The sequence below is a fragment of the Lucilia sericata genome, unplaced genomic scaffold (assembly GCF_015586225.1).
Source record: "Lucilia sericata isolate MDLA Ls3-8-SP2 unplaced genomic scaffold, ASM1558622v1 Contig000135F_arrow, whole genome shotgun sequence".
In the NCBI taxonomy this organism is placed as follows: domain Eukaryota; kingdom Metazoa; phylum Arthropoda; class Insecta; order Diptera; family Calliphoridae; genus Lucilia; species Lucilia sericata.
Window position 1 is genome coordinate 1 of NW_023994167.1, and position 106,440 is coordinate 106,440.

General features: G+C 29.4%; 6 protein-coding genes and 1 pseudogene across 10 annotated transcripts; 1 reads left to right on the top strand and 6 right to left on the bottom strand.

Moving 5' to 3' along the window:
- Nucleotides 1-4,706: 4,706 nt before the first annotated feature.
- LOC119601010 lies at nt 4,707-6,319 on the bottom strand (annotated as a pseudogene).
- A 495-nt stretch (nt 6,320-6,814) lies between these two features.
- Nucleotides 6,815-11,660, bottom strand: LOC119601023 (neutral alpha-glucosidase AB). Its single transcript, XM_037951672.1, has 7 exons — nt 11,521-11,660; nt 10,183-10,316; nt 9,975-10,116; nt 9,811-9,905; nt 9,253-9,753; nt 7,595-9,080; nt 6,815-7,533 (listed from the first exon to the last, which is right to left on the bottom strand). The coding sequence occupies exons 2-7, from the start codon at nt 10,281-10,283 to the stop codon at nt 7,105-7,107; spliced, it is 2,754 nt and encodes a 917-aa protein (XP_037807600.1). The 5' UTR covers nt 10,284-10,316; nt 11,521-11,660; the 3' UTR covers nt 6,815-7,104.
- A 259-nt stretch (nt 11,661-11,919) lies between these two features.
- LOC119601025 (tektin-3-like) lies at nt 11,920-20,691 on the bottom strand. Of its 2 annotated transcripts, none has more exons than XM_037951677.1 (7): nt 20,675-20,691; nt 13,726-13,809; nt 13,396-13,664; nt 12,965-13,340; nt 12,684-12,895; nt 12,316-12,624; nt 11,920-12,252 (listed from the first exon to the last, which is right to left on the bottom strand). In XM_037951677.1, the coding sequence occupies exons 2-7, from the start codon at nt 13,777-13,779 to the stop codon at nt 12,024-12,026; spliced, it is 1,449 nt and encodes a 482-aa protein (XP_037807605.1). In that variant the 5' UTR covers nt 13,780-13,809; nt 20,675-20,691; the 3' UTR covers nt 11,920-12,023. The 2 variants fall into 2 exon arrangements, with proteins under 2 accessions (XP_037807605.1, XP_037807604.1); XM_037951676.1 differs by lacking the exon at nt 20,675-20,691 and adding an exon at nt 14,299-14,421.
- On the top strand, nt 15,703-20,537 carry LOC119601022 (regulator of nonsense transcripts 2). The gene is made up of 5 exons (XM_037951671.1): nt 15,703-16,759; nt 17,404-18,061; nt 18,126-19,112; nt 19,171-19,474; nt 19,533-20,537. Exons 1-5 carry the CDS (start codon nt 15,877-15,879, stop codon nt 20,238-20,240), a joined length of 3,540 nt encoding a protein of 1,179 aa, XP_037807599.1. The 5' UTR covers nt 15,703-15,876; the 3' UTR covers nt 20,241-20,537.
- Nucleotides 20,676-24,194, bottom strand: LOC119601024 (integrin beta-PS-like). 2 transcript variants are annotated; one of them, XM_037951674.1, is made up of 8 exons: nt 23,775-24,194; nt 23,479-23,707; nt 22,850-22,934; nt 22,518-22,688; nt 22,199-22,462; nt 21,398-22,140; nt 20,880-21,339; nt 20,676-20,829 (listed from the first exon to the last, which is right to left on the bottom strand). In XM_037951674.1, exons 1-8 carry the CDS (start codon nt 24,142-24,144, stop codon nt 20,761-20,763), a joined length of 2,391 nt encoding a protein of 796 aa, XP_037807602.1. In that variant the 5' UTR covers nt 24,145-24,194; the 3' UTR covers nt 20,676-20,760. The 2 variants fall into 2 exon arrangements, with proteins under 2 accessions (XP_037807602.1, XP_037807601.1); XM_037951673.1 differs by having other exon boundaries at nt 20,678-21,339.
- A 506-nt stretch (nt 24,195-24,700) lies between these two features.
- On the bottom strand, nt 24,701-43,649 carry LOC119601020 (integrin beta-PS-like). Its single transcript, XM_037951668.1, has 8 exons — nt 43,185-43,649; nt 42,886-43,114; nt 26,974-27,058; nt 26,739-26,909; nt 26,399-26,662; nt 25,569-26,320; nt 25,040-25,499; nt 24,701-24,971 (listed from the first exon to the last, which is right to left on the bottom strand). The coding sequence occupies exons 1-8, from the start codon at nt 43,564-43,566 to the stop codon at nt 24,900-24,902; spliced, it is 2,415 nt and encodes an 804-aa protein (XP_037807596.1). The 5' UTR covers nt 43,567-43,649; the 3' UTR covers nt 24,701-24,899.
- Nucleotides 43,650-44,007: 358 nt separating this feature from the next.
- LOC119601011 (integrin beta-PS) lies at nt 44,008-60,382 on the bottom strand. Of its 3 annotated transcripts, none has more exons than XM_037951630.1 (9): nt 60,148-60,382; nt 54,035-54,600; nt 53,743-53,971; nt 51,497-51,581; nt 47,939-48,109; nt 47,617-47,880; nt 46,799-47,550; nt 45,325-45,799; nt 44,008-45,244 (listed from the first exon to the last, which is right to left on the bottom strand). In XM_037951630.1, the coding sequence occupies exons 2-9, from the start codon at nt 54,531-54,533 to the stop codon at nt 45,179-45,181; spliced, it is 2,541 nt and encodes an 846-aa protein (XP_037807558.1). In that variant the 5' UTR covers nt 54,534-54,600; nt 60,148-60,382; the 3' UTR covers nt 44,008-45,178. The 3 variants fall into 3 exon arrangements, with proteins under 3 accessions (XP_037807558.1, XP_037807560.1, XP_037807559.1); XM_037951632.1 differs by lacking the exon at nt 51,497-51,581 and adding an exon at nt 50,602-50,686 and having other exon boundaries at nt 60,148-60,372; XM_037951631.1 differs by lacking the exon at nt 60,148-60,382 and adding an exon at nt 59,881-59,898.
- Between the last annotated feature and the right edge of the window lie 46,058 nt (nt 60,383-106,440).

The window sequence follows — 106,440 nt, forward strand, 5'->3', positions numbered from 1 at the left end:
TAGTCTATAGTCTAGTCTATAGTAGAAATTTGGCACATGCTCTTCTTAGTATTGTTTTAAAATTAAAATTTTCCCAGCCTTATAAGTAGTTTGAAAAAATTTCTTTCATAAGACTTTTATAACATAGACACTAGAGCGTATGATTATTATTTTTTCATAAAACAACAAGCATACGCTACCAAACTTTATTTTGTAGCATAACCATGTTGTGTCAGGCAAAGTATGTAGTTTTTTCCTTCATTAAATATACATTAAAGTACAATATAAATTAACATTTAATAGTTTAATTAATTTAATTAATTTTAAATTGAAAATTCATTGCAATTATTATTTTAAAATCAATTTATTTATATGTTGTTCTTTTTTCCTATTTATTTATATAAATTAGTTTCATTTAAATCAATGTTTTACAATAATTCAAGATAATTGTTTAATTTGTTTTAAGTTGAATTTGACACATTTTAAAAAAAACACACACACAATCACACAAGCAAATTACAGTAGCAAAAAAATTAAATACGTAATCAATTATGTATGTAAAGGAAAGGGTGTAAAATCATTAATGTGTATGTAAAAATATTAATATGGCTCTTAAAAAGTAGATTTAACTTGAGTCAATCATAACAACTTTTGTAAAAGATTTTCATTTTATATTAGAAATATTTTTTAAAATAATAACAGAATGAGAGCCACTTTAATGAATTTTCAATTTGAATTAACATTACTATAATACAATACCCAAACAATAAGTGCAGACAATCAAACAATACGCATCATTATAAAACAACCACTTAACACTAAACTTTGAAGGACTTATAAACTTGTCCAATATTTTATGAGGTACAAAACGAGATGATGAACTACAAAACTGTCGACTAAACCTTTTGGTTTATTGTAGAATTTAAAAAATTATTTATCTTATGACAATGTATTATAAATAACCTCAAGGATTCTAACACATTTTCTCTAATTCGAACTCAAGCTTGAAAGGTTGTTCGAGGTTCAGAGACTCAAATTTTTAATCAGTGGTTCATGAGGAATTCTTTATCTGTAATAAATTGGCTCCCAAAATATTTTGATATTAATTTGACAATGACAAGGATAGAGTTCTTATCCGCATATTCCTACATTAGTCTGAATTTTATTTATTTACATAATAAATAAATTAAATAGTTTAAAAAATCCCCCAAAATCGGTTGAACTTAGTGGTAATTGAAAAAATATGCTATAAAAAAAACATTAACAAAATCAACTCACAAATGTTTTTAGAGTCCTTTCATCACCAATATTATTCTATTATACTCTAACACATATAAAATAATTTACATTATTATTGTTGTTGTCGGCGTTTTTGTTGTAGTAGTTTGCTGATAATTGTGGCTCACTGACTGCTGACTACTGTCATTGACTTTTTGCCTCATTTGTTTATATACAAATCTGTCTATTTACGTATATATACTTGATTATATGTATAAATTAGGCAGGCCTACAAAAATACATAGTTCAATTTGAAACAAAAATGGTTATTATTACAACTTATATTAAAAAATACTTAAAGAGGTACAACTTTTATTTTAGCAGGACATAGAAATGACACCATCCTAATATGCCTACATGTTTTAGTAGTTATATTTGTAAATTGTTTATGATATCATTGGTGTGTTGTCACTATCGCAGTTGTTATTTTAGTCGTAGTTGTTGTTGTTTATGGCCTAATGGAAATTTAATTGAAAATAACCAACAATGCCACAGTATAATTAAGCTAGAAATATGCTGAATAAAATAAATTTATAACCAAACAACAAAAATTTAATATAATAAAGTTATTGCTTTAGATAAAACATAATAATAATTAAATATTACACACAGTAATACATGCAATTGTTAAAAATGTAAATTACATACATACATACATACAAAGATACAAATACTATATTGTCTTCTTAGTGTTAAGGACTGAAAATAGTAATAAAAGTAATCAACTACAGCGACATAATTCTGCCTTAACTAATATCGTAATAGAATAGCAGATGAAATCCATTGTGGACCCTTCTATCACTATAATTTCTTTAGTTAGTTAGTTAGTTAGTTAGTTAGTTAGTTAGTTAGTTAGTTAGTTAGTTAGTTAGTTAGTTAGTTAGTTAGTTAGTTAGTTAGTTGTAGTTAGTTAGTTAGTTAGTTAGTTAGTTAGTTAGTTAGTTAGTTAGTCAGTTAGTTAGTTAGTTAGTTAGTTAGTTAGTTAGTTAGTTAGTTAGTTAGTTAGTTAGTTAGTTAGGTAGTTAGTTAGTTAGTTAGTTTTAGTTAGTTAGTTCGTTAGTTAGTTTTTCGTTCGTTTCGTTCGTTCGTTCGTTCGTTCGTTCGTTTCGTTCGTTCGTTTCGTTCGTTCGTTCGTTCGTTCGTTCGTTCGTTTCGTTCGTTCGTTCTTCGTTCGTTCGTTCGTTTCGTTCGTTCGTTCGTTCGTTCGTTCGTTCGTTTCGTTCGTTCTTGTTCGTTCGTTCGTTCGTTCGTTCGTTCGTTCGTTCGTTCGTTCGTTCGTTCGTTCGTTCGTTCGTTCGTTCGTTCGTTCGTTCGTTCTCGTTCGTTCGTTCGTTCGTTCGTTCGTTCGTTCGTTCGTTTCGTTCGTTTCGTTCGTTCGTTTTCGTTCGTTCGTTCGTTCGTTCGTTCGTTCGTTCGTTTCGTTCGTTCGTTCGTTCGTTCGTTCGTTCGTTCGTTTCGTTCGTTCGTTCGTTTGTTCGTTCGTTCGTTCGTTCGTTCGTTCGTTCGTTCGTTCGTTCGTTCGTTCGTTCGTTCGTTCGTTCGTTCGTTCGTTCGTTCGTTCGTTCGTTCTTTCGTTCGTTCGTTCGTTTCGTTCGTTCGTTCGTTCGTTCGTTCGTTCGTTCGTTCGTTCGTTCGTTTCGTTCGTTCGTTTCGTTCGTTGTTCGTTCGTTCGTTCGTTCGTTCGTTCGTTCGTTTCGTTCGTTCGTTCGTTCGTTCGTTGTTCGTTCGTTCGTTCGTTCGTTCGTTCGTTCGTTGTTCGTTCTTTCGTTCGTTCGTTCGTTCGTTCGTTCGTTCGTTCGTTCGTTCGTTCGTTCGTTCGTTCGTTCGTTCGTTCGTTCGTTCGTTCGTTCGTTCGTTCGTTCGTTTCGTTCGTTCGTTCGTTCGTTCGTTCGTTCGTTCGTTCGTTCGTTCTCGTTCGTTCGTTCGTTCGTTCGTTCGTTCGTTCGTTTTCGTTCGTTCGTTCGTTCGTTCGTTCGTTCGTTCGTTCGTTCGTTTTCGTTCGTTCGTTCGTTCGTTGTTCGTTCGTTCGTTCGTTCGTTCGTTCGTTCGTTCGTTCGTTCGTTCGTTCGTTCGTTCGTTCGTTCGTTCGTTCGTTCGTTCGTTCGTTCGTTCGTTCGTTCGTTCGTTCGTCTTTTCGTTGTTTCGTTCGTTCGTTCGTTCGTTCGTTCGTTCTTTCGTTCGTTCGTTCGTTCGTTCGTTCGTTCGTTCGTTTCGTTCGTTCGTTCGTTCGTTCGTTCGTTCGTTGTTCGTTCGTTCGTTCGTTCGTTCGTTCGTTCGTTCGTTCGTTCGTTCGTTCGTTCTTCGTTCGTTCGTTCGTTCGTTCTTCGTTCGTTCGTTCGTTCGTTCGTTCGTTCGTTCGTTCGTTCGTTCGTTCGTTCGTTCGTTCGTTCGTTCGTTCGTTTCGTTCGTTCGTTCGTTCGTTCGTTCGTTCGTCGTTCGTTCGTTTTCGTTCGTTCGTTCGTTCGTTCGTTCGTTCGTTCGTTCGTTCGTTCGTTCGTTCGTTCGTTCGTTCGTTCGTTCGTTCGTTCGTTCGTTCGTTCGTTCGTTCGTTCGTTCGTTCGTTCGTTCGTTCTTCGTTTCGTTCGTTCGTTCGTTCGTTCGTTTCGTTCGTTCGTTCGTTCGTTCGTTCGTTCGTTCGTTCGTTCGTTCGTTCGTTCGTTCGTTTCGTTCGTTCGTTCGTTCGTTCGTTCGTTCGTTCGTTCGTTCGTTCGTTCGTTTTCGTTCGTTCGTTCGTTCGTTCGTCCGTTCGTTCGTTAGCCTTCTTCCCGCCTCTTCCCTCCTTCCTTCCCTGCCCGCTCTTTTTCCTCGTTCGCTTCCTCCTTCTGCTCTCTTTTGCCCCACTTTGTTCTTCTATTTTTCTCCCCCCCTTTGCCCTCACCGGCTCCCTCTTCCCCTACCTCCTTCCTTCTACCCCCTGCCCTCCAATTGTCTCCCATTTCCTACGCTTCATTTCCTACGGTCCTGTAACCAGTGCGCAAGTCGTAGTCCTTAATAACTCATAACAACATCACAAAAAGTAGTTTACAAAAATAAAATCACCCACAATTTTCATAAATAATAAAAAAAGGAACCAAAACGTTGCCAATAAAAAAGCAACAATGTTACAACTAAGCTTCCAGTGTAGGTGGTGCTTGCTTATGAGTCTGCGGTTTTTGTAATACAAGAAACTTCCAAGAACTGACAATGTAAACAAAACATGGGAGAACAAATGGAAAGTAAAACACTTGTTGATTTGTTTCGAGTGTCTTTATTTCCATTTTTATTTAATTTTTGCAACAAATTGTAAATTTTTCTTATATTGTTTTACTGCTGTTATTTCGAGGTAGTCAAAAAGAAAATAATAAAAACATATTTAAAACACAAGTCGAAAAGGATAATTACGAAAAGCTTGAGTGCAAACTAAAAGGAATATTTGGTGAAATGTTTATCATTCTATTCAATAGTTAATACTAATAAATAAGTTTAATTTCAAAATCTTTGTGTTCAACTGGTTTACGTGTAGCAAACCCCTTTTTAAAAGTTGATACTTCCAAATCCACCATGATTGTAGCTGATTTTGGGCTGACGCTCAAGGCCAGCAATAACAATACTTTCAATCCATGATTTCGAATCATAATTGGGGGCTTGTACGAAAGAGTTGGTCAATTTAGAGCCATAACATAAATGAATTTGCCTTAACGATAATCAAATGATTTCTTATCGTCTAAGTAAAGAGTGTCCTTAGCTTTATCATTACGGTCTAAGCAAACGATAAGAGTGTAAGGATCATTTTTCATAAGGGTAGCAGCACGGGGTATACGTTCTTTTATGACTACAATTGACCCGCCACGTTGATAAACAGGAATCTAGAGAGAAAAGTTATATTTATTATTATTATTTATTTTAAAGGATAAAGGCTTCTTTAGGGTTTTCCTTACTTTATATGCATCAACTTGAATAGTCACCTTGCCAACCTGATCCTGTAAATTATCCACATCATACCACAAATCACCAGTTTTCTTATCATCAATGGCTGGAAAATAGACATAAACTTTGCTATGACCTTGTTCCATAACAGGTCTAACCAATATGCGATCTTGCAACAACAATTGATTATCAATGGCAAACGCATCCTTATCTTTTGGATAATGAGCCAACATATGTCTAATAACAGGACTGCCACCAATTTCGTGTTCATAGAACATGGTATACCACAAAGGCAGGTACGAATGGCATCACATATAACTAAACGAGTCTTTTCGGTTCACGTCTATTGGTATCAATGTGAGCATGAAAACAAAAGAAGGGCAATAAAGAGCCAGTCTGATACCATCTTTCAAACAATTCAGCATCTGGATTTCCAAAGAAACCACCAACATCGGCACCACAATTTGAAAAACCAGCAACGGCTTCAGACAAACACAATTTAATGGAATGTTGCAAATGACCCCCAATTACCCTTGTTGTCACCAGGCCAAATGGCGACATAACGTTGAGAGCCAGCAAAATGAGCTCGGATCAGTATTAAAGGTCTGTGGTTGGGATCACGTTAATTAAACCTTCATAAGTACCCATGATATGCATGTGACCATATAAATTATGTACATCACGATGTTTCAAATCTCCATAGTGTATCAAATCCTTTGGCATAATCACCTCAGGACCATTGAATACCGAAGGTTCATTCATATCATTCCAAATCATTACATCAGAAGTAATGGTTTTAAAGTTTAACAACATGTATTGTTCAGCATAATAATCACACACATCCTTACGAAAGAAATCTGGATAATTTACAGAACCAGGCCAACACAACGCTCATAATCCTTGCCATCACTCCATTTGGTATAGTAACACTTTTCAGTAAAAATATTATGGAAGAAATAACCACTATCTCGTTTAATATGAGGATCAATAATAATCACCAAATGACGTCCTACATCGGTTAGATTCTTAATCATACTTAAGGGATCGGCAAATTTAAATTGATCCCAAGTAAAGTATTGTTGCAGTATGTTGGGAGCTTTAAAAGATAATAAAATGTAAAAATTTGTGTTTTTGCTGATGTTTGTCCTATACCCATTTTAAGGTATATGGGCTCAGAATCTTTTTCTCAGTCTGTATGTCTTTCTTTATCTGCGTGTCCAAGTAAACCTTTACGCCCGCTACATGATTGAAATCGGTCTATTTCACCTAGCCCCCATACAATTGTACCTCCAAATAGGGCTTTTGAGTTCATAAATATGTTAAGACCAAGCTTATATAAGTTTAAATGATACTGTCGATTTTCGTAATCAACGGACTTCATTTTTATATTTTGTACAAAGTACAAAATATAAAAATATATTAGAATAGAATGATAAACAAATCACAGTTGAGGAATAAAGTTTATTCAATAAACAAAAATGGAAAATTTAAATAATTTTTCAACCTTCAAAAGGTTGACTTTTGTCGGAGATTGGCCAATTGTAGACCGATCATTCAATATCAAATACTGATATTTTTAATAGAAGTATTCGATTTGAAAGAAATGTCAATGTAAACAAACAATTGGAAAGTAAAACACCTGTTGAATTGTGTAGAGTGTCTTTATTTATTTGAATTTAGCTACAAATTGTAAATTTCTCTTGTATTGAGATGATTTACTGGAGTTATTTCATGGTAATTAAAAAGAAAACATTACATACATATTTAAAATACAAATTGAAGAGTATAATTATAAAATAGTATCTGGCATACAGACAAAACAAAATGGAATTTTGAATAAAATTATAAACACGTTTTTTTAACCCTGTTGAAATAGTTAATAACTAAAATTTTTTGTTTGCCAATTTTTTTGGGGTGACAAACAAATTAGTTTAAGTAAATCTAATAATTAAGTTTAATTTCAAAATCTTTGTGTATAGCTACAGCTGGTTTACGTATAGCATAACCCTTTTCATAAGGTAATACTTCCAATTCTTGTGTTGCACCATCAACATTGATGGTGGCCGATTTGGGTTGACGCTCCAGACCAGCAATAACAATACGTTCAATCCATGATTTTGAATCATAATTGGGTGCTTGCACGAAATGGTTCGTCAATTTAGAACCATCGAATTTATAGTTAACATAAACGTATTTGCCTTGACGATAATCAAACGATTTCTCATCATCCAAGTAAAGAGTACCCTCAGCTTTACCATTACGATCTAAGCAAACGATAAGAGTGTAAGGATCGTTTTTCATGAGAGTAGCAGCACGGCGTATACGTTCTTTTTTGGGTACAATGGAACCGCCACGTTGGTAAACGGGAATCTAGAGGAAAACATAATAAAATTATTACTTTTAGTTTTGAATTTTTCTAAGTTTTCCTTACCTTGTACTCATCAACTTGAATAGTCTCCTTGCCAACCTTGTCATGTTTTTGTAAATTATCCACATCATACCACAAATCACCAGTTTTCTTATCATCAATGGCTGGGAAATAGACTTCAACTTTGCTAACACCTTGTTCCATAACAGGTCTAACCAATATGCGATCTTGCAACAACAATTGATTATCAATGGCAAACGCATCCTTATCTTTTGGATAATGAGCCAACATAGGTCTAATAACAGGACTGCCATCAATTTCATGTTCATAGAACATGGTATACCACAAAGGTAAGTACGAATATCTCTTACGTATGGCATCACGTATAACCAAACGAGTCTTTTCGGGATATAGCCAAGGTTCGCGTCTCTTGGTATCAATGTGAGCATGAGAACGGAAGAAGGGTAAGAAAGCGCCAGTCTGATACCATCTTTCAAACAATTCAGCATCAGGATTGCCAAAGAAACCACCAACATCGGCACCACAATTTGAAAAACCAGCAACAGCTTCTGACAAACACATTTTGATGGAATGCTGCAAATGACCCCAATCGGCCATGTTATCACCAGTCCAAACGGTAGCATAACGTTGAGAACCAGCAAAATGAGCTCTGGTCAAAATAAAAGGTCTCTGGTTGGGATCACGTTTAATCAAACCTTCGTAAGTACCCATAATATGCATATGACCATATAAATTGTGTACATCACGATGTTCCCAGTCACCGTGATGAATCAAATCCTTAGGCATAGTCACCTCTGGACCATTGAATACCGAAGGTTCGTTCATATCATTCCAAAACATGACATCGGAGGTGACAGTCTTAAAGTTTGACAACATGTATTGTTCAGCATAATAATCACGCACATCCTTACGGAAGAAATCTGGATAACTTACAGAGCCAGGCCAGCACCAACCTTCATAATCCTTGCCATCACGCAATTTAGTATAGTAACCCTTTTCGGTACAATCGTTATGGAAGAAATAACCACTATCACGCTTAATATGAGGATCAATAATAATCACCAAATGACGTCCCACATCGGTTAGATTCTTAATCATACTTAAAGGATCGGCAAATTTAAATTGATCCCAAGTAAAGTACTTCTTGCCATCGGTATATTCAATATCTAACCACATTATATCCATGGGAATATCATATTCATCGAATTTAGTGGATACAGTTTCTACATCTTTAGCATCATTATAATTCCAGCGACATTGATGGTAAGCTAAAGTATAGAGCTGTGGTAAATTGGCGGTACCGGTTAGGGAAGTGTATTGTTTGAATGTATCGATAGGGGTGGGACCCATTAAAATGAAGGCGTCAATAATACCAGACTCAGACATGAAATGAGCGGCTGGGGGATCAACTTTACGAGAACCCGATACAAACTTGACAATAGATGAGACAACATTTGTTTCGGCGGTGTAAATATCTACCCAGGTTTCAGCAGCATTTTGCCAGTAAACACCAGCGGTACGTTGAGCGCTTAAATACAGGGAAAATTTAATTTAAAATCTTAAAAATTTCAGTTTTAAATAAAACTCGGAAATATTGAAAGTTCAAAATTATCATTATTAAAAAAAATAATAATAAAAATAAAATCCGATATTTTAATAAAATTTTAGATTTTTAAACAGCTTATAAATATAACACTTACCCGTGACCATATAATACTGGAACTGAACCATACAAAGCCATTTTACTGTCAATAAGATATTCAAAAACATCCAAATTATATAGACGATAGGGATCTGTACCGGAAGTCGATTTCAAAACAAAACTATCCGCATGTTCTGGTATACCAAAGAGAACCTCAGCTTCAGGGAAAGAGAAATCTAAAGCAACAGCTTCGGGACCATAGGGTTTCGAATCATGATGAGATTTAAAGTTTTCCTCCCAAGCGCCAGGATCGCTGTCTTCTGGTGTATTTACAACTTGATTTTCTTTATTTTCACCCTCACCCTCTTGACCTTCTTCTTGATTTGTTTGAGGTTTATTGCGTAAATGTTCGAAATTCATTAGGCCACGGGCATTGGCGGAAACAACTAAAACACTATTTTCATAGAAATCAACACGGAAGGGATCGGCTGCAATGACAGCTTTATTGTTGCCAGAAGCTAAAACTATTTCGGATTTATCTTCCTTCTCTACAGTAAGACTGAAAGGACAAATATTTCAAGACATAAAATAAATAAAGCAAATAAAATAAACTTACGTATCTGGCTGAGGTTCACCTATCAATACATGTTCCACTTTGTATCTGGGCTTCAAAGGTGTTTTTTCATCGATTAATATGCGGAATCTATTATTCTGTTCAAATGAAAAGGGAATACCTATGTTTTCATTAAATTCTTAAAACAATTTATAAAATTTACTGACCACTAAAGCCTCCAATTTGAAAACAAATAAATGTTGGGTATCTTTATTTATCAAATCAGCTGTTATAGCATTTGAATAGGTGTTCATAGAGCCCGGCACCAAAGCAAATTTCGAATTTCCCGGTTGTACTTTGCGGCAACGTCTTTAAAAGGGAAAATTTTTAGTTTTTCCTAATTTTAAAATTTTTTAAATATTTTTTTGCACTCACCTGCAGAAACTGCTTTGTTCACATGTTTTGAAATTTGTTGGATCTACTCCAAAACCATAATGAAATATGCAAAATATTAATAAAAATATTGCCAAACGCATTGTCAAACAAATATCAATTAAGCTTTTGCGTCACTGTGAAAAAATAAAATGTAAAATTAAATTTATATTTAAAATAAGATGAATAACAAATCATAGGTATTTAGAAATAAACAAAAAAATTTAGGAGGAATTTTTTATAAAGAAATGCGTTTTTGAGCTACATCTACAATGAATAACTCGAATTCGTGTTATATTAAATCTCGATAGCAACTTTCTAAAAAAAAAATATTAAAGCTTGATTGATTAAATGTTTCCCATGAAAAAGAAAAATACTATAAACAAATACAAGACAGGTCCAAACAAAATTTTAAAAAGTATAATATTAATGTACCCGCAAAACTGTATTTGAATTAGGCTATATTTTGAATATGAGCCTTTGGTATAGGTATAAGGAGAGACGGACCTACCTAACCTACCACTTTACAGATGTAGAATAAAACAAGTATAAATTTTCAATATTTATCATTAAAATTTCCCTCTAACCTTTATCAGAAATTTTCAAGTACATAATTGAAATTAATCAAAATTACATTAACAAATCGCTAAGAGTGAAGGGGAAAACTTTTGCAAAAAACAAGTAAGAATGTGTAGCGGACATGGCCGACTATATGATTTCCTATATCAATGGTTATCTTAAAAATAGTAACTATTTTTCATAATAAAGTATTCATTTTATCTTTATTCTTAATTCTGAATCATTTTAATAATTATTTTGACAAAAAAAAGTGATTTTCTGTAAGGGTGTTATTAGGGGGGGAGTATTTTTATTGGTAGAGGGATTTACGCTTACATAAGTTATTTATACAGAATTTTTGACTAATTATGAGATCCATAGTCTTATTTAGGTTGTTGTGGGTTATTTAGCTACATTTTTGTGCGTTACAAACGTCATCATAAACACAAAATACTCTCACCACAATAGTCGTGTAGGGTGTAAAAACAAATTGTAAATAGCTTTGTACACGTCATTCTGTCGTGCAAACTGCTACAACATAATTTTTGTACAATTCTAAACCTATGCAACAAATTAATATTTTCAAGCAAACTTTAATTCGCAATTTCCTAAAAACATAAACAATTTGTTTTTAATTAGAATATAAAATTGCACCCTCAAATATTCTTTAAAAAATGTTCCGATGTTTTTTACAACAGCAACACAAAAATTAGCCATGATTTGGCAAGTTAAAAAACACAACTTTCCTTAATTAAGTTTTTAATTGTAAACACAAGAACTTACACTATTTGTTGTTCAATAAATCGTAATGGTATATTAAAAATTTTGAACTATATTATTTAATGTATTTTAAAATAGTTTTGCAAAAATATTATGTTGATAAAGAAAATTCTACCGGCTTCTCCTGAACTTACCAGAGCCCTACGCCGACAAATATTAACAACGGCGGAGACTGACATTAAAAATGTCGGCGGCGGCTTAAAATCGACTTTAAGCCGACTAAGTTTTCAAAATTTTCAACGATTTCAAATAAAAACCGAATCCGAGAGATCAAAAAGTGGGATTTTGGAAGGAAATATATTGTTTATAACAACAAAACTGAGCAATCACAAAAGTTGTGTGAGAAATTATGCAGGGGTGGATAAAAAATAAGTGTCAAGACTTCAAGGAGGGATTGGGATTTTTTATTTTGAAATATTACTATTACATCCAATTTATTGATTTTTTCAAAACTTTTACAATACAAACAGATTTTAACATACAGATATGTACGTATAAACATTTGTTTAATATTTAATCATATTATTAACTGGAAAAGAACGTCTTAAACCCATACATTTCTCGCGATCAATAAATAGAGCATTGACTTTATTGCGCAAATCAACCTCCAAATTAGAACGAGTTTTCAACAGGCTCTGATGTTGAGCCTCAGCTTCTTGCAATTTATGGTGTAAATTATTCACAACATTTTTCAGGTCGTCCACTTCTTGCACCAACCGTAATTGAGCATAATCCCTTAGAAAAGAAAAATAATTAGCATTTCATAGAAAAGTATAGAATTTTATTTAATTAACTTACTTGCATAACTCTACACCTTCACGATGGCTACGAGCCTCCAAACGCGTTTGAGCCACTTTAAGAGGATTCGATTTATCCTGTATGGCTTTTTGAAGTAAAAATATATGCTTTTCTAAATCGAACAACTCCTGTTGTACTTTATGTAAATGTAATTGTATTTTATTTTTCGATTCGGCCATTTCTTGAGATCTGCGATCAAAACTATTATTTGTATTGCTCCAATGATCCCACATAGAAGTGGCAATTGCATTAACGGTAGTCTCGGCATCACTTCGCAGCTGAGAAAGTTTAGAACGCTCTGCCTGAGATCTTTAAGTTTGGAAAATATATTAATGATACATAGCAAGCATTTTTAATTGGAAGTGTACCTGCTGACACGTTGACTACTGGCCTCCGCCCAAGTCTCTTGAGTACTTACAGATGGATCATATTTCTCAATACCGCCATAATAAGCAATACCTCTGCTATAATTATTTAATTGATGACACACAGAATCAATCCCCAAGGTTGACTCTTTGAATGAGACATCTTCTTCCAATAAATGTTGAGCTGCCCGACAATCATTGGCTTGTTTGGTAATCTTATTAAAAGTTAAAATGTAACATTCTTTTGTAGATAAAATATGTACATATTTATTTTTATACAATACCTTGTCGTGCAATTCTTTAAGTTTTTCACGAGAATTTCGTAAATTATCAATTTCTAACAGCAAAGCTTTCTCCACACAATCATGAACCTTTTCGACTCCTGCGCGTCCCTCTCTATGATATAGACATTCTTGAGCAATGTGCAAAGGTGCTTCTATATCAAGCATAGCTTTGCCACATTTTCGTTTAAGTTCGGTAAAGGCCGAAGATTCCGACACTAATTTCTCCAATTCAGTGTTTAATTCATTGCGCCAAAAAGTTACATCTGTAATACGTTCACCCAAACGTCTACCAGCATCACGTTGCCCTTGAGCTGTCTTCTCATCAGTTTCACGCATCAAACGAACAGCATCATTACGTAAACGCTCTGATTGATTTCTGAAATTAAGAATAAATTTAGCTTTATTTAAAATCCCGAACATCGCCTGCCAACCTATTAATGTTCGATTCAGTATATTTCGATAAATTATTATTCATCCATTCTCCGGAAGTATAACGTGTATAAAGAGCGGCTCTGGCAGCATGTTGGGGATTACGTTGAAATCCTGTCACCAGATTAGGAAAAGTCATTGGTTCGGTTGTCATGCCTGTGGGGGCAAAACGTGGTTTCACCAGCTGATTTGTTACAGGTTGTTCAGCTAGATTTTTGACCTCAATCATTTCGTAACTAAGTGTAGGTCTCCATGGATGCGGATGAGAAGTCTATTTAATAAATAACATTTTTAATCGATATATTAAATTATTCAAAATTATAAATTCACACCTGGTAAGATGTTCCTACACGAGGCGGAACTGTGGGACCGGAAATTGGTTCCATACATGGTGGTGCCCCGGCCGTACTCCATGGCTGTAATTGAGAATACATAACAGTTTGTTCGAATTTTGCCATTGTTAAATTTTAACAAAAGATTTAAAATTATATTAAAAAATTAAAATTTTTAACAGTTTGAAAAATTATTTAATAAAGAAACTAAAAAAAAATTAATAAAAATTAATTATGTCAATCTACTTGAGTTTTATAAAAGTGAATTTTATGATAAAGTGTAAAAGGTGTGTATGATTTGAATTAAATGAATAATTGATGAATACATATGACTCCATTAAATTCCTATAATCCTTGCGTTCCACATATTGATCACCCTTGTCACAGGGCCAACGATCGATTAAATCATTTTTAACTAAACGATGATCAAACAAACGATTTTCTATATAAACATCTTTAAAATATTTCATTTTGTTTAAAAACTTATTTTAATATAAACTTTATAAAAATTCAAATTATATTTGAAATGATTTTTTTTTTATTTTGTTCCTTCTTCCCAATATAAGAACTCACTATTGGTACACTTGATTTTAATAATAAATCTTTTAATGTTTCTGTTTTAGGATACAATGTCGGATAACGTTGCTGAAGAAATTTATCCTCATTTTCCCAACAAAGCATTTAAATTTATTTTAAATGAAACGACAACAAAATATAACCTAACGTATCGGGGGTAAGTGTAAGACTATTTGTATTAAGGTATTTAGTAAACTACTTATTTCAAAATTCTAAACTGTTTTCCCATATGAATTTAAAAATATTGATTAAATGTCTATGAAATCATGGTAACGAATTGCTATTTATTTATATTTACTATGAATAAAATTATGTATGTTAGTGCATATTGAGAACAACAACAATAATTATGCGCAAGTTATTATTTGGTGACCTTCGCAACAGGAAATTTAATGTCTAGGAATTTGGGTCTTTTTCAAAATTACTTATATATCCAAAAAAAAAAGAATAATTTGTGAGAATTTCAAGAATTGAGTTTATTTAAAAATTTGTTCTATGACAAGCTCATGTACATTTTTAAATTATTTTCAAAATTTGTAACCGCGAAACTGGGAAATTTTGGACTTGAATAACAGAAACATTTTATTTACAATAAATCCGCAGTGGGGCAAAATATATGTATATATATATATTTTTTCTTTTTTGAAATTTGTATATCTGGTATTTTGGGATACAATTTGACATGGGCGCAGCACAGGAGTATTCAAGTTTAAGTTTTTAAAATAGACCCCACTAATCTCTAATAGAAAATATCTTTGTTTAAATGGGTAAATTTTGGATTCTAAATGAGATATTGACTTGAACTTTTTTTGTAAGATCAAAAATTAACTTAACAGAACAAAAATAATTAGTTTGGGATAAATATAAATTAAATTGTTCATTATATTTACAAATGTATTTAAATTTTTATACATATTTTAGTTTTATAAACTCAACATAGGTACTTACATAAATAAAATGTAATAAAATCTTTATTTATTAACGAAACTCAATGCAATTTTCATTTGGCCCAAAGTTTTTTATACCAAAATTTCTCCGTAAAGACATCTACCAAAAATTATGGGAAACCCCATACATTATGTCTTGAATATTATTTTAAATATGCATACATATAACTTCGGATTTTGAAAATTTTTAAAAAGCTTGATTTTCCTGTAATTATTTTAGCAGCTTTAAACATTTTTTGAGTATTGTCACTAGAGTTTTACCTATTTAAATGTGTATTTTTTCTTAATAGATGAATTTGTATTTTAAAATTGTAATTCATAAAAATATGTTCATAATTTCATCTAAAATAAGCGATTTGTAATTAATATGTATATTCTAGAGCTTATTTAATTCTAAAATTTCTACCAGTGTTGCTTTAAACATCATAAAAAATAAACAAACAAGCACTGCATTACCGGCATTAGTCAGCTGTTACCAAAATCTTAAACGTCAAATGTGAAAGTGGGAAATGTGAAAAAACAGAAAACATTTTATTTTATTTATATTGCAAAAATATTATTTCTTAAAAAAGTGTTTATAATTCCTAGTAATTGTGAAAATTGAACATCAAAAAACCTAAAACTCAAAATGAGTAATGATATAGACAACAATGCCACTGCCACCGGCCAAGAGGAAAATGAAGCAGTAATAGATCCAAAAGAATTGGAACGCCAAGAACGAGAAGAATTAAATGCCTTCCTAACAGAACTGAATGCTAAAATTTTAGCTAAATCTCATTTACGTTATGAAAATACTAATTTTGATTTACCCGAAGAATCATACTTTGCCAAATTGGATTCGAGTCTAAAAAGGAATACAGCTTTTGTTAAGAAATTGAAACAATTTACTGCCGCACAATTAGATCCCCTAATGAAAGATATGAAAGGTTTAAATTTAAGCAAATATATTTCGGAAATATGTTCAGCATTGTCGGAAGCTAAAATTAAAATGACAGATGTTCCGGCAGTCGTACTGCTGTGTTCTAAGTTGCATCAAACTTATGCTGATTTCGATAATGAATTCTTTGAAGCATGGCAAAAGACATTGTTGCTTAAACCGGGCGAAAAAATTTCAAACCCTAGTAAGCTACGCGTAGACTTGCGTCTATTTGCAGAACTTGTTAGTTCAGGTGTAATAACCAGTAAACAAGGCTTAAGTCTATTGGGCAACGTACTGACCAATGTAATTTCCCAGGACAAAGAAGATCACAGTAACTTCTCGATAATTTTATCATTTTGTCGCCACTGTGGTGAGGAATATGCGGGTTTAGTACCAAGGAAAATGATAAATTTAGCTGAAAAGTATGATAATCCAGAAATACCAAAGTCTGACTTTTTACCCTCCGATAAACAAGAGAATTTAAGAAAACTATTAAAGGACTATTTTAAGAATTTGTGTAAACATTTGCTTTCGGAACAAGCGGAACTGAAGAATATGACGAATAATCTTAAAAAAGCTATGGCTTCCAAAGGTAATTTTTATACATAAAAAAACTCATTTTTAAAAAAGAAATAATATATACAAAAGTTGAAGGGATAGTAGAGTTTGGCGTATTAGTTGAAGCTAAATAATAAAATTTTGAATATTCCTACTTAATACGTAATTTTAGCAAACAAATATTTAGATTTTTTTTAAATATTTACTTAAATTTACAAATTCTGTGCATTAATGGTAATGATCTGAATAGTTCTAGTTATACATAGTTCTTTTTCTACAATTTATGTATATCAACTTAAAAGTCTCCGAAATTTCTCTCATTTGATATACGTATTGCTTATTTTCTGTAGAATGACGTTTTAATTATACCGATTGAACCGATTTTGCTGGTTTTAGATAGTAAAATTCTTGAAAAGATGTCTACTGTAATATTCCGAATATTCTATTTATTAAAGAAACAGACTTTGATATCTATAAGGATTCTTTATAGGGTCGCAAAATTCCTAGGTATAAAAGTGTTTTACATAATCAATTAAATAGATTTGTTTCTCATATCATTAAGTGCTGATTTCCACTTTGCATATTTTTGTTTTAAACATTCCATTCTTAAATCATAACTAAACTGAAATAAAATGCCCCTAAATGGAAATTTATTTTATATTTCTTACAAAATCCAAGGAGAAATTTCTACAAAAACAAAAGAGAAATGTGAACTAATGCAAGCAAACTTTGATAAATTACTATCGTCGGCTCAAACTTTGTCGGATTTATTGGATGAACCCTTACCCGAATTGGCTATGGAAACAGAGATCTGTAATCCTGGTGCAGTTATTGAAAATATGATGGATGATGCAGCTCTTGGTGAGCTCGATCCATGGGGCGATGAAGAAACAAAAAGTTTCTACATCGATCTACCAGATCTTCGCCAATTTCTACCAAATTTTTCGGCACCCAAAGTGGATCCTGAACAAATAGAAGACACATCTGAAATGACCGAAGAGGCATTGGATGCTGATATAGACAATGATATCGATTTAGATGATCCACCCTCAACAACCTCAGATCCCCCAAATGAAAAGGATCAAGTGGATAATGATGATGTTTTGGGAGCAACTGAAAAGTTGCCGGATAAAATTGGCAATGCCTTGATGGAAGTGGGACGACAAAGTAATCAAACACCAGGTTCCAATAAACAGCAATTCGCTCAATTTTTAAAGAATTTAAATAATTGTGTTAATAAGGAACTAATCGATTCGGCTGCCATAGAATTTCTTTTGAATTATAATACCAAAAATAATCGTAAAAAGTTAACTAAGTCTATATTTGCAGTGCATAGGTTGGTATTATTGACAGAATTCAAAAATAAAATCCCTGGAATAAATGTTTTGATATATTTTTAGAAATCGCTTAGATCTCTTACCCTTCTTATCACGTTTTGTGGCCATTGTAAATCTGTGCAATACAGATGTTGCTTTGGATTTATCGGAATTACTGCGCAAAGAATTCAAATGGCACATACGCATGAAAAATCAACTGAATATTGAGTCTAAAATAAAAATTGTGCGTTTTATGGGTGAAATGGTTAAATTTGGCTTACTAAAGAAATTCGATGCTTTAAGCTGTTTAAAAGTTCTACTCAGAGATTTTCAACATCATCAAATTGAAATGGCTTGTGCTTTCATTGAGGTGGCCGGTATTTATTTGTACAACTGCAAAGATACCCGCTGGCTCATGAACACTTTTCTCGATCAAATGATGCGTTTGAAAACTGCTACTGCTCTAGACTCTAGGCATGCGGCTCAGGTGGAAAATGTGTTTTATTTGGTTAAACCGCCAGAGACGGTAAAACAGGATGTGGTATTAAGGCCTGTTATACATGAGTATATAAGGCATTTGATATTTGAAGAGCTAAATAAGCAGAATGTAGAGCGTTGCATTAAAATGTTAAGACGCATTAATTGGCATGATCCCACTATTAGTAACTATGTAATAAAATGTTTGTCAAAAGCTTATCTATTGCGTTTTCCACTTATACGCTGTCTGGCTGATCTACTATCGGGTTTGAGTTCATATCAAGAAAAAGCGGTTACCATGGTTATAGATAATGTGTTCGAGGATATACGAGCTGGTCTGGAGATACATTCACCCAAGTTGGCACAACGTCGTATAGCTATGGCCAAGTATTTGGGAGAACTTTATAACTACAAACTGGTAGAATCTACCAATATTTTAAATACTTTATACTCCATTATATCCTTGGGTGTTTCCACTGAGGAGGGAGTGATTTCGGAATTAGATCCTCCCGATAGTTTGTTTAGATTAAAGTTGGCTTGTGTGCTACTAGACACCTGTGGGCCTTATTTTACTAGTTCTGCCAGCAAGCAAAAGTAAGTATTGTGTTACGTATAATTTTATTCCTGCAGGTATAATTGTATTACTTTTTAGACTGGATTACTTTTTGGTGTTTTTTCAACATTACTATTGGTTTAAAAAATCAAATCCAATTTTTTCAAAAGTCCAAGATACCCATGACTTATTTCCTATATTAGTGGATCACATGTATCGTGATTGTTTATCTAATGTTAGGCCTAAATTAAAACTTTATAAAAATCTTGAACAGGCCAAGGAAGCCATTAAAAAGTTGCAGGATAAATTTTATCCACAACTAAAGGAATTAACAGAACAATTGAATACAGAAGATTCTTCCAATTTACATCCTATACCAGAGGACAGTGAATTTGATGAGGCAGTAAGTTAAAATTTTTATTCCGACGAAATGTTTATTAAATTACAATTTACTTTTAAAGGCTAGTGATGATTCATCCTCAGAATTAGACAGAAGACCTAGAGATGAACGGGGCGATGAAGAATTTAATGACGAAGATGATGAAAATACTGAAGATGGTACAAATCAAGCAAATACCACCGATTGGACTGAAAATGAAGGTATGCCCGAAGATGACTGCAAACCGGTGATAAGAACTAAAGAAGATTTAGAATTTGAGCAAATGTTTGAGAAAATGGCCCAAGATAGTTACCAGGAACGTTTAAAGGAAACTGTTAAACCTAATACAAAAGATATACCCGTACCCATGATGGTTAGAAATAATAAGAAATCATACGAACAAATATCCTCAGCTTCCGTAGTTGCCGCTACATCTCAAACCACTCCGCCGCCCAGCAATGAAGCTAAAACCTCGAATGCTGCTGCTATACCATTTGTGCTCATGGTACGTAGCGGTAAAGGTGGTAAACAGCAGTTCAAACAGTTTGCTGCACCTTCCGATTCTCAGTTGGCCATAAATTTAAAACTGCAAGAAGAAAAAATACGCGAAGAAAAGGAAAAGGTCAAACGTTTAACGCTCAACATAACCGATCGCATTGAAGAGGAAGACTATCAGGAGTCTTTAATGCAATCGCAACGTGGTAATCAACCCAATCTTTACGCTCGTCCCAATAAACCAAAATTCAAACATCAAAAAGGTGCCCCCGATGCTGATTTAATATTTCATTGACGTTTTGGCAATAGTTTGAACATAAAGTGAATGGACTCGAAATTATCGTTATCAAAACTTGTGTTACATTAATGTAATATTAGTAGGGCTCATAAATGCTTTCTAAAGGCAGAGTTTTCTTTTTACATAATGGTCAGTTTTGTTTTTTTTTTTTTAATCTTCTTAATTCCTGACAGTTGAGTTCTAAATTTTGACTTTTCTTGTTTAGATTGAGAACTAATATGGATCTTATGTATTCATTATTTAATCATTATCAAATGATATAAAAAAAATAAATGATTTTTTATTAAACAAAAACAATTTTTGGTTGAAATATGTTTAAATTTTAAACTTTAAAATTAGTTTTAGGTAAAGTTTTTAGTATAAAATTTTTCAAAAATTGCCATTGTTTCATGAATATTATAATTTTTTTTAAATTTCCGCTCAAAACTTACACTTAGTCAATTTCTGGGATCCAATTTCTATTTTAATTATATTTATTACCAATTCTATAATTCATGCTTGAATTTTATTTATTAAATTATCTATTATAGCTAGGATTTCGGAAAGTTGTTGTGGTTGGACTAGAAATTGGATAAAAATCTCCACCCTGCAAAAAAATATAATTAATAATTTAAAATCTGCTAATATCATATTTACCGGACACCATTCGGCCTCCATTCGTTCTTGTTCAAATTTAGCCACCAAAATGCTATCGTGTATGGCAGTAAAAATTTTCCACAAAAACAAAGTGCCCAAACCGACGAATATTATGGTGCCAGTAATTCCCAAACCCATTCTCAATATTAATACTTGAGGTGAACATTCAAGATGAAGCTCCGCGTACACTTCAACTATATCCTTGTCTTCACTGTACTTAAAAGTAAACTTGCAATCATTTTCATCATAAAATATGCAAATATTTTCTTCATTCTGATAGCCAATTTCGATCTTTGATGAACCTTTTGTAACAAATGTCGTACAATTAGCAATACAATCTGTAAGATTTCTGAGTGGACCGGTCTTAAACATTTGACATTGAACACAATCCTTTAACTCATGACAACGACTAGATTCACAAAATTGACCAGAAAAATAACTCTCTTTGGTTTTCTTGCATCTAAAGAAGAAATATGTACAATTTTTCAATATTATTTTTCAAATATGTAAATACTTACTTGCAAACACCACATTCGCATTCACCCTGTCCGGAACAAATTTTACCGTCATTAGGTGAAATACATGTTTCATTTGAAGCTTTGCAATCACAAGCATCACCAGTCCAACCAGGTTTACAAATACAACTACCACACTCACATACACCATGATCTGGTCCTGAACACAATTGCTGATCATGACGATCACATGAGAAGTTATCACATTCACAGTATTTTCCAGAAATAATTTCTGTCGGATTAAATCTTTTATCACATACACAAACATCACACAAACATATGCCACGTCCATTACATGCGATAGTTGTCATATTATTAGCACGACAACCAATATGTTTCTCATTCACATCAACCGAAGAACATTCACAATTGTGACCAATATATGAATCATCACATTCACAAGTACCACAAATTTGGGTTCCATGATTATTGCAGAGCGCAGAATTTTTTTGATAATCATCTGAATCTGGGTTTTCACAGGGACATGTACAAATCATTTCTAAATCGATTAGTAATGTTTCATTAATTCCTACAGGATATATTTCAATAACCTGATGCCATTCGTTAGGGTCAGTGGGACATGAAGTAACCAAAATTTGGGCAGTAAAATTAACAATATCACCGACCTTTAAGCCATCACATTTTGAAGTGGGTATTTCTGAGTCGCCATTCAAACACGACGAAAAATAGGTGATCCTAACATGGTTGGTGGCATTATCTCTCATTTCAATTGAAGAAGATATTTTCTACAATAATAGCATTAATATAAAAAGAGTTTAAAACTTTAATTGGATCAAAACTTACATTATATTCATCTCTAACCAAGTCGACAACATTTGAAGAATCATCTGACAACGTGGCCGTCGATGAACCTTCAATAGTTTTAGATAATTTCTTATAGATTGACTTTTGATTGGCTGTTACAGCAAATATTAAATTTATGGAATTTTCTATTACTATACGATTTATTTGGGCAATACTAGGATAGTCTTGCATTATTGAGTGTGTATAAAGTCCCTCTGAATCTAAATGGCATTGTTCATCATTGGGTTCAATTAACCCGGCAAGCTAAATTTATAAAATTAATTTTAAATTTAATTATGTATATAAATATTCAATTTACCTTGCCAGCGCCAGCGTAATGAAAACTGTCGTCAGTTGAAAATACTAGCAAACGACGAGATTGTTCACGCCAACCGATTTGTTCACGACAAACAATAGCTTGCACTATAGCATCAAAACCACCTTCAGGTGCATCCAAATTACCAGAGATAGGAGCATTTCTTACTTCAGTCTAGTTTTAGTCATATTTGAATATTTACATTTATTACAAAATTTTTTAAATTATGAATTCTTTTTAAAGTGTTTTTTTTTTACAAACTTACAATTTGCTTAAAATATTTACATTGCACATACATATGTTAAACGCATACATAGTAAATGTTTAGTACTTACTGAAAACCGACTTGTATCTGTGCTTAAAGACATCACATTCTTAAATCCATAAGGTGGTTCACAACCATCGCACGGTGATATCAATCTAAATATTTAAATAATTGTAATATAAAAATTATATTTATATACGTATGGCCGGTACACAAAAAATTGCACATTTTTTAATTAATATGAATTAAAAAATTTTAAATCCGATCAAATGGTTACTGTTCTAGTCTGGTAGACCGGGTTCGATAGAGGCCTAGGTGTATTTCTTCGGACCAACTAAGACCGACCAAACCCAATAGAAACATATAATTTTTTGTAATATATACGATTTTGCACAGTCCAATAACTATAAGCACTCTTGCTTGAGTAAGTTATTTAGTTATTAAATTTTTCTATTAGTAATTTTCTAGTTATTCCCTCCTAATAATTAGACTTTCTCTAGAGTAGCATTGATTCGGATACACCTGATATATGCACTTGCTTTACGATAATTTATACACCATATTTATTTAGATTTCTATGAATCATTGCTAATTGTTTTGCATTATAAATACGGTAACGAAGATAAATAATTATTTGTATACAAAAACACTGATAATCATACAACTTAAAATTAAAAATACATTAAAATGTGTACTTACTTCGTAGGCGCCGTCGAAGTAAAGGGCATTATGACTTTTTCATCAAATGAGCCAAATCCTAGGCGAAAGTTAGAGGTAATATTACGCATTGTATCCGACAGCAAATCGCCCAAAGCAGACAATTTTGCTTTGTCATCTTCCATAGATTTTGACAAATCCATTAGATAGTACAAATCAATCGGGTAATCCTTAGCTTGAGAAAAACGCAGAGGTAAACTATGAACTTCGTCTAGACCACAAATAGTTTATAATTAAAAATATTTTTTTACACTAATTAAACAGCTGTATGTATGTACTTATGCGTAATTTTAAAGAAACACGTTGAGGTCTGATTTGTACAATATCTTCAATTATTACTTCTCCAGATCTAGCATAACCTCCTAAAGTTAATTTTCGATTACTGGTAAAATTTTGTTTGGTAGTGGGATTCCAAATAAAGTCTTTTGCACAATAGCTTTTAAAATAAGATGGAAAACATCTTGATTTATTGCCGTTATCTGGTAGCAAACACCAGGCACAATTTTTTGTCTGAATACACTCATGACAAGTACGTTTATTTCGGCAAAGATTTTTCACATTGAGCACAGTGGCTCCGACCGAAAATAGAACACATAAACCAATGAATGCTAATACCATTGAAGTGTTTAGTTTATTAAAAGGAATCATATTTTTATGATACTTTGATTTTTTTATAATATATTATCGTTTGAATTGCTTGAGAACTTAAGACGGAATGATATTAATGCATATTAACTATGGCAAATAACAATTTTGCAATATTACAATATTGCACAATTACATGCATATGTTCTATTTTAAACATGATTATAGTGAATTACTCTCTCAATTGTAAAAAGTCACTCTCCATTAAGTATGGCGATTAAACGATATATTGTGTAAAATCTATTCATTTATAATTGGTTAGTATGAAAGGAGGTTCAGATCACTTAGTCCTCTATTGGGCCAATTGTGCGCTCCTTTAGCAATGTCTATGATGGGAATCGAACCCACGACCTTCGGTCTACCAGACTAGAACACTAACTTACCAGAGGTCACATAGAGGAACATTAAAATAAAGGTTTAACCACCCCTTTCTTTAAGATATCTTAACTTAACATTTGAAACCACTATAAATTCCAAAAACATTTATATTGCCTTTACTTTAACAATTCAATAAATAAATATTGATACTGGCAACATAGAATTAATAAATCATGTAGGATCTTGAGCGAAATAAGAAATTATATTTTAAATTATTTCTAATATACATATTTCTTAATTTAAGTACATATTTCAATGAAATCGATCGGGTATAAATACGTTAAGTTCATTTTACAATATCTGAGTTGAATGATTTACTTTTAACTTAAGTCCTACATAGTCTATAAATGCTCCTCAGACATTCCACAGCATTTTATAAATTAACTTTTATTTTCCGAATATGTAGGATTTTGGAAAGTTGTTGTGGCTGGCGTAAAAAGTGGATTTCCACCCTAAAAATAAAGATATGAAAGTTTGTGCATATACCTTATTATAAAACTTTAGGCATGAGTTTACTTACCGCATTCCATTGGGCCGCCATTCGTTCCTTTTCAAATTTAGCAAATTCACGTCTATCATGTATGGTAGTCAAAATTTTCCACAAAAACAAGGTGCCCAAACCAACCAACACCATGGTACCAATAATACCCAAAACTAATCCCAATATAAATACTTTTTGAGGACATTCAGGTTGAAGCTCAGCATGTACTTCAATTATATTATTGTGTTCGCTGTATTTAAAATTAAATTTACAATCATTTTCATCAAAAAATGTGCATAAACTTTCATCTTTTTCATCGTCAATTTCGATCTTTAATAGGCCTTTTGTTACAAAAGTTGTACAATTAGCGGTACAATCTGTGAGATTTTTCAACGGACCGGTCTTATACATTTGACATTGAACACAATCTTTTAACTCGTGACACCAACTAGATTCACAAAATTCACCCGTATATCGTCTTTCTTTGGTAGTTTTACATCTGAAAAGGACATTTTTACAATTTTGCAATATATGTATGTATGTTTAATTAATGAAATTTATTACATACTTGCAAACACCACATTCACATTCGCCCTGTCCTGAACAAATTTTATCATCATTAGGTGAAATACATGTTTCATTTGAAGTTTTACAATCACAAGCAGCACCACTCCAACCATGTTTACAAACACAACTACCACACTCACATATACCATGATCTGGTCCCGAACACAGTAGTTGATCACGACGATCGCATGAGAAATTATCACATTCACAGTAATTTCCAGAAATAACTTCCTCTGAATTGGATCGTTTGTCACATTCACAAACACCACACAAACAGTTACCACGACCATTGCAATCTATTGTCGTCACATTGTCAGGACGACAACCAAAATCTTTGCCACTTTCGGTATCAACCTCATCAGGAGAACATTCACAATTGCGACCAAAATACGAGTCATCACATTCACAAGCACCACAAATTTGAGTACCGTGATTATTACAGTGGGGCGAATTTTTTTGATAACCAACTGAACCAGGTTTTTCACAGGGACACGAACAGATCATTTCCAAATCGATTATTAAAGTCTCATTGATGCCAACAGGATATATTTCAATTACTTGTTTCCATTCGGCAGGATCAGTGGGACAAGATGTAACCAAAATTTGAGCTGTGAAATTTACCACGTCGCCAACTTTAAGGCCATCACATTTAGAAGTGGGTATTTCGGAGCCACCATTTAAACAGGATGAGTGATAGGTGATCTTAACATGGCTGGTAGCATTATCATTAATTTCAATTGAAGAAGATATTTTCTATAATAACATACATACATATGTCCATTCGTATACATATTAATTTCAATCTTTAATGGATTTGGATCGAAAACTTACATTATATTCGTCCCTAACCAAATCTACAACATTTGAAGAACCTTCCGATAAGACGGCAGTCGATGAACCTTCAATAGTTTTAGATAATTTCTTATAGATTGACTGTTGACTAGCTGTTATAGCAAATATTAAATTTATGGAATTTTCTTTCACTATACGATTGATTTGGGCAATACTAGGATAGTCTTGGATAAGAGAGTGCGTATAAAATCCATCTGAATCCAAATGACATTTTTCATCATTGGGTTCGGCAAGACCACCGAGCTAGTATACGAAATTAATAGAAAGTATACAAATAAATGGATTTTAAGTTAACATTTATTATAAGTCTAAAAGTTACCTTTCCATCACCTGCATAATGAAATCCGGCATCAGTTGAAAATACCAGCAAACGACGAGCCTGTTCACGCCAACCGATTTGTTCACGACAAACAATAGCTTGCATTATAGCATCAAAACCACCTTCAGGAGTATCCACATTAGCAGAAACTGGAGCATTTCTTACATCAGTCTATATTTAAAAAATTGTATTCATAATTTTTTTTAATATAAAACTTTTGTTTTATTGTTCTTACCGAAAACCGACTGGTATCTGTGCTCAAAGACATAACATTTTTAAATCCATAAGGTGCTGCACATTTAGAACAAGGTGATTTGATTCTAGATAATAGAAATACAAACATTATAATGTAAATATTCATCTCTATATGCTATACATAAAATGCAGCTATATCAGCTTAAATAACGCTTTAAACAGGCATAAAAAATTCTGTTTTTTTAAACATAGGTCTACAAAACGTGCGTCTGAGATTTATCAAATTAGTGAAAATCTGTGATCACTCCTATTTCCCACCCAAAATCGATTTTTGTATGAAAAACATAAAATCGGCTGTAGTTTCTTAAATAACGCTCCAATTGAGAAAATAGTGAAAATCTGTGATCACTCATATTTCCCACCCAAAATCGATTTTTGTATGAAAAACATAAAATCGGCTATAGTTTTTTAAATAACGCTCCAATTGAGAAAATAGTGAAAATCTGTGATCACTCATATTTCCCACTCAAAATCGATTTTTGTATAAAAAACGTAAAATCGCTATAGTTTCTTAAATAACGCTCCAATTGAGAAAACAGTGAAAATCTGTGATCACTTATATTTCCCACCCAAAATCGATTTTTGTATCAAAAACATAAAATCGGCTGTAGTTTCTTAAATAACGCTAAAATTGAGAAAATAGTAAAAATCTGTGATCACTCATATTTAACACCAAAAATCGATTTTTGTATGAGAAACATAAAATCGGCTGTTATTTCTTAAATAACGCTCTAATTGAGAAAATAATAAAAATCTGTGATCACTCATATTTCCCACCCAAAATCGATTTTTATATGAAAAACCTTAAATCGGCTGTAGTTTCTTAAATTACGCTCTAATTGAGAAAATAGTGAAAATCTGTGATCACTCATATTTCCCAACCAAAAATCGATTTTTATATGAATAAACTAAAATCGGCTGTAGTTTTTAAATAAAGCTCCAATTGAGAAAATATTGAAAATCTGTGATCACTCATATTTCCCAACAAAAATCGATTTTTATATGAAAAACATAAAATCGGCTATAGTTTCTTAAATAACGCTCCAATTGAGAAAATATTGAAAATCTGTGATCACTCATATTTCCCACTAAAAATTGATTTTTATATGAATAAACTAAAATCGGCTGTAGTTTCTTAAATAACGCTCTAATTGAGAAAATAGTGAAAATCTGTGATCACTCATATTTCTCACCAAAAATCGATTTTTGTATGAAAAACATAAAATCGGCTATAGTTTCTTAAATAAGGCTCCAATTGAGAAAATAGTGAAAATCTGTGATCACTCATATTTCCCAACACAAATCGATTATTATATAGAAAACATAAAATCGGCTGAAGTTTCTTAAATAACGCTCTAATTGAGAAAATAGTGAAAATCTGTGATCACTCATATTTCCCACTAAAAATTGGTTTTTATATGAATAAACTGAAATCGGCTGTAGTTTCTTAAATAACACTCCAATTGAGAAAATAGTGAAAATCTGTGATCACTCATATTTCCCACCAAAAATCGATTTTTGTATGAAAAACCTTAAATCGGCTGTAGTTTCTTAAATAACGCTCCAATTGAGAAAATAGTGAAAATCTGTGATCACTCATATTTCCCATCCAAAATCGATTTTTATATGAAAAACCTTAAATCGGCTGTAGTTTCTTAAATAACGCTCCAATTGAGAAAATAGTGAAAATCTGTGATCACTCATATTTCCCTCCAAAAATTGATTTTTATATAGAAAACCTAAAATCGGCTGCAGTTTCTTAAATAACGCTCCAATTGAGAAAATAGTGAAAATCTGTGATCACTCATATTTCCCACTCAAAATCGATTTTTGTATAAAAAACCTTAAATCGGCTGTAGTTTCTTAAATAACGCTCTAATGCACAGTGGGGCAGAATGGAAATTTTTTGGAAATAAATCTGGCATTTCTAAACGGCTGATCCGATCGGGATAAAATTTGGCGTGAGCGTAGCCAAGGAGTATTCGAATTTAAGTTTTAAAGATGAACCCTGCAGATGCCCCAGGGACGGCGCTGTGGCGGCTCAAAGTAGGGTACCTACGACATGTAAAATTTTTAAACTCGTGCCATTTTTTTGTTTTTCACCCAAATACAAAGATTTTTATATTTTGTGAAAGCGCTCGACGAGATCTTGAAAAAACATGCTTGGACATACTACTTATCTCTTATAATATCCGAGTTATAGGCATATAAAAATTTAGTGATACAAAATTTACCATACCTTGGTCCGCCTTTTTTTGAATACCGGGCGTAATTTTGGACCAAATGGACTCAATTTTTTCTTGTTCGTTAGACAACAAAATTTCCAATAATATACAAAAAATTTCAGATCAATATTGTTTACAGATCCAAAAATATACGTTTTTTAATTTAAAAATTCAAAAAATTTTAGATTTTTGGAATTTTTTGCCAAAAATGTGTCTTAACTCTTTTATTAATAAAATAAAATTTTTATTAAGAACATATAACAATTTTATAGTTTTCTAAAAGGTATCTTTACGCAGAACGCTTTGGCGTAAAAAACTTGTCCTATTTTTTGAAAATGTTGCCACTGCGTCCTTCCGAATATGACCTATTTTTTATCAAAACTTCAACTTTGGGCGACATGTTCTAAAATCCCAAAGCTGGGATCAGAAAACTGAAAGCAGTTTTGGAAACCTCAATATGTTTTCTATTTGCTCCAAAAGTATTTTCCCAGCCCTGAAAGAAATGTGGACCCTATGGGCAAAAAAGTAAAAAATCCCATTTTTGGGATTTTCATTCCTATTTTTGGGAATTGCGGGATGCCCTTTGACCTTTTCAATTTTTTTTTTGCATATTCTTATTTGAAATGACAAATTTAACAAGCGTTGAAAATTTCATTGAGTTTTGTTCATAAATAAAGATTTTGTCATATATTACATATTTGTTTAATTTCTAAAACTATGATTTATATCAAAATTTTAATAGGATCGCAGATAGCTACAACAATTTAGTCCATATTTATCCCTTAATATCATTTTTTAGTTAGATATGGAAATTCTCGACCCTTTACAAAAAATTTCAAGCCAATATCTCAATTACATTCAAAAATATGTTCATTTAAACCTGTGTCCTTTAATTTCATCTTTTTCATATTTTAGTATTAAGTATGACAGAACATACATTTGGTGTTGAATAAAATATTTGGACAATTTTTAAAAATTATTTAGTTAATTATTTTATTATAATATTGTATAAAATAAAAAAAATTATAATTTTATTATGAGCCACGCACAACAACACCTAAATCACCCCACACAAATTACCTTTCCCGCCCACCGAAATATAAAACACAATTTAATACAATATCATCAGTTAGTATAATAGCTTTTTTTATTTGAACTGTTTATCTTAAACATAATACAATTAATTCTTACAACCTACTTATATATTTAATTCCTAACACTACTTATTTTCTATAAAATAATCTGTCATATCGGTATACATATCCAGAAGGTAATATAAGTCCTTTAAATCTTCCTTGTTTTGAGATGATAGAGTTTCATAACAAATCCATCTTTTTCGCATAGTTGAAAGAACAGGATCAGAAGATAGAAGTAAACTATTAAAAATATCTTCATTCTGTGATTGCCTGGAGCATTTTCTTGAGCTGAATAGTTGAACATGCTTAAAATCTCGATTCCTCGCTTCCTGGGCTTCTTCTGTTAACTCTCCAAGTGGAAGAATATTCGATTCAATTATTATTTGACCATGACACAATACTTTGTGTGCTGTTGGTGTTAGTTCCCTCCATGGATACAGAGATACAAGTAATTTAGAAATTTCAGATGTGTATTCCCCAAATCGATTTTCATTAATTTTATGTTTACTATTCAGTGCCATTAAAATAGTTTTAACTCTTCGAAGCAACTCCTTGTCGATTCCAGTTATTTTTGAAGTAATTTCAAAATCACGAAAAAACCTTCTCGACGTATTACCGTCATTTGTACTACCGCAACTTGAAAGTGGTTTGTCGATGTTTAATCCCATCTGAACTTTAAATTCTTCTTGGATTCTGCTTTTTTCCGCAGCTCTCAGTTCTTTCAATTCTTCATTATTTTTTGTTGATTTAGTAGGATAGTTTGTTTTTTTTTTCCTGGATTGCCTTGTATGATGGTAATATATTGTGTCCTTTTTCATGCAGAGCTTTCCTTAATATTTGGTACTTATTTCGACTGAGACCCAGTTCCAACATAAGCGCTATTGCTTCCTCTTCAGTAAAATTTGATTATGATGTTGGAGTTGGTATACTTTCCACAATTCGCTTAAGTCGTTTTGGTGATGCATTAGGAAGAATAGTTGCAATATGTACGACATCCATATGTTGGTTTTCCTTTTTCAGCATTTCGTTAAATGTATCAGCAATTTCCTCATTTGAGATTGAAAAAAGTTTTTGTGTGACCCTCTTTTTTTTTACCTTGAACATAAGTCTTCGTATGACTTGCAAGGCGCTCCTGTTGATGTGTTGTAAGTTGAGATTTCCGTAGTAGTTTCCATCCAACTACAAAATTTTAATCGAAATTTCTTTTGATTTCCATCCACAGACTTACTTTTTACATCAAAAAGTTTTAAAAAGTTTTCAATTTTTGATATGCCTGTTTTGTCTACTTTTCTACTATATGTAGTTTTTATATAATTTGAAATGTCTTCAATTCTTTCTGGCCCTTTTGAAGATATACCCCATAAAACGGAACACAACTCTTCGTACTTTAATGTAATCTTCATTGTAGATTTATTAAATATGGTACTTAAAATCTGAGAAGTTTACTTATATACCAATTCTTGTCATTTCCGATACAGCTATTCCAAAGTAAAAAATTACGAATTGTCTACCTATTAACATTTAGGACTATATTACTATAACCTGTAATTCAGTCATTGATATTTCTTATTAGTGAATGAATCGAAATTATCATTACCTGTATATTTTTACCTATATGATCATAAACGAAACAGAACGAAATGATCTGTCGAAAAAATTTAGGTAAAAAATGGTTATAAATTTTTGAAAATTCAAGCATAATAGGACCTTTCAATTATAAGGATAAGCAAACAAATAGAAAATAGGTAAATATAAGATTTAAATATGTGCTGTCATACTTAATACTAAAATATGAAAAAGATGAAATTAAAGGACACAGGTTTAAATGAACATATTTTTGAATGTAATTGAGATATTGGCTTGAAATTTTTTGTAAAGGGTCGAGAATTTCCATATTTAACTAAAAAATGATATTAAGGGATAAATATTGACTAAATTGTTGTAGCTATCTGCGATCCTATTAAAATTTTGATATAAATCATAGTTTTAGAAATTAAACAAATATGTAATATATGACAAAATCTTTATTTATGAACAAAACTCAATGAAATTTTCAACGCTTGTTAAATTTGTCATTTCAAATAAGAATATGCAAAAAAAAATTGAAAAGGTCAAAGGGCATCCAGCAATTCCCAAAAATAGGAATGAAAATCCCAAAAATGGGATTTTTTACTTTTTTGCCCATAGGGTCCACATTTCTTTCAGGGCTGGGAAAATACTTTTGGAGTAAATAGAAAACATATTGAGGTTTCCAAAACTGCTTTCAGTTTTCTGATCCCAGCTTTGGGATTTTAGAACATGTCGCCCAAAGTTGAAGTTTTGATAAAAAATAGGTCATATTCGGAAGGACGCAGTGGCAACATTTTTAAAAAAATAGGACAAGTTTTTTACGCCAAAGCGTTCTGCGTAAAGGTACCTTTTAGAAAACTATAAAATTGTTATATGTTCTTAATAAAAATTTTATTTTATTAATAAAAGAGTTAAGACACATTTTTGGCAAAAAAACGCCAAAAATCTAAAATTTTTTGAATTTTTAAATTAAAAAACGTATATTTTTGGATCTGTAAACAATATTGATCTGAAATTTTTTGTATATTATTGGAAATTTTGTTGTCTAACGAACAAGAAAAAATTGAGTCCATTTGGTCCAAAATTACGCCCGGTATTCAAAAAAACCAAGGTATGGTAAATTTTGTATCACTAAATTTTTAAATGCCTATAACTCGGATATTATAAGAGATAAGTAGTATGTCCAAGCATGTTTTTTTAAGATCTCGTCGAGCGCTTTCACAAAATATAAAAATCTTTGTATTTGGGTGAAAAACAAAAAAATGGCACGAGTTTAAAAATTTTACATGTCGTAGGTACCCTACTTTGAGCCGCCACAGCGCCGTCCCTGGGGCATCTGCAGGGTTCATCTTCAACTCGAATACTCCTTGGCTACGCTCACGCCAAATTTTATCCCGATCGGATCAGCCGTTTAGAAATACCAGATTTATTTCCAAAAAATTTCCATTCTGCCCCACTGTGCACTGTGTAATGGAGAAAATAGTGAAAATCTGTGATCACTCATATTTCCCAACCAAAAATCGATTTTTATATGAAAAACCTTAAATCGGCTGTAGTTTCTTAAATAACGCTCTAATTGAGAAAATAGTAAAAATCTCATATCTCCCACCAAAAATCGATTTTTATATGAAAAACATAAAATCGGCTGTAGTTTCTTAAATAACGCTCCAATTGAGAAAATAGTGAAAATCTGTGATCACTCATATTTCCCAACAAAAATCGATTTTTATATAGAAAACATAAAATCGGCTGTAGTTTCTTAAATAACGCTCCAATTGAGAAAATAGTGAAATACTGCGACCACTCATATTTCCTACTAAAAATTGATTTTTATATGAATAAACTAAAATCGGCTGTAGTTTCTTAAATAACGCTCCAATTGAGAAAATACTGAAAATCTGTGATCACTCATATTTCCCAACAAAAATCGATTTTTATATAAAAAACATAAAATCGGCTGTAGTTTCTTAAATAACGCTCCAATTGAGAAAATAGTGAAAATCTGTGATCACTCATATTTCCCACTAAAAATTGATTCTTATATGAATAAACTAAAATCGGCTGCAGTTTCTTAAATAACGCTCCAATTGAGAAAATAGTGAAAATCTGTGATATGAAAAACCTTAAATCGGCTGTAGTTTCTTAAATAACGCTCCAATTGAGAAAATAGTGAAAATCTGTGATCACTCATATTTCCCACCAGAAATCGATTTTTGTATGAAAAACTTAAAATCGGCTGTAGTTTCTTAAATAACGCTCCAATTGAGAAAATAGTGAAAATCTGTGATCACTCATATTTCCCTCCAAAAATTGATTTTTATATGAATAAACTAAAATCGGCTGTAGTTTCTTAAATAACGCTCCAATTGAGAAAATAGTGAAAATCTGTGATCACTCATATTTCCCAACAAAAATCGATTTTTGTATGAAAAACCTTAAATCGGCTGTAGTTTCTTAAATAACGCTCCAATTGAGAAAATAGTGAAAATCTGTGATCACTCATATTTCCCATCCAAAATCGATTTTTATATGAAAAACCTTAAATCGGCTATAGTTTCTTAAATAACGCTCCAATTGAGAAAATAGTGAAAAACCTTAAATCGGCTGCAGTTTCTTAAATAACGCTCTAATGGAGAAAATAGTGAAAATCTGTGATCACTCATATTTCCCAACCAAAAATCGATTTTTATATGAAAAACCTTAAATCGGCTGTAGTTTCTTAAATAACGCTCTAATTGAGAAAATAGTAAAAATCTCATATCTCCCACCAAAAATCGATTTTTATATGAAAAACATAAAATCGGCTGTAGTTTCTTAAATAACGCTCCAATTGAGAAAATAGTGAAAATCTGTGATCACTCATATTTCCCAACAAAAATCGATTTTTATATAGAAAACATAAAATCGGCTGTAGTTTCTTAAATAACGCTCCAATTGAGAAAATAGTGAAATACTGTGATCACTCATATTTCCCAACAAAAATCGATTTTTATATAGAAAACATAAAATCGGCTGTAGTTTCTTAAATAACGCTCTAATGGAGAAAATAGTGAAAATCTGTGATCACTCATATTTCCCAACCAAAAATCGATTTTTATATAGAAAACATAAAATCGGCTGTAGTTTCTTAAATAACGCTCCAATTGAGAAAATAGTGAAATACTGTGACCACTCATATTTCCCACTAAAAATTGATTTTTATATGAATAAACTAAAATCGGCTGTAGTTTCTTAAATAACGCTCCAATTGAGAAAATACTGAAAATCTGTGATCACTCATATTTCCCAACAAAAATCGATTTTTATATAAAAAACATAAAATCGGCTGTAGTTTCTTAAATAACGCTCCAATTGAGAAAATAGTGAAAATCTGTGATCACTCATATTTCCCACTAAAAATTGATTCTTATATGAATAAACTAAAATCGGCTGTAGTTTCTTAAATAACGCTCCAAATGAGAAAATAGTGAAATACTGTGACCACTCATATTTCCCACTAAAAATTGATTTTTATATGAATAAACTAAAATCGGCTGTAGTTTCTTAAATAACGCTCCAATTGAGAAAATACTGAAAATCTGTGATCACTCATATTTCCCAACAAAAATCGATTTTTATATAAAAAACATAAAATCGGCTGTAGTTTCTTAAATAACGCTCCAATTGAGAAAATAGTGAAAATCTGTGATCACTCATATTTCCCACTAAAAATTGATTCTTATATGAATAAACTAAAATCGGCTGTAGTTTCTTAAATAACGCTCCAATTGAGAAAATAGTGAAATACTGTGACCACTCATATTTCCCACTAAAAATTGATTTTTATATGAATAAACTAAAATCGGCTGTAGTTTCTTAAATAACGCTCCAATTGAGAAAATACTGAAAATCTGTGATCACTCATATTTCCCAACAAAAATCGATTTTTATATAAAAAACATAAAATCGGCTGTAGTTTCTTAAATAACGCTCCAATTGAGAAAATAGTGAAAATCTGTGATCACTCATATTTCCCACTAAAAATTGATTCTTATATGAATAAACTAAAATCGGCTGTAGTTTCTTAAATAACGCTCCAATTGAGAAAATAGTGAAAATCTGTGATCACTCATATTTCCCACCAAAAATCGATTTTTGTATGAAAAAACTTAAATCGACTGTAGTTTCTTAAATAACGCTCCAATTGAGAAAATAGTGAAATACTGTGACCACTCATATTTCCCACCAAAAATCGATTTTTGTATGAAAAACCTTAAATTGGCTGTAGTTTCTTAAATAACGCTCCAATTGAGAAAATAGTGAAAATCTGTAATCACTCATATTTCCCACCAAAAATCGATGTTTGTATGAAAAACATAAAATCGGCTGTAGTTTCTTAAATAACGCTCCAATTGAGAAAATAGTGAAAATCTGTGATCACTCATATTCCCACTAAAAATTGATTTTTATATGAATAAACTAAAATCGGCTGTAGTTTCTTAAATAACGCTCCAATTGAGAAAATAGTGAAAATCTGTGATCACTCATATTTCCCACTAAAAATTGATTTTTATATGAATAAACTAAAATCGGCTGTAGTTTCTTAAATAACGCTCCAATTGAGAAAATAGTGAAAATCTGTGATCACTCATATTTCCCAACAAAAATCGATTTTTATATAGAAAACATGAAATCGGCTGTAGTTTCTTAAATAACGCTCTTATTGAGAAAATAGTGAAAATCTGTGATCACTCATATTTCCCACTAAAAATTGATTTTTATATGAATAAACTAAAATCGGCTGTAGTTTCTTAAATAACACTCCAATTGAGAAAATAGTGAAATACTGTGACCACTCATATTTCCCACCAAAAATCGATTTTTATATGAAGAACTTTAAATCGGCTGTAGTTTCTTAAATAACGCTCCAATTGAGAAAATAGTGAAAATCTGTGATCACTCATATTTCCCACCAAAAATCGATGTTTGTATGAAAAACATAAAATCGGCTGTAGTTTCTTAAATAACGCTCCAATTGAGAAAATAGTGAAAATCTGTGATCACTCATATTCCCACTAAAAATTGATTTTTATATGAATAAACTAAAATCGGCTGTAGTTTCTTAAATAACGCTCCAATTGAGAAAATAGTGAAAATCTGTGATCACTCATATTTCCCACTAAAAATTGATTTTTATATGAATAAACTAAAATCGGCTGTAGTTTCTTAAATAACGCTCCAATTGAGAAAATAGTGAAAATCTGTGATCACTCATATTTCCCAACAAAAATCGATTTTTATATAGAAAACATGAAATCGGCTGTAGTTTCTTAAATAACGCTCTTATTGAGAAAATAGTGAAAATCTGTGATCACTCATATTTCCCACTTAAAATTGATTTTTATATGAATAAACTAAAATCGGCTGTAGTTTCTTAAATAACACTCCAATTGAGAAAATAGTGAAAATCTGTGATCACTCATATTTCCCACCAAAAATCGATTATTGTATGAAAAACCTTAAATCGGCTGTAGTTTCTTAAATAACGCTCCAATTGAGAAAATAGTGAAAATCTGTGATCACTCATATTTCCCAACAAAAATCGATTTTTATATAGAAAACATAAAATCGGCTGTAGTTTCTTAAATAACGCTCCAATTGAGAAAATAGTGAAATACTGTGACCACTCATATTTCCCACTAAAAATTGATTTTTATATGAATAAACTAAAATCGGCTGTAGTTTCTTAAATAACGCTCCAATTGAGAAAATACTGAAAATCTGTGATCACTCATATTTCCCAACAAAAATCGATTTTTATATAAAAAACATAAAATCGGCTGTAGTTTCTTAAATAACGCTCCAATTGAGAAAATAGTGAAAATCTGTGATCACTCATATTTCCCACTAAAAATTGATTCTTATATGAATAAACTAAAATCGGCTGTAGTTTCTTAAATAACGCTCCAATTGAGAAAATAGTGAAATACTGTGACCACTCATATTTCCCACTAAAAATTGATTTTTATATGAATAAACTAAAATCGGCTGTAGTTTCTTAAATAACGCTCCAATTGAGAAAATACTGAAAATCTGTGATCACTCATATTTCCCAACAAAAATCGATTTTTATATAAAAAACATAAAATCGGCTGTAGTTTCTTAAATAACGCTCCAATTGAGAAAATAGTGAAAATCTGTGATCACTCATATTTCCCACTAAAAATTGATTCTTATATGAATAAACTAAAATCGGCTGTAGTTTCTTAAATAACGCTCCAATTGAGAAAATAGTGAAAATCTGTGATCACTCATATTTCCCACTAAAAATTGATTCTTATATGAATAAACTAAAATCGGCTGTAGTTTCTTAAATAACGCTCCAATTGAGAAAATAGTGAAAATCTGTGATCACTCATATTTCCCTCCAAAAATTGATTTTTATATGAATAAACTAAAATCGGCTGTAGTTTCATAAATAACGCTCTAATTGAGAAAATAGTGAAAATCTGTGATCACTCATATTTCCCACCAAAAATCGATTTTTGTATGAAAAAACTTAAATCGGCTGTAGTTTCTTAAATAACGCTCCAATTGAGAAAATAGTGAAATACTGTGACCACTCATATTTCCCACCAAAAATCGATTTTTGTATGAAAAACCTTAAATCGGCTGTAGTTTCTTAAATAACGCTCCAATTGAGAAAATAGTGAAAATCTGTGATCACTCATATTTCCCATCCAAAATCGATTTTTATATGAAAAACCTTAAATCGGCTGTAGTTTCTTAAATAACGCTCCAATTGAGAAAATAGTGAAAATCTGTGATCACTCATATTTCCCACCAAAAATCGATGTTTGTATGAAAAACATAAAATCGGCTGTAGTTTCTTAAATAACGCTCCAATTGAGAAAATAGTGAAAATCTGTGATCACTCATATTCCCACTAAAAATTGATTTTTATATGAATAAACTAAAATCGGCTGTAGTTTCTTAAATAACGCTCTAATTGAGAAAATAGTGAAAATCTGTGATCACTCATATTTCCCACTAAAAATTGATTTTTATATGAATAAACTAAAATCGGCTGTAGTTTCTTAAATAACGCTCCAATTGAGAAAATAGTGAAAATCTGTGATCACTCATATTTCCCAACAAAAATCGATTTTTATATAGAAAACATGAAATCGGCTGTAGTTTCTTAAATAACGCTCCAATTGAGAAAATAGTGAAAATCTGTGATCACTCATATTTCCCATCCAAAATCGTTTTTTATATGAAAAACCTTAAATCGGCTGTAGTTTCTTAAATAACGCTCCAATTGAGAAAATAGTGAAAATCTGTGATCACTCATATTTCCCACCCAAAATCGATTTTTGTATGAAAAAACTTAAATCGGCTGTAGTTTCTTAAATAACGCTCCAATTGAGAAAATAGTGAAAATCTGTGATCACTCATATTTCCCACTAAAAATTGATTTTTATATGAATAAACTAAAATCGGCTGTAGTTTCTTAAATAACGCTCCAATTGAGAAAATAGTGAAAATCTGTGATCACTCATATTTCCCTCCAAAAATTGATTTTTATATAGAAAACCTAAAATCGGCTGCAGTTTCTTAAATAACGCTCCAATTGAGCAAATAGTGAAAATCTGTGATCACTCATATTTCCCACCCAAAATCGATTTTTGTATGAAAAACATAAAATCGGCTGTAGTTTCTTAAATAACGCTCTAACTGAGAAAATAGTGAAAATCTGTGATCACTCATATTTCCCACTAAAAATTGATTTTTATATGAATAAACTAAAATCGGCTGTAGTTTCTTAAATAACGCTCCAATTGAGAAAATAGTGAAATACTGTGACCACTCATATTTCCCACTAAAAATTGATTTTTATATGAATAAACTAAAATCGGCTGTAGTTTCTTAAATAACGCTCCAATTGAGAATATACTGAAAATCTGTGATCACTCATATTTCCCAACAAAAATCGATTTTTATATAAAAAACATAAAATCGGCTGTAGTTTCTTAAATAACGCTCCAATTGAGAAAATAGTGAAAATCTGTGATCACTCATATTTCCCAACAAAAATTGATTCTTATATGAATAAACTAAAATCGGCTGTAGTTTCTTAAATAACGCTCCAATTGAGAAAATAGTGAAATACTGTGACCACTCATATTTCCCACTAAAAATTGATTTTTATATGAATAAACTAAAATCGGCTGTAGTTTCTTAAATAACGCTCCAATTGAGAAAATACTGAAAATCTGTGATCACTCATATTTCCCAACAAAAATCGATTTTTATATAAAAAACATAAAATCGGCTGTAGTTTCTTAAATAACGCTCCAATTGAGAAAATAGTGAAAATCTGTGATCACTCATATTTCCCACTAAAAATTGATTCTTATATGAATAAACTAAAATCGGCTGTAGTTTCTTAAATAACGCTCCAATTGAGAAAATAGTGAAAATCTGTGATCACTCATATTTCCCTCCAAAAATTGATTTTTATATGAATAAACTAAAATCGGCTGTAGTTTCATAAATAACGCTCTAATTGAGAAAATAGTGAAAATCTGTGATCACTCATATTTCCCACCAAAAATCGATTTTTGTATGAAAAAACTTAAATCGGCTGTAGTTTCTTAAATAACGCTCCAATTGAGAAAATAGTGAAATACTGTAACCACTCATATTTCCCACCAAAAATCGATTTTTGTATGAAAAACCTTAAATCGGCTGTAGTTTCTTAAATAACGCTCCAATTGAGAAAATACTGAAAATCTGTGATCACTCATATTTCCCATCCAAAATCGATTTTTATATGAAAAACCTTAAATCGGCTGTAGTTTCTTAAATAACGCTCCAATTGAGAAAATAGTGAAAATCTGTGATCACTCATATTTCCCACCAAAAATCGATGTTTGTATGAAAAACATAAAATCGGCTGTAGTTTCTTAAATAACGCTCCAATTGAGAAAATAGTGAAAATCTGTGATCACTCATATTCCCACTAAAAATTGATTTTTATATGAATAAACTAAAATCGGCTGTAGTTTCTTAAATAACGCTCCAATTGAGAAAATAGTGAAAATCTGTGATCACTCATATTTCCCACTAAAAATTGATTTTTATATGAATAAACTAAAATCGGCTGTAGTTTCTTAAATAACGCTCCAATTGAGAAAATAGTGAAAATCTGTGATCACTCATATTTCCCAACAAAAATCGATTTTTATATAGAAAACATGAAATCGGCTGTAGTTTCTTAAATAACGCTCTAATTGAGAAAATAGTGAAAATCTGTGATCACTCATATTTCCCACTAAAAATTGATTTTTATATGAATAAACTAAAATCGGCTGTAGTTTCTTAAATAACACTCCAATTGAGAAAATAGTGAAAATCTGTGATCACTCATATTTCCCACCAAAAATCGATTATTGTATGAAAAACCTTAAATCGGCTGTAGTTTCTTAAATAACGCTCCAATTGAGAAAATAGTGAAAATCTGTGATCACTCATATTTCCCATCCAAAATCGTTTTTTATATGAAAAACCTTAAATCGGCTGTAGTTTCTTAAATAACGCTCCAATTGAGAAAATAGTGAAAATCTGTGATCACTCATATTTCCCACCCAAAATCGATTTTTGTATGAAAAAACTTAAATCGGCTGTAGTTTCTTAAATAACGCTCCAATTGAGAAAATAGTGAAAATCTGTGATCACTCATATTTCCCACTAAAAATTGATTTTTATATGAATAAACTAAAATCGGCTGTAGTTTCTTAAATAACGCTCCAATTGAGAAAATAGTGAAAATCTGTGATCACTCATATTTCCCTCCAAAAATTGATTTTTATATAGAAAACCTAAAATCGGCTGCAGTTTCTTAAATAACGCTCCAATTGAGCAAATAGTGAAAATCTGTGATCACTCATATTTCCCACCCAAAATCGATTTTTGTATGAAAAACATAAAATCGGCTGTAGTTTCTTAAATAACGCTCTAACTGAGCAAGTAATGAAAATCTGTGATCACTCATATTTACCACCCAAAATCGATTTTTATACGAAAAAACTTAAATCGGCTGTAGTTTCTTAAATAACGCTCCAATTGAGAAAACAGTGAAAATCTGTGATCACTCATATATCCCAACAAAAATCGTTTTTTATATAGAAAACATAAAATCGGCTGTAGTTTCTTAAATAACGCTCTAATTGAGAAAATAGTGAAATACTGGGACCACTCATATTTCCCACCAAAAATCGATTTTTGTATGAAAAACCTTAAATCGGCTGTAGTTTCTTAAATAACGCTCCAATTTAGAAAATAGTGAAAATCTGTGATCACTCATATTGCCCTCCAAAAATCTTTTTTATATGAAAAACCTTAAATCGGCTGTATTTTCTTAAATAACGCTCCAATTGAGAAAATAGTGAAAATCTGTGATCACTCATATTTAACACCAAAAATAGATTTTTGTATGAGAAACATAAAATCGGCTATAGTTTCTTAAATAACGCTCCAATTGAGAAAATAGTGAAAATCTTTGATCACTCATATTTTATATGAAATGTAGATTTTTATATGAAAAACATAATAGTGAAAATCTGTGATCACTCATATTTTTTCATAAGAAATACTTTTTTTTAAGTTGTAATCTTAAAATTTAGTGTTTTTTTGGCTTAGCAATCGTAAAGCTAATGAAAGCGTTGAACTTATAATTAAAGTTGTTTTTGAAGTATTTTCCACTACATATTTAGAATTCTTAAGAATGTGTATTATATATTTTTTTAATTATGAATCATAGCATCAGTCTACCTATTAAATAAATATGTATTGCACATAATCTGTTATGCATTAGGAATACATAAAAGAAGTTAAATAAATATTTAACTTATTTTTATAAAAAAACCGCGAATATTTAAATAAAAATATGTACATGTATATAAATAAAGGCCTACTTACCTATTGGGGTGAATCGAAGTATATGGCATTAAAACCTTATCAACAAATGAACCAAACCCTAAACGAAAGTTAGAAGTAATATTACGCATAGTATCCGAAAGCAAATCACCCAAGGCAGACAGTTTAAGTTTATCATCTTCCATAGATTTGGACAAATCCATGAGATAATACAAATCAACTGGATAATCTACAGCTTGAGAATAACGCAGAGGTAAACTATGGACTTCGTCTAAACCACAAATTAGTTAAAATTAGAAATATTTCTGCATTATTATTTTTCTTCTTCTAATAAAACATACTTATGCGTAATTTTAATGATACTCGTTGAGGGCTTATTTGCACAATATCTTCATTATTCACTTCTTCAGTTTTAGTATAACCACCTAAAGTTAAATTTCGATTTATGGTAAAATTTTGTTCCGTTAAGGGATTCCAAATAGAGGCTTTTGAACAATAGTCGGTAGAATTTGAAGGAAAACATCTTGATTTATTGCCATTATCCGCTTCCAAACACCAGGCACAATTTTTTGCTTGTATACACTCATGACAAGTACGTTTGCCTAGGCAGGGATTTTGTATCAATTTACTACCAGCCAATTGGGCTTCAATCGTAGATATTAAAGATACACCGACAAGGACTATAAATAACGCTGTATTCTTTAGTTTACTGAGAGTTATCATATTTTTATGATTTTCTTGCACTTTTTCTTTGTAATAAATTATCGTTTGAATTGTTTGAGAGTCAAAAACGGAATGATTTTAATGCATATTATTAATAATTTATAAAGTGAATTATTTTATTTGCAAAGCTACAGAGTTTAGTCACCACAATGACGTTTTGAGTATATAATTACAAATATGTATATGTATATAGGTTTAATACTAAATTAAGCTTGAATCACTTTTGCAAAGAAAAAAAAAAGCACGCGCGCTAAATATTTGAAAAAACCATTTAACGCACAACTTAATAAAGTTGCTTTCAAACAGATTTATTTCATTGTAACATACACTCACTTCCCCTTTCGTAGTATCATTCAACAAATTCTCTTACTTAATTAGTATTCAAACCAGGTTATTTATTGTCTCTCTCTTTTCCGGCTCAAAGAAAATCAATATTTTATTGGTGTTTGTATTTTTTTTTTTATTTAATTTAATTTATTATTGTTAATATTAATCAGTACAAATTATACAATGAAAAATAAAACTGACCTCCTGATTTAGTATTTTTAAAATAAATTTTATTTTAAAAATTTGTAAAAAATAAAATATTTTTTTTTTTTTTTTCAAAAATTTTCAAAATAAAACTTCTTTTAAAAGTTACTGAATCCAAAGGTAAACTTAAAAACAAAAACGTAAAAATTTATACAAATTATTAAAAAAAAAAACTTACAAAAATAAAAAAGTATTAACTAAAAAAGAAGAAAAATAAAAAAAAGAAAACTTACTTGTTAAATACATAGAACTTAATTATGTAGAAATAAACTAAAAAATACACACACAAGGACAGTAGAACAAAATTAAAAAGAAATGAATTTGTTAATACAGAAATAAACTCTAACTAACTATATTTATAATAAAAAACTAAAATGTTTAGCATTTCTTATAAATATAGCTGAAAGAAATACAAATTGTTTTTTTATTAAGTCTTAAAAATTAAAAAAATTTAAATTATTTAGTAAATAAATAATTTAAATATCATTAAATTATAAATTTTTATGTTTTTGGGCAAATATTGCAATATTGTTGCGTTTTTTATATATATGATGAAAATATATAAAATATTTTATAATTTCAATGTTTTAATTTGGTTGCAAGGCATTTTGGATTACTATTATTTCTATTACTTAAAAACTATTAATAAAAAAATCGCTTGTTCCTTTTTTGTTTTTGTTACATTACTGTTATAAAAAGTACAAAATATATTTGAGTGTAAAAATATAAATATTGTTAATAAGTTCTTTTCTTATTTCTTCTGTTGTTGGTTTTTGTTTTGAGGCACATATTTAAAATTACTACACTTTTGTCAATAAAAGTAGAAAATGAAAAATGATAGTAGAGTAGAGTAGAAATAAAACAAAAAATGGAGGGTTTCAAAGTTAAGTTTTGGTTAAGTTGCAAAATTTAGTTGTAAACGATTTTAGGCTTTTACTGGCAGTTAAATACATAAAGATTAGTTTTGTTAGAAACCAAAAGAATTTACATAGCTTAAAACGTTTCGTTTTTTATGGCATATTGTTTTCTTATAAAAACTAAAACGAAAAAGGTTAAGTTAAGATCGTTAAAATATCGTTACTTATTTGCCAGCATATGTAGGATTTTTGAATGTAGAGGTGGCTTGTTTGTAAATAGGATTTTCACCCTGTAATAAAAGCAAAAGAAAAAAAAAAAAAAAAAACAAATTTATATTATATTCTTCATTTCAATCAATAGCCAACTTACCGTATCCCATCTGGCATTCATGCGTTCCTTTTCAAATCTAGCAAATTCACGTCTATCGTGTATGGTAGTCAAAAGTTTCCATAATAACAATATGGCTAAACCTACCAGTACAATGGCAGCTATAACACCCAAAACAATACCCAACATAAAGACTTTAGGAGGACATTCACGTTCTTGCTGGGCATGCACTTCAACTTTGTCATCTTCTTCGCTGTATTTGAAGGCAAATTTACAATCATCTTCATCATAGAATATACAAATATTCTCTTCTTTCTTTTCATCAAGTTCGACCTTTTCAACACCGATTGGTACAAATGTTGTGCAATTGGCGGCACAATCTTTATCCTCCTTTAAGGGACCAGTCTTATACATTTGACATTGTACGCAGTCTTTAAGCTCGTGACAGCGTCCAGAACATGTGGGACACTTTTCACAGTATTTGCCAGAATAACGTCCTTCTTCGGTGGATTTACATCTGGAGAGATAATAAACGTTAAAATAAGTATTTGAAAAATTCATACATTTTTGTATAACTTAATTGTCAATTTGTTTTCGAGAACTTTGCTATTTAAAACCATCGATATCGGTCCAAAAACATCGGATATATTATATGAAATTGAAATGACTAAAACGTTATTCAGCTTAGCTGAATAACGTTTTAGTAATATATTTCAACTTACTGCTGATTTTTCGTATAATTTTGTTAGCTGAATTATTAAAAAACTTAAATCTCCCCAGCTGAATATAATTTTTTGTTAGCTGAATTGCATTTATATAGAAATCAGTTTAGCTGAATAGCATTATTTGTTATATTTTTGAGCAGTAAGCTCATTCTGATTACAATTTTGTAAGCAATTACAATTTTGTAAGGATTGTTTAAATATTTTTCTATTTATTTTATGTACAATTTTATAATTTCATTCAACTATGTTAGCTGAATTGCATTTATATAGAATTCAGCTAGCTGAATAATATTTTTTGTAATATTCTTCAACTGTAAGCTCATTTTTATTCTAATGTTGTTAATTTATATAGAATTCCGCTTAGGTTAGGTTGATAGGAGGATGTATACAACATCAGGCCACTATCGGGCCGTTGTGCGCTGAATAGTATTTTTTAAATATTGCAAGCTGATTTTTATTCTAATTTTGTTAGCTGAATTGTTTAAATAATTAATTCAGCTCAGCTGAATTATATTTTTCTATGTATTTTAACTACAATTTGAAAATATCATTAAATTGTGTTAGCTGAATTGGTTTTCAATAGATTTCAGCTAAGCTGAATTTCTTTAAAATATTCTAAAGTGTGTCATATAAAATTTTCCAATTGGACCCCAAAGATATCTAGGGTCCTGAAAAATTTGTTTTCAACAAACATACAGACAAACGCTAAGGTCGAAAAATTAAATTTTCTAAATTACACACGGAATAACAAACTTATATACATACACCTTCTTACGGAAGTGAAAACTTACTTGCATACACCACATTCACATTCACCATGTCCTGAACAGATTTCACCGCCATTGGGTGGTATACATGTGTCATTTGAATCGCGACAATCACAAGCAGTACCAGTCCAACCAGGTTTACACACACAACTACCGCACTCGCATACACCATGATCTGGGCCCGAACACAATTGCTGTTCATGACGATCACAGGAGAAATTGTCGCATTCGCAGAAACGACCAGAAATAATTTCCTCAGGATTAGCACGTTTCTCACAATCACAGACACCGCACAAACAAGTACCACGACCATTACAATCAATTGTTGTTACATTATCAGCACGGCAGCCAAAGTCTTTACCCTTTTCCGAATGGACATCAGTAGTGGAACATTCACAATTGTGACCGAAATGCATGTCATCACATTCACAGATACCACACATGTAGGTACCATGATTATTACAAACAGGAGAATTGATTTGATAGCCAGTGGAGCCGGGTTTTTCACAAGGGCAGGAACACAACATTTCCAAATCGATAACCAAACTTTCATTAATACCCACGGGATAAATTTGAATAACTTGATTCCATTCGGCGGGATCAGTGGGACATGAAGTAACCAATATTTGGGCAGTAAAATTGACAATATCACCAACCTTCAGACCATCACATTTCGAAGTGGGAATTTCAGAACCGCCATTCAAACAGGAAGAGTGATAAGTGATCTTAACATGGCTGGTGGCATTATCTTTCATTTCAATGGAAGAAGATATTTTCTATAAAGAAAATTATAAACATATATTTTTGTCTAGTGTTAATTAACAATTAATACAACAACTTACACTATATTCCTCTCTAACCAAATCGACTACGTTAGAAGAATCATTTGATAAAATGGCACTTGAAGAACCTTCAATATGTTGGGATAATTTCTCATAAACCGAATGTTGATTGGCGGTAACAGCAAATATGATATTAATAGAATTTTGCTTAACTTTATGATTAATTTGAGAAATACTAGGATAATCTTGTATAACCGAGTGGGTATAGAGACCAGCAGAATTTAAATGACATTCACCATCATTGGGAGCAATAACACCACCAAGCTAAAAAATAAATTTGTTAAAATAAATTTATAATATTTAGAAATATGTATAAAATTACCTTGCCATCACCAGCATAATGGAAACCAGCATCTGTTGAGAATACTAATAGGCGACGTGCCTGTTCACGCCAGCCGATTTGTTGACGACAAGCTATAGCTTGCATAATGGCATCAAAACCACCTTCAGGAGCATCCAAATTACCAGAGACAGCGGCTCTTTTTACTTCAGTCTGTGTTTTTAGAGGTTTTAGAGTAAAAAGAAGTTATTTTTAAAATTATTGTTAAGATTTTTGTTTCAAATATTTTGTTATTTGGGTTATGGTACACTCTTGTTGATTTTTACTTTCTGTTAAACATATTTTTTAGTTAATTTAACATTTCCAAATGAGAATTTTTTTAATTTTAATTTATGATTTGTTTAGTTATTGTTTAAAAAAACATCTGTACAGGTTTTGTTTTTAAAAACGATTAGTTTAAAATTATATAATTTATTTTGTTTTATGTTTTTTTTAATTTGTTTCTAAGAATTTAGGTTATAAAAAATTTAAATTTTTTAATAAAGATATCCATACGAAGTTCTATCCTCTTAAAATTGAATATAAAAAATTTAAATTTTTAATGAAGATATCCATACGAAGTTCTATCGTCTAAAGTTGAATAATATCAAACCATTTCTTTAATACATAAGTTTTAAAATATCTTCGGAAATATTAAATTTTTAAAGTTATTTTTAAAGTTCTAATAAATTTTAGAAAATTCGAAGTTATATATGTTCGAAAAATTTAAAATAAATAAAAATATATATAATTTTAGCTTTTCTGGGTTTAATTTTTTTAATTTCGAACTTATATTACTTACTCGAAGCCAAGTTTTTAATTTCGAACTTAAAACAGTTGAAAATAATTTTAACATTTTCATATAAATATAATTTTAGTTTAATTTGAGGACAATTTCTTGAATTTTTTCGATTTCGAACATTGAAAATTATTTTGAAATGTTCATGATTTTTAAAGAAATTTCGAAATGTACGCTTTTAAGATATGTAAGAAAACATTTACTTTTTAAATATTTTTTAAGATGTGTTCGAAAATTCGAAGTTATGTTCGAAAAACTTTAAAACTGTAAAAATTGTCTCTAGAACATGAACATTAATAACAATATAGATTTTGTTTAATTTGAGGTCAATTTATGAAAATTTTTCGATTTCGAACTTAACAATTAAATTGTTTTCAAAATATGAATAAGCTTTTAAGATTTGTTCGAAAACGTTTAATTTTCAGAATATTTTAAAAATAAGTTTTCTGAAATATGTTCGAAAATTCGAAGTTATATTCGAAAAATATTTAAAGCTGCTAAAATAATCTGTAGAATATGTACGTTAATAAAAATATAATTTTCTTAAATTTTTTCGATTTCGAATTTAAAAAATTTTAATTTTTTTCAACTATTCATGGATTTTAAAGTATTTTCAAAGCAATAACCTTATTAAGATAGTTTTAAAAACATTTTCTTTCAAAATAAGCTTTATAAGATATGTTCGAAAATTCGAAGTTATGTTCGAAAAATATTTTAAGCGGTTAAAATGGTCCTTAGACTATGACCATTAATAAAAATATAATTTTAGTTTAATTTAAGTATCATTTCTTACATTTTAACGATATCGAACTTAAAAAAGTTGAACATTTTTTAAACTATTCATCGATTTTAAGGACTTATTAACATGTAAGCTTCTTACGACATGTTTGAAAATTCGAACTTATATTCAACAGTTGTAAAAAAAACTTTTATATCAAGGGTTTATTAAAATATATTTCTAGCTTTAATATAAGGCGATTTTTTCGTTTTTCAATTACAAACGTAAACATTTTGAAAATAAATATAAAAATTTTCTAAATAAAAGAAAAAATTTAAATTTGAAATTTTGAGAAAAATAAATACCTTCTTTTTGATAATCTTTAGTTAAATGTGAATCGTACTTTTACTTTCAATATAACTTCTAACAATCATTTGAACAATCCTATTAATTCAATACTTTAAGTTATTTTTCATGGTTAAATTATTAATATTTTGCATTAAAAATAGGAATATAGTACCAACAATAACACGGTATTACTGAGCTTATCTTTAAACTTATCTTTCAAACTGATAAGAAGACACAAAACAAACGTTTGGCTTTGTGACACAAACTTTAAGAATATTAAAAATTTGCGATAAAAATAAGTGAAAAGATAAGAAATAAAATAAACAAATAATAACATAACTAAATAATATATTTTAAATGAAACCATAAAACAGAACTTCGAAATATTAATAAAAATCCAAGGGGTTAAAAAAAGTTAATAAAAAATTTAAATTAAATAAACAAGAGTGTACCTTTAAAATTAATATGAAATGATCACTGAAATGTAGGTGATTTTAAAGGGGAATATGAAAACATATTAAAAATATTGAAGACATGCAGACTAAACACCACATAACACATGCATTTATAATATTATTTTTTAAATAAAACCATGCACCAATACTTAAGTAAAAACTTTTTAATAAAATAATAAAACCAACTCCTTTCAAAAGATTTCCAATTTCTATTAGCAAAATGCTTTATAATTAAACTTTCCAGAGTTGGTTTATGGGATTGGGTAATAATTACTAACTACATGCGAAAAGAAACTATGAATGAATATTTATAAAACTAAAATAAACTACGACAACATTAACTTACTGAGAACCGATATGTATCCGTGCTTAAAGGCATTGCATTTTTATAACCATAAGGTGCAGCACAGCCTGCACATGGCTCGATCATGCTAATTTTGTTTACGATTATTTTAAATGATATATTTAAGGCAGACAGATATGTTTTTTTATAAAGAATAGTAGATAATTTTATATTATATGAAAGAAAATTTAGAAAGAAAAACAAGAAGAATATGATAAATGAAAGAGAAATGTAAAATTTTTAAAATAAGAATACTTATTAAGAATTTTGTGAAACGAACGTTTTGTGATAGTTAAGCCACTATAACGTAGGTTTTACAAAAAACCATATTATAATTTCGAATTAGAAAACAACTTAAAATTACTCAATCAATAATAATGTATAATTTAAGATTAACAACAACACCAATATAATATTTCTATGATATAATGATTTACAACAATCTTACCCTTAGACAATATATTTAAAGAATAGTAAAATAATTTAAAAACTAATAAAAGTTAAAACAACATAAATAAACACAACAGTTAAGCCAAAACTAAATGCAACAAACTTAATGAAAGAGGCGATGAAATTATTTATAATATTTAAAATTTATTACAATAATAATGAAAATTATTACAATAAATTTTAAATTTAGTAAATTATTTCAAAAAAATCTCTTTCATTAATACAAGGCAACTAAATTAATTACAACACAGAAATAAGTTAAAACAATTTAAAAATAATAATATTAAAACACTCAAAAAGTAAGCAACAGAAAATGAAGTTTTTTGAAAAAAAAAAAAACGTGTATGGAGTAGTGGGTGTAATGTATTGATAAAAATCATAAACATGTATAAAATAATAAGTTTGAATATTTTGGGAGAAAAAGAAAAACAAAATAATTGAATCTTACAGTGAATTCGGCGGTATTTGTACTCAAGGGCATATGGTTGCGATAACCATAAGGAGCTTCACAATTTTCACAGGGATGTTCAAGTCTGTTTTGTTGTTGTTGTTGTTGAGAGGTGCAGTTTAATTTGGATTATTTTTTGAGTAAGTGATGATGGAGGTTTGTTTTTGTTGTGATTAGTATTTATTTTTTCAATTATTGCGAATTGTTAGTGGTTTGGAAATTGTTTAAGTAAAAAAAAAGAAATATTAATGAAATTAGCAATATAATAACGAAATTATAAAAAAAACAACTTAATTTAAATTAATATAAGCAATTATCAAAAAATTAAAAAATAATTAACATGTTAAAATTAATAATGAATTAAATCTTATTGCTAAATTTTATAAAAGCGATTTGCAAATATTGGAATTAAAAATTAGAAAAATAAATAATAATAAGTGAAGATGTATCAACATTTTTTTGTTCCTATGCTGTAGATTATTATTAGTCTATAGTCTTGACTATAGATTAGCCTATACTCTTGACTATAGATTAGTCTATAGACGAACTTATATGAATCTATAATTTCGACTGTAGATCAGTACATGGCCTTTATTAATAGTCTCGGCTGTAGATTAGTCTTGACTATAGAATAGTCTATAGTCTTGACTATAGAATAGTCTATAGTCTTGACTATAGAATAGTCTATAGTCTTGACTATATTCTTGACTATAGAATAGTTTATAGTCTTGACTATAGATTAGGCTATAGTCTTGACTATAGATTAGTCTATAGTATTGACTATAGTTTAGTCTATAGTCTTGACTATAGATTAGTCTATAGTCTTGACTATAGATTAGTCTATAGTGTTGACTATAGATTAGTCTATAGTGTTGACTATAGATTAGTCTATATTCTTGACTATAGATTAGTCTACAGTCTTGACTATAGATTAGCCTATAGTCTTGACTATAGATTAGCCTATAGTCTTGACTATAGATTAGTCTATAGTCTTGTCTATGGACTCCACTATAGATTAGTATATAGTCTTAACTATAGATCAGTTTATAGTCTAAACTATAGATCAGTCTACAGTCTCTATAGATTAGTCTATAGTCTCAACTGTAAATAGTCTATACCCTCAATATAGATTTGTCTCAACCAACTACAGATTAGTTTATAGCCTAAACTGTAGATCAGTCAATAGTCTCGGCTATAGATTAATCCTTAGTCTCGGCTATAGTATAGACTTTAGGCTTAACACTATATTAGTCAATAGTTTCGACAATGTATTAAAACATTCTCTTGGCCATAGATTGGTTTATAGGCTCGACCTTAGATTGTTCTATACTCTCAACTATAGATCATTCTCTAGTTTTGACTATAGAGTTTATAGTCTCTAAAGATTAGTCTTTAGTCTCGATTATTGATTTGTCTATCCTCTTGACTGTATATTAGTCTAAGTCTTCACTGTAGATTAGGCTACAGTTTCTACAATAGATTACATTATAAAAGAATTTATAATCAAATTATGGTTTTTTCTTTTTTTTTTTCTTCAAAAACTAAAAGATTTTAACTAATTTAAATGGCCATTTTTCTTTTATATCGTGTTTTTAGGGACTTGCTTATTTACAAGAACTGTTAACACTGAATTGTAAATTTGCAAACTTTTTAAACATGTTATCAACTTGAAAATTTTCTACATTTGCAAGAACATTTTTCTATTAATATTTTACTCTATACTTATTATAATATAAAAATCTCTAAGATAATTTAGATAAAAGTCAATACTTAATGTTCTTCATCATATTTTTAATTAAATTTCTTTAACCAAGATATATTAAAAGTTAAATTAATTTAAATATTAAATAATATACAAATATTATAAAGAATTGTGTAAAGTTTTAATTTCATTTCTTTTATTTTATTTAAAGAAAATATTTTCAAATACAATTGGAAATGGTTTAATTTGAAATGTTCAAATATGTTAACAACAAAAAGAACAATGATATTGTAATTACAATTAATTATAATATGATGAAGAATATTAAGTTTCGTTATTTATAAATAAACCTATTTAAATCTCTATTACTCATTAATTAACATAAGTTCACTAATCTAAAGACTACATTAACAATAAATTTAAATAATACTTAAATATTTTACAATTGCAATAATTAGAAATGGGAAATCACACTTTCATTATCAATGTAGCCATATACTTAAACAAATAATAGAAAAATAAGAAATAAAAAAATATTACTCACTTTTTGGGTATAGTCGAAACATAGGGCATCAAAACTTTATCAACAAAAGAACCGAAACCTAAACGGAAATTAGAGGTAATGTTACGCATAGTTTCGGAGAGTAAATCACCCAAAGCCGAAAGTTTTTCTTTGTCATCTTCCATAGATTTTGACAAGTCCATAAGATAGTATAAATCAACGGGATAATCTTCAGCCTGAGAATAACGCATATTTAAACTGTGGACTTCATCTACAATAGAAATTATTTTATTAGCTTTACATTAAGACCTTAATAACCAAAAAAAAAACTTACTTATACGCAATTTCAAAGAAACTCTTTGAGGACTGATTTGTACAATATCACTGCCGCTAAAACTACCAGCGGCGCCGGCAGCTCCAGAAGCTCCATATGATCCTGAATATGAACCCGATGAGGAACTACTGTATGAAGAATTGGCATAATAAGAACCACCATAGGACATTTGACCACCAGCTGCTCCAGCAGCATAACCGGCTCTAGTCAGTTCACGATTTATGGTAAAACTTTGTACTGTATCAGGATTCCAAATAAATTCTTCTGGACAAACATTGGAATAACTGTGTTGGAAGCATCTAGGTTTATCACCATGATCCGGTTGCATACACCAGGCACAACTTTGTGTTTGTATACATTCATGACAGGTGCGTTTATTGACACAAGGATTTTGTATAAGTTTACCAGCTAATTGGGCTTCAACGGAAAATACACAGCAAGTGAAGACAAAGGCTAATAACGCCAGTGTATACAGGCGTTTTGTGGAAGAAGTAATCATGTTAATTTTGGCAAACGGGCAAAATAATGTTTTTTAAAAAAATATATTCGTATTTTTCGTTCGAGTACTGAAAGAAGAATGATATGGAAAAATGTGTTTATTTAATAAATGATTAACTGCTTAAATACAAAACAAAATAAAAACGAAAAAGAAATTTAGTCACCAATAATAATGTATGACGTCAGGGGTGATAATAAATATTATCGTATTTCTTTCAAAATTTTAATTTGTATTAAGTGTAAAAAAGGTACCGACGGTAAAGTGTTGCGGAAATATGGTTGCAATGTAATTTTTATTGATAAAAAAAAGTGTTTGAATAAACAAATATTTCTGGTAGGGAAGAAAAATTTAAGGAATTTTGTACAAAAATGTGATGGATTAGTCTATAGTCAGGAAGAGGTGCGAGTATTTGTCTTTCAACTATATCTTAGTCTACAATCACTACTATAGATCATTATATAGTCTCTATTACAGATCAGTCTATATTCTCAATGATAGATTAGTTTACAAAAAATATCAGTCTATACTCTCCACCATAGTTTTAAGTCTCTACTCTGGATCAGTCTAGAGCCTCTACTAAAGGTCGTACTATAGTCTCCACTACAGATCAGTCAAGACCCCGACTAAATATCAGAATATGGATCAGTCCAGAGACTCGATTAAAGATCAGTCTTAACAAATGATCAGTATATAATCTTGACTATAGGTCAGTCCATAGTTTCGACTTTATACTCGTATATCCGTTAGTTAGTTAGTTAGTTAGTTAGTTAGTTAATTAGTTAGTTAGTTAGTTAGTTAGTTAGTTAGTTAGTTAGTTAGTTAGTTAGTTAGTTAGTTAGTTAGTTAGTTAGTTAGTTAGTTAGTTAGTTAGTTAGTTAGTTAGTTAGTTAGTTAGTTAGTTAGTTAGTTAGTTAGTTAGTTAGTTAGTTAGTTAGTTAGTTAGTTAGTTAGTTAGTTAGTTAGTTAGTTAGTTAGTTAGTTAGTTAGTTAGTTAGTTAGTTAGTTAGTTAGTTAGTTAGTTAGTTAGTTAGTTAGTTAGTTAGTTAGTTAGTTAGTTAGTTAGTTAGTTAGTTAGTTAGTTAGTTAGTTAGTTAGTTAGTTAGTTAGTTAGTTAGTTAGTTAGTTAGTTAGTTAGTTAGTTAGTTAGTTAGTTAGTTAGTTAGTTAGTTAGTTAGTTAGTTAGTTAGTTAGTTAGTTAGTTAGTAGTTAGTTAGTTAGTTAGTTAGTAGTTAGTTAGTTAGTTAGTAGTTAGTTAGTTAGTTAGTTAGTTAGTTAGTTAGTAGTTAGTTAGTTAGTTAGTTAGTTAGTAGTTAGTTAGTTAGTTAGTTAGTTAGTTAGTTAGTTAGTTAGTTAGTTAGTTAGTTAGTTAGTTAGTAGTTAGTTAGAAAGGAGGATGAATATACATCAAATCCGAAGAAATACACCTAGGCCTCTATCGGGCCTGTTGTGCGCTCCTTAACCAGTGCCTCAGGTGGGAATCGAACCCACCACCTCCGGTCTACCAGACTAGAACACTAACCACTAACCTACCGGAGGCGTATATCCGTTTATAGCTTCAAATATAGTCTCCACTAAATCTACAATAGTTCAGCCTATAATCTCTACTAAAAATCAGTCTATAGACATTACTACAAATCAGTCTTGAGTCTATACTGTATATCAGTCAATAGTCTCTGCTACAGATCAGTCTATAGTGTCTACTATAGATCAGTCTAAAGTGTGGATTAATTTCAGTTCTTAACATCAGTTCTTATTTTGAATTCTTTTAGCAATTAATAAAATATTAATAAAAAAGGTTAATTTTTGTCAGAACTCATATAATTACATTTTTTCTCCATTAAACACTCATACATGACATAATATTTTTGAAGAAGCTATAACTGACCTAAATAAATTTAAATTGGGTGATAATTTTAAATTTTTTACTTTTAAATTAAATTATTTTGTTTTTGCAAATTAATTGCGGAGAAATTTATTTTTAATCTTTCTGCTAAAATCTGCATTTTTAACATACATAATTACTAAAACAACAAAAAATTATTAACTTATAAATAAATGTTTAATTTCAACCAAAAAAAAGAACTAAATAAGAAATGAAAGCAAAAAACAATTTATATTTAAGATTTAAAAACTTTTCAAAATGATTTAATACTATAAAAACATAAACATTCATATGACTAAAAATACAATTCCAGATGTGTGTTTAAATTTGTATTGCAAATTAAAAAAAAGAGAGAAAAATTTAATAATAAAATATAACAGAAAATTATTATCAAATACAATGTTGTTAGTTGGTTCATTTGCTAGCTAAAGCAATTTAGCTGCTGACGATTTTGATTATAATTTTTTGTTGTTATTTTTTACTATTTCGTATACAAAACTCATCAAGATTTCATATGAAACGTTAAGTCACTTTAACATTCACTATATGACTCATCCATTCAAAAAAAAAGAAACACAAACAGTTTAAATAAAATAAAATTAAACAAAAAATAAACTGAGTGGCAGTGAAATTGCCAAAAGAAATTAAAAAGAGGGGATATGATGTTTTAATGAAGAAAAAAACCATATAAAAAATCAAAATGTACACAAAACTCTTGATGGCGCTATTGGGCCATCCTAACGAAACGAGACAAGATTGCAGAAGCAAGAAAGAATCGGAAAATCTAATAGTATTTAGTAGTGTTGGCATATGGAGGAAAGAAAACTCATTATAAACTAGTAAAACCAATAAAGGTGTGTGCAAAATGATTGTTGGATAAACATTAACACATTAAGGTCTTAAAAAATACTATAAATTAGGTTTTTTTTTTATTAAAACAAAAGAATTTAAACCACAAAACCTCGTAGTGAAAGTAATGTAGGTCATGTTCTTTATTCTGTTGTTTTTGTAATTAAGGTTATTTGTTGTAGCAATTTATAGTGATTAGAAAAATAAAAACTTTTTTCTTACAATTTTAACGAGTTTAAACAAACAGGTTTTTCTTTGTCAGTTTTGTTGTGTTGGTTGAATCTCCACTGAATGTGTATCTTTGTTCTGTAAGATGACTAATGTTTTGTTTATTATTTATATATATTGATTCATTGATATTTTTTGTTTAATAAATTATTGTTTCATGAATGAGGTGTATGAAAAATTGTTTTGTAAATTAAAGTTACTATTAAGACGAAGAATTAATATAGCTTACAACTTCTTAGAGAAAATTTTATGCTCAACTTTTGTTTTAACTTCTCTAGGCTTAATTGCTTTAAATCATATCTATATCATGCTTTAAAATAATATATTAAAAAGCGACAAATTTGTTTAGGTTTAAAAAAAAAATATTTGTCAAATCCGCAATGCAAATTATTTAAAAATGGCAAATCCGGATGTTTGAATATCCATATTTGGTTTCTTAAAAATTTAATAGGTATATAAATAAATATTGAAGTTGTTTTTAGTTTTGCTTTGTAGTTTATTATATTTCTAACACTGAACATTTTTAATTCATATTACACGCGGCAAACGAACAAAATATTTACACAGCCCAACAAAATTTAAAAAAAATCTTAACCTGGAGATCAGTGAATTTCTAAATTTTGGAGAATTTCCAATTTGGCTTCAGAATTTAAGGCTGATATTAAGTTTCCGAGTCATAAAGTTTGAAAAAATCCTCTTTTGGTCATATCTGGGACGTTATAACAGCGTGAAGGCAGCTTTATTTATAAAATCTGTTAGGCCATCTGAAAGTCCAACCTGTTGACTTTAAAATAAAGGGTTTCTCATATTCCTTCTTTATATAAAGTTAAAATAACTATATGAATTTAAAATCTATATATTTTTTTATAAAATCTTAAGTATTTTCATTTCACTAATTCGAAAATAGAAACTTATTTCGTCGTGTAAGGACGGATTCGTAAAAAGTGTTCCCGTTTTAAATTATAGTCAATAACACCTAAATCGCAGAAGGAAATACTTTAGGGGTGCATAGAACAGATTTACTAAGAGATAATGAAATAATTTCGGTAAAAAATAGTTGAACTCGTAAATTTCAAGTCGAAAGAGTGCAATAAAAGTCGATCAAGAAACTCTTCTTAATATTTTCATATAAAAATATTTTTGTACTTATCAGCCATTTATTGACCGATTTTGTTAATTGTCCAATTAAGATTTGGTTCCATAGAAATAAAAACTACAACATAATACCTAGCTGCGGATATCAAAAAAAGTTTTATTTTATATGCTATCGGCTCTTGTTATAAGCAATAACATTGTTAGCAATTTAGAAAAATTTCAGTTATAGTATTCTCCAAAACTATAGGTTATGTGTTCACAATTGTAAGAATTTCTTCAATAAAATCAATTAAAAATGTATTATGTACCAGTATCTAAAAATACAAACTGATAAGAGGAAACACAAATTTCCAACAACATAAAAGTTTTCTTATTTCTAATTGGAGTAGTGAGATATACCTAGATCTATTGAAATTTAACTCAAAGTAAAAATATAAACAACAGACATTATAAATGGCTGTGGCAAAGAAAAAACACCCCTTTTTGTAAAAAAATTTTAAAAAGTCAATTAAAAACTTTTAATATGTACCCAAAACTAAACAATGGAACGCACGTGCCTTTTTGAAAAAGAAGACAATGCAAACGTGTACCTATATTATACTATAAAATCATAACACATTAAGGTCATATATGGAATTTTAAGTGAGTCATATTAATAAAAACACAATATTCGGGGTTAAATTTACCTTCCAATATAATAATAAATCAAATGCAGAAATATATCTTTAAAATAGAGAAATTAATTTATGTTGGTACAAAAACAATTCCTACTATTAATAGAACCCGCAAAAAACATATACACAAAAGTAAAGAGAAGCGGGCCAGAGATGATCAGGGAGAGAATAGGCAACAAGTACAACAGCTGTCTGTCATTGATGATATTGATGGCATAAGTATAAAGAAATTAGTTTCCTATATGAATATCAATATGCACCACCATGTTCATCATTAGCAGCAGCAACAACACCAGCGGAATACTACTATATAAACTCATACAAGTACCAAGCATAGAGGAAGAGGTGTTGCAATAGATTTGCATATGGAAAATTGTTTGTACATATGTATGTCTTTTTGTTTAAGTATAGATCAGCAATATCAACCCAACAACATAACATCCATTGTATGTATGCATATGTAAATAATCTTGTTTGTTTATTGAGCATAGGGAAACGTGGGCGTTCTAACTTGTTCTCCACCAGGCACTACGCAATCTGGGTACATACACAACCACACAAATCTAAATGTGATTTTTTTTTTTTGCTGGCAAATTTTTTTTAAATAAATATAAATTACCAAATTACTTATTTTATATTTTTAAATTATTTTATATTCATTTAAAACCATTCAATACACTTTATCACTATTGCTTTTTTATTTAATAATTTTTTATGATTTAATGATCTTTGTTTTTCGATCCGATGAAATCATCATCGTCACTTTTTTTCGTGTTTCTTTATCTTTTTTTTTACTTCATTTTTGGTACAATTTTTTAATATTTCCACATAAATTTTGTCTATTTTCTTACGTAATTTTAATGATTCATATTTATTTAACACTTACACTTTCGTTCTATTGTAAAATTTGTAAAAAATTCTTATAAATTTAATTAGTTTTCAATAATTTTAATTCCATCAGGGCGGAGGTGTTGCACTAAATTGTGTTTTTTTTATTTCTTTTCTATTTTGTTTTCTTATTTTCACCCGTTTGTTTTTGTGAAAACGTAGTCGTTCTCGGAATATATATTGCTATTCTCGACGAAGTCCAACACTAGTCTGACCAAAAAAATGAATGAATGGAAGGAGGTGAGAAACCAGTAAATATATAAAGAGAAAATAAAACTCACCATACTTAAAAGTAATGTTAATTAGAGGAAATTGAAAAACTAGCTAATATAAAAAAACGCTGAAATAAAAATTATAAAATTTTTTCGGATAATTAAATTTTTTAATTAATTAACAAATTTGATTGCTAAAAAGAAAAACAAAGAAATTTTAAATAACACATTTATAGAATGTGTTTTATTTTGAACCTTCGTTCCGATATATTTAAGCAATTATTTGATGAATAACAAATTTTCTGAAAAAAACGCTAAGGGAAAATATCTCATGATTTCCATAACATTTGCATTATGTGGAGATAGAAGTATATTTGACATAATCATTAGCTAAAAAGCACTATTTGGGGGTTCAGTTATATGGGTGCTATATAAAAAGAAATGGATAAATTTATTCAATTTCGTTCTATTGCCAAAGAAAACGTACGTGACATATCTTATTCGACTTAGAAAATGATTCCTAGATCACTGGTATACTTTGAGGTGATGGTAGACCAACTTTTATGTGCGTTCCAAACATCAGAATAAACCAATAATACCCTCCTCACTATAGTAGTATAGGGTATAAAAAATAAAATTCACCATATTTACAAGTAATGTCAACTAAATTAAATTAAAAACAACCATCATTAAAAAATCGTTTAAAAATGTAAATTTTTTCAATTATTGTTTTTTTATCATGAAATTTTTAGTGATAAATTGGTAAATTTTATTGGAGAGAGTATTTAACATAAATATTTAATCTGTTTCAAAAAATAGTTCAATCAATCGTTTTAAAAAATAAAACAACTTCTATTTTTTTTTCTGAGATAATGAGGAAATGCATAAAATTGTTCGTGAATCGTGATATATTGAGATCATTTGAGAATTTAGCTATTTTTCGAACAAGTTTAGGTTTTTCCTATAATAAATGATTTTTAATGGAACATAGGACAGTTAATAGTTTATTGGAGAGATTACTTAAATACAAATGTTGTTAAGCACTCTCTCCAATAAACTATTAACTGTAAATGGTATATTAATAAATAAATAAGTATGTACGTTTCGTCATACATAAATAAATTATGTACAACCGAATTCAAAATATGTATATACATATGTTTATAAATTGACATTACTTTTCTAATGAATTCACCACTTGAAAAACAACTGCAGGAACTGCCATATCAAATATTTTTTGTCATATATTAAAGCTGTTTGCTGTAAAACACTTGTTGTTGGTAATTGTAGCGTTGTTATAAGTTGTTTTCATAACAATGGGCGTTTCTACATCATTTGTTGTTAACATGGCCAGGCCGTAAACTCGTCGATTTTTTTCTTATTCCCATTTTTGATGATTTTTTCCACACACATTTCTTTTTCTTGTTCATAAGTTTTTCTTCTTTCCTTGCAAACGCCATGTACAATATATACGCGCATGCAATCGATTTATAAAAAAAGGTGTATTTAGTTAAAATTTTTATAAAAATATTGTGTTATTTAAATAATATTAATATATACTTAACAAATGTTGAAAAAACAAATACTGCAATTAAGATTTAAACAAATGTAACAACGAAATTTTCCAAATGGAAAAAAAGATGGTGCATTGAAAAAAATTTATGTGGTTTTCTTTTACTCTTGTCCATCATCGTCGTCGTATATTTTACTTTATTGCTTCTCATCTCCATACACGACCATCATCTATCTAATTTTCCAGTGTCAAAAAGTGAGTGCAAAAGAAAGGAATAAAAAGTGAAAAAAGAAAAAATAAATACAAAAAATTCTTATTTTCGGAAAAGTTACGAAAAAGTGAAAGAAAAATAATTAAACAAAAAATATCTATTAAACAAAATTAAACATAGGTACATGAAATTGATTGGAAACAACGAAATAAATAGAAAAAGCAAAAGAATTGTAATAAAATTATTGAATTTATGAAGAAAACGAAAAGTGAGTGAGTGTATGATTGGGAGTATGGCTATGGCTGTGTGTATACAAAGTGACGAAAGATAAAACTGCATGAAACAGAAACAACTATTTTTTTAATTCGTTTTAGCACTGCCGCTATTACCCAAAAGTGAAAAATTCTTAATAACAAAATAAGATAAAATTAACCACAACAACTTAATAATAAATTATTGTAAAATAACTAAATAGTGCTTTTAAGTGAAGTATTTTAAAAGTGCTTTTTCTTCTTACTTGTTTGTAAATAACAAAAACAACAAAACAAGTCTGGAAACCGAGTGCTGTAGTTTCTATATTTTGTAAATCCCTGAGGAATATTGGTGTAACAAAAAAAAAAAAAAACTTAACTGGTGGATACTTTTGGTGTTTTGTTAATTCCAATAGGTAAGTTTTTTATTTAGTTCGTTTTTTCTTTAATATTCGTTTTCTTTCTTATTTCCAAAATGTCTTATTTTTCGGTATCAGAGTTTTTGTATTTTTCTTTCTTTTGGTTGGAGTTTTTGTCTGCTGTTAACTGTGTGTTTTGACTTTTTGTATCTTTAATAATTGAGCGAAAGTTGTCTTCCCGCTTTTGTGGTGTAGTGTAATTCCTGTTGCATATTACTAAAAATTGTTTTTATTGTTTTCATTTCCATCGTATCTTGTTGCCATCTAGCCAGCCATCCAGTCAGCCAAGAAAAGTCAACCAAATGTTGCACTTCTAACTAACCCAAAACATTTGGTAATACAACCGCAGTAACAACAAAAACAACAATAAAAAAAAGCGAAATAAAAAAGAAACCGAATACAGACCAACGCTCCTTTACACTTCCTTAACAATTATGACCATTATTATAGCACACTGACAGTTGCTTGCCAAGCAGGCTTCTCTTCTCTAGAACAGTTTCTTGCATCGTAGGCTTATTCTTTATAGGAATATATCTTACCAATTATGCCAATTCTATAGAAAATTTTTTATTCAATCGAGCTTATTTTCTATAAAAGTTGCTTGTCAAAGAGGCTTCTTCTCTGCAGAAATGTTGCCAAGTAGGCTTCTTTTCTATAGAAAACTGGTTGCTATGAAGGCTTCTTATCTATAGAAAAGTTGCTTGCCAAGCAGACATCTTTTGTATAGAAAAGTTGCTTGCCAAGCAGACATCTTTTCTATAGAAAAGTTGCTTGCAAAGCAGATATCTTTTCTATAGAAAAGTTGCTTGCCTAGCAGATATCTTTTCTATAGAAAAGTTGCTTGCCAAGCAGTCATCTTTTCTATAGAAAAGTTGCTTGCAAAACAGACATCTTTTCTATAGAAAAGTTGCTTGCCAAGCAGTCATCTTTTCTATAGAAAAGTTGTTTGACAAGCGGACATCTTTTCTATAGAAAAGTTGCTTGCCAAGCAGACATCTTTTGTATAGAAAAGTTGCTTGCAAAGCAGACATCTTTTCTATAGAAAAGTTGCTTGCCAAGCAGACATTTTTCCTATAGAAAAGTTGCTTGCCAAGCAGAGTTCTTTTCTATAGAAAAGTTGCTTGCCAAACAGACTCCTTTTCTATAGAAAAGTTGCTTACCAAGCAGACATCTTTTCTATAGAAAAGTTGCTTGCCAAGCAGTCATCTTTTCTATAGAAAAATTGCTTGCCACGCAGACATCTTTTCTATAGAAAAGTTGCTTGCCAAGCAGACATCTTTTCTATAGAAAAGTTGCTTGCCAAGCAGACATCTTTTCTATAGAAAAGTTGCTTGCCAAGCAGACATCTTTTCTATAGAAAAGTTGCTTGCCAAGCAGACATCTTTTCTATAGAAAAGTTGCTTGCCAAGCAGACATCTTTTCTATAGAAAAGTTGCTTGCCAAGCAGAAATCTTTTCTATAGAAAAGTTGCTTGCCAAGCAGACATCTTTTCTATAGAAAAGTTGTTTGCCAAGCAGTCATCTTTTCTATAGAAAAGTTGCTTGCCAAACAGACATCTTTTCTATAGAAAAGTTGTTTGCCAAGCAGACATCCTTTCTATAGAAAAGTTGTTTGCCAAGCAGACATATTTTTTATAGAAAAGTTGTTTGCCAAGCAGACATATTTTTTATAGAAAAGTTGTTTGCCAAATAAACTTCTTTTCTATGGAAAAGTTGCTTTCAAAGAAGGCTTCTTTTCTATATGAAATGGCTTTATAAGCAGACTTCTTTTCCACAAAGTATATTTTTTGAAAATTCTGCATGTTAGGTGCAACTAATAAGTGGTTCATAGCTATACTTAAAGGATATTAATTAATTGAAAAAATAACATGTACGAGATTAATTATAAATACATATTTGATTACAACTTTTACCGGTACAACGAATTAAATATTCGTACATACTAGATACATATAACAAAATTTTTTATTTAATGTACATATTTCTCATTTGAATTGAAATTAAAAATTTCGCATTAATCATGAACTAAAAAAGAAATAATATAATTTATTTAAAAAAGTGTTTTCTGGCTATTAACTTCAAAAAACAACAATAACATTTTTAGTTTTAAATATTTGCTTTTTAGATACATATTAATGTTTGTATATTAGTCATTTGATGTTATGTTAAATTTGTTACGTTATTTGCTACTGTCTGAGATTGGTACATAATACCCGCAGTACGTACTAACTACTAAACATACTAATACCCAGCACTGACTAATACAAATTTTCTTACGAAGCTGACTCTGTCTGGCATGCTGTTTCTGCTATACGTTCGTGGTATGTATGAAACATGGATGTTTGCATGAAATTGAATTTTATGTTGTTTTTTACGCTTTTTTTACGTTCATTGATCGTTTTACAAGAAGATATATTAGTCAGCTAGCTAAACGGCCAGACTGCCAGCGTGTTAGCCATATGGCCAGTTTTGTTTTATTTCATTGTCTGCTTGCCCAAAAGAGAGTAGCTCTTATCCAGTAATATAATACTGCCAAAGTTTAAAAAATTTAACATTTTTTTAAATTTACAAATTTTATTTCATGTAGAAACCTTAGCGTTTGTTTTTTGGTAAAACTTTTGTTTTATTAATTTCTTGGAAAATAATTACCACCAGCCACTATCATTTGCATCCGCAGATTTTTCTTTAAAGTTAAAGTGGGCGCAAAGGTTCGAATTAGTTTAATGTACAGAAAAATAAAAATTCAGAAAGTTTTATTTTCCTTATTGAAAACTTAGGTTGCTCTGTTAAGAGACCACAAATGTCCAGTGCCGCTCTACTAACATTTGGTTTCTACTATTTGGATGTTTAAGAAAACAAAATTGAAAATATTCAATTTGTAACAGAAATCCAAGGTTTTTTCTTTGAATTTTGTAAATATCATTTACTATTTACTATAAATTTATTACCGTCCACAAAAACAATACAATTTAAAATAAAATTACAACAATAACTACTGCATAAAGTTTAAAATGTTATTTTGTAATTGTAAATTTACTTTGAAATTAATTTACTTTTGTTGTGTAGTATTTTTTATAAGATTTGTTTGGTTGTTAAAGCATTTCAGTTGCATTATCCATCAATAATTTAACTTTGAGTTTTTTGTTTTTCACTATTTGTTTTCAAACTAATATCTTTGAAATAAAATAACGGTAATTACAAATTGAAATTAACTTACCATGCAAACAACAACTCAAAACAGAAATTGGTAAATAAAATTTAAAAAAAAAACAATTACCTTCATACAATAGAGAGGTCTTTTTTAGCATGAAGAAAAACATTTTTCAATCACAATTATTTTTTTATTTTGTAAGCAGTTATTAAATTTTAATTTCAATCACGAATTAGGTATTTTTTGTTTTGTTAATTAATAATGGGAGGGTGTTTTTTGTATTAAAATGTCATGATTTTAAAATAAATACTTTGGTCCAATTCTTGTTTTGATTTGTTGACTAATTTATAATATTTATCTTTGTACTATTGAAACAACATTGATCCGGTTTTATCAGTATTTTGTTTTGTTAAATGGCACTTGTATTATTATTTTAATTATAGTAGTTTTTTACATAAAAAAATTATTTTTTGATGAAATTTATTGGCTTCTTTTATATAAATTTGCTTACCAAACAGACTTCCTTTGTATTAAAAGTAGCTTGTCAAGCATGCATCTTTTCTATAGAAAAGTTGCTTGTCAAGCATGCATCTTTTCTATAGAAAAGTTGCTTGTCAAGCATGCATCTTTTCTATAGAAAAGTTGCTTGTCAAGCATGCATCTTTTCTATAGAAAAGTTGCTTGTCAAGCATGCATCTTTTCTATAGAAAAGTTGCTTGTCAAGCATGCATCTTTTCTATAGAAAAGTTGCTTGTCAAGCATGCATATTTTCTATAGAAAAGTTGCTTGTCAAGCATGCATCTTTTCTATAGAAAAGTTGCTTGTCAAGCATGCATATTTTCTATAGAAAAGTTGCTTGTCAAGCATGCATCTTTTCTATAGAAAAGTTGCTTGTCAAGCAGGCATCTTTTCTATAGAAAAGTTACTTATCAGGCAGACATCTTTTCTATAGAAAAGTTGCTTGTCAAGCAGATATCTTTTCTATAGAAATGTTGCTTGTCAAGCAGACATCTTTTCTATAGAAAAGTTGCTTGTCAAGCAGACATCTTTTCTATAGAAAAGTTGCCTGTCAAGCAGACATCTTTTCTATAGAAAAGTTGCTTGTCAAGCAGACATATTTTCTATAGAAAAGTTGCTTGTCAAGCAGACATATTTTCTATAGAAAAGTTGCTTGTCAAGCAGACATCTTTTCTATAGATAAGTTGCTTGTCAAGCAGACATCTTTTCTATAGAAAAGTTGCTTGTCAAGCAGACATCCTTTCTATAGAAAAGTTGCTTGTCAAGCAGACATTTTTTCTATATAAAAGTTGTTTGTCAAGCAGGCATCTTTTGTATAGAAAAGTTGCTTGTCAACCAGGCATCTTCTCTATAGAATAGTTGCTTGTCAAGCAGTCTTTTTTCTATAGCAAAGTTACATGACAAGCAGGATTCTTTTCTATAGAAAAGTTGCTTGACAAGCAAACATTTTTTCTATAGAAAAGTTACATGTCAAGCAGGATTTTTTTATAGAAAAGTTGCTTGACAAGCAGGCTTAGAAAAGTTGTTTGCTAGAACACATCATTTATAAAATTTTTTGCATTCTTTCGGAAAGCTAATTTTGAACATAATAAATAAATATGTACTACAATTAAAAAATAAAAAATAATAATGTCATATTTGCATTATCAATGAAATTCTATTGTTTCTTGTTATCAAAATAAACTTATAAAATTTCTGTGAAAATTATTCGCAAAATTTTTATTCAAATAGAAATTATTTGAAAACATTTTTTTTCGGCCATGAGATAAAACATCAAATAACGTACTTGTTGGTATATGAAAGTCGACAAAAATATTATGGCAGTTACCTTTATCAAATATTAGATAAAAACTGTTTTGTATTTTGCAGTTATTTGTTTTTTTTTTTTTTTTTTTTTTTATTTTAAATAGAAAAAAGAACCAACAATCACAGCTTTCATAATTGAAACAGACTCTAAAGTAAAAAAAAAACAATAAAAACCGCTATCTTTCCATTACCAACAATAACATGAAACTGCAAACAGTTAAAAGCGGTAATAAAGCGAAACTTTATACACTCTACATTTGTAACTGGGGGTCCCATTTTTGCTTACATATTTATGTTCATGGCGGTACTACAACCACTACAATTATCACAGTAATAACAATATTTTACAATTACAATTTTATTGTTGGTTTTTTTAGGTTTTCTTTCTATGGCATTTTGACACCAACAAACAAAAACTAAAATGACAATTATTTGGCTCAACATTTTACAGTAGTCGATTATTTCAGCAAAACTAACATTTGTTTAAATTACAACTTTTTTTGGTAAAATATTTTTTTCCATTTTGTAAAAATTTGAATGTTTGAATAGTAATTGTATATTTTTCTGCTTTTGTCTATCGTTATAATAGTAGACAATAAATTTATATTATTGTCAATAGCTTAGGATAATTATGTTTATGATTTAAATATTAATAAAGATTGTAGAGAGCTTGATAGAAAATTTGCTAACAAATCTTATAAATTATAAATGACATTTTGTTGAATTATGATAATTTCGGCATTTAGTTGAAGATACAGCAATTTATGTAAATTTGCAGAGAGTTGAATTTTATTTTAATAATTGAGGAAATTTCAGCTCCCTGTCTTTCAATCCGGATTAAAGTCTAAGTCAAAACTGCTTTTTCTTCCAGGCTTCTTTTCTATAGAAAAGTTGCTTGCCAAGCACGCTTCTTTTCTATAGAAAAGTTGCTTGCCAAGCAGGCTTCTTTTCTATAGAAAAGTTGCTTGCCAAGCAGGCTTCTTTTCTATAGAAAAGTTGCTTGCCAAGCAGGCTTCTTTTCTATAGAAAAGTTGCTTGCCAAGCAGGCTTCTTTTCTATAGAAAAGTTGCTTGCCAAGCAGGCTTCTTTTCTATAGAAAAGTTGCTTGCCAAGCAGGCTTCTTTTCTATAGAAAAGTTGCTTGCCAAGCAGGCTTCTTTTCTATAGAAAAGTTGCTTGCCAAGCAGGCTTCTTTTCTATAGAAAAGTTGCTTGCCAAGCAGGCTTCTTTTCTATAGAAAAGTTGCTTGCCAGGCAGGCTTCTTTTCTATAGAAAAGTTGATTGCCAAGCAGGCTTCTTTTCTATAGAAAAGTTGATTGCCAAGCAGGCTTCTTTTCTATAGAAAAGTTAATTGCCAAGCAGGCTTCTTTTCTATAGAAAAGTTGCTTGCCAAGCAGGCTTCTTTTCTATAGAAAAGTTGCTTGCCAAGCAGGCTTCTTTTCTATAGAAAAGTTGCTTGCCAAGCAGGCTTCTTTTCTATAGAAAAGTTGCTTGCCAAGCAGGCTTCTTTTCTATAGAAAAGTTGCTTGCCAAGCAGGCTTCTTTTCTATAGAAAAGTTGCTTGCCAAGCAGGCTTCTTTTCTATAGAAAAGTTGCTTGACAAGCAGGCTTGATTTCTATAGAAAAGTTGCTTGACAAGCAGGATTCTTTTCTATAGAAAAGTTGCTTGTCAAGCTGGCTTCTTTTCTATAGAAAAGTTGATTGCCAAGCAGGATTCTTTTCTATAGAAAAGTTAATTGCCAAGCAGGCTTCTTTTCTATAGAAAAGTTAATTGCCAAGCAGGCTTCTTTTCTATAGAAAAGTTGATTGCCAAGCAGGCTTCTTTTCTATAGAAAAGTTGATTGCCAAGCAGGCTTTTTTTCTATAGAAAAGTTGCTTGCCAAGCAGGCTTTTTTCTATAGAAAAGTTGCTTGCCAAGCAGGCTTTTTTTCTATAGAAAAGTTGCTTGCCAAGCAGGCTTTTTTTCTATAGAAAAGTTGCTTGCCAAGCAGGCTTCTTTTCTATAGAAAAGTTGCTTGCCAAGCAGGCTTCTTTTCTATAGAAAAGTTGCTTGCCAAGCAGGCTTCTTTTCTATAGAAAAGTTGCTTGCCAAGCAGGCTTCTTTTCTATAGAAAAGTTGCTTGCCAAGCAGGCTTCTTTTCTATAGAAAAGTTGCTTGCCAAGCAGGCTTCTTTTCTATAGAAAAGTTGCTTGCCAAGCAGGCTTCTTTTCTATAGAAAAGTTGCTTGCCAAGCAGGCTTCTTTTCTATAGAAAAGTTGCTTGCCAAGCAGGCTTCTTTTCTATAGAAAAGTTGCTTGCCAAGCAGGCTTCTTTTCTATAGAAAAGTTGCTTGCCAAGCAGGCTTCTTTTCTATAGAAAAGTTGCTTGCCAAGCAGGCTTCTTTTCTATAGAAAAGTTGCTTGCCAAGCAGGCTTCTTTTCTATAGAAAAGTTGCTTGACAAGCAGGCTTGTTTTCTATAGAAAAGTTGCTTGACAAGCAGGCTTGTTTTCTATAGAAAAGTTGCTTGTCAAGCTGGCTTGTTTTCTATAGAAAAGTTGATTGTCAAGCAGGATTCTTTTCTATGGAAAAGTTGCTTGTCAAGCAATCAAAATATATTTAGAAAAGTTGCTTGAATTGATACTGGGAAAAGGTTAAACCAGGAAAAAGTTTAGAATCTACTTAAATATTTATAGGAATTACTTGTATTAATATTTATAATATTAAAACGCATAAATTTAGTTATATGAAAGTTATATCATACAAACAATCCTTATATGCATGCTTTCTCGCATGGACTTCATAAAATTATTACTTTTTTTTTTTACTTACTATATACATTAATAATTTTAATCATTTATAAATTTATCCTCTTAATCCTATTATCAGTATTTGAACATTCATGGTTTAAAACATAAAAAAGAAATGAATAAATGCATTATATTGCATAAGTATTAATATTTTTCATTATTTTAAACCGTAAACAATTGACAAGGGTGGTGTACACAAAGAAAACCGAATGGCTAGAGAAAGTAATGGGAGGAGGGGGAGATGACAACAACAGAACAGGCAAGCGAAGGAAGAGGAGGCGGTGGTAAAGGTGGATTATGCTCTGTCACTTATTTTTCACTATACACAAGCAAATACATAAAGTATAGGATTTTTATAACTTAGGACTCGGTATTGCTGTGCTGTCTAGATTTGGGTGTGAATGTATTTGAAAATGTGGTGTTGTTGATGTTGAGCTTAAACAGCAGGCTGACTGGCTGGCAGTCTGTCAGGCAGGGTGACAATATAAAAGAAAATGCGTTGGAGGACAAAACATTACTCTTACTTTGACTACTACGACTACTACTGCTGTGACTACTTCTACAACTTTTTCGTTCATATTCACGTATCCACTTCGTCATACACTCAGTCATTGTATAAACAAACATTTAACTGATGGCACGTTTGTCACTTCAAGTAGGCAGTAAAATATCGATCGTTAAAAAAATAAAATTGTCGCTCTCTGATAGATAGACACACTCATAGTCAGTCACATATAGAGACAAATATACATAGAGTTTATTTGACAGTCTCATGTACACTTAAAGTAATTCTTTTTATTATTAATAAATAAATTTATTTGCATATTATAGATTTCTTCCTTATTTTTTTGTCAAAATGAAGTTAAATCAATTAAATATGTATTAAGATTAATGAAAATTAATTTTTATGTTAATTTTTTTTTTTTTTTTTGAAAACTATAAAAATTGCAAAATGGTTTTATAAATTGTAAAAAGAGAAATATTAATAGAATAATAGTATTCAAAAAATATTTTAAACATTATTTTAAAACTTGAAAATGTTTTTGGCGAAGTATTGATCTTTAAGTTACTTTCTAAAGGGGACTTTGTGTGGGAACTTGGGTCAAATGACCCCGATCATTACAAAAATCTACTGTATATTTTCATGTCCCCCCGGGCGCATGTTACCTTGACGAGACCTCCGCCTTGGTGTTATTGCAATGCCGGGGTATAAAGAGGTGGCCAATACCTCCAGTCTGACCGGGACTGAAAAATTGGTTACAGTCTACTGCCTGGCTTAGTCCTTGCATAGATTGCCAGAGGTCAGACCAGAGCACCGCATAATCTGGTACTACGGGTGGCCAGTTGCCCGCTGGACTATGTCCTGGCTGGTCAGTTGGTTGAGGTTCCTTCGGGATCCACGTAGTGGCTGTGGTTTAAACCCAAATTCGCGGGAAGAGTAAGTTGCGGTTAAAAGACTGATGCATGATAATAGTCAATATTTCGGGATAAGTTCGGTGCTGTTGCCGAAAACAACAGATACCCCACAGAGGAGTGACTGTGGGACTAAGCGTTGGAAATGGGTTGGAGTCAATTGTATATGATACGGAATGAATGTAGAGGTATGCGGGCCTCATCCACCCGTATATCTAAATGAGTGTGTCGTATGTTTTTCTCTTATGAATGTGTCGGATAAATGAGAAGTGTGCTGGGTTGAATGATGATGGATGAAAGGTATCATATACAAGTGATACCATTAAATTTTCCTTCCTTGTCCAGATATGTTCAGAGTATACTCTGTTCATATCAGAATTACCACAGCGTGTCACTGTGAGTAAGAACAATGTCTACGGCTTATTGATGGATCGTGCTTCGGTCCACCGGTTACGTCTCTAGGTGCTGTTGCCGAATCAACAGAGCCATAGTAGTGTGGTTGGGCGACATTATGTCGGGATAGATTGAGCTTGCTCATGACACCTGTCTTTCCCCTACGTGACTACTTTGGCAAGAGATTAGATAGCTCAAGTACTCCAGCAAAGTACTTGTGCATGGACCGGTCATAGCCAATGTGCAAAAATTGCCACCTGAGTTCTTCATTGAAGAAAAAGGGGCGATGGTAGACCGTTCTCAAGTCTACCCTGTGGATGAAAAAGACCACCGTGAGATAAGGCCGACACGGCAGGTGCTCACGTTAAAACTCTCGACAGTCTGTATATTTTCATGTATATAAAAGTGAGTTATACCGATTTTTGTAGAAATACTAGAATACTTAACATAATTATGAGTTCAAATACCCTATTCGGGGTTACGGTTGTATGGGGGTTAAGTGAACTAATAAAACGATTTTAACAATTTTAAATAGGCTTTGTCCTCACCCCACCAGATCCATTACTACATATAACCATATATCTTCAGTCAAACGTAGATAGATCGAGTCTTCAAAGTCTATGTTCGTTATGGCAATTGATTTACAGGAGTATAGTGGATTGTATTAATGATCACATGCACGAACAATTTTTGTGTCAGTGTATTCGAAGGACATTTAAAGTGGAAAACAAGCAAACACATGTGTTTTATTTTTGTCGACCTTTTTTCTATTTTTATTTTAAATATTTATAAACACAGTTATTTTTAATGCTATATTATTAGGAACAAAATTCCTTCCATAGTTTATGATAGCAGGTTATTTCCTTTCTAGTTTAAAAATAAAAAGATTATCTATCTTTCTCTTCTCAGTGAAAAAGTTTTCAATTTCCCAACAAAATTTCGTTGCTAGTGTAACCACTGTTATATTTCACACTCTTCTTTTTAATGTACTTTTTATATAATTTATGCTGTCATCTTGTCTCGTGCTATTTGTATTCGTAGTAAATGCAACATTTATAGAAGAAGAGTAGCAAGTAGCAGTGACAGTGATGGTGGATGGCTGCAGCAGTGGCATCATCAGCAGTACCTTTCCCAAACCAAGCCTTGTTTTGTTTTTTTATTGTATTTAACAACAACATTGACTGATTTCGTTGCTGTTGTTGTGGTGTATGTGTGCAACAGTAACGAGTTAATACACGGTTTTTTGTAACCAGTTAAACATTGAATTTGTTGTTGTTTCTAGTTATTTTACAGAGTTTCAAAAGAATTATGTGAATCGTTGGAGATAAGAGAATTATTCGGAATTATTCGAAAATATAGAGAAATCAAAATAGTTATTAAGGAGATTATTAAAAAGTTACGTATATAATTAAGCTTTTTCCAATATATTTTCACAAGAGAACACTGAGCAAATGCTGTACGATAGGATATAAGCAGGTCCATTCATGGAATTTATTTCTCCATTATAACCTTAGTTTCGGTACTAATGTTGTTATACTTATAATGAAACCAATATTTTAGGCAAAACAACCTGAAACTTTACATAGGTTTTCTGGAACATGGATTGGATAGTATTTTCTTCCATAATGAATTCTATTTATGCAGTCCTGTTGCAATCCACTACATCATCTTTGGTAAGGAGGCATCAGCTTCTGTTTCATTCGTTTGTTTATTTTGTTTTTGTAAGAGAATTTTTTTCGTTTAAATTGATGTAAACGGTGATGTAGCTTTAATATCATCGTTACATTATGTTAGTAAATTTTTTATACATTTTGTCTTATGTACGTTGTTGGCTTTAGATATTTTTTTCTCCTTGTAATTTTTTTTATATGATGTTCTGCTGCTCTGCTGTCTGGCTGGTCCTTGAACTGTCAATATATGCTGGGATAAACATGAAAAAGAAACCAGTAACAAAACAACAAGGCATGGATGTGGTACGGCATATAAAAACAAAAACAAAAGACAAAAAAGAAAAAGAAAAAATAAAGATGAAAAAGAAGAAGAAACATAAAATAACAACAATAATAATAAAACGAAAACATTGACAGCAGCAGTAACAACAGCATCACTTTTATTGAAACCAGAAGCGTAAGCTAAAATCAACAACAGCGGAGAAAAAAAGATACGTCCGCATCCGTTAAAGTGAAGTACGAGTAGAAAACTTGGATTTGTTTGTTGCATGGTGATGATGCTGCCTCTATACATAGAAGAAAAAACAAACTTTCAGGTTATTTTTTTTTCTATCTGTTCCTCGGTTTTAACATGCTTTAGTTCTGGTTATTCGCTCTCTATGTAATGTTTCAAGTACATCATTGTAATATGTGGTGGAAAAAAGGAAAAATAACTCAAAACAAGCAATATGTTTCGTGCTTATGCTTGTTTTGGGGTTTCATTGTAGCTTTGTGTGGAATACTTTCCTCCAAAGCCTACTATTTTTTTTTTGCTTTGCTCTTGTTCTTTCTAGCCATGTAAATCATAAATGGGATGGTTGGAGGTTATAAAGCCCAGTTGGCCATATTGTTACTGGTGCAATTCACTTACTGCTTTTAGTGTTTAAATTTCTCAAAAGAATTGTTTTTGCAATCAGGAAGACATTAAGGGTACTTTTAACATATAATAATGGGTGATTAACAGAAGTTAAGGACAAAGTACTTGTAATATTATTCTGTAATTTAAAAATGGGAGTTCATATTAGACAGTTAGTTTTGTTTGAAACGTGTGAATCAAGTCGTATGTAGTTATTAAACGTGAACGTTTAAAAAAAGTTATGTATTAGACTTTATTTAAAGAATAGAAAAAAGTATGGTCTTGCAAAATTTGTCATGTTAGTTAGTTAGTTAGTAAGTTAGTTAGTTAGTAAGTTAGTTAGATAGTTAGTTAGTTAGTAAGTAAGTTAGTTAGTTAGTTAGTTAGTTAGTTAGTTAGTTAGTTAGTTAGTTAGTTAGTTAGTTAGTTTAGTTAGTTAGTTAGTTAGTTAGTTAGTTAGTTAGTTAGTTAGAGTTAGTTAGTTAGTTAGTTAGTTAGTTAGTTAGTAGTTAGTTAGTTAGTTAGTTAGTTAGTAGTAGTTAGTTAGTTAGTTAGTGTAGTTAGTTAGTTAGTTAGTTAGTTAGTTAGTAGAGTTAGTTTAGTTAGTTAGTTAGTTAGTTAGTTAGTTAGTTAGTTAGTAGTTTTAGTAGTTAGTTAGTTAGTTAGTTAGTTAGTTAGTTAGTTAGTTAGTTAGTTAGTTAGTAGTGTTAGTAGTTAGTTAGTTTGTTAGTTGTAGTTGTAGTTAGTTGTTAGTTAGTTAGTAGTTAGTTAGTTAGTTAGAGTTAGTTAGTTAGTTAGTTAGTAGTTAGTAGTTAGTTAGTTAGTTAGTTAGTTAGTAGTTAGTTAGTTAGTTAGTTTAGGAGTAGTTAGTTAGTTAGTTAGTTAGTTAGTTAGTTAGTTAGTTAGTTAGTAGTTAGTTAGTTAGTTAGTTAGTTAGTTAGTAGTTAGTTAGTTAGTTAGTAGTAGTTAGTTAGTTAGTTAGTAGTTAGTTAGTTAGTTAGTTAGTTAGTAGTAGTTAGTAGTTAGTTAGTTAGTTAGTTAGTTAGTTAGTTAGTAGTTAGTTAGTGTTAGTTAGTTAGTTAGTTAGTAGTAGTTAGTTAGTTAGTTAGTTAGTAGTTAGTTAGTTAGTTAGTTAGTTAGTTAGTTAGTAGTTAGTTAGTTAGTTAGTAGTTAGTTAGTTAGTTAGTTAGTTAGTAGTTAGTAGTTAGTTAGTAGTTAGTTAGTTAGTTAGTTAGTTAGTAGTTAGTTAGTTAGTAGTTAGTAGTTAGTTAGTTAGTTAGTTAGTAGTTAGTTAGTTAGTAGTTAGTTAGTTAGTTAGTTAGTTAGTTAGTTAGTAGTTAGTTGTAGTAGTTAGTTAGTTAGTAGTAGTTAGTTAGTTAGTAGTTAGTTAGTAGTTAGTTAGTTAGTTAGTTAGTTAGTTAGTTAGTTAGTTAGTTAGTTAGTTAGTTAGTTAGTTAGTTAGTAGTTAGTTAGTAGTTTTAGTAGTTAGTAGTTAGTAGTTAGTTAGTTAGTTAGTAGTTAGTTAGTTAGTTAGTTAGTTAGTTAGTTAGTTAGTTAGTTAGTTAGTTAGTTAGTTAGTTAGTAGTTAGTTAGTTAGTTAGTTAGTTAGTTAGTTAGTTAGTTAGTAGTTAGTTAGTTAGTTAGTTAGTTAGGTTAGTTAGTTAGTTAGTTAGTTAGTTAGTTAGTTAGTTAGTGTTAGTTAGTTAGTTAGTAGTTAGTTAGTTAGTTAGTTAGTTTAGTTAGTAGTTAGTTAGTAGTTAGTTAGTTAGTAGTTAGTTAGTTAGTTAGTTAGTTAGTTAGAGTTAGTTAGTTAGTTAGTTAGTAGTTAGTTAGTTAGTTAGTTAGTTAGTAGTTAGTTAGTAGTTAGTTAGTTAGTTATTGTAGTTAGTTAGTTAGTTAGTAGTTAGTTAGTTAGTTAGTTAGTTAGTTAGTTAGTAGTTAGTTAGTTAGTTAGTTAGTTAGTTAGTTAGTTAGTTAGTTAGTTAGTTAGTTAGTTAGTTAGTTAGTTAGTTAGTTAGTTAGTTAGTTAGTTAGTTAGTTAGTTAGTTAGTTAGTTAGTAGTTAGTAGTTAGTTAGATAGTTAGTTACTACTAAACTAATCCTCATTTCGTCCAAAACATTTTACTTCATATGAAAATCTAAATATAACCGAGTCCGAGAAATATGTCGGGGGGTTTGCTCTACTATACGTTCATTACACCATACTGTGACTTCTTCACAAATTCTAACTATACGATTCAATAGGCTCTTAAAAGTGATAACGTTAACAGCTTCGGTTGTCAAACTTTGTAAGGCTTTTCTTCTATTATAAATGATCGTGAGAATCCCAAACATATTTTGGAACTGTTTACCAATATGTAATTCATTGTTATGTTGTAATAGGACCTTTCTTTCGATTATATATATTTTTTGCATAACATAATTGATAAATATTTTAACTCTATGCACGCATTCTGTTACTTTTACCATATCAGAAATGTATTCTACATAGAGCATATGTTGTTCGTGTAAAGACAATTGTCTGCCGCCTGTGCTCTCTACAAACAATTTGAGATTGTAAAACGTTTTACAATTATTTTGCAATGCATGCATGCAAAATAATTTATAAGTTCCCGATGGCAACACACTCTAGACAGACGACGACTTGACTGTACTGGCTGCATATTGACTGAAACATTGCCTCAATTTTTAGCAATCAAATATGCAGCCATCCAGGCAGCCAGTCAAGTCAGCCAACCAAGTAACTTAACAACCAATGAATAAAATAAAATGAACACTTACCCATTCCATGATTTGAATTTAGTTGTCGTTTACCCAGAGAGAAGTTTTTAACGTTATTTTTTTTTTGTTTCTTTCATTTTCAGTTATTTGTAAAACAAATCCAGCTGTGAAAGCGTTTTACAGTAGCCATTCGGTCTCAATTGTCGATGCTGCCCTCTGAGGCTGTTAATCCTGTCAAAACTTTATCCATTCCTGGTTAACATTGTGTACATTTCATTACACATCGTTTTCATTTTGTTGTTGTTGTTTCATTTTATGAAATACAGGAAGTTTATTTTGCCTCAAGTTGTTTGGTGCTGCTTTATTCAACTTCTTTTTTCTCCAGTTGCTTTGAAAAGCAACAAAACCCCATTTTTCATTCTACGTTGAAAAATTTAATACGTCGATATTTCCTGCCCCCTTGTTTCAAGTAAATGCATTATGCCGCCTACGGTATACAAAAAAAAAGCAGCAAAGTAAAATAAAATCAAATAAGAATCATTAAAGTTTTGAAGCTTTTTTTAATGCGTTTATTTCTATTAAAAGAGTTCATTTCAACCACCCTAAAATTTACTTTAACTTTTTTATTTTCTTTAGAAATGCATTTCAACTACGCTCATGAAGAAATTATAGTAAAAATGGATTTAAAATATTTAGTTTGAATTTCTATGGAAAATTTATGTTTTTACTAAAAAATTTTTTTAATTACTTTTTTTATTATTATCTTTTTATTTAAAAATCTTTTTTTGAATTCTCTTTTTATAGAACATTTTCCAAAAATTCTCTTTTTATAGAAAATCTCTTATAGAAAATTTTTGAAAAATTCTCTTTTATAGAAAATTTTCGAAAAATTCTCTTTTATAGAAAATTTTCGAAAAATTCTCTTTTTATAGAAAATTTTCGAAAAATTCTCTTTATATAGAAAATTTTCGAAAAATTCTCTTTATATAGAAAATTTTCGAAAAATTCTCTTTAAATAGAAAATTTTCGAAAAATTCTCTTTAAATAGAAAATTTTCGAAAAATTCTCTTTTTATAGAAAATTTTCGAAAAACTCTCTTTTTGTAAAATATTTTCGAAAAATTCTCTTTTTGTAGAATATTTTCGAAAAATTCTCTTTTTGTAGAACATTTTCGAAAAATTCTCTTTTTGTAGAACATTTTCGAAAAATTCTCTTTTTGTAGAACATTTTTGAAAAACTCTATTATAGAACATTTTTTGGTAGAAAATTTTCGAAAAAAATCTTTTTTATAAACTATTTTCAAAGAAAAATTTTCGAAAAAAAAATCTTTTTTATAAACTATTTTCAAAGAAAAATTTTCGAAAAAAATCATTTTTAAAAACAATTTTCAAAGAAAAATGTAATTTTATAGAATTTTTTCCGATTACTAATATATTTTTGTGACTTTAAATCATTTCCATTTTTACTCCCTGTTCTCACTTAATATCCTTAGTATTTGCATATGCTATGAGTCGTAACTACCTTCCATCATTCGCTCCATGTAACCAACTGCATTACACTAGACTACACAAAACTTGGGGGTTGAGTTGTGTTTTGCTTTCGGTTTCTATTGTTGTAATTTTATTTTAAGTATATTTTAAGCTTATGGGGAGGTGGGGAATTATTTTTTTTGTTACCCTCTTGGTAAATTAAAGTGTAATCGTCAACCCTCGAATTTCATAAATTGCATTATCATCACTTACCCACCCTTCTAATATTTATTCATAAATCGAATTTTGTACAAAAAAAAGGCAAAGAAGAGAAAAAATAAAAACGAACCAAAAAAAGCTCTTTCCTCCTCAGAGTGATTGTGTGTAGGAACTAAGTACTTTTACATAAAATTTGTTGTATTGACAGGTTGTTTTGATTTGTAAAACTTTCTGCTTTTGCGTGGTGTTGTTTTACAATATTTCTATGTAATGTATTGAACGTATTCATGTATGTGTTTGTGGAATATCTGTGTGTGAAACTTATGTCTGTGTATCCATAAAATCCATACTATGTTGGTTTATAAACTGTACTTTAAAACAATGAGTTTTATTTCAATTAAAATTAATTAAAAGTTTTTCATGTTTTTCTATACTTGTACACATAGACCACTATTCAAATAGAGAGCAAAAAAAAATGAATTGTAAATATAATAAAAAACAGCTTTAATTAAAATTCCAAAATATGAGAGATGGATTTACATGGGTTTTCATATGCTTTTGTTGTTGCTGCTGCTGCTGTGTTCATGTTCATATAATTTATAGATCAACTAGACACAAATAGTTATGAATATTCATCAAAACAACAAATTACGACAACAAGATAAATTTATAATTAAACTAAATATCTGTCTATATTTAATCGTGTACAATTACAATATAGAGTTATTTAAAAAAACTATAATTTGTTGTAACTTGACACATGATAAAAAGTTGGAAACAAACAACATTGTAATTTCATTGTAGATTTTACATCTTTATTACCGAATCTTTGTCAAAAATATATATCTATTTCTTAACTCTTCCAGGAAGATTTTATCACGATCTGTAATGATTTAATGAGATTTTTATGAATGAAGTAATCTTAGCATTCACATTTTATTTCTTTAGGGGAAATTTTAAAAAAAATTGATAAATTTTGTACTTAAAAAATTCTCTTTTATTAAAAAATTTCCGAAAAGTTCTCTACAAAAAATTTTCTTTTAATAGAAAATTTTCGAAAAATTCTCTTTTTATTGAAAATTTACAAAAATTTCTCTTTTTATTGAAAATTTTCGAGAAAATTCTCTTTTTATAGAAAATTTTCGAGAAAATTATCTTTTTATAGAAAATTTTCGAGAAAATTCTCTTTTTATAGAAAATTTTCGAGAAAATTCTCTTTTATAGAAAATTTTCGAGAAAATTCTCTTTTTATAGAAAATTTTCGAGAAAATTCTCTTTTTATAGAAAATTTTCGAGAAAATTCTCTTTTTATAGAAAATTTTCGAGATAATTCTCTTTTTATAGAAAATTTTCGAGATAATTCTCTTTTATAGAAAATTTTCGATAAAATTCTCTTTTTATAGAACATTTTCGATAAAATTCTCTTTTTATAGAACATTTTCGATAAAATTCTCTTTTTATAGAACATTTTCGAGAAAATTCTCTTTTTATAGAACATTTTCGAGAAAATTCTCTTTTTATAGAACATTTTCGAGAAAATTCTCTTTTTATAGAACATTTTCGAGAAAATTCTCCTTTTATAGAACATTTTCGAGAAAATTCTCTTTTTATAGAACATTTTGGAGAAAATTCTCTTTTATAGAACATTTTCGATAAAATTCTCTTTTTATAGAACATTTTCGATAAAATTCTCTTTTTATAGAACATTTTCCATAAAATTCTCTTTTTATAGAACATTTTCGATAAAATTCTCTTTTTATAGAACATTTTCGATAAAATTCTCTTTTTATAGAACATTTTGGGGAAAATGATGTTTTTATAGACAATTTTCGAGCAAATTCTCTTTTTATAGACAATTTCCGAGAATTTTTTTTTTTTATAGAAAATTTTCTTTTTATAGAAAATTTTCGAGAAAATTCTCTTTTTATAGAACATTTTCGCGAAAATGCTCTCTTTATAGACAATTTCCGAGAAAATTCTCTTTTTATAGAAAATTTTCTTTTCATAGAAACTTTTAGAACGATTCTCTGTTTATTGAAGTATTTTTAAAAATTGTGTTTTTTAAAGAAATTCTCTTTTTAAAGAAAATTTTCGAAAAATTCGCTTTGTGTCGTTTTAGAACCTTATTTAATAAAATATTTATAAATTGTATTATTAATGAAATTTTTTTATTTTCTTTCAGGTAAGTTCTTTAAGATAATGTTTCTGCGTTGATGGTAAGATTAAAAAATTACAAATACATATGTATTGCCAAAACTATATTTAGCTACATATTAAAAATCCGTAAAAAAGCTAAATAAATAATAAATAAAGATTAAAAAGGTTATAAAAATGTTGCATGAACAGTCTTAGTAAGCAACGTGTTGCTACAAAAAAATTAGATAAAATATTAATAAATTTATTGCAATTTCAAAAACTAATTAAAAACGAAAACAATAATATTTCATATCACAAAAGTTCACCCACACTTTTACATTACATACATATGTATTGATAAATTTTTCATTAAATAAAATATAAATTTATAAAACACTTTTAAATAATATTTGTTATGCAAACTCGTAATTAGTAACAAAAAAAGAGTTAAAAATAAAATTGAAAAAACAACAACATTGTTTGCAATTTCCATTGGAGTGATAATTTTACAACAATTTTATAATGATTCATTTAATGGCGGTAGTTTGAAATGGAATTCAACCACTCATCCAACCATTCATTCATCCTACTCCTCGTGATTATCAGCTTTAATTTTATAATTTTACAATAAATTCGTGTACGTGTTTTTCATTTTATTTTGTTTTCTTTACTCGTAACAAAAAGAAAACACACTGCAACAATTAAATGAAAATTAAAAGAAAAAAATTTAATTATCACGTAATCAATCTTTCTCTCTGAATTTGTGTAGTACAAGGTAAAAAAAAACAAAAAAATAAAGAAAAACACACAGAAATAAAAAGTAAAATTACGGTTAAAATTCATATACAAAAGTTTATGTTTAACGAGGACAGAATGAAAAGTTTTTTTGGGATATTTTTAAAAACAAAAGATAAACAAAATTTTCAAACTTTGCTATAGTTTTTATTCACATTGAAATTAACATTTTATTTATTTAGTAATATTTTCAGTGGATTGTTTATAAAATCATATTAATTTAAGTAATTTTTGGTTGGATTTCTTATAAACTTATGAACAAATTTCTAAATAAAACAAAACGAAAAAAGATTTTCTTTTTTTACATGTAAAATTTCTCACAATTGTTTAACAAAAACAGGATGATGACGATTAAATTAATGACGTCATACTTAAAAATTACATTTCACCTTTGGGGAAATTAAAATATTAAATACAGTTTGTAACGGATACTTCTGCTTTGTTGAGTTTTTATTATAGAGAGAGAGAGAGATATTACAACATATTTTTTATATAGTATTTTTAAATGAACTAAAGTTGAAAAAGAAAAGATTAAAAAACAATTACAATAGGAAGATATGTACTTAAACATGTTATAACATGGCATATCGTCTTTGGTTTGTTGTTGTTTTTGTTCTTGAAATGTAATGATGACACCTTTTACTTAGTTGAAACGTCATATTAAAAGAACTTTTACACGATTGGTAGTTGTCTGCAGTTGTATGTTCAGAATTATGGACAATAGACCTGTCTTTCGTTTGTTCAACAAAAGTTTAAACAGTTTTTAGTATATGTTATCGGGGAGGGCAAATTCTAACGGTACTACTAGGTCAAGTACAAGGTGCGAACATAGGGTGATTATACCTTAATGAATATCATTTAAAGTTGTCCAGTTGTCGGAAATATGTTAATAGAATTTTGATTATAGCCGAGCTACTAGTCAGTAAACGTTACCACTATAATCGGCACTACACAACGACAAAATAGTTATTCAGCAACACCGACTTTATATTTATGTATTCTGCTTATTTGTGAAGACCTTTGGTACAATGTGCTAACTTAGATTGGACTTGCATATATTTAAGTCTCTGCCTATGACTTTAATATGGGAACATGGTGCATTATACATTGCTGATCTCGCAAGGTAGAGATAAAATAGTTAGTAAATATCTATTCGTATTGATTAACTTCCGTTCAGATTACTATCAGTAATGGGTATTCAACCCAAAGTATGTTTTATCGCTGAACACAACTTATGAATGCAAATATGTTTATAGAGTTTCTTATTCTCAAATTGATCGAACATTTCACCTCGTTACCTAACTGCAATTTCTTTTAGGAACAAGTCTAATAAAATATTATGTGTAATGGAAACTATTTACTGTATTATAACCACAACAATGAATGCGAATTTCATTCAATTTTTATTTTTTTCTTTGTTAAAGGTGATTTTGTCAATTCAATATGTTATAAAAACACTTGAAACTCACCACTATTGCTGCTATTTGTAACTACAACAACAACAAGCATAAAACACCGCAGTACAGTGAAAACCCCAACTCACCCACCACACTACCCTTTAACATTAAACTCAACATAAAAACAATAATAGCGACAACAACCTCGTTATAAAATATCAATTTTCCAAAACAACCCTCATTGAGTAATGTTTGTTTGTTTGTAAGGGTATGGGGACATTTTATACACCCACTTATAGGCACAACTTTGCAAATAATTACAAATTAGTAGAGGTGGGTAAAAGTAATTTCCTACTATTTCGAATATTTAAAACATATCATAAAATACGTTATTTTCTAGAAATTTCAATTTATACTTTTTCCTCTTACCAATATTGTCGGTTTCTATTGTGTTACCTATACGTTCAGGAAAAAAAAAAGAAACACTCATTCATGCAACTTCCTAATTTGCTATGTATACAAGAGATTTACCTCCTTATGTGTATAAATTTCAAAGCTTTTAAGGTTTCCTTTTTTGCTGTTGTTTTTGTTCGTCCTTTTATTCCTAACGATCCTTATTCGTTGTACAAATTTCTCTACCGCATGTGTTTGTTTGTGAGTTTATCTACATAGGCTACGTGCCTCCATACAGGTGGCACAAATAGTAAAAATTTTTTTATTCATATTTTTTCCATGCTGAAAATATTATTTTTATTCCCTACATAACTATTTTGGATAAGTGGTATAATGTGTTTGTTTTGATGTTTGTAACGCCCACAAATATTGACCCAATCTGCTAAATACTCAGACCAACAAATTTTTAACCCATAGACCCAAGTATACTTTTTTAAATAATTGGGCTGCGCTGAATCCAAATATGTGCGTCACATCAAGTTTCCGAAATATCGTGTCCATAAAATCGAATGCCATATTAGGATTGTGGATTGACCGAAAGTCAACTTGTCGAAAGTCTTTTTCCTGAATCGATTTGACGATATCTGTTCGTCTGTCCCTTTTAAACCTTGTAAGTAAACTACATGTCGAAATTAAAAAATTGATTCAATATCAATCATCCCCATGTAGAAACTTGTGGATTTGAACACGAGTAAAAATATGTTAGTTATAGAGCAATTTGGATATAAATTAGCACAGGAAATTCGACATCTTGTGCTTTATATGAACACCTGCCTTGAGGGCATTTTTTTTATCCACAAGATGAGCTTTTTTTAACGACTCACCCAGCCCCTTTTTGTATCTTGTGGCAATTTTTATACATGGTTCTGCCGGTCCATGCACAAGCACTTTGTTCAACTACTCGAGCTATCTAATCCCTAAATCGCTGCTTAACTTCCGAGATGTAAAAACATCACTTTCCCATCTAAGTGGTTGTAAACCGCAGCACCTACAGACGTCATCGGTAGACCGAAACACTAATTTATCAAATAAGCCGATGACTTGTTCTTACTCACAAAGAACAAACTGTGGTAAATATGATATGATCAGAGTAAATCCTGTACATACACGGATAAGGAAGGAAAACTCAATGGTATCACTTGTACAAGATACATTACATCCATCTCCATTCAACACAGCACATTTCTCATTCATACTTATCCCTAATTATAGACTTTTTCGTGCATCAGTCACGACGTGCATCTCGAAGGGACCTCTCCAATAAAAAACGGCGACAAGACCGAGTCCTAAACTTTTCCCTGTGGGCAAGAGTGGTACCAGATTTTCTGGATTAAATCATTTCAATTAAAGACCGAGGATTTATTTAATAATCACCATGTTATAGTCCCCGCAGACTAGAGATAGTGGTAGCACCTCTTATTCCCGGGATTGCAATAACTCCAATATGGTAGAAGATTCATCGAGGTAATTAGCACAATATATACATTAGAGTGCTCCAAAAAAACGAAGTTGCGAATTTTGCCCGTCCCCCCCTCTAGAATTGTTCTATGGGTTGTAAAACTATGTCATACAAAAAATTAGGCTGATAGGATAACGTTAACAGGTGCCGCAACGGCACTAAAGTTTCCAAGTGCATTTACAAGGGGAAAAAATCGATTTTTTTCAGTTTTTGCTAAAATTTTGCCACTTAATAATAAACTTTACAATGTATTGTGATGGAATCGCAATGTACACATAATAAGCTTTTCGGAAAGATATAAAACATAAATATTGGTTGAAAACTTTCAGAGTTATTGCAAATTCCCCAGACCATTAACGTGTCTCACAGCACATGAATTCGAAATGTGACAAAAAAATTAACATTTTTTAGGAAATATTGTAAAAAAACATTTTGTTACTTAAAATATATCTATAATAACTAGAATGTTAGCTTTTGTCTTTATACGATAACGCAAACTTGTTCTCAGCTATGGTTAAAAAAGTTTGAATTTTTCAACGGCCGTTTCAAATCTCCAATTTCAGTTTTTTTGAAACTTTGTTAAACAAATTTTAAAATTTTTAGAAGATCTCATGGGGATTTATGGACAATAGATAAGGGAATAAAACGGTAAAAAAATTAGATCAATAATTCTTACAGTTTAGCTGTACCTGCGATTTGAACTCGGCGGATTTCGGGAAAATCGCATTTTTTTGTAATATATTAGAGAATACGTATTAATTTTTTACTGTTGTACATTTTAAACAAAGTATTTTCAGAGTATTATAGACCAGATAATATAAAATATATATTCCAAGTTTTATTCAATTCGGACATTCTTAACCCATAAAATGTGGAGTTCAAAGGTCAAATTTCGCTATATTTGGGAATTCTCAGTGTACCATATCGAAATATTATGTATTTGTCGGTCATATTTAATAAAGATGACTTGAATTTTTAGTATAAAGTCTTATGTTTAAAATAGCAGCGAAAAAAAGTAAAATTAACCCTTTAAAACACATGGGAAAAATTTAACCCCGAAGATCAAAAAATCGTAAAAACACTATCCATTTGAATAATGCTCTATATAATTAGAGGAATAACATAAATAAAACAAAAAAATATATACATATTAGGTATAAAAACTTATGAATTAACCCTTTTTGAACCTATAAAGTTTGTATTTTTAGACATATTATGTCGAAAATGGTCCGAAAAAATGGACTACATAAATTATCAGTTTTAAAAACAAAATTTTTCTTTTAAAAATGCACACCTATAGTTTACTCCATAGTCGAAAAGGGTTAAAGTATAATTTTTTATACTTAATATATACGTTTTTGTTATATTTCTGCTATTTCTCTAATTATATAGAGCTTTATTCAAATGGATAGTGCTTTTTCAAATTTTTGAACTTTGGTGTTAAATTGTTCCCAAGTGCCTTAAAGTGTTAATTTACCTTTTTTTCACTCTATTTTAAATATCGGACTTTATACGATAAATTCCAGTAATTTTTGGTAAATATGGCCAACAAATAAATAATATTTTAATATGGTGCACTGAGAATTCCCAAATATAGCAAAATTTAACCTTTGAACTCCACATTTTATGGGTTAAGAATGTCCGATTTGAATAAAACTTGGAATATATATTTTATATTATCTGGTCTATAATACTCTGAAAATACTTTGTTTAAAATGTACAACAGTAAAAAATTAATACGTATTCTCTAATATATTACAAAAAAATGCGATTTTCCCGAAATCCGCCGAGTTCAAATCGCAGGTACAGCTAAACTGTAAGAATTATTGATCTAATTTTTTACCGTTTTATTTCCTTATCTATTGTCCATAAATTCCCATGAGATCTTCTACAAATTTTAAAATTTGTTTAACAAAGTTTCAAAAAAACTGAAATTGGAGATTTGAAACGGCCGTTGAAAAAATCAAACTTTTTTGACCATAGCTGAGAACAAGTTTGCGTTATCGTATAAGGACAAAAGCTAGTATTCAAGTAATTTTTAGTATATTTTAAGTAACAAAATGGTTTTTTTACAATATGTCCTAAAAAATTTTAATTTTTTTGTCACATTTCGAATTCATGTGCTGTGAGACACGTTAATGGCCTGGGGAATTTGCAATAACTTTAAAAATTTTCAACCAATTTTTGTGTTTTATATCTTTCTGAAATGCTTATTCTGTGCACATTACGATTCCTTTACAATAAAGTGCAAAGTTTATTATTAAGTTGCAAAATTTGAGCAAAAACTGAAAAAAATCGATTTTTTCCCCTTGTAAATGCACTTGGAAACTTCTGAGCCGTTGCGGCACCTGTTAACGTTATCCTATCAGCCTAATTTTTTGCATGACATAGTTTTACAACCCATAGAACAATTCCAGAGGGGGGGACGGCCTGTCGGATAAAATTTTTTTTCCTTCATACAAGCTTGGAGCACTCTAATATACATAAATATAGCCACATTATACGTTTATAATTAACTTTCTTTACTAAAATTTCTAGGGATCGGTTCATATTTAAACAAACCCGCAATAAAGTGTATTTATTAGTATTGTTCTCAAATTCGAACGAACCGCGCCATAATAAACCACAATCCATATTACAGCTAAGAAAAATTTCGAACCCTTCAAAATGTATACTTACGTAGAATTGATATAGAGAATCATATTGTCGGCCACACGCGACTATTTTCTCTCACTTGTTTTTTTTTTTTTTTGCTACATTGTTTATCATAATTTTATTTTTTTTTCCTATTTTGACTTGCTTTGCTAAAAAAGGATGATTTTTTTTATATGTTGATGACGTACTTTGTGTATCGTCATCATCATAGTCTTTGAAGACAAATGAAATTGTTAAGCGTAAATTGTTTCATTTATGTTGGTTATTTTTACTATTTATATATGTTTCGCGTTTTCTTATTCATCGGCAAAACCCTGGCATTCCAGAGACTGACAAACATCCATTACAACCAGTCTATCTATAACCATATACTTACACATATACTTAACATGATAGCAGCAGTTGAATTACTCTTGTGACATCGTCATCGTCATTATAATCATTGTAGTCCTAAGTCTATGAACTCTGCTTTCAATGAATACTCTTGTCTAACTGGCGGGACTGACTGCTGCTTCGTCATCACTCGTCACAATTAAGTTTTCATAAGTTTTCTATAAATGAAGTATTTTTTGTTATTATTACATTTTGCTTAATTTAGAGACGAACAAAAAATTATTATATTTAAAAAAGCTTTAATTATATTTATGGCAGAGACGGACATACATAAATCAGATTTTTTTTACATAAAATATTTATAATTTAAATTTTTTAAATTTAGTTAAATTATAATCTTGTTACTTTCATGATATGAGATAATTTAGGTTTAAAGAACTTTATCTAGTTTTATTTCATTTTGATTCAGTTAATTTATTTATTGGGTTTACGATAAGAATATTGCATTATTAATAACTTGAAAGAATGTTTAAATTAAGTGGCAAAATATCCAATTGTTTTTCTTAGTTTCGCCTCAATTATGAATAAACTAGACTCAAGAATCAAAAGTTCAAGTATTTTTTCGCATGTTGTTGTTTTATTGTAGGCAATAGGAGTATATCCAGAACAATGCCGTAGCGTTATGTGGTAGCCACTAGTGTTCTAAAAACGAAATAATTCTATTCGGGTTATTAAATTTTGTTCACTTTCCATTCCAAACAGAGAAGTACCGAAATTAATACTACATTTGTAAACTTTTCGACAACGGATATCTATAATATTTAAATAACACCCATCATTTTGACAACCAGCGTTTTAATTTTTACAACTCATCCTTTTTTATTGCAACGCATTGTTGTCATTTCGATTACGCTTTGTGTCATTTCGGCAATGCATCATTGTGATTACGACAACGCTTCGTTGTCATTTCGACAATGCAACGTTCTGTTTGACAAAATAGCATTGTCACTTTGATAACACATAGTTTTCACCAGTCGTAGATCGAATCTGCGTTTAAGATTTGACAACGTTATGTATTATTTATTATTTAATTTGATAATTTTATACTTTTGTTATTGATTTGACAACTATCCGTACGATACTTTTACAACGGATGTTATTTAAAAATTGTATACACTTTGGTGTCAATTTGGTTCCAATTGTGTATAATTTTAGAACGTCTTTTTCTCTCTGTATACTCTGTATTATAAACTATTACTAAAAACTCTTTGAACTTGATAATAGATTTGCCAATACATTAGTCCATAGACAAGTCTATAAACTAGTCAATAGAGTAATCTCTTTGTTCCAGAGTATCTAAGTAAGTTATCGAAATTGAATTTAAAAGATCTCTGAAATTATATTTAATTTTAAGGATCGTAATAAACAAACACTGAAAAGTTCTTTTAATTCTTTTTGCTTATAACTACTTATTAGTAGAATATATTTGATAAACAAATCAAATAAACGAACGAGATCAGTATGGAAATCACAGCTTAAATACTAGGGATAGATAGACTTGGTTTAAATTGATTTTTTAGTTTCAGCACCCAACGGAATTTCTTAAATATTTATATTGAAGAAACCAGTTTGTGGCTACGATCGAGGTTTTCTAGATCAACTGCTTTAACTCAAAATCGGTATCCAAATCACACATTAATAATCTAATGAGTTCGTATTGTAGCAAATCTCTAAAAGCAATAGGAAATTTGTTAACTCGATTATTTAGAAACCGAAGAGTTTTCTTATATGGAATAAAAAGTGCGCAACTTTATAACATGATAAGTCACACGTAAGATCTCAAGTCTATTATCGATATATTCTGGTACAACCGCCCATTTTGTGTTGAAGGCCACGTTCGAGAATTTTATGACTTGAGGTTAATCTAGGAATTATCCAGCCCAGTTTTCTCGAAGTAGTTTTTTAGGGATGAAATATCTGGAATAACATCGATCCCAAGATATATGGATGTCAATAACATAGTAATGTTATGCGTTTCAATGGGATCTCTGTATGCTTTACATTTGTCAAAAAATCGGTAGTTCGAAATGTGGATTTTCATTCTAAAAATTATAGTAAATAGTCGAAAATTCCAAATGACTAATATAATTTAGTTAAACACCGAATGATAGCTACATATTGCTATTCTTTAAAAAAATCTTAATCGAGCGTCAACTTTTTCTGCCAAATATTTATTTAAAGTTCAAATGAATCAGAGTTTTATAAAAGGTCATGCAATTACAAGCAAGAAACTATAAATAAATTCAAGCAATTACACATAAAATCAAAAATAAAGTGTGGGAAAATCTTTTAACATAAAATGGAACTCGTACAACTGCAAGCAGATGTCAAGAACAGGTGGTGGTAAATCACAAAATAACGTAATACACTCGTAATATTAAAGAGTTTTTCATTGATAAGAATATTTAATAAAAAAAAGGGAGTGCTACTTGTATATTCCAAAATAAAAGTTTATCAATAAAGAAAAACTATTATATTTTAAATAAATTATATATTATGACAATAAAATAAGAAAAAGTTTGCTCCAAACTAATTTGCACTAATTGCTAGCAAAAGAAGAATGAAAAAAAAAAATAAATTAAATAATATTTCCAAACGTGTCGTTATTAATTTTGAGGTGCTTTTTTATATTATGTATATCGTGTTGGGTTCTATTCTAATAATTTTACAAACAAAAATTTGATTGATATCGCGTCGTCTCAACTTTAACGAGTGGCGTAGCTCCACGTTTTCTGTTGCTGTTGCCTTTTTTTAAATTTTTTTGCCTTTTACAATTTAAACATTTAACAAGACATTCATTAAATTGTTATTTCGTTTCGTTATTTTATTTTTTTTTATCTTTTTAAATAAACAAATATATATTCTTTAGCAAATAAATAAACAAATACTACTACAACTACTCTTCTACTACGTTATTTACTTAATTTCTTGTTATTGTTGTTGTTGCATTTTTTTGTTGTCTGAATTTTATATACATACATATATATTTATAAAATTTTCTATATAGTACAAATAACAAAAAAATAAAGTAAACTACTTACATAAGCCCAGTGAAGTGTTTGCCTTTATGTCAAAGTATTCATTTAATAATAATAATAATTGTATTTGAATTCTTCTATATGTATATTCAATATTTAAGACATGTTAGTAGTTATGTGTTTGATCGGTTGGTGTGGTTTTAATTTGATATAATTTGTAAGCTGAATTCAAGTTTTTAAGTGTCATTTTGTTTTCTTTTGCACTTTAAAATAAACTGTAAAAAAACAAAAATAAAAAACCCAAAAGGTTACAATTAGATATTCTTAATTAATACTCAAAAGTCCTATGGCAAAAATCGACCTATATTTAAAATTTAAATTTTTAATATAGTCTTTATACATATCTTCTACTTCTGGAAATGATTTAAATAATTTTACAGGTTCTATGTGTACTTAAACCTCTCTAACAAATTTTATGAGGATGAGTCTTTGTTTAAGCCACGCCTCTCTATACACTGCCTCCTATCGCAAGTCATTCTGTAAGAACCGGTTTAGTATAGAATATAGCTCTAATGGACTTTCAAGATCGCTTACCTTACGGTCGGTACATTCTTATTATACTATCTAACTTACTGGTATGGATATCATGTCCAAATGAGTCATGATCTCTTTATTACTTCCCTGCCTTAAAATTATTTAAAAGATCATATGGCAAGCACTAATGCAGAAGTTCTTCACCTGTCTGTGAAAATGTTCTCTTTGTGTTCATCACATTTCTAGAGAAAAATTGATCTTATGTTGCCCAAGAATTATAACCAAAACTTGGTTAGTTTGAAAGGATGCTCCAGCAGTTCGATAGAGAGTCAAATCATCCGAAAAAGACAGTGATTTCCACTAACGTCTGCCCACCTGGTTGGCTTTAATTCGTCTTTCGTCACGGATGTACTCTTTGTAAACGAGGGTAAAGATAATAGTCAGTTTAGTGTCCCCTTTGTAAGCGAGAGAGTGGACACTTAAGCTTTTTGTCTGTCTATTCGTAATCTATGGGGTGACGATTGACTTCCTTGTAGGAAAAGCACATGTTACAATAGCTAATCACCTGGACTTTCGGTGGCTAGGTAGGTTAAATAGGTAGTTCGGGACTGTCTGACCGAACTGCAGGGGCATGTTAAATCCGAAGACATACATCTGGGCCACCACCTATGGCTGTTGTGCTCTTCTTTATCCGTGTATCTGGTGGGCATTGAAACCTCGAACTCCGGTTTGACAGATTAGAACACTAACCTACTAGCAGAGCACAAACTTTACTTTCTTTTTAAACTAGCATCTAATTATATAATTCAGCAGATGGATGGAGCAAGAGATCATTGAAATGGGAGCAAATTTAGGAATTTTCTTTAATGAGCTATACTTCTGATTATCATTCACATTGCTTAATATCTGCATCGTCTGCAGCAGGCGAACGTTTTTGGAATCGATCGATATTCGAATAATCGATCGTGATAAACATTTAACTAATAATGATCATGATCCTCCTATTGGTCCCACTCTTATTGTCCAACATCTGTATCGTTTCAGAGACGAATGTTTTCGTACGATCGCTAGAAAAACCTGATAATTAATACGTTGACCGTAAAATCATTCGACTAGTCCAAAGTTTAGTAAAAAGTACTTTAAACGTCTATTCGTAAAATTATTTCAAAATTTAACGAAGGTTTTGCATTCAAACGATTTCATTCCTTCTGGGGACTGTAGGATTAAAGAATCGAATGAAGAATATATTTCATGATCTGGATTTGTTTTAACAGAAATAAGAATCATAAATAACATTTTACTTAAAATAAATTCCAATCTAAAATCTTATTCTATGATTGGAAGATGAACTATCTTAAACGTACTGTATTAAGTGAACAAAAAATACTTTTAAAACTCTGCCAACAGAAAGGTGTGTTAAAAAGTCAGCTATTTTTCTTTAACAATTCTATACTTTTACTTATTTTTTATGTTTTTTTTTTTCATATTTATGTATGTAGTTTGTTTGTTATCAATAATATCAATTCTATGAAATTCAAATAAACGGATATATTCGAATACATGTATTCACATAGTACCTACATCAATCCATCCATCAAACACCCATATAGTAATTTTCCTGATAAGACCAATAATTCAACAATACCAAAATAAAGAAAGTAAAAGACAGTCGTTGTAGATTATTTAGAATTTTTTCTATTTAAAAATAGATTTCGTCATTAGACAATAAAAAAGAATTTTTGGCAAAAATTGTTCATGTGAGAATAAAAAAAAAAAATAGTCTCTAAATCAATAATGGCCATGATTAAGGAACAAACAAATGTAGGTGAATAAGTATTGAACTTTAAAGAAACAACATACGATGACGCTTTAGTCATTAGACCAACGAGCTGTCAGTAATAGCAGTGATGCCAATTACCGTGCATAGATTTGAGAAAACAAACGCTAAATTAACATTTCTATTGAACATGATCAATAACAAACATGATGATGATCATGTTGACCATGTGCAAATTATATTTTCAATTTAATGTGTTTTATTGCCTAATGAAAGAAATTAAATTTCGATTGTAGTATTTCGATCAATCACCAGGGGGTCAAAGGCCAAAATAATTATGAATTTTAGTTAAGAGTTTAAGAATTATTTTTCTTTTTCAAAAATAAAATAAAATAATGTAATTTTTTCTGATAAAGAATACATTCATTTTGCAAAAATTTATTGAAAAATTCATGTGACAAATAAAACGCAGAAAATTTGAAATGAATAAAATAAAACAAAAAAACAATTTAAAATCAATTACACATTCATCAATACACTTTTCGTACATTGACTGTAGTCTGTCGCATACAAAGTCACATAAAAATAGACACGATAAAAAGTACCAAAAAGTACTTACAAAATCGAAAACAAAGTGACACCGACAAATTAGATTTTAAGCAAAAATGAAAAAAGTCAATGAAACGAATGAAAAATTACTTAATTTGACATTTAGAACTAATATTTGCGGTTGAGAAACTAAACTAGAAACTTAAATGTTGGAGAAACTCAACAGGAGATGAATGATGATGATCTAGTAAAAGTTTTTTCTTGAAATAAATAAACATTTTTTACGATATTTATTTTGTTGTATTTGTTTACGATCTATATAATAATATTTATGCGTGTGATTTTTTTTTGTTTATAAAGATTGGCCTTCGAATTTGCTTATAATTTTTTTTCTTATTTTACTTTTGGTATTAAATTTGCTGCTGCAAAGAAATTTTCCTCTCATTTAACAGGTAGCAACATGTGAAAATTTTTTGATTTTATTATTTTTTCGAGTTGTTTTTCGTTAGAAAATGGAAGAATTTTTTATAAACGTGAACATTTTTTGGGAAAGGTTTTTAACCCTAAACATGTGTTTTGCAAAATTTCGTGAGTGGTATTGAAGGTGTGCGAATAATACACTCCAAATGAAAAATTTTGGAAAATTTTCAATTTTTAGGAGATAACTTTTTGTTTGTTCAACAATTTTTATAAGAAAAGTTCTTTCAAATGGTCTAAAAAAATTTTTTTCTAAAATTTCTTTAAGAAAAAGTTAAAAATTAAAGAGAATTTATTCAAACCTTTTTTATAAAAAGAGAAAGTGTTCGAAATTATTCTATGAAAGGAGATTTTTTTCGAAAAATTTCTATCAAGAGAGAATTTCTTCGAAAATTTTCTAAAAAAAGGGAATTTTCTCGAAAATTTTCTAGAAAAGAGAATTTTCTCGAAAACTTTCTAAAAAAAGAGAATTTTCTTGAAAACTTTCTAAAAAAAGAGAATTTTATCGAAAACTTTCTAAAAAAAAGAGAATTTTCTCGAAAATTTTCTATAAAAAGAGAATTTCCTCGAAAATTTTCAATGAAAAGAGAATTTTTCCGAAAATTTTCTATATAAGAATTTTCCAGAAAATTTTCTATATAAGAATTTTCCAGAAAATTTTCTATATAAGAATTTTCCAGAAAATTTTCTATAGAAAAAAGAATTTTCTCGAAAATTTTCTATAGAAAAAAGAATTTTCACGAAAATTGTCTATAGAAAAAAGAATTTTCACGAAAATTTTCTGTAAAAAGAGAATTTTCACGAAAATTTTCTGTAAAAAGAGAATTTTCTCGAAAATTTTCTCGAAAATTTTCTATAAAAAGAGAATTTTCTCGAAAATTTTCTATAAAAAGAGAATTTTCTCGAAAATTTTTTATAAAAAGAAAATTTTCTATAAAAAGAGAATTTTCTCGAAAATTTTCTATAAAAAGGGGATTTTCTCGAAAATTTTCTATAAAAAGAGAATTTTCTCGAAAATTTTCAATAAAAAGAGAATTTTCTCGAAAATTTTCTATAAAAAGAGAATTTTCTCGAAAGTTTTCTATAAAAAGAGAATTTTTCTCGAAAATTTTCTATAAAAAGAGAATTTTCACGAAAGTTTTCTATAAAAAGAGAATTTTCTCGAAAGTTTTCTATAAAAAGAGAATTTTTCTCGAAAATTTTCTATAAAAAGAGAATTTTTCTCGAAAATTTTCTATAAAAAGAGAATATTCACTAAAGTTTTCTATAAAAAGAGAATTTTCTCGAAAGTTTTCTATAAAAAGAGAATTTTTCCCGAAAATTTTCTATAAAAAGAGAATTTTCTCGAAAGTTTTCTATAAAAAGAGAATTTTCTCGAAAGTTTTCTATAAAAAGAGAATTTTCTCGAAAATTTTCTATAAAAAGAGAATTTTCTCGAAAATAAAAAGAGAACTTTCTCAAAAATTTTCTATAAAAAGAGAACTTTCTCAAAAATTTTCAATAAAAAGAGAATTTTATCGAAAATATATGGAAATATTTGGAAAGAAGAAAGAATTTGAAAATTTTCTAAAATTTTTTTTTCGAAAATTGTCATTAAAAAATAATATTTTTAAAAGTGTTCTCCATAGAGACAAATTTTAGAATTCTTTGATTTTTTGAAGTTGCTTTTTAACAACTGATTTTTTTTATTTTATTTACTCTTATCAACAGGAAATTATAAATTAATCAAAATAATTGATTGGAATCATTTGATAAAATTATTGTAATATAAAAACAATTAACATTTTAAAGATTTACAAAACGTGTTTATTGTTTTATAATTTGAACAATAGATAACTTAATTAATAGATTTTATATAAACAAAAACAAACTAATACAAATTACTCTAGCAATTGATTGAATTATTAAAATAATAAAACTGCATTTGATCTTTGATTGAATTACAAACATGACACTGAATGCAATCATTTAAGCATAAACAAGTTAATAATAGTTTTAATACATAAATTAAAACTAAATGTAAATTCAATCAATTGTAAAATCGAACGAAAAATCAATTGAAAAAAACCAAGTAAAATCAAAGTTTACAAAAATCTTAAAAGTTGTAAGAAAATAATCTTTAAAACAAAAAATAAAAAAACAACGAAAGAAAAACAATTTAATTCATTTTGCCTTGACCTTGTTATCACACGCACAACACAAAAAAACTCTAAAATGTTACACAGATACACAACAAAATCTATATATTGACTCTAAAAATATTCAAGAGGTTTTATAGAAAACAATAACAATTCCATAAATATACATAGCAATAAAGTGTGCCTGTTCTATATTGTACTCGACCATCAACACCCTACTGAATGCGGTATTATGTCATCTCTTTAACAACAACTTTAATAACAATAAAAGCTGACAAAAACAACAAAAATATTATTATCATATTGGTGGTTGTTTGTAGTCCTTACAACAACATCAAATTATTAACAAATACAAACTTTTATATTATATACTTACAAATACATAAACAAAATGATGACATAGTCATAATCCACACACACACACGTTTACTCACCCACAAATCCATATTTTATAACCCAAACTGGGGACAGAGTTCTTTTATGTTTTCAATTTATTAAATTCGCGAACAATCTTTATTAAATTATGTTTGTCGTTGTTGTCCTTCAGTATCCTGGCAATAAAGAAAAAAATAGTTATTAAATTTTTTTTGTTTGAAAATTTAATTTTGAAAGCAGAAATCACGGTATTCCGCAACACTTATCGATCGAATATTTTTGGTAAATTGAGAATTAATCGAAAATTTTTTATAACAAGAAAATTTATCGAATATTAAAGAAAAACTGTTAAAATTTTCTATAAAAAGAAATTATCGAAAATTTTCTATAAAAAAGGTTGTAGAAAATTTTCGAAAATTTTCTATAAAAAGAGAAAATTTATCGAAAAATTTCTATGAAAAGAAAAAATTTATCGAAAATTTTCTTTAAAAAGAGAAAAATTATATAAAGAGAAAATTTTTCGAAATTTTGATACAAAAAAGAAAATTTATCGAAAATTTGCTACAAAAAAGAAAATTCATCGAACATTTTATATGTAATGAAAATTTCTATAAATTTCTATTTCAAATCATCGAAAATTTTCTATAAAAAGGTTTTATGGAGAATTTTTTTATAAAAAGAAAATTCATCTATAATTTTCTATAAAAAGAAAATGTGTTCAATTTTTTTATAAAATGTAAAATTTATCGAAAAGTTTTTATGAAAAGAGAAATCTTATTGAAAATTTTACCAAAAAAATTATCGAACATTTTCCATCAAAACAGAAGATTTATCGAACTTTTTTTATAAAAAGAGAAAATTTATCGAAATTTTCCATAAAACGAGAAAATTTTTTGAAATAAGAGAGAATTAATGGAAATTTTTCCATAAAAAGAGAAAATTTATTGAAAATTTTCTGTAAAAAGTAAATTTATAGAGAACATTCAATATAAGACAAATTTATCGAAAATTTTCTATAAAAAGAGAAAATTTATCGAAAATTTTCCATAAAAAGAGAACATTTATCGAAACATTTTTTTATAAAAAGAGAAAATTTATCCAAATTTTTCCATAAAAATAGAAAATTTATTGAAAATTATCTATAAGAAGGAAATTTATCGAGAACATTCAATAAAAGACAACTTAATCGAAATTTTTCTATAAAAAGAGAAAAATTATCGAAAATTTTCCATAAAAAGAAAATATTTATCGAAAATTTTCCATAAAAAGAGAAAATTTATGAAAAAAATCTATAAAAACGGGAAATTTATCGAAAATTTTTAATAAAAAGAGGAAATTTATCGAAAATTTTCTATAAAAAAAACATCTTATCAAAAATCTAAAAAAAAAAAAACGAAAAATGTATCAAAAATTTTCCGTAAAAAGAAAATTTATCGAATTTTTTCTATAAAAAGAGAAAATTTATCGAAAATTTTCCATAAAAAGATAGAATTTATCGAAAATTTTCCATAAAAAGATAGAATTTATCGAAAATTTTCTATAAAAAAGAAATTTATCGAGAACATTCTATAAAATGAAAAATTTATAGAATTTTTCTTTAAAAAGAGAAAATTTATCGAAAATTTTCCATAAAAAGAGAAAATTTATTTTTCAATAAAAAGAGAAATTTATCGAAAATTTTCAATAAAAAGAGAAATTTATCGAAAATTTTCTATAAAAAGAGAAATTTTATCGAAAATTTTCCATAAAAAGAGAAAAGTTATCGAAAATTTTCCATAAATAGAGAAATTTACCGAAAATTTTCCATAAAAATAGAAATTTATCGAAAATTTTCTATAAAAATAGAAATTTATCAAAAATTTTCTATAAAAAGGGAAAATTTATCAAAAACTTTCTATAAAAAGGGAAAATTTCTAGAAAATTTTCTATAAAAAGAGAAAATTTATCGAAAATTTCATAAGAAATGCAAATTTATCAAGATTTTTTATTTATAAAAATATAAATAAGAAAATTTTCCATAAAAAAAATTAAAAGAAAATTAATATTTATAGATTTTTTGTAAAATTGAGATATTTTCAATATTTCCATAAATTTTCTTTTAGGGATAATATCGAAACATTCCATACCAATTCAATAGTTTATCCGAACTTCTGATATTTCTATTAATAACAATTAAACAATTATATGAAATAATTTAAATCTTTTGAAGTTATTGATTTAAAAATTTGTTGGTAATTTATTAATCCACAGATGAGTCGTTATAACAAATGTGTCTATCAGCTGTTCTTTGGCACATTCCCTAAATCTAATTATATGTATATCTCAACTTCACTAGTTAGAATTAGACCTATAACACTAAACATAATTTATATATTTTTCTTCTAAAAATAAAACTATTAAAATGTTTTAAATATTTATTTTATACCAAAAATATCCGTTTTATAATAAAGAACAGAAGAACTTCAAAATAATACTCCTATGCAACGCAAGCCAAATAACACACACACACAAATCATTAAAAGAACATTTTCATTTCCTATTTGTACATGACAAACACACACGCGTTTTAATTGTTCAATAACAATAATAAACATTTAACGTCAATATCTATTTTTGTATATCGTCAATCTTTGTGTTAATGTTTCTCACCATCTATCCAAACACCCGTCCATCTATCCATCCGTCTATCTATCCATGTATTTTTTTTTTCTTCATCTATTGACTAGATATTATAGTCATATAGTTATACCGACTGAAGAATACACAGATATTCATTCATACATCTAATATATGTATAAAATCAAATTGTTAGAATAATGAAGAAAAATAATAATAAGAAGAAGAGATAATAATTTCTAAAAATTTGTTTTGATGACGTTATAAACAAAACGACTTACATATGTGTATACAGAAATAAAATCGTAAAAATACATAAAATAAAACTCAAGTAAAATTATATTTAAGTAAAATCTAGAATATATTTATAAGGAATATTATTGTAAGTATTAGAACAATAACAACAAATCTATTTATTCATACATACAAACACAGATACAAAAGTACGCTCATTGAATTTGAAGGCGCTTAATTTTCAAAAGACTTTCCTTTTTTTTCACAACTGTGTGAGACAACATATCACATGTACAAACAAACGTACAACATAACATGGTCATAGATATAGACAGACAAGACACAACCCACTTTATATTTGTTCAAATTATATTCATTCATATAAACACTTTAGAAACAAGCAGAACAAAATAAATGAAAACACTCTACACCATTTACTCACACCAAACTCAAAGATCTAACACCTATCACAACACTATATAGTTAGTAGAAACACCATCAGCCATCCATCCGTCCGTCAATTTATCCTTCAAATGAAGATATAAGAATGAAAACAGAACAAACAAACATGTTGTTACGTCTTTGTTGCAGAGTCTTAAAAGAATGAATGAAATGTTTATATGAGATATTTGTTGTAAAAAACAAATATAATTCAATTATTTCTTTTTTTAGTGCTGAGGAAATATGCCTTTAAAAGTGATGACGTCAGGTTAATATATTTCAATAAGAAGAAAGAGAAGGAAGTGAGTTTTTATTTAATTTCCTTTAATATTGCGAACCTTTAAGGGAATCACATTAAAAGAAGTACATCTAATGCTTAATAGGATTTAAGTATTAATAATTTCTTCATATTTTTTAAGTTGACAATTTTGTAAGATACTACAATTGATTTGAAAGAAATGATATCTGTCATTGCGATAGTTAGATAACAGGGACAACTTTCCGTGAGGACGTATCCTAATCTCATGCAGAACCGGGTCACCGATCAATTATATACTCATTTACTCATTTACGCTACTGAGATGGCCCCTGTTTTGATGGAGATAGACTCATCCCAAAATATCACATCAGGTCTTCAACCAACATACTCTTCCCCGAAGATCTTTTTCCAATAACCATGACATAACATAACAAGTCCTGTAGCCAAATTGTTCCCTTGGTAACAGATAAGGAACTCTGGTCAGTTCCCCCAAACCCTGGGTGCTAGTAACACCACTTCACCCAGGGATTGCAATACGGAAAGTACACCAAAGAAACATGACCGGCGGAACAGGAGAGGCAATTACCGCCCAATTTCACCAACACAATATACCTCATGGAGGCCGATCTCCCTCCTGTCACCCATTGCGAAGACACTTGAGGCACTACTCCTTCCGGAATTACAACAAGGTTGATCATCCAGCAGATCATCAAAATAGATTTTGTCTAAATCACCATGCCTTTGTTACGGTTAATCACGCCATTTTTTTTCAGAGATATTTTTACATCAGATCTCTCCGATAACACCAAGAGATGGCTAGTGAATTACATGTGTGGCGACAGTCATTCGTGGAGTTTAGGATGCAAGTCTTGTAGAATTAAACAGGGAGTTCTCCCAGGTGGAGACCTTCGCCGATCATGTTTAATTTCTATATGTCTAAACTTTCAACATCTCCTAACGGCGTCAAAAAAAAAAAAAAAAATAACCTATGCCGATGACTGCTCGATATTGGTAGGCCAATAGTATTGATGACCTTTACGGGTACTTATGTGATGTTTCCAACTTCTTCTATTCGAGGAATTTAGAAATATCTCTGACAAAATCCTCAGCAACTCTCTTCACTACTTGGCCAAAGAAGTAGGACTAGAACTGGATGTGGCAGTCGATGGGGAAAAACTCCCGACAGTAAATCACCCCAAAATACTTGGTGCCACATTCGATAGTATGTACTCCGCGCACACCACTGCAATCAGCAACAAAATGCAAATTAGAAACAAGGTACTCAAGTCTCTAGCCGACAGCACTTGGTGAATGGATAAATAAACCTTGTTATCTACCTACCAAACGATTGGCCGGTCAGTGGCAAACTACGCAGCACCAATGTGGACTCCGAGAGTTATCGACACTCAATGGAAGAAGCTTCAAAGCTGTCAAAACTCAGCCCTTAGAACTGTAACACAAATGACGTCAAAAGAACACTTACATGACGAGCATGAATATGCTTTCGGTTATGGAACATAATACCATGCTATCAAAGCAGTTCCTACTGGGATGTCGTCGAAGGGGCCACCCGAACCACCATCTAACGGAGTTAAAACCCTCAAGTCAGGAAGATCTTCGTCTATATGAGATCCATATCCAAGATCATGAAAACTCATACAAAATAGCTTTAAAGCTATTCACCTAAAAGCGGTGGTAGACTCCATCAATTCCCACCGCGATAGTATGATACTACGAGGTCATCACCTAACACGTCGAATTAGAGTGGTATTGGCACAACTAAGATCGGGATGGTGTACACGTTTAAACTCGTATTGGTGGAGAATAAACGACACTATGCAAAATCTCTGTCCTGCGTGTGGAATAGGCCTACACAATGTTCGACATCTTTTTAACAGCAGGGCAAACCTGAATCCCTTTATAACCAGCCGTTAGATGCGGCTCGTCTATTGAGTTTAGATCTAACTGAATTGGATAAACAGAGCGAAGAAGAAGAGTAGAGATAAATTGCGAGTTACGTATTAAACTTAATCTTAACTTGAAGTTGGAAAAAACTAGGTAGGGTTTATGTGATAGCAGTCTTTTAGCATAGCATATTTAGGTCCAAGCAAGGTCCTTAGATGTAAACTAATCATTTTCAATAATTTTTAAACTTCAGACTGAGGCTACTAAACTCCCATTACAAAGAGAACATCAACCTTAAAATTTTAATTGACTTCTATTCAGATAAACAACCAACACAATATCGAACTGTATGTATTGTAGTATGTTTGGACTCAAACTAGCAACAATAGAAAAAGCAACCACAATAACACAACAACTAACAATAATCTAACGGACATATCAAGGAAACCTATAATGAAAATAGAAATCTCTTTTCTTCTATTATGTAGCGTTTCTTTTTTTTTCATTTGCAAGATACATTTTATGTTTTATGAACACAACAGATGGATAGTGTGAAAGTACATCTATCTACATGATGGTAAAGAAAAAAAAAACAATTTAACATTAGATTACTTTTGCTTTAAGAATGATTATTTCTCGATTTGTAAAGAGAGAAAGTTACACCAGATAATTGTTGTATGGAATTTATTTATATTTTATTTTCAAACATACAAACCAACTAACTGTCCGTCCGTCCGTTCATATTTCCTTATGTTCATTTCTGATTGACATAAAGTTTATCAAAAAAGAGAGTAAACGAAGAGGAAATATTTAGATCAAATGTTTATTGGAAAAAATTGAATTTAAATAACATGACATTCTAAATACAATGTTGTTGAAAATGATATCGAGTTAAAATGTTAAAATAGTTGTTAATGCCAGATAGATAATAGATTGACAACAAAATAAAATGTGGTAATTTTATAAGTGAAATAAATAAATATTTTTTTCTTTCAAATTGCTTATAAAGTGATCTTGTGAGTGAGTGTGTATTTGTTTTAGTAATATTATGGAAGGAAGTGATTTTACTTGTTATTTTTCTTTTAATTTACATACTAATGTTTAGAACTTTTTTTTATTGTGTTTTGTTTAATTGCGGTAGTAAGTATTTTAAAGAAATTAAAAGAACCTTCAGTTCAATTAATCAGTTATTTGTTGTGGTGTTTATTTATTTATATACTTGCCCATATTTACACAATATTTATTGATCGTTTACCGATCTGTTTGTTATCAAGCGTTTCAGGTTTCACTTGCAAGTTGCAAAATTGTTTACTTTATATTGTTAATAACCACTAGAAATTGCTTTGCTGATGACGTTTTACAACTCCCTACACTTCGGAATGAAAACTTTAAATCTCCAGACAAAACTGTGTTGCAAACGCAAATTCTATAAGTAATTAGTGATCGTTTTATATTAATAAAAATAATTGTGAAATATTTACTTAAACACTTATTGTTGATAGTGGATTTATAGTAAAACATGATAAAAACACTACACTTTTTCCATTGAATAGAATATTATACTTAGTAAATTATTACTAATAAATATATATAAATATAAAGTTATAGAAAAGCTTTGCAAATTTCACTCTATAGAATTATTTCATATTTATGACGAATATTTTGATAAAAATTAAAAAAATAATAAAATAACAGCGGTATAAAATGACAAAATAATATAATTGTTTTGTTTGGTTTCATTTCATTTTTTTGTTGATTTATTAAATAAATTTAATAAAAAATAAAATTAACATCAATTTACAGTATAAAAAAATGGCAGTATTGCAAAAATAAAACACGTTTTTCAATTAACTTGAAATTTTAGTTGATAAAAAAATACAACAAAAAAGTTTATAAATTTATAAACAAAAAAAAAAAAACAACATCAAAAACAAAAACATTAATTTAAAATCTGTTTACTGCGAGAAAAGAACCGAAAGCCGCCTAAATTTTTTTTTTTTATGACTCACAGTGTTTCAAAACAAATTAAAATTCGTTCAATTTTTACATCGAACCATTTGGTTCTTCTGATGCTAGTTAAAAAAAAATCTAAAAAGGTTTTGTATGTTAAAAAAAATTTGATAAAATTTGCAATTTTGTAAAACTACCACTTCCAGTTTTGGTGTTTTTGTTATTTGTTTTTAATTTGAAATTCAAGAAAAAATGTGACTTTAGGTGTTTAGGTGTTAAAAAAATGTGATTTTGTGGTTTTGATTTGTAGCAAGTATGCGAATTATTTATTTCAATAATTTACAGTTTATGGTCAATTTATAAGTAAAGCGTGGAATTTATGACATAATTTAAGGTGCTAAATAAATAACTAACTCTTAAACAACACAAAAAATAACTTCTCCTAAAGACAATATTAACATTTTTAAGAAAATTAGATTTTTCTATAAAATGGAATTTTTCCATAAATTTTTTTTTACATATTTTTTATAAAAAGATATTTTTTTGAAAAATGATCTATGAAACGAGAATTTTCTCGAAAATGATCACTAAAAAGATAATTTTTCGAAAATTTTCTATAAAATGAAAATTTTTTCGAAAATGATTTCTAAACAGAGAATTTTCTATAAAAAGAGAATTTTCTCGAAAATTGTCTATAAAAAGAAAATTGTCTATAAAAAGAAAATTGTCTATAAAAAGAAAATTTTCTATAAAAAGAGAATTTTTTCGAAAGTTTTCTATAAAAAGAGAATTTTCTCGAAAGTTTTCTATAAAAAGAGAATTTTTTTGAAAATTTTCTATAAAAAGAGAATTTTTTCGAAAATTTTCTATAAAAAAGAGAATTTTTTCGAAAAGTAAAAAAAGAATTTTTCTCGAAAATTTTCTATAAAAAGAGAATTTTTTCGAAAATTTTCTATAAAAAGAGAATTTTTTCGAAAAATAAAAAAATAATTTTTCTCGAAAATTTTCTAGAAAAAAAGAATTTTTCTCGAAAATGTTCTATAAAAAAAGAATTTTTCTCGAAAATGTTCTATAAAAAAAGAATTTTTCTAGAAAATTTTCTATAAAAAAAGAATTTTTCTCGAAAATTTTCTATAAAAAAAAATTTTTCTCGAAAATTTTCTATAAAAAAAGAATTTTTCTAGAAAATTTTCTATAAAAAAAGAATTTTTCTCGAAAATTTTCTATAAAAAAGAATTTTTCTCGAAAATTTTCTATAAAAAGAGAATTTTTCGAAAATTTTCTATAAAAAGAGAATTTTTCGAAAATTTTCTATAAAGAGAGAATTTTTCGAAAATTTTTTATAAAAAGAGAATTTTCTCGAAAATTTTCAATAAAAAAAGAATTTTCTCGAAAATTTTCTATATAAAAAGAATTTTCTCGAAAATTTTCTATAAAAAAAGAATTTTCTCGAAAATTTTCTAAAAAAATAGAATTTTCTATAAAAAGAGAATTTTGTCGAAAATTTTCTATGAAAAGAAAATTTTATTGAAAAAATTTTTTATAAAGAGAGTATTTACTTGAAAAATTTCTATAAAAATAGAAATTGTAAAATATTTTTAAAATTTAAATTTTTCGAAAAAT

What these genes read in the sequence shown, in the direction of transcription:
- LOC119601025 (XM_037951676.1), bottom strand. Translation starts at nt 14,406, where the DNA reads ATGCTTTGTTGGGAAAATGAGGATAAATTTCTTCAGCAACGTTATCCG. An exon ending in TTAAAGAATTGCACGACAAG is followed by an intron (nt 12,896 to 12,964) that starts GTATTGTATAAA and finishes ACTTTTAATAAG; the next exon opens with ATTACCAAACAAGCCAATGA. An exon ending in GAAGGTGTAGAGTTATGCAA is followed by an intron (nt 12,253 to 12,315) that starts GTAAGTTAATTA and finishes TTCTTTTCTAAG; the next exon opens with GGATTATGCTCAATTACGGT.
- LOC119601022 (XM_037951671.1), top strand. Translation starts at nt 15,877, where the DNA reads ATGAGTAATGATATAGACAACAATGCCACTGCCACCGGCCAAGAGGAA. An exon ending in AGTTCTGCCAGCAAGCAAAA is followed by an intron (nt 19,113 to 19,170) that starts GTAAGTATTGTG and finishes ATTACTTTTTAG; the next exon opens with ACTGGATTACTTTTTGGTGT. An exon ending in ACAGTGAATTTGATGAGGCA is followed by an intron (nt 19,475 to 19,532) that starts GTAAGTTAAAAT and finishes TTACTTTTAAAG; the next exon opens with GCTAGTGATGATTCATCCTC.
- LOC119601020 (XM_037951668.1), bottom strand. Translation starts at nt 43,566, where the DNA reads ATGATAACTCTCAGTAAACTAAAGAATACAGCGTTATTTATAGTCCTT. An exon ending in ATTATGCAGGTGATGGAAAG is followed by an intron (nt 26,663 to 26,738) that starts GTAACTTTTAGA and finishes TTCGTATACTAG; the next exon opens with CTCGGTGGTCTTGCCGAACC. An exon ending in TGGTTAGGGACGAATATAAT is followed by an intron (nt 26,321 to 26,398) that starts GTAAGTTTTCGA and finishes ATGTTATTATAG; the next exon opens with AAAATATCTTCTTCAATTGA.
- LOC119601023 (XM_037951672.1), bottom strand. Translation starts at nt 10,283, where the DNA reads ATGCGTTTGGCAATATTTTTATTAATATTTTGCATATTTCATTATGGT. An exon ending in GAACAAAGCAGTTTCTGCAG is followed by an intron (nt 10,117 to 10,182) that starts GTGAGTGCAAAA and finishes TCCCTTTTAAAG; the next exon opens with ACGTTGCCGCAAAGTACAAC. An exon ending in TCAAATTGGAGGCTTTAGTG is followed by an intron (nt 9,906 to 9,974) that starts GTCAGTAAATTT and finishes TCATTTGAACAG; the next exon opens with AATAATAGATTCCGCATATT.
- LOC119601024 (XM_037951673.1), bottom strand. Translation starts at nt 24,144, where the DNA reads ATGATTCCTTTTAATAAACTAAACACTTCAATGGTATTAGCATTCATT. An exon ending in CAGATACAAGTCGGTTTTCA is followed by an intron (nt 22,689 to 22,849) that starts GTAAGTACTAAA and finishes GACTAAAACTAG; the next exon opens with ACTGAAGTAAGAAATGCTCC. An exon ending in TGCGAATGTGGTGTTTGCAA is followed by an intron (nt 21,340 to 21,397) that starts GTAAGTATTTAC and finishes TTTCTTCTTTAG; the next exon opens with ATGCAAGAAAACCAAAGAGA.
- LOC119601011 (XM_037951630.1), bottom strand. Translation starts at nt 54,533, where the DNA reads ATGATTACTTCTTCCACAAAACGCCTGTATACACTGGCGTTATTAGCC. An exon ending in ATTATGCTGGTGATGGCAAG is followed by an intron (nt 47,881 to 47,938) that starts GTAATTTTATAC and finishes TTTATTTTTTAG; the next exon opens with CTTGGTGGTGTTATTGCTCC. An exon ending in TGGTTAGAGAGGAATATAGT is followed by an intron (nt 47,551 to 47,616) that starts GTAAGTTGTTGT and finishes TTTTCTTTATAG; the next exon opens with AAAATATCTTCTTCCATTGA.